Here is a 144,179-nt window from a genome sequence, read left to right as displayed (position 1 = left end):
CAGGTAATGTAAACAAAAAATGACAGACGCGGCATGCTCTTATTTTTGTGTGTCAAACCGCTGACTCCTCTGATGAATTACTCAAGTTCCTTAGCAAGGAGATAAAAGCCAAGGAGAAATCCTAGAACCTCAGTGCAGTTTAATGCTCTGGCTTAGTTCCCAGACTAATGATTGCAGGAGATCTGATCATGTTAAGCCCGCAGTGAGTGTGAGTTACATGTCTTCCTTTATGCCCAAGCCACAAAAGATGTGAGTTGCTGCAGTCCCCTTGGGCCGTCAGCTCAAGCAGCTTATACTGTTAGCTCAGGAGGTCTCTTGTTAATTCCTGGGCATGTTGGTCAAGATGGTGGGGGCTACAGGGCTTGTCCAGGACTGAATGGCTGGGAACCCAGGAGCGGCCCTAGATGAGCTGCCAGCAACTGGCGCCCCAGGCGAAATGTGCGATCGGTGCCCCCCGCCTCCAAACGCTTCAGCTGTTATGTAGTGGGGAGTTTCACAGCATAGGAAGAATTCAGTGGAAAGGCAGAGAGCCTGAGTGGGTGCAAGTGTCCATTTTATTACATAGCACAGAACTCACTAGCACAAGCCCAGACTAGCTGGGCTGACCCCAGTGACCAACCAGTTACCATAACAACAAGATCTAGATCTACAACCCAATATACAACATATTCCTCCCCCCTTAATAAAAACGTCCCTTTAAGAAAACAAAAACTAACTATGAAATGACGGTAGACTGCCTCAAGTTCCCAGCTAACCCTGGGGATTATTTTGCCCCATCTGTGAGTTAATCTCAACTAAAGGTCCAGCTGTTGAGGAGGAGGCCTCTTTTCTCTAGGTGGATTACGGCGGACGTCTGACGTTCTCGCACCCGAAGATGTTATGGGTGCAGTCCTGACAAGGGGCTGGGAACTTGAAGTGTGAACAGGTGAGGTTGTTGGATCAGCCTGCTTAGGGAGGGGGTTATTGTTCGCCGCTGGTGGTGATGGAGGAGGAGAGTCGGGAGCAGGTGATTCTTGACACGGTGGCTCACCAGCAGTGGGAAGGATGGGCAACTCAACTGGAGATGTGCCTTGGGGGCAGGAATAACCTGTCAATAACTGATCTATATGCCGCTGCCAGATGAGATCCTTCGCAGTCTGGACAGTATAGGAAACAGGTCCTGTTTGAGCAATAATAGTGCCAAAACTATCTGTCCAGGACTAAAGGTTTGGTCTTTTGCTCTGGATGCACACCTGATGACTTGACCTTGCTGCTGATGTTGCACAATTTGTCGCAGTTCTGAAGGTTTCAGCAAATCAAAGCACGTGCGTAGCTGACGTCCCATCATTAGAAAAGCCGGGGACACTTTGGCTGTAGCGTGAGGAGTGTCTCTGTAGGATAGTAAGAAGGTGTCCAGACTCTTCTGTACGAGTGAATGTCCTCTAACCGATTTCAAAGCTTGTTTCATTGTTTGGACAAACCTTTCAGCCAATCCATTTGTGGCTGGGTGGTAGGGTGCTGAAGTGATGTGATGGATCTTGCTTTCATAAAATTTCCAAACTCCCGAGAGACAAACTGTAGACTGTTGTCACTCACAAGTGTTCATGAATATCCAAATGACAGAAGATTCCCCTTAATTTTTGGATAGTACTCTCTGCAGTAGTGGAAGGCATTATACAGACTTCTGTCTATTTGGAATGAACATCTACCACCACCAATAACATGCTACCTTCAAATGGGCCAGCAAAATCAACATGAATATGTTGCCATGGTTTTTCAGGCCAGTCCCATGGGTGTAGAGGTGCCAATTGAGGTGCATTCCTCACACTCTGGCAAGAAATACAAGCTCTTGCCTTTTCTTCAATGTCACTGTCCAAGCCAGGCCACCAAAAATAGCTTCGTGCAATTTCTTTCATGCGCACCATTCCACAGTGACCTGAATGCAGTTGCTCTAACATCTGTTGTCTCAGTATTTTTGGAATAATGACACGCATTCCCCACAACAAGCACCCCGATTGGGTTGATACCTCCGTTCTCCTGGGCATGTAAGGGACAAGGTCAGATGAGACCTGAGAGTTCCGTAGAGATGTTCCACGCATCACTAGTTCCATTACTTGGGAGAGTACTGGGTCAACATGAGTTGCTCTCTTAACTTGTGCAGCAGTGATGGGAATGTTCTCTACCTGGTCAAAGTAAAAGATTTCCTTCTGGCCACTATCTTGATGATTGACTGGCAAAGGCAGCCTAGAGAGACCATCTGAATTGCCATGTAGAGTGGCTTTCCGATATCTGATCTCATATGTGTGTCCTGAAAGCCACAATGCTCATTGTTGCATACGACTAGCAGCCATTGGTGGAATACCTGAGTGTGGACCAAAAATTGCCATCAGAGGTCGATGGTCAGTGAGAAGTGTAAACTTCCGTCCAAACAGGTACTGGTGAAATTTCCGAATTCCAAAAACGATTCCCAATGCTTCACATTCAATTTGCTCATAGTTAGTTTAAGCTGTGCTTAAGGTGCGTGAAGCAAAAGCAATTGGTTTCTCCTCTCCCGAGGGCATAACATGTGACAAGACCACTCCCACTCCATATGGGGAGGCATCACAAGCCAACTGTAAAGGTAAGGATGGATCAAAATGCGTCAGGACCTCTGCATTTAGCAATGCACATTTAGCCTTGTTAAATGCAACATCACAGGCGTCAGTCCACTTCCAGACCTTGTTCTGGCCAAGGAGCTCGTGAAGTGGTTTTAATAGTGTGGCTAGCTGTGAAATAAACCTTCCATAATAGTTCAATAGTCCTAGAAATGAGAGAAGTTGACTAACATTTTGAGGGGGTGGAGCTTCCACAATAGCCTTAACTTTTGAAGGGGACTTATGAAGACCAGTAGCATCAATGATGTGTCCCAAATATTCAACAGAGGGCTGAAAGAATGCACACATCTTTACGGACTCATAAGCCATACTCTTCCAGTCTTTGTAGGGTAGCCTCTAAGTTCTTAGGGTGATCCTTCTCGTTCCCGCCCGTGACCAGGATGTCAAAAAGATAGCACTGAACTCCTCGCAAGCCACACAAGATCTGGTCCATAGCTCTCTGGAACAAGGCTGGGGCAGAAGTTATTCTAAGGGTAAGCAACAGTAACGATAAAGCCCTTTATGAGTCACAATAGTCAACAGCTCTTGGAATTCCTCATCAACTTGCATCTGTAAATATGCTTGACTCAGATCAATCTTGCTGAACTTTTGTCCCCCAGCCAGGCCCGCAAAGATGTCATCGATGCAAGGAAGGGGTATTGCTCTGCACATAAAACAGGTTAACAGTGACCTTAAAATCCCCACAAATCCGAATAGAACCATCTTTCTCAATATTGGAACTATTGGAGTTGCCCATGGACTATGGGTAACTGGTATTAGGACTCCATTTTTGACTAGGCACTTCAGGTCTGCTTCAACTTTTGGCCTGATAGCATATGGCACAGTTCTGGCCTTCAGATATTTTGGTTGGATACCAGGTTTAATGTTCAGTTTCACGGTGATTCCCCTCATACTTCCCAGATCCTCTCCAAAAACAGCAGCATGTTTCTTTAATATACCAGTCAGACCTGTTTCTTCTTTAGTCATCCGGTGCACTTCTGCCCAGTCCAGTGGGATCTTCCTAAGCCATGATCTCCCCATTAAGGCTGGGTAATGGCCTATTACCACAAACAGTGGTAATTCTGCAGTCTGTCCATTTAGTTCCACCTTAACATCAGTAGTGCCCAATAGGGGTACTGCTTGTTCCGTATATGTCTTCAGAATGATCTTTGTTGTCTTAAGTGGAAGATGCTTCAACTTTTCCTTATACACCATGTCTGAGACCAATGAAACTGCTGCACCAGTGTCCACTTCCATGCGTACCGGTTTGCCATCCAACTGGGGGTTACCCAGTATTCATGGGAGCCCCCTTTCAAAGACAAAACTTAGCATGGCACTTCTTCTTCAGACAGGGTGTCACTTTGATCATCAGGCATCTGCTCGATGGTATGCAGATTTTCCTTTTTGTTCTGCCAGACCACAGGCCTCTTTTTCTTTTGTTTGCAGGCACGCTCAATGTGTCCTTTTTTTCCACACTGTCAACACACTAGGTTCTTACACCAGCATTCTGATGCATGGTGACCTGTCTTACCACAGTGGTAACATTCCTGGCTCCCCACTGTTTTGTGAGTAGGTTCTTGGGACATTTTATGCACCCCAGGGGGTGCACTAAGGTATTGTGCCTCCTGTGTGGCCAGTTCCATGAAGAATGCAATATCAATGGCCTTCTGTAGGGTGAGCTGAGCTTCTGTCAACAGACACCTCTGTATAGCTTCCCAGTGCAGGCCACACACTAACCTGTCACGTAGGGCATCATTTAACATCTCTTTAAATTCACAGTGTTCAGCAAGCTTTTTCAAATTGGCTACAAATTGTACAATTGTTTCACTTTCTTTTTGGTCTCTGCTATGGAACCTGTACCTTTCTGCAATTACCAGTGGTTTTGGAGCATAATGTGACCCCAGGATTTCCACAGTGTCACTGTAAGATTTGGTCTCTGGCTTAACAGGGAGCAGCAAACTGTGTAGCAGAGAGTAGGTCTTAGCCCCTACAACACTTAAAAATATTGGCATCTTCTTCTCTTCTTTAATGTCATTTGCAATAACAAAAAGTTCAAAACGCTCAGGCTGTGTCTACACTGGGCCACTTATTCCGGAAAATCAGCCGCTTTTCCGGAATAAGCTGCGAGCTGTCTACACTGGCCCTTGAATTTCTGGAAAAGCAACGATGCTCTACTGTACAAAATCAGCCGCTATTCCGGAAAAACTATTCTGCTCCCACTCGGGCATAAGTCCTTATTCCGGAAAACTGTTCCGGAAAAGGGCCAGTGTAGACAGCTCAGTAGTCTTTTCCGGAAAAAAGCCCCGATTGCGAAAATGGCGATCGGGGCTCTTTTCCGGAAAAGCGCGTCTACATTGGCCACAGACACTTTTCCGGAAAAAGGGCTTTTCCGGAAAAGCAGCCTGCCAATGTAGATGCTCCTTTTCCGGAAAAACTGAAAACAGAATAGTATTCCGTTTTAAGCAGTTCCGGAAATTCACGCCAGTGTAGACACAGCCCCAGTGTATACCTGCCATTGCTCTAAAGTCTCCTCAAAAGGTTCCAGTGGCCCTGTAAGTGTAGCCATGGCTGCTGCACTCCCCCCCCCCCCTTTTTTCTTTTCCAGTCTCTGGGCTCCTCAATCTTAGTTTCAGTTTGCACAGTGTAGCAGTCAGTTCTTACCCCCACCTTCCAGAACAGCCAAAAAGAGTTTGTTTTCTTACATTGACTTCTACTTGATGGCTGTGTCTACACTGGCATGAATTTCCGGAACTGCTTAAAACGGAATACTATTCAGTTTTCAGTTTTTCCGGAAAAGGAGCGTCTACATTGGCAGGCTGCTTTTCCGGAAAAGCCCTTTTTCCGGAAAAGCGTCTGTGGCCAATGTAGATGCGCTTTTCCGGAAAAGAGCCCCGATCGCCATTTTAGTGATCAGGGCTTTTTTCCAGAAAAGACTACTGAGCTGTCTACACTGGCCCTTTTCCGGAACAGTGTTCCGGAATAAGGACTTATGCCCGAGTGGGAGCAGAATAGTTTTTCCGGAATAGCGGCTGATTTTGTACAGTAGAGCGTCGTTGCTTTTCCGGAAATTCAAGGGCTAGTGTAGACAGCTCGCAGCTTATTCCGGAAAAGCGGCTGATTTTCCGGAATAAGTGGCCCAGTGTAGACACAGCCCTTTTGTTGCTGGAGGCAGCACAGGTATCTCGTCCTCGTCGCCACTTGTTATGTCGTGGGGAGTTTCACAGCATAGGAAGAAATCAGTGGAAAGGCAGAGAGCTTGAGTAGGGGCAAGTGTCCACTTTATTGCATAGCACAGAACAAACTAGAACAAGCCCAGACTAGCTGGGCTGACCCCAGTGACCTACCAGTTACCATAACAACAAGATCTATATCTACAACCCAATATACAACATCAACGGCCGTTTAATTTGGTGCCCTAGGCGACCGTCTAGTTCGCGCCTATGGACGGGCCACCACTGCCTCAGATGCAGGAAAAGCCACCTTTGTCCAGAGGAGGTATGTAATCCACTGAGCCATACATGTTACAAGTAACACATACACACACATTGAGGCCTTAGCGCTCTAGCTGGATTTGCGCCCCTGCCATTCTCTTCAATGGGACTCCACCTGAATGCACAGGTCCGTGCTGATTCTCGGATTGCATCATCAGGGCCTTCTGTGCAGGGCTGGCTTTCGTACAAAGGGTTTACAGCCTTAAAGATCAGTGTTGGCACTCAACGCTAGCAGTGATGGGGAAAATCTAGTCTAAATGAAAAGAGAGAAGGATGTTTTCAAGTGACCTTTGACACCTGGAGGTTATCAAATGCGGGTTAGGTCCATCAATGGCTATTAGCCAGGCTGGGTAGGAATGGTGTCCCCAGACTCTGTTTGTCTGGAAATGGAAGACAGGAGAGGGATCAGGTGCTGATTACCTGTTGTGTTCCAACCCTCTGGGGCATCTGGCATTGGCCACTGTCGGCAGACAGGATTCTGGGCTGGATGGACCTTTGGTCTGACCTAGTATGGCTGTTCTTACCTGTGATGCCATTGAGATGGGCAAGCTCCAGAAGTGAAGGCTTTTGTCAGCAGCAGTGAAACTATTGAAGAGTTGGGGAAAAAAGGCCGGTGGTGGAGATGGGTACATTTGGAAGAGCATTGCCAGCAGATGCAAAGAAGTGATTATTCCCCTTTATTTGGCTCTGGTGAGGCCACATCTAGACTATGATGTCCAATTCTGGGCCCCCCACTATAGAAAGGATGTGGACGCATTGGAGAGGGTCTAGCAGAGGGCAACCAAAATGATTAGGGGGCTGGAGCGCATGACCTATGAGGAGAGGCTGAGGGATTTGGGTTTGTTTAGTCTGCAGAAGAGAAGAGTGAGGGGGGATTTGATAGCAGCCTTCAACTTCCTGAAGGGAGGTTCCAAAGAGGATGGAGAAAGGCTGTTCTCAGCAGTGACGGATGGCAGAACAAGGAGCAATGGTCTCAAGTTACAGTGGGGGAGGTCCAGGTTAGATATTAGGAAAAACTATTTCACTAGGAGGGGAGTGAAACACTGGAATGGGTTACCTAGGGAGGTGGTAGAATCTCCATCTCTAGAGGTTTTTAAGTCTCAGCTTGACAAAGCCCTGGCTGGGTTGATTTAGTTGGGGTTGGTCCTGCCTTGGGCAGGGGCTGGACTTGATGACCTTCTGAGGTCTCTTCCAGCCTTATGATTCTATAAGTCAATGGGCATTGGAGGGAAAGCACTATGGGTACAGACAGGAAATAAATGAGAAACCAGTGGAGGCATCAGAGAGCCTGGCTAGTGAGTGATCACGTTTCTTTGTGTATGTCAGAGGGTTGGAAGAAGGGGTTCTGTGAGGGCTTCGAGAATAGGTCAGGTTGAGAGGGCGATTCGTCCACTCCATTAGCTTGTCTTGGCACTTTAACAAGATTTGGTCAGCATTCGCTCTTGGCATAAATGGTAGGGCGTTGGGGCCTTTATGCTCTTGGAGTATACACTACTTGGAATCAGCCAGCTGGGCTTAGTCTGGGTTGTCCACAGTGGGGTATAGGCCTAGTATTTCTTTATAGTTCTACACCATCCCTCACAGGAAATTCCTGATGTGCATCTAGCTGTAGCTGTAAGTTCAGAAGGGGGATGAAGGACAAGGAGATAAACTAGGGGGTGGGCAAAATCCAGCCTGCAGCCCAGCCAGAGCCTGCTTGCCCCACCCCCACATGCTGCTAAGAGGATCCAGCTGTGAGGCCCATGTGCTTCTGTGAGTGTTGTGAGCTTGGGGTAGGGGGAGGCTTTGCGCACTGTCCCCACCCCCAGTACAGTCTTGCAGCTCTGGCCAATGGGAGCTGCCCCCTCCCACCTCGCGTGTAACCACTGAAATTTTCAGAGGTTACACGGTTAAACACATTTTAACATCCCTGGTATAGAGCTTGCGATCTAGGGAGACTGGCGCCAAGACCGCCTCTCATTGACTTTTGTGGGAGTGGGATCGGTCACTAGGCTTGAGAAAATGCTGTGATTCTGCTTAACACTTCTATACCCCAGCATCAGCACTGTCTTGCCGGATCATTCCAATAGCCTGTCTTGAACTGGGACTGGTCCCAGATGCATCACAGAAAGGCACAAGAAACCACAAAGTGCATGAGTAGGGACTAAGCGAACCAGGGGGCAAGCTCCTACCTAATTTCCTCATTAGGACCAGGTTAGGGTTAGATATTCCACCCCCTCCATTTTTGTTCCCACAGACTGCGAAGAGTATTTTCATAGGCCGTGTCCAGACTCAGGGGTTTTTTCGGGAAAAGTAGCCTTTTCCCGAAAAAACTTCCCCCGCGTCCAGACTCAAGCCGCGTTCTTTCGAAATTATTTCGAAAGAACGCAGCTTTTCTTTCGATGGCGGTAAACCTCAATTTACGAGGAAGAACGCCTTCTTTCGAAAGTTCTTCTTTCGAAAGAAGGCGTTCTTCAATGTAAAGAGGCCATCTTCGAAAGAGAGCATCCAGACTCGCTGGGTGCTCTCTTTCGAAAAAGCGGATTTCTCTTTCGAAAGATCCGTCTGCAGTCTAGACGCGATCTTTCGAAAGAGGCTCTTTCCAAAGAAGCCTGCAGTCTAGACATAGCCTTAGAGGGAGACATCCTGTCCCCTTCAATATCTGGAGAGAAATGGCCCCAGAGACAAGGAGTGAAAAATCCAAAAATTCCTTTGTCCTAGTTTGAGATTCCTTCCTACATTCCTATTGGCTAACTCTACCTGGGTTAGGTATAGTTAACCCCTTAGTCTCCAGGTTTCTGGCTAACCTTCATGATCCTGATAGGCTCTGTCACGAATTAATCAGCAATTGCAAGACCAACTCCCCGGCGGGCATAAATTGGCACCGTCCCATTGACTTCACTGGCACGACGCTGAGATCATCCGCTTAAGATCTGGCCTCCATTTTCAATGCCAAGTCTCAGAGGGGGAGCCGTGTTAGTCTGTAGCCCCAAAACCAAGGAGTCCTGTGGCACCTGAAAGACTAACATTTATTTGGGCATAAGCTTCCATGGGCAAAACCCCACATAGCTGCATCTGACAAAGGGGGTCTTTGCCCATGGAAGCTTATGCCCAAATAAATCTGTTAGTTTTTTGGGTGCCACAGAACTCCTCGTTATCAATGCCAAGGCAGCCAGAGCTGGGATTCCGTTTTCCATATGCATGTATATAACTCACTGTCCCGAGTCTGTACTCATTTAAGAAGAAATACATTGAAAGGCGGCTGCTAGCACGAACAGTCACTTGGGAGCATGCAGCATTCTCTCAGCCTCGGTTGTGCTGCTTTCCAACAGCAATAGCACTAAGTATTAATCCAGTGAAATCACTGATCTGCCTCATCCCTGCCATTTCCCTTCACTTTCATAAACTGCGCTAACGCATGGATGCTGCACGCAGCAAGCACCTCCCCATGTCAGCAGCCGTTAGAATGATATGAGAGGGTTACATTAGTGCAGTCCTTCATTTGAAGCCCCCCTCCCCCCAACCTCTCTATACTAGCTGCTGCCTTTCAGAGGAGATAGGCAGATGATGTGACATCTGCACTTTGCTAGACCCTCAATGCAGTGCACTGGCAGCTCTCTCTACTGGGAGCCACAACCCACTCCACAAATCTGAACTTCTGCGGATCGATCAGCTGCTCACTCCATATTTAAGTCCATACGTAAGTGCTGGCTGTGTGATGGTTACAGCTCCCCAAGCCAGCTCTTCAGCTGGTGTCAATGACATACCTCCATTCAGTGCTCTTTTTCGTTATTTTAAAAAAAGGTGCTGGTACTCCAGGGGAAAAGTTGTTGCACTCTGACTGGAGGTGCTGGTACTGCGTCTGGAGGTGCAAGTCCTGTGTACCAGGCAGTACCGTCACAAAAGAAGCAATTTCATGGTATGCCCATTGAGCATCTTGCCCTGCATTTTGGGGCCTGTTGTTGGTAGTCGCCATCCTACAGAAAAGTGATCTGTCATTTGTCACGCTGCCTGCAGCCCCAGCACTAGTCCTGTGCGGCCACCGAATTTCTATCTTCCTTTTGCTGTTTAGCAAAGATGAGATAAAATTGTATGGGGGCAAATTCTGCTTGATGTAGACCTAGTACAACCCTCCTGGAGCTCTGGGCTTGCACAGGGTTTGCATTGGGATAGATGTTTCATGTGGTTTTGTTCCACACGCCCTTGCAGTTTGAAAACTCCCCTGCTGGGTTTTCCCACCATGGCAACTCATGCTGCCTGGATTGCGCGGGATTTGAAGGGTGTGTATATCCCGGACTGTGTCTGAGCTAATTGCAATTATATTCTGTGCATTTAACCATTATAAATCAATGAAATAGAACATCGTCTAGTTAAGGGTTAATTTGGAGATGCGCTTTTAGAGACAAGGTCAAATCTAGTTGTCAGATTCTGCAAATCTGACTGGGCAGAGGGAATAGACAAAAAAGCAACTGAGTCTAAGTGGTTAAAAACCTTTAGATCTAAACATCTCTAATAATAAAAAAATTGAATAATCTAGTACGGGTCATTGTAACCTCTGTGTTTTGTAAAAATCGATACAAAAAGTTAGTTAATGAAGTGTACTTCATAGAAGTCCTCTAAAGCCATCTTACGTCTTTCCTGACATGTTTTCTCCCATGGAGTGTGAGCAACTGGCCACCGCAAGCCTGCTGTTAATTACTTGATACCGTTCCAAATATTAGGCACATATCTGAAATAGTCTAAGCATATTGCTTATGTGTGTGTGTGTGAGCTTAAATCTACTAAACTTCAGTGTTAGACAAGAGCAAGCTTACTCGCAGTACTTGAGCACACACAGTTGCTGAGTTCCCGTCAATTTGTTTGTAAGGAACAAATCCACAGGAACTTAGCAATTGTGTGTGCTCAAGGAGTAATACAAGGAAGCCTGCTCTTGTCTAACACTGCAGTTTAGTAGATTTAAGGTTAAGTAAAATAATTAAAGCTAAAGTGAAATCATAAAATTAATAATTAAAAATCATTAATATAATAATTAAGCTAAAGTGAAATAATTAAATTGCCCATGTGGAGAGTTCTGGTAACACCTGGGCTTGTTCATGTCCATATAGTCCCTCACTGGCAGAAGCAGGGTGGTGCTCCTCGTAGGTTGGATTCTCAGCTCTGGCGTAGCAATAGCAATGGGCAGGTGGTTGCTTGTGGGAGGGAGAAGAGAAAGGAGGAACACACAGAAGGGAGGTGGGCTGTGGGAAGGTCCCAGAAGAAAGGAAGAGGATAGCTCTGGTCTGGTCTAGGGTCAGCGCACTTGAACTTGGGAGCGAATGCTGCCCCTAGGCCAACGCGTGCTGTGAAAGGAAGGATGAATGTTGTGTCCAGCCCATTAGTAACAATTGTTGACCGCAACGAAGGAGCAGTGTCGACAGACAGAGAAGGGAGCCATGCCACAGTACTGTTAGCTAGTGGGAGGAATGCTGCAGTGGTGTGTAGCCTTTCAGCTGGGTGGTGTCCGCAGCGACTGGAGCCAGGTTCAATATCTAGGGCTTCCTTTCCATCGATATGACACAGAATTGGCTCAGGCCCTCACACAATAATCTGAGAAAAATACACATTACTCCCAAGCCTCTTTGAGAAACTTTGAATCCCCGATTTACAAGCACAGAGTCAATGTGTCGGAAACAAAACTTTGAATGCAAGGAGGGAAGTCAGCCCACACTGCTTAGGAAAAATGCCACAAGCAGGATTAATAATCATAAAACTGTGAGCGGGACACCCCATGCAGGGTGCGTGTGCAGAGCCTTCTGCCTCATGGTCTTGCGTTCTACAACCAAAGGTTCCTTTTCCATGTCCCGCTCTGTTCCCACTCCATACCCCTCTCACAGCGGTTGCCCTTGGTCAGTCCAGACCCAGGGTTCGCAGGTGTATCTGTGTGAGTTCATTTCCCACCTGGGGAAGAAGGTACCTTGCTTGTGCTGCCATTTGAACACTTGCTTGGGCTCGCTGCCACTGTTCCATTCCAATTTGTTAGTTGCTCCACCCACCTGCTTGCCACTCCGCCAGCCATCCCATTGGCCACCTTCTGCTGCCACCTGCCCCTCTGCGGTGTCCTCTGTAGGCCAGTCTCTTGAGGTTCCAGTTAAAGATTAGTTCTAGCAGACTCCAGGACAACCCTGAATTCCATCAGTCCCCTCCATATGCACACCAGACTAAAGGAGGCAGATACTATACACACACCTTGGAGAGGAGGATGAAGGTCAGGAAAATCCAGGGGAGCCAACAGCTTCTGCAGGCCCTGGGCAAGGTGGGGTGGGTGCAGCTCCATGCTCCTAGAAGGGGCAGGACTTTGGGTGGAAGGGGCGGGGCTGGGGCAACCAGCCCTCAGTGCTGTCCCGAATGCTTGTCTTCTGGCAAGAGGATCAGAATAGCTCTCTTTCCCCACTCCCTCTCAGCCACGCCTTTCCACAGTAATACACTGCATGTTTTCTTGAGCGGCAGATACCATAGAGCTGTATAATGAGCCCGCATCAGTGTTTGTGATTAATTTAGTTCCTGTTTAAAGCAAAACACTGCCGAGTAGCCCTGCCATGTTCCTTAAAGAATAAAGTCACTTTGCCCTGCTCTGTAGCACAGGGACATCAAAACAGCAGCCTGCAGAGTGTAAGGACAGTTCACAGTCTCTTCCTTATAGGCCCCTTAGAGGCCCTGGCTGTGCTGCAGGGGGGCTGCAGGCTGGACACGCTTGCTCTGGCAGTGACCACACAGCCTCAAGCTCTAAGTGGCCAGACCCCTCTCCCAGTCTGGCTTGCTGGGCCTCTTGGCTGGTATATCTCTGGGCCCCGAGCCTCTCCCCGCACTTTGCTGGTCCCAGCTGCTCACCACACCCAGCTGTAAGCTGTGCTGCTTTGCCAGTCTCCAGCTCCTTGCATTGCTTCGCTGTCCCTTTTGGCTTCTCTGAGCACTGCCAGTCTGCTGCTCAACTCAGGGTCTGCACTCCTTGGGCTGTGTGTGCCTGGCTCTGTTGCTGCAGGACTTCTTCTCCACACAGCTTGCACTGCTCTTAGCTGTCTCTCAGCTCTCTCCTTGCTCAGAGAGACCCAGAACAATCCCAGCTCACAGGGAGGACGGGGCCTGGCCTCTTGCTTTCCTCGCTGGCCTGTCCAACCTGTCAATCAGGCTGAGCTGGAGTGTTGGCTGCTTTCCATTGTCACTGGGGTCTGTCAGTCTCAGGGCCCTGATTTCTCATGAATCCTTCCCGTTTTGATACTGGGAGATGGCAAACCAAAAACTCCCACAGAGTTTTAGTAAGGGGCTAACAGTCCCCTTACACAATGTATAAATACCTTCCTGGGGAACAGATACCTGATCATAGAAGGCTCTTCAGGTTAGCAAAGGTTTAACACAATCCAATGGCTGGAACATTGAAGCTAGATAAATCAGGCTGGAAATGAAATGTAAATTTTTAATAGTGAGGGGAATTAGCTCTTGAAAAAACTTAACGAGGGCTGTGGTTGATTCTTCGACCATTACACATTTTTTAATCAAGATTGGATGTTTTTCTAAAAGTTCTCCTTCAGTTCAAACAGGACTTAATTCAGGGAAGTTCTCAGGCCTGGTTACGCAGGAAGTCAGACTAGTTGATCACGTTGGTTCCTTCTGGCTTTCAAATCTATTAAGTGTAAAAGGGGAAAAAACGTGATTAGTCTCCCCTACATGCCCATGACCCCTTTATCGCCATTTGTACTTACTCAAATTGCATTGCATTCATTTTCCACACACGCTGGCACAGCTTTATGGCGAAATGAATAATTCACAGTGCATGCAGCCCAATTCTCAAGCTGACTGATTATTGGATCTATCTATGTGACAGATTACTGTAGAATTGCTTTAGACTGTAAAGCTGTTAAATATTCATGGATGGTCTTCATTCAATTAATCTGTGGCTCTACCTCTCCAAATTAATATCCTGAGTTGTTAAAATCCATATGTGTGCATTTGTGTGTCTAAAGTAAGCACTTGGTTGGGTAGAAAAAACAGAAGTGACTTATTGCAATGGGAATCTTAATCAAGCAAATTTAGGGTCTGCTCCAAAGTTTGCTGGAATTGGTGGAAAGAACCCATCTTTACATGGGATTTGGATCCGGCTTTCATTGCAGATTGATGGAAATCTTGATGATCTATTGATTGGGGTTATTGGGTCCATTTGATGAAGTTTAAACTGTAATATTTCATGTCAAGAGCTCCAGCAGCTCCTTGGTGATTAAGTTCCTATTTACATTAAATATGAAGGGGCTATTCTAGTTAAGGATTTTAGCTGAACTAAGGAATATTTCCCAAATTGACACTACAAGCCTGTTTCATTTGGGGTAAGCAAGATTCCCCATCTTTGGCTCTCTGGTGCCCATTCTATTAATGTTAACTGAGCCAGTAAGGCCCTTGATCTCTTTGAAACTGTGCTGCTTAGTGCCTATGTAAAACAAATTCTTGCTTTAAGGGCCTGAGCCAACCTCCATTAAAATTAATGGGAGTCTTCACATTAGAATTCCTTGGGCTCTGGGGCATACTCTGTTTTCAAGACTCAGTGCAGCTTTGGCTGTGGATCTGGGGTTTTGGCTCCTCTGTCATCTGAATGTATATTTTGGGATCGGGGAAGTATCTGGCTGCTGGGGAGTGTTTCAGATGTGTCTTATCAGTCACAAACCAATTCTACAAGTCAAATACACAGAGAGGCGTTAGAATTACTGTTCATCCACAAGCTCAATTCTCATGCTAATGGCCACAATGGAGATGAGGGATGGCTGGGACATTATCAACCTAACATTCAATGAAGGTGCAAACAGCTCTTTGTCGGTGTAGATTCTTGCTATTGCTATCCTTTGATCCTTATCCGCTTCTTTTTAACTGTACAAATTTCAGGTGTTTATAGATGCCAGTTCTGCCTATTCATTTTTCCCTTTGATATTTGCATAGCCTCTGCTCCTTGTTTCCCTCCTCCCCCTCCTCCTTCTTTCCTCCTTCCCCCATCTCCCTTCTCCCCTATTTTTTTTTTGGCTCTGCACATCCTAAACTCAAAACTCTGGTCATCTGAAGAAGTGGGCTGTGCCCACGAAAGCTCATGATCCCATCGACATGTTTTGTTAGTCTATAAAGTGCTACTAGACCATTTGTTGTTTCTTTGTAATTACTCCTTTCAGAGTTAGGAGTAGCTAGGAAAGTCTGCCCACCGTCATACTGCGTCTTCAAGATAGAGTTATTTGGATGAATGTTTAAAAGACGAAGGGAAATGGGAGCACACGAGGCTCTCCCCACCACAGAGGCTGAATGTACCATATTGGCATTCGTTGGCTGCATTGAATTGTCAGGAGTGCTCATGCGAGTAAGGACTCCTTAAGGATGCTCTAAGAGATGCTCTGAGTTAAACAGCCTCTGCTGGTATGGGATGGCCAGTGTAGACCATGTTCTAGCTCCATCCCCTCTTTCCCATAGCACATCTCTGGCCTGACCATGAACGCCCCCCGTGCATTGCTGGTGAGCTGCACCAGTGTTACACACATGTGCATTCTCTCTACACCGGGGAACCCCCAGCCATCCCGTTAGGGCAGAGGGGTCCCTTGCTGCGGCTTCCATGGACCAAAGGATCTGCTCTAAAGCTTCTGGGTGCAAACTCACATCTTGGAATTTATTGTGACCCTGTGACTGGGCTGGACATAGGTGGACTAGAAATGTAGCTGACATGAAAAGTTGGAGGCTCCCTCTGTGTGGAGTGGTGGCATGGTCCGTGTTCTTCATAATGCAGTTCTGTCGCTATTCATGGGGTAAAAAAGGCGTTTTCCTCAATGCAGTCTTTGGAGGCAGGCTGGTGGGCAACGAGGCCACTGGGGAGATTACCCAGAAATGTAAATTCTAGAGCGGATCAAAATGTTTCGACCAAATTTTTTTCTTTGTAAAAAAATGTAGGTTTGTGGAAATTGAAATGTTTTGTGACAACGCTTCACCCAACTCCTGAAAATCCCACTCATGCTGATTTTTTAAGGTGACTGCAAGCCATGGGCTCCTACACCCTCCCTCTTGGCCATACACTGCCCTCTCTTGCTCTTGCTCCCTCCCCCTGGCCAGACCCCCTACTCCCAGCCTGCTTCTGCACCTTACCTCCCACCCAGACCCCACACACTCACCCCCTCCTGCACCCCACTTCCTGCCAAGATCCTGCACCCCCATCCCTATCCCACTCACTGGCAGCCCTGTCTCGCACACTGAACCCCTCATTTTTGTCCCCACCCCAGAGCCGAAGGGGGGGTCCACAAAATCCACTTAACTCTGGAACCCAAAAAGGTAAATCTTGCCTATGGGAAGCCCTGAACCTCAGTCCTCCCTGTCCCTTCCCTTCGCCCCGTGGGGCTGGAGCACCAGAGGAATGAGGTTTCTCAGATGGGAGCCACATCAGTGAAGATTGGGGGTTTTGGAGGAGTTTTTCACTTGTGTGGTCTCCAACTTATTTTTTGTGGGTCATTGGCCCCAGATGCGAAAAAGTTTCCTCACCCTTGCCATAAATAAAGAAACCATTGAAACCTTTTGTGTAGGACATAAATTAATATTTTACTGTATTTAAAATGAAGTTTGATAAACTAATATGAGACCGTTAAAACACTTAATCTGTTTAATAATTTAAATCAAACCATTCTCCCTAGCTGCAGCACTAGCAAAAAGGCTCAGGCATAGCTATGTAATTAACGGTGAGGTTCCATGAGCAACGGGTGGTCTGCAGAAAGGTTTGCATTGAGCCAGATGGTCCATAGGCCAGAAAGTTTGAGAATCACCGTTCTAATGGTTAATTACTCTCATCATTCATTTACACTTTATTTTGCTGCAACTTCCAGCCAGTGGACCATATTGTCCCTTTCTCTGCTAGATTGAAAAGCACATTATTAGAGCCCCATTGAAGAGCCCATGTAGATAATTACAAATTATCAAGTCACCCCTTAGCTTTCTTTTCGTTTGGCTAAATAGACTGCACTCCCTGAGTCTACGAGGAATGTTTTCTAAGCCTTGAATCATGCTCATGGCTCTTCTCTTCAGTTTCTCAACATCTTTCTTGAACTGTGGGCACCAGAATGAGACACAATATTCCAGCTGTGGTTGCACCAGTGCCAAATATACAGGTAAAATAACCTCTCTACTACTTGAGATTCCCAATAGTCATAATAGCTATGCAGAGAGGGGAAACTCTTCCCTATGTGGAGAACCAGAACAAGGTCTAGTCCCTTAAGGCCTTTATATCTGAGGTGGGACTTAACTGGTGCATGTGTCTTGGGATGCACAGGGATGAGTTTCACCCTATGGGTACATCTACACTGCAGGGTTTTTCCAGGATACCAGAGATCAAGGAACATGTTTACTCTTCCGCTTTTTTTTGCGGAAGAGCAAAGGTGCTCTTTTGGGGAGTCCTGTATACCCCATTCTATGAGGGAGAGGAAGGCTTATCTAGACAGGGCCAAATGGCGGAAAAGCCTCTTTCGGAAAAGCGATCGGAAAAAGCGGAGTGCAATTTGTGTAGCTTTTTCCGACAAAGGACTGTAGTCTAGAGTGACCCTTACTGGGAAAGGCAAAGAGCAATACTGGTATTAAGGGATGTCAACGTAGTTTAAGGGTGTGACTACACAGCAAGGCGTAACTCGAATCAAGCTACGCAAATTGAGCTACGTCAATTGTGTAGCTTATTTCAAAATTGGGACCGTCTACACAACACTTGTTTCGAAATAGAGCACTCATCCTCTGACTTCCCTTACTCCTCGTACAATGAGGGTTACAGGAGTTGGAGTCAGAAGTCCTCCAGCTTGACAGTATTTTGACGTTATTTCGAAATACCTGCCTGCTGGGAAGACACGGACTAAGTTATTTTGAAATAATGCTAATTATTTTGAAATAATGTTGCTATGTAGACGAACCCTAAATGACTCTCAAAATAGTCTCCAAGTTGATATCAGAGGTGCAAGTGCCCAAGAAGGAGTATTCTTTCAATAGCTCTTCTTTCACATGATTTTTCTGTTTCATATATTGGAGAAGTGAGACTATGTGGAATGTAAATTCATTTGGTGGAAGCATTGTAATTTCAAACAGTTGCTGCAGAGCCCAGACTTGATTACTGTACTAAAATAGCACAGGTAGCAATTTTTTTTGCACTGACCTGGTTTCTGTAAACTGCAATAATGGTCTTGGTGTATTTATTTTTGGAAGATGCCTAGAAAACCCATACATGGTACATGGGGCCCGATTCTCCTTTTGCTCAGAGTAGTTTTAAACTGTGGCAATGCCACCCCAGTGGATCATAGAATCATAGAACTGGAAGGACCTCAAGAGGTCATCGAGCCCAGTCCCCTGCCATCATCGCAGGACCCAGTACCATCTAGACCAGTGGTCCCCAACTTTTTGAGGTTGTTGGGCGCTAGGGGGCGTGGCCGTTTGCCCGCCGGGCGCCAGGGGGTGGGGACACTTGCGCACCTGGGGGCGCCCCCCCCATAGCCGCATGCCCGGGGCCGGGGGCCCCCCCATAGCCACGCGCCCGGGGCTGTCGCTCTCCCCCCCCGCAAGCGCCACGCGCCCGGGGCCGGGGCCGGCGCTTCCTGCCCCCCGCAAGTGCCGTGCGCCCGGGGCCGGGGCCAGGGCCAGGGCCAGGGCCGACGCTTCACCCCCTCCCCCCCGCCGGCCTGGGGCCGGCGCTTCCCACCCTCCCCGTCCCCCCCTCCCCCGCAAGCGCCACGCGCCCGGGGCCGACGCTCCCCGCAAGCGCCGCGCCATGTGCCTGGGGCCAGGCCAGCCCCGAGCACCTGGCGGGCGCATGGAAATGGGGCACCGTGTTGGGGACCACGGATCTAGACCATCCCTGATAGTTGTTTAAGAGGAGGTTAGATAGACATCTCCTGATCCACATCAGGGTCAATGAAAGGGAAGTCAGACATCAGAGTTTGCATCTTCCTTAGTGTGAGCACTTTTATTAAAATTCCATTTGTGCAAGACTATGGGCTGGGTCCCCGGCACAAATCAGCATGTCTCCATTGAAGTCATTGGGACCATGCTGATATAGACCAGCTGGCGATCTGTCCAGAGGGTGTATGTGTGTATACTGCAAGGCAATGTGCCATATCCGGTGGGTCGTTAACTAATTGTTTTCTGGCCAGAGTAGGCAGAGCTGGACCTTATAATTAGAGCAAGCGAGCTCGGTAATGGACCAACTGCAGAGGAGACAGGTCTCTGGTGGAGAGAAGCCCTGGGATACTATCTAGCACTAAAGATATAGTGGAGGCTGAATGCTATAGGAGCAGGTGAGTCTCTTGCAAGAGAAGCCATGAGGTAGAACCGAAAAGAAATCTACAGTGGACCCTGAGGCTATGTCTACACTATGAAATTATTTCAAAATAAGTTATTTCAAAATAATAACTCCCGAAATAACTATTTTGAAATAAGCTTATTCCCCAAGGAAAGCAAGAGTTATTATTTCAAAATAACCAGTCCCTTATTTTGAAACAAGAGGCTTGGTAGTGTGGATGCTCTGCTTGTAATTTCAAAATAATTTCTCAGTGTAGACATGACCTGAGAGAGCGGAAAGACTCTGAGTTTGAAGGTTTGTTTGGACTTTCATTTGAACTTGGTCATGTTATTCCATATGGGGCTTAGACTTTTAGCCACTTGGTTATGTTACTCCATATGGGGCTTAGACTTTTAGCCACAGTATACTTAGATGGGTAGTCGGGAATGGACACAGGCTGAGAGAAGGTGTTGAGGGTTGGAAAGAGCCCTGTAGGGAGTATCAGAGAAGGGGACCTCATGCAAAGCTGTGACCAGAGATGAGGATGTGCCTGTAAGATGCAGACATGTTACTACAATCCTATAAAATATAATATCTATCTATCTATCTATCTATCTATCTATCTATCTATCTATCTATCTATCTATCTATCTATCTGTCTGTCTGTCTGTCTGTCTAGAATAGAACTAAAATAAGTGCCAGGCATTCAGAGTAGTGATCAAAATGTAGCCGTGTTAGTCTGGTAGCACTTTAAAGACTAACAAGATGGTTTATTAGGTGATGAGCTTTCATGGGCCAGACCCACTTCCTCAGATCAAATAGTGGAAGAAAATTGGCATGACCATATATACCAAAGGACACAACAACAAAAAATGAACACATTTGAAAAGGACAAATCAAGTTTCAGAACAGAAGGGTGATGGGGGAAGGCGGGAGGAGGTAAATGTCCGTGAGCTAATGATATTAGAGGTGATAATTGGGGAAGCTATCTTTGTAATGGGTAAGATAAGTAATGTCTTTGTTTAGACCGAGGCGTAAAGTGTCGAATTTAAGCATGAATGACAGTTCAGAAGATTCTCTTTCAAGTCTGGTGTGAAAAGGTCTTTGAAGCAGGATGCAGGTAATCAAGTCGTAGGGGCAATGCCCTTTCTGGTTGCAATGGCAAGAAACTGTTTTTTCTTTGTGATCCTGTCTAATATCTGTTTTGTGGGCGTTGATTCTTTGGCAAAGTGTCTAAGACGTTTGTCCAAAGTACATAGCAGACGGACACTTTCGGCACATGATAGCATAAATTATATTTCAGACACTTTGCCAAAAAATCAATGCCCACAAAACAGATATTAGACAGTATCACAAAGAAAAAATAGTTTCTTGCCATTTCAACCAGAAAGGGCAGTGTCTCAATGACTTGATTACCTGCATCCTGCTTCAAACACCTTTTCACACCAGACTTGAAAGAGAATCCTCTGAAATGTCATTCATGCTTAAATCTGACACTTTACGTCTTGGTCTAAACAAAGACATTAATTATCTTACCCATTACAAAGATAGCTTCCCCAATTATCACCTCTAATATCATTAGCTCACAGACGTTTACCTCCCCCCCCCCCATCACCCTTCTGTTCTGAAATTTGATTTGTCCTTTTCATATGTGTTCATTTTTTTTATTGCATCCTTTGGTATATATGGTCATGCCAATTTTCTTCCACTATTTGATCTGAGGAAGTGGGTCTGGCCCACGAAGCTCATCACCTAATAAACCATCTTGTTAGTCTTTAAAGTGCTACATAGTCCTGTTTTTTGTTTCAGGCATTCAGGGGTGATCCAGAAGTGGTTATATGAAATGATGGTTGATAGGTTGTATTCTTATTTCTCCCTTTGGGTTGCCTGTAAGCTGCTTATACTTATTATGGATTTTGTACGTCTGATTTTGTACTAAGTTAATTGTATTTTCACTAAGAGCTGCAGTAGTCTGCAGTTTATTACTGTGTCTCCACCAATGAACTGTTACGCTTTATCTGGAAATAAGTAGTTTCTGGTAACATGAGATGCATAAATATTATTCAGCCTTTTTATTCAGTTTGCTGCTACTCTGAGCATTGAGCTACTTGCTTGCTGAATGCCTGCTAGTGATCTCTACTATGGGCTTGTGAACTGTCAATATACAAATTAGTAGTTTGTGAAAGCCATTAGCATGACCTCAAAATCCCACTCTGTTCAAATAATCTTGAAATATAGCTTTGGACACCAAAGCTCTGCTTTGTTTACTCTAGATCTTACGCTTCAAGCTGAAATGTAATAACTATGCCATAATGTGCTATGTTGTTATCACCCAGAGACTCTCATATTAGGATATCAGTAATGTATTATGTGACATGGCAGGTTATTTTGTCACGTTATTTACCATCTTAATGTGATATTTGTATTGATCACTGCCGAGTGGTGGAAAAACAGCATTTCGTAAGCTGTTGCTGGCAAATCCAGTCCAATGGAACTGTAGTTACAACAGGCATTGAACTACTGAAACTGTTTCTATTGCCTCAAATCTCTATCACTTGGCTATGTTGGTGTGCTCGATCTAAGTACTTTGTCTCTGTGCATACAAGTGGAAACTTAGTAACTGGGTGGATATTTACCATCAATGCTCTGTTTCACCTTGTTCTATGGCAATTTTGTTTCCTATTGTATGTAATTTTGTTTCCCCATGTATGTTTCCTATTGCCATAGTTTCTCTTTGTCCTGTGTCTAAACTACATCTCTCTGTCGACAGAGAGATGTAGATTAGGCACATCAAAATTGCTAATGAAGCAGAGATTTAAATATCCTGTGCCTCATTAGCATAAACATGTCCACTGCTTTTTTCAAAACTGAGTTTTTTCGAGAAAAAAACCCGGCAGTCTATATGTAGATCTGTCGAAAATATAGCCTTTTTTGACAGATCCTGTAAACCTCGTTTTTTGAGAAATACAGGATCTGTCGAAAAAGGCTTTATTTTTGATAGAGCTGCATCTAGACTGCCGTTTTTTCAAAAAAACTCCATTTTGGAAAAAGCAGCAGTCATGTTTATGCTAATGAAGCACGGGATATTTAAATCGCTGCTTCATTAGCAATTTTGATGTGCCTAATCTACATCTCTCTGTCGACAGAGAGGTGTAGTCTAGACACACCCACTGTGTACAAGACAGTGCTGGGACATGCTTTCCCACAGAGTGCTAAACATCTTACCTCTGTGCAGAAGTTTTTTTGGGTGTGGTTTTGTTCTGTGGAACTGTTGTTTTATAAGGGAAAGTGGAGACAAAAAAAGTCCTTGAATCACTCTGTTGGAGCTGCACTTCTATTACTAGGTTTGCTACTGATTGGCTGAGTGACCTTGGGCAAGCCACATCCTGCTCCATTCCTCAGTTTTCCCATCTATATAATGGGGAGAATGGTACTGTCCTCCTTTATTAAAGTGCTTTGGGATCTCCTGAAGGCAAGCACTGTAGAAGAACTATGTGCTAATTATAATTATCATTGTTTATGCCCAGTAAGCTGTTAACCTTCTACAGATGAGCAGAAAATAAAAAAGCAATGATGATACCTTCTTTTAACATTTGCATCAGCTGAAGCTCTGGTCCCTCCTCTGAAACCCTTCTTTCCCCGGGGATCTGCCTCTTTTGACTTTCCTCATTTCTCTCTTTTGCATGGTGATGAGAACAGCATCTGTCTGGGCCCTTGTGTATGGCTCTGCTCCCTCTGCTCCCAGGAAGGCGTTGCTATGATTATTTCTGTAGTGCAGCAGCAGAAAGCCAGGTTTTGGGACCTGTGATGCTGAGCGCAAATTGGAGTAGCTCTGTTTACTTCCAGTCAGACCCAACGGGGGAATGTAGGTCGCAATGATCCTCCTTTGTTATGCCCCAGACCTCTTTATTGTGTCTCCTCGATAATTATATTCCATCCCTGCCCTCGTTCTAACCTGCCCTCCCACTAGCACCATCTTTCTTCTACACACAGCACTCTTAATTTTGATGAGGCAGAAGCAAATCCTTTGATAAGTCCTTGCTTTCAGGGTTACATCAACTGTGTACAAAAGAGGGAGTTACACCCATTTTCAAGTGTCACCAAGGAACCCTTTGAGCACATGGACCTGGGACAGAAGGAACGGTGGGAAGCGAGCCTTTTAGTTGCCCATTGTACTTATTCAAAGGAGCTTGCTTTACCAGGCCATGGCTTTCTGTATCTAGTGTTTCCCTTTTGCCATTATGTCTGATCACCTTATGCCAGTGTGTGTCTAAGACTCTCCGGGCACATCCTGTGACTGGCCGTGTGGAACTGACAGTCTCAGGCTGGGAGTGGGGGTGTGGGTGACATTAATGCTGCTCCATGGGCCAGCTGCTGAAGAGCATCTGTAGTGTGATGTACGCTTCTGCCTCTCCCCAGGAGATTGAAAGCAACAGCTAAGCAATGTTTTCCTAGCCGCACTGGCTGAGAGACTAGATGCCGATAGTCACTCCTTCAACACAAATTCTCTCCCCCCCCCCCAGCATCACAGCCACGGTGCTTGCTGAGTTCTTTGTGGATTGATAGTGAAGACATGTCCATGTGTTTGACTCTACAAACAAGCTCTTCACAGCATAAGTGGTGGATTTTTTGCCTCCTCTGACACTTTAAAGTTGAACTTAAAAAACAACAAATAGTCTGGTAGCACTTTAAAGACCAAGTTTAGTTAGTCTTTAAAGTGCTACCAGACTATTTGTTGTTTTTTAAGTTTATCCTGTACAGACTAACTCGGCTACCCCCTGAAAGGTTAAAGTTGGACTATCGTATTTCTGCTTTACTCACTGTAACGGTCGACCTGTAAACTGTGGGTCGCATCTTTGGGGTACACAAGCCTTAAGTGAAGAGTCTCTGAGGAGGAAGTTATTGGAGCTCTGTAGTGGGGTTGAATGTCACTGCCACAGCGCCTCTTGCTGGTCATTCCAGGAATTTTATCTGATCCTCGCAGGGCACCCTCTTTTGGCCGGTGCCTTGCCTGTTGCTTTCGGCTCTGTGCGTCATCTCCACTGATTGGGGCTATGTCTACACTACAGGGTTTTTGTGCAAAAACTCACGGAGCATCCACACCTCAAGTGCATTTTTGTGCAAGTAAATTTACAGTAAATCAAAAGAACAGAAGGGTTTTTGTGGTGTAGGTATTCCTCTCTCTACAAGGAATAGCTCCTTTTTGTGCAAGAGCCAATTGAAAAAAGCACAAGTGCTCTGGTGGGTATTCTGTGCATAGCAATCAGAGCTTTCTTCTGAGAGAGCGCCATGCAGTCTGGACACTCTCTTGCGCAAAAGCACATCACTTTTGCAATGCACTTTTGTAGTGTGAATGCGCTTTTGTGCAAGACGTTTTTGCGGAAGATCTCTTCCACAAAAAGCTTCTTGTGCAAGAAACCTGCAGTCTAGATGTGGCCTGGCTCTGGACACACATTGCTTGCTGGAGTGGAGCGTCCTGTTTGGGACACTGCCCTCTGACAGTGTCCACCATCATGGTCTCTCACCTCCTTCTGGGGGCATCAGCAGTCCTCAGTCTCACCCACCACTGTGGCCACCTGCAGCTCTAAAGTCTAGCCCCTGTCCTCAAGAGCAATCCGCAGTTTGTATAGGTGTGGTGTGGTGTAAGGGAAAAGGGGCAGGGGACCCAGGCCCGCCCATTATTCTGGGTCTTAGCCCAGAGACCTTCTGGCAGGAGCCTTGTCCTGCCCTCCTTCGCTTCCACAACTGCTCCCATTCCCTGAGCCATTTCCCCATGATTCTGGCATCCTTCTGGCCCTTCTATCAAGGCCTGCTGCCTGGGAGGTATCAGGCTGGTGCCTCTCTCCTGCTCCCCTGTGTCTCCTCCGCACTGCTCTTTTCAGGTGCTTCTCCCTTGCTAGGAGCCAGTCCTGCACCCTCTCTGGTCAGGACCCAGCTGCCTTATGCTCTGCTGAGCAGCTCCTTATATATAACATGGCTGTCTCAGTAAGCTGCCCTCTGATTGGCTTCTTATAAGCCCTTTCCTAATTGGCTGGGGCTCCATGCAGGCTCCCTCCAGCCTGCTTTAACCGTTTCCCTGAGGGAGTAGGGCAGCTGCCCCACTACAAGCACTGAAAGACGGACACGAGGAACTGTGTGGAATCGTCTCTAACACACCTGCCGCCGTGGTCCCTAGGTCTTGTATATGCCTCCAACTCTGTCGTTTTGTGTTCTGTGTTTTTACAGAACCTAGCTCCATGGGGCTGGGCCCATGGCTAGGACTCCTACATGCCATTGCCATCTAAACAGTAAGTGGGAGGCAGCTATGAGGACATGCTGGCTTCTCTTGCCTGGCAATCTGGAAGAGTCACCAGTGTAGCATGATGCTGAGCAAGCAGTCTGAGTGGTTCTGAGGAGTTGTCTTATTGTTATGCTTATAAGAAGCACATGGGATATTTTTCCGGGGAAAAGGCAATATGCCCCCCCCCCCCCGGGCATATTTATAGTTACCAGTCTATCATGTTTGAAGTCAGTCTTGCTAGCCAGGTAAGATTGAGTGAAGAGACGAGGTCTATTGATTGCTATTCGAGGTGGCTCTCTGAGGCTTGGCTTGTAGGACAACACCCAGACTCTAATGGCAACCCTCCATTTTCTACAAGTAAGTTCCCATTTGAGTCTATGGGTTTTGCAGTGTGATGATGCAATCATCTAGCCTTAAATATATCATCTCAGGGGTTTCCACAGTTCTCTTTTGATAGCTATGGTCAGAATTTCCATCGTTGTTTCTTATTTGTGGCTCACTCTTCGGGATTCACCGGTCTCCAGAGTTCTGTCAGTTCTGCTAATTTAATTCAGCCTCAGGCACAATTGATGTTTCCTGGTTATCTTCAAGCTTCCCACTTGACCATCTGGGCATTTGTGATGGCTTTTACACTTCCACACATCCTCCAGTCACACCAAACAATTCTGCAAGATTAGAGTGTAGAAGGGATTATATAGTTGCTAAAGGAATAGGGGTGGGATAGCTCAGTGGTTTGAGCATTGGCCTGCTAAACCCAGGCTTGTGAGTTCAATCCTTGCAGAGGCCATTTGGGGCAAAAATTTGTCAGGGATGGTACCTGGTCCTGTTGTAAAGGCAGGGGATGGGACTCAATGACCTTTCAGTTCTAGGAGATAGGCAATCTCCATTAATTTAAATTTTTTTTTTTAAAAATTTAAATTTAAATAACAAAAAAAGAATTTTGCACAACTGAGTTCGTGATGCAGAAAAGAGGTACAACTTAATCTGTAATGCTAACAAGAAGCAAGACCTCACAGCAAATACTGCCTAATCATGAGAGACAAGGGTGAAAAAGAAGCATACAAAACTTCCAAGCAAATCACACAGGACTTGTTACTATCATTATACTTGTATTCTCATACCAACATTAAAATGCTACATTATGGCTGCATTAAGAAGAGAACTGGACTGGGCTAGCCCAGGAGGAAGTTCTGTCGAAGTGGAAGTGCCAATCAGGAGAGAAAAAGGACCAGAAGAAGGCTGGCCAGGAAAAGGGAAGGGAAGGGAGGAGGCTGAACCAGCATGTGTCCAGTCCAGAAGGAACAAGACTTAGATATGCTCAACCAGACAGAGAAGGTGGGCCAGATGGAAGGTGTCTGGAAATCATAGAGAGAGACCTAGGAATCATCAAGTCCAGTCCCATGTGAGGTAGGGCCAAATAACTGTCTTCCATCCTTAACAGGTGTTTGTCCAAGTTTTAAAAAAACCTCAAATGAGGGGGAATCTACACCTTCTCTTCAACGCCCGTTGCAGAGTTTACCTACCCGTATAGTTAGAAAGTCTGTCTAACATCTAACCTTAATCTCCCTTGGTGCTGCTGAAGCCCATTACCTTTTGTCCTACCTTCTGGACATGGGGAACAATTGATCACCATGTTCTTTTTAGTAGCCCTTAACATATTTGAATATTTTGATCAAGTATCTCCCCTTCTCGAGCAGAGACGCTCTAGTGCCTTAGGACCTGGCAGCAGGGACTTGAACTTTGGCAGGGAGATGGCTTTCCCTGGAACAAGCTTCCTAAATGTGGCCAAGTTATAAAAGCCTCAGAAAATTGCAGTTCACACGTGCTCAGTAGAAGCTGGGTAGGCTTTGTGAGAGATTGGCAGCACAAGTCTCCCAACGGTCTCCGTTATTGCACCCCATATTGCATCACTCCTACATATTGATTGGACCTCACCTGGTAGAGGCTCCTATATGAAGCTTCAGAGGTCCCCAGGTTCAAATCCGCCTGGTGGCGGTTACACCTGCACCACCCCCACAATGGGACTGGGCACGCACTATCCAAAGGGTGCAATCTAGTACCAGAACTGAAAGCAGGGAGAATGTGTCCGCAGTGCTTCTTCACCCACCTTAGCAGCCAGCCAGTGAAGAGGAAAAGGAAAATGAGTCTGAGTGACTTGACTGCAAAGGGGTGAGGCATGAGAGGGAAGGTGGGGAGCAGGAGTAAATTTGAAGTAGAAGAGGCTGCAGGGATGTGGGAAGCAGGGTCTAGGCTCACCCCAGAATGTGGATCTGAATCCAAAATTTCCAAGGCTCAACATTCCTCGGTGGTCTAGCAAATGGCTATGAACCCACTAGCAAAATGTGTGTCTCTTCCCTGTAGAGCAGGGGTGAGGAACCTAAGGCACTAGGGCTGGATGTAGCCCCTGGCTTGCCTGAATTTGGCCCCCGAAGCTCAGGGCTCCTCTCAGCCGGCTCCAGCACTCTTCTTCCCACCCATACCCCAAGCCTGCCTCTCAGCAGCTCCCTCCCACACACTGAACCCCTCATTCTGGTCCCACCCCAGAGCCCAGAGGGGCCCACTAAATCTACTAGCCTCGGCCCCCCTAGGCTCTGGTGTGCAAGGGGAATATAGGGAATGTCTTTTTCCTTCTCAGTCAGTGGTTACATCAGAGAGAGGTTTTGAAATTCTTTTCTAGAAGGATGACTGCTTTCAAATCCATTCCTGAATGTCCAGGGAGGTTAGCCAGACTTCTACAAAAGAATTTCAAAAGCCAATTACAAAGGGAGACAGCTGAACTGGAATTAATTTGCAAATTCAGCACCATCAGCTGGTTAACGCATTACAAAGGCAATTTCCCCTCTCTGGGTATTCACATCTCCACATCAAATGCTGAGAATGACCCACGCCCACCCTGACTTGATTAGCTTCATTAACATAAGCAACTTCTTTCTTATATATACACACCTGATTCTGTTACTTCCACTCCAATTCATCTGATGAAGTGGGTTTTCCTCATGAAAGCTTGTGCCCTAATAAATCTGTTAGTCTCGAAACCCTGGTCTATACTAGGGAATTATATCAAAATAATCCCCCTTATTGTGAAATAATAAGCAGAGCCTCCACACTACCAAGCCCGTAATTTCAAAATAATGGGCTGGTTAGTTCAAAATATGTACTCCTGCCTTTCTCGGGGAATAAGCTTATTTCAAAATAGTTATTTTGGGAGTTATTATTTTGAATTTAGTTATTTTGAAATAATTTCCTAGTACAAATGTGTCCCAAGGTGCCACAAGACTTCTCGTTTTGCAGATACAGACTAACACGGCTACCCCTCTGAGACTTTTCACTTAAATTGGGAAATTCCAGGTTTAAGATGCCTGTGCAATCTTAATAAGGCCTCCCTCATGACATAGTCATTAAATGCACGATCACACATTACCTTTTCTATAGGATCCCACGTCGTTCTGTGGACAGGGTGAACAGAGCTCTGGAAATGAATCATGTGGTGTTCAAGACTGTTGTTGTCTGCGAGAGCCCAGCCTTGCTTACCACAGACACGTTAGAAGGTGTATTGAGACAGAAGTGACGGGCAAATCTCTTGGACCAAATGTTTCACTGTGTGTTCCTCATTTTTTGGATGCCTGATCTGAGATGCATGGGACCTGCTTTGTAGAAATGCTGAGTGCTTCTAGCTGCAACTGAAGTCAATTGCAGAGCTGTGCTTTGAACATTAAAGGTGCTGTAAAAAGGCAAATTGCCCTGAAAAACTAGGCCTTCAGTCTCATAGTGGTCACCCAAAATTAGCGGTCATGTTTGACAATGTGGGCAACGCTGAGCCCATATACCCCATTTGCGAAATGGGGATAACAATTCCCTCTTACAAATCACGGGTGCTGTAAAGAAAGATTCATTAGTGTTTGTGAAACACTCAGCGTATCATAGAAAATTCCACAAAGAAATTACTAATTGTGGATTCAGTGCAGGGTTTGAACAGTGCACAGGAAAAAAAAGGCCTTGGGCCACACATTGAAGGATGAGCATAAAGGGAAATATTGAATAATTATCTATTCAGGGAGCACCATCTGTCCCGCGCATTGAACGAAGCAGGAGTCCTGTAGAAAACACATTGCATATGATCATGTAATTAAAGACTGTATCCAGATGCATACATGCAAGGGTGCTGCATGGATGTTGCACAGGCAAGCTGAATTCTGGCATGTCCTAACTTCTCAGTGCTTGACTTTGCAATCTTTACATTCTCGTAATGTAGTTAATTTTCGATATAATAAACAGAAGGCAGCAGTGGATATTCAGATACACCTGACATCTTTTTGAAATGGAGTCAAATGATTTATACCACAATCAAATAACTGGGAAGGAAGTAATTTATTATGAAGTGTAGAAATTAGCTAGAAACCTTCCATACACCATTTTCTAGAAATGAGTTATTGCTGCTCTCAATTTCAATAGTGCTCTGACTACCTCCCTGGAATTAGTGAACTTGTGTTTTCTAGAGATTATACTAACTAATATGTCAATTTAATGTTACAGATGTATAATGCTCTGCCAGTGAAGCCTCATAATACTTGAATGGGACGTCAGCTGGAATGGGAGGGACAAGCGTCTGGGGAGCATCACATAGAGTTCTGAAATACGACAGCGCTGCAAACAGAAACATGGAGATAATGTGTTTATAGAGCAATCACATCCCATGGGAGCTGGGATACTGATTATGCAATAAGAGCCATGATGGTACAGGTAAATTCTAAAATCTTTGTCAAGACAGAAAACAATGTTGCAAACATGCTTGGGTAGTAGGAGCAAAGGGAAGATCAAAGCAACATCATCCAGGACACCCTTGATTTAATTAGACAGTCTATTGCTGAAGGGGATGTTTTCCCTTCTTACCCTTTTTTTGGGCAGAAAGGCCAAAATCTAGGCAGTGAAAGTTGGAGATTGGAACACCCCAGCAGTTTGTGTGGTGCAGGGATATGGGTGAAGATTTCACCACCAGGGGGAGCAGGATACCATTTTTAAAAATTTAATCATAATCCCAAATCCATGCATTTTCTTTAGAGTGCTTCTAGAGAGAAACTAGACATGAAACTCAAGCTTCTACCAAGGACTCTGTTTGATCACATCCTAATTAGTATAATTTTGCTCCCACAGCTAGGTAATAGGTATCAAGATTGGAAATTCAATTTGTCATTATTAAAATATAAGGAATAATAAATATGATGGCAAACTCCCCCCCTCCCCCCCAAACTGCAGCGGGGAGAATTTCAATGCAAGTTATGCTCCTATATCACTTAAAAAATCCTCCCCAGGAGGATACTAGAGGGATCTCTTGTGCTATGCAATGTGCTGAAGGTAGTAAACAGAGGATAAATTATGGTAACTAACTCCTCCCAGAAGCAGGAGTATTGGCAGCTGGCGGGAATACCCTCTGAGTTTGATTTAGCTAGTTTTAACTAGACTCACTCAATGGAACTCTGGAAGAGCAATCATGGCAGTGTCGATCTTCTGCCTAGTGAAGACATGGCCCAAATGTGACATGATAAATTTAGCAAAACAAGGTGAACTGCTGGTGAGTAAGGGTTAAAAATCAACCCGTTTCCAGTGAGCCAGTTGACAGAAAGGTCAGAAAACAATGATCCATTGTCAAAAGGCAGAGGATCAAGGTGGATTGATGTAAATCACCAATGTTAATCATGATTTAAATCAGCAAACAGGAAAATGCAGTTTGAATACATTGATTTTAATTGAGTTTTGCATTCGTACTTTATGGTTATTTTCCAAAAGAAAATGATTCTCATTGATAACCATTACAACATGACGATTTCCAAGTAAATATAGTATTTACATTAAATTTGGTGCTTCTTTTGTTAACTAGAAGAACACACTATAGTTGAACCCATTTATGTAAGCAATTATACAGTCTAACTTGCAGTTATTCTGATTTTTTATTTTCCATTTTTGTATGTTACAAATTGATTAATGATGCATTCCTTAATTAACAGATGATGATTAATCTCTTGTGATTTGTATCCAAGGCCTATTTGCAGATTTAAATTAAATTAAAACACACCAAAACAGCATTTTTTTTAAAAAAAAACCCTACTTTAAATGCACTAGAAATGAAAGAATCAAATTTTATCAAAAAATTGTTTTGCATTTCAAACCAATTTATTTATTAAACAAAGGAAGTAGTTAGTGAATGTAACTGACTGACTCTGGTCATTAAAACACTTAAAAAACAACCGATAGTTTTGCAGCACCTTAGAGATTAACAAAAAATGTAGATGGTATCATGAGCTTTCGTGGGCACAACCCACTTCTTCAGATGAATGGAGTAAGGCATCCAGGGTACAAATAAATAGCAGAGAAAGAGAGGGGATGGGAAGGGAAAGAGAAGGGGATAGAAATGGTGTCCCTGGCCTCTGTTTCTCAGAGTCTGGAGAAGGATGGCAGGAGACAAATTGCTTGATCATTGTCTTCGGTCCACCCCCTCTGGGGCACCTGGTTTTGGCCGCTGTCGGCAGACAGGATACTGGGCTTGATGGACCTTTGGTCTGACCCAGTACGGCCGTTCTTATGTAAGGAAAAAAATACGAAAAAATATGATCAATTCATGTCTGTGCTAAAGGAGACTAATAGAGTGGGCTATAAGTACCTGGTGCTTAGCTTTTTATGTCATTAGAATGTGGAATATAGTGGCCCATCCAGGTTAGGTCTTTGTTCAAACCTTCTTCACGGGTGTCAAACTTGTAAATGAAACCAAGTTCTGCAGCTGCTTCTCTCCAGTTGTTTTTTGAAATTGCTTTGTAATATAGTCACTTTTGGATCCATTAGGGAGTGCCCAGGCAAGTCCCCAAGTTCTTCAAGAAAGTAGAACTAGTAGAGCGTATTCTCTCCCACCTAGGCTTTATACATAGACTGGAAGAGGAAAAACACGCTTTCATGCTTTTTTCAATTCTCAATTGTTTTCTTAACTTTCTAGGAACTAGCCATTGTACTAGACTAGTTGACTAAATGGAAATGAAAAGATAGTCTCTCTGCATCTGTGGAAAGAAGCTTCTGCAATCAAAAGCCGATTTAGCCCTTCAACTAATTCTGGCTCCAGGTACTTAGTCAGTGCTTTTTGCCAGTTCAGTGGTTTGACTTTCTTCAAAACTGGTTAGCAAACATGCAGTGCTTAGTATATTTTTTTTGAATTTAATTCAAATGATTTTAATAGTTTATGATAAGTTGAGGTCTGCATACCAATTGTCATTTTCAAATTTAGTTTTAAATAGCTTTTAACTTATTTAAAAAATAAACCTATATCTAATTTAAAAATATCAATTTTTTTAAAAAAAATCACAGCTTTTTATCCACCCTGCAGAGTATCGAGCATGTACATGTGCATTTGCATGTGTGTGCGCAGTGACCGCGTGCACAAGTAGGGAAAATATAAGTGCAGTTCATTGTGCGTTCAAAGCAGTTAGGGTTAGGAGCTTTAATTCGAATTAGGTAGTTCTAATTAGGAGCTTTAATTCGAACTACCTAGTCCGTGCCGCGTGTAGCTGCGGGCAGGTAGCTCTAATTAGGAGCTTTAATTCGAACTACCTAGTCCGTGCCGCGGGTAGCCGTGGGCAGGTAGTTCGAACTACGGGGCATTTAAAAATGGCGGCTCCCAGGAACATGCAAATAAAGCCCGGGATATTTAAATCCCGGGCTTCATTTGCAAGTTCGAATGCCTACATTAGCCACCCTAGTTTGAACTAGGGTGGCAGTGTAGACATACCCTTAGTGCTTAAGCATTTTTCAAATGATTATGGACTCTCCCCCTCCAACGTTTTAATGAAAAAAGGCCTTATTATGCTATATTTAAAATGAGATGGGCTGTTCGGTTGTAAAGAGAAAGGTCTCTATTCCGTAAGGGTGAAAAAGGCAGTTCAATGGCCTGCCAAAAGAGGCAGAAGGCATTAGGCTAAATAGGAAATGCCACCAATGGAATGGAGTAGACACCTCCAAATTCTCCATGGAAACGCATGGTATAAAATGGCCTTCATTGAATCCCATAGAGCTGTGCCGTTTACACCAGCTGGGGCTCTGGCTCTGGGAGAATCCCCCAAAGCACTCAGACTTCAGAGAGTCCAGGGGGTGAATCAAGCTCCCTACTCACAGACACGACGCAGGATGAAATATTCCTGACAACCGAAGAGGCAGGAATACTTCAAATTGCACAAAGACCAGTTAGCTTCAATGTGCCGGGAGAGACCCTGGAAAGACGTCCCCCGCATCTTCAGTGAACATGGCAATCTGCCTGACTGGAGGTTGGGAGCGGTGTCTTGAAATCAAACAGACAAAGCTCTGCTATCTACACCATGACCGCAACAGGTGGCTTTCTGTGAGCAGTGGTTATGAAGTCCTAGCAAACGTGCTTCAGCCCTGACTAAATTGATCGCTCCTGAGCGGGTGGGTCCATTGAAGTCCATCTTATTTCTGAAACAGCAGCTGCAGCTCAGGACTTTGCTGTGACTGTCCTGAGGGCTGCAGAGAGCTTTTGCTACTGGTAGCATAGGAGCTCTCTGGTGCATCTTCATTGGATGTTACTGCAAGTGGGCCGCGAGAGGGCTGGCGAACTCCTATGAATAGGACTGTCTCTGGCTTAGGAGTGGGTTAGGGTTTTCTGTCTGCACTTTCTTCTTCCCCGCTAGCCCTTACCTCTTCCCAGCCCATTAATTTTCCTCTGAGCTGTCTAGCGGGACTCCTACGTCTACCAATCTGGAGCACCTGAGAGACTTCGTATTGGGGAGCATGAGTATATATGTGCACATTCCTGCAGACACCCCTGCCATTATTATGGGGATCAACTAGTGTTCCCTCTAATTTTTCCATGTGTGGAATACATTTTGTTGTGTGCACTGAAGAATGTGTGGATGTGCACCACCAGTAGAAACACATGCTGCTGGCTGTGGGCACTCTGCTAATCAGCTGGGCAGCTTTTGAATCTCTCCTGGATGGCCGCCCAAGAGCTCAGAGTACAGGGAATACTGAACTCTCCTTTAATTTTTCATCTGCATTTGTGCCTTTTTATGGCTCAGTGACTGCGGAGGGGAGACAACTTTTCCCAAGTCCACAGGATACAGTTTAAGAGACCAATTATAGGAGAGGGTGGGGAAGAAGAAGGGGTGGGGAATCTTTTCCCCAGCTCAATGAATTGCACAGGGAACAAAAATGAAGGGAGATCATCCATAACCTAAGGAGAGGTGCTGAGGGACTAGGAGCCTGCGTTTGTGGGATGTGTCTTGAAGTGCTTCCTCCCTGATCTATGAATGTCTGCATGGATTATGGGTTATGGAGTCTTTCTATTGATGTCAAAGGGCTTTGGATTAGGCCCTGTATGAACAGAAGGTGAGGGTTTTATATTGATATACAGAAGAACAAAAGTGGGATACTGCTATGTAGCTAACAATTCATTAACTTCCATTAACTCTGTCCTTGGCTCCGAATGCAAGTTAGGGAATCTCATAGCTATCACAAAATTGGCTGGGCAGCGGAAGCTGGCTGAGCAGAGCCGAGTGGAGCCGGCAGTGTCTTGAAACACCCACCACTCTGACAGACTTCCAGAACCAAAGGCTCCTCCTGTTTGGTTAACTGAGGAAGAGGGTGCTGCTGTGTGCATTGTGTTTGCAGTAGCAACAAGACTCCTGTCATAAAGGGTCAGAGGATGTTGAACAAAACTGGCCCCACAATGGATAACCCAAATGTCTCAGAGCCCTCTTGACACTGGAGATTGTTCAGGGATTGGGTTCCTGGTCTCTTAAAGGGGCAGTTATGATCAGAACAGCGGCCCTGTAGAAATAGCATTGTGTATTTATTCAGAAGCTACCTCATTACTTTTCCAAGCCCCAAATAAGATTTTTGGTTGCAAATTGCCAGTACAGGAGACCCTTGTGATTCACGGAATCACTATTCGCGGTTCCACTCATTCCCGGGTCTCCTCTCCCAGGTGGGGGAGGGTGGTGAATTCCCCGCGGCTCCTGGCAGCTGCAGTGATGTCCCCATCGTGCGGTTCCCACGGCTTCCGGCAGCTGTGCTAAGTGCTCTGTACCTGCTGGGAGTCACAGCAATTTTTGGAGCTGTGGGGAGCTCATTGCAGGGGGCAGGGGCCACGGTTCCCAGTATTTTCAAAATTTCGCCATTCGAGGCAGATGAGGGAACGCACGAATGGGGAGGATTTCCTATAGTACAAACTCAGCCTGGAATCTGAAAGTCAGACTGGGCTTTTTCTGCTACAAATGCCCCCAACAACAACAAAGATCATCAGGCAGTGCAAACTGGTCTGCCTGTACTGAAGGCAGCAGCAGGCTCCATTCTGTGAGGTGCCGATCACTTCTCGAGAGATGCTGACAGTTCTCCGTTCTGAGTGAAGCCAATGGGAGTCGAGAGTGCTCAGCAACTATCAGGATCAGGCCGTGCACTTGGACTCACAGGGCCAATTCCTCAGCCGGTGTGAGTCAGCATAACTCCATTGACTTGAAGGGAAGCAAGAGCTCTTCAGAGTGATCAGCACTTTGCAGAATCGGTCCCTTTATTAGCAATTCAAAACGGCATGTGGAACGGAATAAACTGCCCATCTGCAACTGCCTTGGCTGCAGGTGGGAAAATTGTGTTGGTTGGTAAAAATGAACAAAAGTGACCTACAAGACCCAAAGGAGCAAATATTTGCAGTAACAAGGTGCACTTTGTACTAAGACACTTTCCTGCTCGTAACCACTCACTGAAATAAATGTCAATAAATTGGTAGCATTAGCAGTAAATAAAAGTTCTCAGGAAATGATTGAGGGTTTGAACTTACAGTAGATAGCTACATGCTTTGGCTATCTGGAAATAAAAGTGAGGAAATGACTTCCCTTCTTGGCTTTAGTTAGAGCGCTGGGAGTTTGGGCACGTCTACACAGCACAGCTAAAGCCAAAATTAGCTATGTAATTTCAGCTACATCAATTGCGTAGCTCATGTCAAAATAGCTTATCTTGGCTTCTGGTGCTGTCTGCACAGCAGGAAGTCTGAGAGAGAGAGCACTCTACCTCCGACTTCCCTTGGTCCTCATAAAATGAGGGTTACAGGAGTCAGAGTAAGAAGTCCTCCAGCTCGACATTATTTCGACATTATGTCGAAATAACCGCTCATAGTGTAGACATGGACTATGTTATTTTGGAATAATGTCAGTTATTCTGAAATAACACTGCTGTGTAGATATAGCCTCAGTGTCTTCCTCTGCATAGGGTGCATCCCCCGCCCCCAACTTTGGAAGGCATATGTACCTTTGTACTCCCTGGCTATGTCTACACTGGCATGATTTTCCGAAAATGCTTTTAACGGAAAAGTCTTCCATTAAAAGCATTTTTGGAAAAATCGCGTCTAGATTGGCAGGACGCTTTTCCGCAAAAGCACTTTTTGTGGAAAAGCGTCCGTGGCCAATCTAGACGCAGTTTTCCGCAAAAAAGCCCCGATCGCCATTTTCACGATCGGGGCTTTTTTTTGCGGAAAACAGTACTGTGCTGTTTACACTGGCCCTCTTGCGCAAATGATTTGCACAAGAGGGCTTTTGCCTGAACAGGAGCAGCACAGTATTTCTGCAAGAACACTGACGATCTTACATGAGATTGTCAGTGTTCTTGTGGAAATTCAAGCAGCCAGTGTAGACAGCTGGCAAGTTTTTCCGCAAAATCAGATGATTTTGTGGAAAAACTTGCCAGTCTAGACACAGCCCCTGACTCCGTTTATGACTCTCCCCTTCCTTGTCCCAGGACAGTAGTGCCAAGAATATAAGAAACAAACAAGCAAGGCCCAGTTTCTTTCATGTGCTGCAGTTTCTCTGCAGTTCCTGGTCACAGAGCAGGCATGTACAGCCCCGCTAAGATTGCTACAGCCCACTCCCATCCAGGTGTAGGGGATGTGACTGGAAGAAAGGGAGTGTGGTCAGGACACCCTTATGCTGCATAGATCCCCAGATTCTTGGTGTTCTTAGCAGCTGGCCTAAATCAAGCTGTTCTAATTGCTAAGTGGGGAATGGTGTCATGTATCTCATAACTGGGAAACTGCAAATGTGAGCATCAAACCACTTCTGCTGTGCGTTGGCTGCCAAGAACTGAAAGAATTTCAAACCTGCCTTCATAATTATTATTTAGCCAGAGCCTAACACTTTTTCTTTGGAACGGGTGCTGATGCAAGGCAAAGCAGGGTGAAAAGAGGGAAGGTTTGCAAACGTTATGTTAAGTCCACTACATGTTCTGTTAGGGTGTGTCTACACAGCACCCTAAATGCGAAATAAGATACGCAATTTGCGCTTAGCAAATCACATATCTTATTTTGAATCTATTTCAAAATAGCTTATTTTGAAATTTGGCACATCTACACAGTGCCAAATTTCAAAATAACGTGCTATTTTGAGCCTTCCCTTAACCCTCATGTAACAAGGTTTACCGAGAGGCTGAAATAGCGCACTTGTTTTTTCGAAAAATATTTTAAAAGAACAGGCAACTTGTGTAGACGCAAGGTAGTTTTTTCATGATAGTGGAGGTATCCTGAAATAGCTGTGCAATGTAGACTTACCCTTAGTTCTGCTACCTATGTGCAGGCATTTCTCACTGGGCTTTCCTCTGCTGCTATTTCTCTCTCCTTCCTTGAATCGCCTACCTGTTTTGGTCCTGGGTTCTTCACCACTTCCCACAATATCACCGTTGCGCTTTGGATCCTGCAGGATTGAGCACTGTTGAGTGCTGCACTGGTCACTGACACTGATTAGTACAGAGACTTGGGCCCAAGCCCCATAGCTCAAGTCTGAATCCGAACCTCCCAAAGTGCTGTGGCGTTCGGCTTTATTTAGGGTCCCCCTCAGTCCATTATTGTGGGCAGAGTTAGAACTCTGGGTGCAGATTTGGACCTCAATTGGAATTTCCTGAAGGAATTTCTCGGAGGGAGGGGATGGGTTCGGGCTCCAGGTCTGGTTTGGACGTGTTTGTAGAGATTGCACCTCTGTAAACCAGGACTTTCTGGTCCTGCAACATCCAGACCAGGGGTGTCCCTGGACCAGAGAGCTCTGGGGTCAGGAGCTCATGGCAACTGGCAGCCCACAACAGTGGGGCTGGGAGCCTGTGGCAGCCTAAACCACTACCCAGCACCCTGCAGCAGCCCAGCTGGGGCTGGCTGGCAAGGGTTGGATGCCCAGCTGGGCCAGAGGGGCTGATGGGGCCAGAAGTGGAGCCAGCAGTGGGGAGGTTTGGTGGGCTGTGGCAGGGCACCTCTCCTGGTCCAGTAAATTCCTTTATTTGGGACCAGTCAGGTCCCAAGGGTGCCGGACCAGTGAGATCCAACTTGCACTATCTACCCTGATCTCTGCAGGAGGTAACTCTCAGTCTCACTGAGAGACCGTGTTGTTCTTGGTATGTAGTGCATGTAAGGCAGAGTGCAAAAGGAAACTGGTATGTCACAAAAGATGGAGACCTTTCTGCTCTGGTGAGTTTTACATTGCCGGCGGTGAGGGCACACCCAATCATTTCAGCCTTTTCTTCTATTTATGGAACCTAATTTCTTCACATTTACACCTGATTCACACTGGAGTCACTCCATTGACTTTTGCTGGTGTGAGAGGAGGACTGGGTCCATTAAGTTCAAAACCAGCAGGTTAAAAAAAAAAAAAGCCGATAAGGGAAAAAAGCCTTTTAAGATCTGAAAATAGTTGCGGTGTTGGTTTATTTTATTTTGGGCACTTCCATCAAATGGAAATAGCAATTTAAAGCCAATTGTTCAATATTTTCATCGAAAATCGTGTACTAGGTTTTAATTTAGGGTAAGAACTGTTCTATATTTTTCATTTAAATCTTAATTTAGCTTTGAACTTTGAATGTGGCGGTGTGATTTTTATTTTGTCTCCGTTACGAAACATTCATGGGTTTGTAGCTTAGCTGCATATGGAGTATAGGGTACTTGTTAAATAACAGCTTCTTGTGTTTTCTTCATGATCCATTAAAGAAACAGTGGAGACAAGAACTGGCTGGACAGTCATATCAGAAGTACAGGCAACTATCTTCAGGTTCTATCACAGTGCACGTGTGCCTAGACACATGGAAGGCTATAGTATGCTCAGATTTCATACCCCCCTTCTAGGGCTCATTTGTGACATGTGAGGTCTTGGACCCAGGCCTGGGAGTCCCCAGACAGTCACTGTGACCTACCCAATGTCTGTTGAAACCAGGTGGGAGCCCTGATTGGAGAATCTCCCTGCTTCACCAATTGGTCCAGTCACACTAAGCCAGAAGGAGGCACAGGATCAACAAGGTCATTTCTTGCTATGGGTGCATTGGACCCTGCATATGCCTGCTTCCTGCACCCAACCTTGTTCCATCCTGATGCCTGCTCTGCTCATGCCTTCGCTCTTGTTCCCTCCATACTCCATGCTTGATCCCTGCCTCTCCTCCTATTCCTGCTCTTATGCCTTGCGTCCAATCATCAGTTTCTAGTTCTGGATCCATCGATGGCCTCCTGTTTGTGATTCTGGCTTGGACTCTGGCTCTTGTAACCGGCCGTTGACTGTGGTCCTGCTGACCCAGGGGGTTGTTGCATGCTTGCTCCACCCACTAGATCTTGCAGCCATGCAGCTAAAATGTAACTCTGTGCAATGTAATGTGTCTCAGTGTACCCTGCAGCCACCCTCTCTAAAGGCAGAAAGGACCTTTTCTTACCATTGGTAACGGTGCACCAGCCAGAATTTTGTGTCTGAAGCTGATCCCAAGGGAGGAATAGATTCTGATCGTTTTTGGTTTAAGTTTTAAAATTAGTATTGTAAAATAAGTAAAAGGGTATGATGATTGTTTTTCTTTAAATTGTAATTTGATGTTCCTGATTAAACATTCATATTGTGTCTGTGTAACAAAGAAATCAATTCTGTTTTGTGTGTGTGAATGAGGAATGTGTGTTAGAAGACAAGCGTGAAAGCCATCACCGGACCAGATGTTCTAGAGAGAAGCCAAGGACAAACGTAAAAGTGCCAGGAGTTTGCTGTATTCCCCTATCAAGGTGTGGATGAAGGGCAGATTGATGAATCTAAGAGTGTGTCTATACTGCAGGGCTTAACTCGAAATAAGCTACGCAAATTGAGCTACATCAATTGCATTTCTTATTTCGAAATAGCTTGGCGTCTACACAGCACTTATTTCGAAACAGAGCACTCTTCCTCTGACTTCCCTTATTCCTTGTACAACAAGGGTTACAGGAGTCGGAGTAAGAAGTCCTCCAGCTTGACAGTATTTTGACACTATTTTGAAATAACTGCCTGCTGTAATGTGGACTAAGTTATTTCGGAATAGCGCTAGTTATTTCAAAATAATGTTGCTGTGTAAAGGTTCCCTAAAACAGTGTTTCTCAACCTTTTTTTTATAAAGTACCCCTTTAAAAAATTATAAGTATCCCCTTTAAAAAAAAGAGAGATAAGTACCCCCAATACCTACAGTTTCCAGACAAACATTTTTTTTTACCATTGCAACACATTTGTCTAAACAACTTAATCATAGCAGAGCAGGCAATGACATTTTTGTGTGTAAAAAGTACAAAAATAATAAAGCATTGTAAAATTTAAAACAAAAATTCAGTTTTCTCCAAATTTAAGCTGTGTTTATGTACCCCCCTCCCCAGACTTCTCTCAAGTACCCGTAAGGGTACTCATGACACTGCCCTAAAAGTGTTGAGAAACACTGCCCTAAAAGATAAAGGCAAGCACCTATCAACTGGGACAAAATAGCTGTGATATGAGAAGAACAATATAATAAAACACGCATTCATAAAACGGCAATTGATTACAGCATGATGATGTGAAACTTGCTGATCCCAATGAAGGAAAATTGCTATAAAAAGGAGCTGCTTGCCATAATTTTTGGGTATGTTCTGCCAAGACTGGATTATCCGTCTCAATTGATAGAGCTTCACTCCTATCCATGATCAATCTGGTTGGCCACCAGAGAGTCACAGACCATGGACTGGTAAATATAACATTGATTGGTGGGACTCTTTGTGTGCGTGTTTGTTTCTTGTGTGTGTGCATTTGTCTATGTTAGCATATGCTCTCTGCTTTACCATTCTTAATAAATGCAGTGTATTGCCTTTTCCCATATAAAGATTCTGTGTGCTTCTTATAAGCATAACAACCTTACTCCTGCTCTGACCATTAGGCTAGACCACCCTCATCCTGGTCTATAACACAAGTCTGGCCAAGTCTTCCTGGATAAGAGAAGAGAGAGGTAGGATTGGGAAACCGGCCTTGTCTAGCGGATAAGGCACTAGAGTGGGAATCAGGAAAACTGAGTTCTCACAGCTGTTCTGTCACTGACCTGTTGTGTGACTTCAGCCAGGACACTTCCTGTCTCTGTGCCTCTTGTTTCCTATCCTAATCCTCATCTGGCTCATAAGCTCTTTAGGGCAGGCATTGCCACTCATTTGGTTGTATGGTACTGGTGGAGGGATCGCTCAGTGGTTTGAGGATCGGCCTGCTATAAACCCAGGGTTGTGAGTTCAATCCTTGAGGAGGGCATTTAGGGATCTGGGGCAAAAATCTGTTAGGGATGGTACTTGGTCTTGGCAGAGGATTGGATTTGATGCTCTTTCCAAGGTCTGTTCTAGGAGATAGGCATCTCCATTCATTTATGGTGCTGGTAGAGGATATTGTAATATAAAAGAAGTGAGAAAGGCAAAATGGATGCTCCTCTATCTTACGGGCACTGGAGAACCTGAGCCTAAACCTGAGGATATCTATGGAAAAAGGCTTACAGAAGTGAAGTCTAGTTCCATAATCTTCACTTGTATGAAGGCCCCCACAGTTTCTGAGCTGGATATAAAGCCTGGTATAAAATATTGACCTGCCTTTACGGATATAGGATGCCTAGCCTCTAATTTAAGGCACTGGGTATTATTGATCTCTCCATCCCTTTCTTATGTGTTCTGCGCTACTAGTTACCTACACAAACTCCCCATGCTGCCTTCTGTGCAGACGTGTGTGTAATACCTCTGCCTTGAAAGATGTATTGAACACACATTATCTGCAGGATTGAATTTACAAACCAGAGTTGGTTAGAAATATCAGGACATAGGCCCACTAGTGAGTTTGGGGGCCCTGGTAGGAAGCCAGGTCTCCCTCACTCAGTAGCTGGTCTTTCTACCAGGTGATCTTCTGGAATCCTGCTCTCCATCCTTTTATCCATCTTTCTTTCTGCTAGAACAGAGAGGGAGCTCTGCTGCTTCTTTCTCTTTCATAGCCGCCTGGCTAGAGTCAGTGGGGAGAGCCCCCATTACTCTGTATTTTTATATCAGACCGTCACAATAGTATCTGATCATTTCTCCCCTCCTGCCTCTTAGTAGCTGCAAAGAGGGGAAAGGGACAGTTCTCTTCTACTTTATCCCTCTATCATCTCTTTTGTTCAAGTAAATAAATAAATTCCCAACTCTTTGAACTACTCCATTGCCTGTTTCAACTTCTGCTCATAACATTGTGCTGCAGCAGCTTGAAATTGACATGATTATTTACAATGACAGTACTGCCTACAGGGTTCTGAAAGAGAGATTTGAAATTGACAAGAGTCTTGTTGATTTCTATTAGCGCTTCTTGGCAAAGCAATGAGCAGCCACTGAGGCACTGCAGCTGTCTGTCTGCAGATTCAGGAAGACAGTAGTGTGGTGTTTACATCTTTCTCACATTTAGAAGGTTTATCTTGGTTTAAAATGAATGCTTAAATTCCATGGAAATTGGTGATGTAAATCCCCCTATTCATCGGCAAAAGTTTCCTATTTGTCAGGGTTGAGTGAAGTCAATGGGACAAGTTAGACTTCAGCTTAAGCTACCATGTAAGTGCTTTACTGAACTGGGGCTTTAGTTTTTTGTCAGAGCATACATCTTTCTAGATGTACTTTAGCATATTTATGCAGTTAGTCATGTGGATTGAGACTGTTAACTTGAAAGCTGGCACAAATCAGTCCCCAAGAGCATCAACCTTCTGTTTCTTAGTAATAATTGGTGCTGGATACTGTTTACCCAGTTGAACCTCCCTTCAAAAAGCTTTTCCATATAAAAAGTAACATGCTTAATTTCTTTTAAAAGTTGTCAGCAAAGCAAGAATTCAAAAATAATACCAACGTGAAATTCATAAGCTTTCGAAGACACAGAAATACTACTGTGTCTGTTGCATATAGTCAGATGCTGCCTGAACGGGAAACCTTGCCAGAAGCAATTTCAAGAATTACTTTGTTTTACATTATTATCTAGCGATGTTTGGAAATGCACATGTCCTTGAAAAACAAAGGGTAAAAGGAAGAAGAAATGAAATATTAAACCAAAACCACGGTGTTTAGGAACAATTTGAACTTTACAGTTGTTTCTGGTCTTATTAGTTTAACCTTCAAATGAACCAGATCAATTCTTTTCTCTCTAAAGTAGCACTTTTAAGTCTTGAAAGTTGACTTTGAAGCTCAGATCAATGCTGATACTGTTTCATAACATCAACTCCTGCTGGAATAGAGATAGGGATGCCTTGTCATTTATTCAGTGATTCCAAACAATATACAGGGCAAGTGACTTATGCTTTCTGCGTTACAGAAAATTTTAGTACATATGCTTTCAGGTTGGATCCTGAGAACACTCACAACTGCTATTGATTCAATACCTCAAGGTTAATTAGTAGACAATACAGGTTAGTTGAGTGATTAGACCCCCATAGGCAGTGAAAAGCTGAGAAAATAGATTTATTCTCCTATTCCTGATTGAACGTAACCTTACTGACGTGTGGCTGATTTAACATCCAATACGCTAGTTACTACTAAAGGTCTCTTACAGGACAAGGGGAAACAAGTAACCAAGATCAAAAGAGTATTTAGTCTCTTAGGATATGTCTACACTACCACCCTAGTTCGAACTAGGGTGGTTAATGTAGTCATACGAACTTGCAAATGAAGCCTGGGAAATTCAAATCCCGGGCTTCATTTGCAAGTTCGTATGACTACATTAACCACCCTAATTCGAACTAGGGTGGTAGTGTAGACATACCCTGAAATGCATTTATTATAACCACATGTTCACACACAATTCCAGTCTTCAAAGCCCTGCACCAACATGAACTATCTAATGAATACCTACAAACTCCTGGGTATTAAGTGTGCATAGTGGCTTCTTCTAGCACATCTATTTGTTTGGGCTTATAAGAGGCCTGTATTGTGCCCTCATTTTACTTGGACATGCAGGAAAGGGGGGAACAGGAATTAAGGCCTGAAGATCCAACCTCCCGGAATGGGCTGAAAACTTGGTACTGTGAATGGGACCCACCATTGGAGGGCTATGAGGTGAGGAGGAGTGCAGGGAAGGTGCAGAAAAGAGGCAAAATTGATTTGAGGATAGCAGAAAATGCCTGACAGGGAGCCTGCAAGAACTCAATCTGTTTAGTTTATTAAAAAGAAGAATATGTGGAGAGAAAAGAGAGGGTGCCTAATCTAACAAGGAAAAAAAACCCAAATTAAGAAGTCATGGCTAGAAGTTGAAGCCAGAAATTCAAATCAGACATAAGACTCACATTTTTATCAGTGAAGGTGAGTAACCATTGCACCATGCTGCAAGGGAAGGGGTGGATTCTCCATTTTTTTGATGTTGACAGATCAAGACATGGCTTTCTTCCAGGGTACTTTATTTGGCTCTGGAAGAAAGCCATGGGCCAAATACAAATTACTAGGCTCAACACAGGGGTAATAGCGTGACTGTAAAGGCCTGTAATACAAAAGAGGTCTGACTATATGATACGCACAACGCCAGGATCTGATAGTCAAGTATCTGTAACGCTGTGTTTCCAAAAGTAAGTCGATGCGCTTCATGGTCTATGGCTAGCTGGACTAGAATATCCCTCTTGGCTGCTAAGATTACCTCAATATTGAGAGCATTTAACACTTTATTTTTATGTCAAAAGCTGAATACGGGACACTTCTAGCCCACTTAATTAGCCTTATTAAAACCTGTCCGACAACTGACAGGTACCCTTTCTCTCCTTTATTTTTCTGTTATAAAATACTGGGTTTCTGTTATTCCTCTCCAGCTCATCATCTGATGAAATGTGTTTTGCCCAGGAAAGCTGATATTATACATATTAAATTTTGTTTATGGTGCCACAGCCTACTTGCCTACCCTACCTTTTTATATACTCTCCGTGTTATGTTCATGGCATGCAAACAGAGAAGTTAGATAAAACATAAAATACTTTTTCTGCGAGGCTGCACCATAACACTATTTTTCGTCTTAGAATCCAGAACCCTAATGCACAAGAACAAAAGAGAGAGACACACAAAGCAGGCTGCTCCCTTGTTGAGTTTCTCAACCAGTGGTACGAGTACCCTGAGGGGTACTTGAGAGAAGTCTGGGGGGTTACATCAACACAACTGAAATTTGGAGAAAACGGAATTTTTTTTTTAAGTTTTACAGCTCTTTATTATTTTTGTACTTTTTACACCCAAAAATTTCATCACTTGCCTGGCTACAATTAAGTTGTTTAAACAAACGTGTTGCAATGGTAGAAAAGAACTGTGTGTGTCTGAAAACTGTTGGTACTGGGGGTACTTATATATATATTTTTAAAAGGGGAACTTTATAAAAAACGGTTGAGAAACAATGCCCTAGGACAGCAAAGCACAATAAATTGCTGCTACAACCAGGCTTCGCTCCAGAGCCGGGTACCCTGCATGGAAGACCTTGAAAACCCCACAGTATTTAAAGGGGCAGCTTACAATTTTAGCAGTTTACAATATACCACACTCAGCTCATCTGGTTAGAGCATTTAGAGTCACATAATACCTTCCCCATTCTCCACCAACGTTGACTCCAATGGCTAAAGAGTAAATGAGGCTAGAAGATTTGGCCCAGATACCAACAGGACACTGGAGAATGGCTCAGAAGAGGCAAGACGCCCCAAGGGGTAGGTGCTGATCCTACCAGAAGGAGGTGATTTGGGGTGTAGATCTGACTGTACCCAGGATCCCAGTGGAGGCAAGAACCAAACCAATCTGAGCTGGCCAAGGCAGAGGAGACCCAAATCTCCCACAACATGCCCAAATCCAGAGGAGGAAGAATTATGGGGTGGACTTCAGGCCTCTCGCCCCCTCCTCACAGCCTACACTGAGGCCACCCAAGAAGCAGATGGGGAGGGGAGCTCACATACAGCCTGAAAAGGCAGTTGCTGCTCCCTGTAGACTGGGCAGCAATCCTAGCCATTCTGAATTTCCTGGTGATCCTGCCCTGCCCAGAGTAGTTGTGATGAGACACGCAGCTGGGGAGCAAAGGTGTCCCCTGCACTGTCCATGCACAGGAGGGAAGAGACACAGGGAAGGAGCAGCTGCTTGGCAGACCTCTGGGGCAGATGATGGCCTTCAAAAGCACCTGACCTCCAGCCTCCCTGCTGCTCCAGCCCAGCCCCCTCACCTCCAAAGTGTTGCAGACCCCAACCTGACTTCAGTGTGTCCCTGCCCCAACCTCCAACCACACTGTGTTCCAACAGCCCCATAGCCTCAGCGTGTGCTTGCCCCCCCACCCCTGACCCCACCGTGACCCTACCTCCTCCCCGCCATTGCCCCAGTCTCTGAACCCCACCGTGTTCCTGCCTCCTCCTCCCACTGCCCCAGCCTCTGCCCCCCACCGTGTCCCTACCTCCTCTCCCCCATTGCCCCAGCCTCTGCCCCCCGTGTTCCTGCCCCTTTGCTACCCCAGCCTCTGCCCCCCCGTGTTCCTGCCCCTTTGCCGCCCCAGCCTCTGCCCCCCCCCGTGTTCCTGCCCCTTTGCTACCCCAGCCTCTGCCCCCCCGTGTTCCTGCCCCTTTGCTGCCCCAGCCTCTGCCCCCCGTGTTCCTGCCCCTTTGCCGCCCCAGCCTCTGCCCCCCCGTGTTCCTGCCCCTTTGCTACCCCAGCTTCTGCCCCCCTCGTGTTCCTGCCCCTTTGCTGCCCCAGCCTCTGCCCCCCCGTGTTCCTGCCCCTTTGCTGCCCCAGCCTCTGCCCCCCCGTGTTCCTGCCCCTTTGCCGCCCCAGCCTCTGCCCCCCTCGTGTTCCTGCCCCTTTGCCGCCCCAGCCTCTGCCCCTCTCGTGTTCCTGCCCCTTTGCTGCCCCAGCCTCTGCCCCCCCGTGTTCCTGCCCCTTTGCTGCCCCAGCCTCTGCCCCCCACCGTGTTCCTGCCTCCTCCTCCCACTGCCCCAGCCTCTGCCCCCCACCGTGTCCCTACCTCCTCTCCCCCATTGCCCCAGCCTCTGCCCCCCGTGTTCCTGCCCCTTTGCTACCCCAGCCTCTGCCCCCCCGTGTTCCTGCCCCTTTGCCGCCCCAGCCTCTGCCCCCCCCCGTGTTCCTGCCCCTTTGCTACCCCAGCCTCTGCCCCCCCGTGTTCCTGCCCCTTTGCTGCCCCAGCCTCTGCCCCCCGTGTTCCTGCCCCTTTGCCGCCCCAGCCTCTGCCCCCCCGTGTTCCTGCCCCTTTGCTACCCCAGCTTCTGCCCCCCTCGTGTTCCTGCCCCTTTGCTGCCCCAGCCTCTGCCCCCCCGTGTTCCTGCCCCTTTGCTGCCCCAGCCTCTGCCCCCCGTGTTCCTGCCCCTTTGCCGCCCCAGCCTCTGCCCCCCTCGTGTTCCTGCCCCTTTGCCGCCCCAACCTCTGCCCCTCTCGTGTTCCTGCCCCTTTGCTGCCCCAGCCTCTGCCCCCCCGTGTTCCTGCCCCTTTGCTGCCCCAGCCTCTGCCCCCCCCGTGTTCCTGCCTCCTCCTCCCACTGCCCCAGCCTCTGCCCCCCCCCGTGTTCCTGCCCCTTTGCCGCCCCAGCCTCTGCCCCCCGTGTTCCTGCCCCTTTGCTACCCCAGCCTCTGCCCCCCCCGTGTTCCTGCCCCTTTGCTACCCCAGCCTCTGCCCCCCCGTGTTCCTGCCCCTTTGCTACCCCAGCCTCTGCCCCCCCCGTGTTCCTGCCCCTTTGCTACCCCAGCCTCTGCCCCCCCGTGTTCCTGCCCCTTTGCTACCCCAGCCTCTGCCCCCCCGTGTTCCTGCCCCTTTGCTGCCCCAGCCTCTGCCCCCCGTGTTCCTGCCCCTTTGCTACCCCAACCTCTGCCCCTCCGTGTTCCTGCCCCTTTGCTGCCCCAGCCTCTGCCCCCCCGTGTTCCTGCCCCTTTGCTGCCCCAGCCTCTGCCCCCCCGTGTTCCTGCCCCTTTGCTGCCCCAGCCTCTGCCCCTCCGTGTTCCTGCCCCTTTGCTGCCCCAGCCTCTGCCCCCCCGTGTTCCTGCCCCTTTGCTGCCCCAGCCTCTGCCCCCCGTGTTCCTGCCCCTTTGCTGCCCCAGCCTCTGGCCCCCCGTGTTCCTGCCCCTTTGCTGCCCCAGCCTCTGCCCCCCCGTGTTCCTGCCCCTTTGCTGCCCCAGCCTCTGCCCCCCCCCCGTGTTCCTGCCTCCTCCTCCCACTGCCCCAGCCTCTGCCCCCCCGTGTTCCTGCCTCCTCCTCCCACTGCCCCAGCCTCTGCCCCCCCCGTGTTCCTGCCCCTTTGCCGCCCCAGCCTCTGCCCCCCCGTGTTCCTGCCCCTTTGCCGCCCCAGCCTCTGCCCCCCCGTGTTCCTGCCCCTTTGCCGCCCCAGCCTCTGCCCCCCCGTGTTCCTGCCCCTTTGCTGCCCCAGCCTCTGCCCCCCCGTGTTCCTGCCCCTTTGCTACCCCAGCCTCTGGCTCCCCGTGTTCCTGCCCCTTTGCCGCCCCAGCCTCTGGCCCCCGTGTTCCTGCCCCTTTGCTGCCCCAGCCTCTGCCCCCCCGTGTTCCTGCCCCTTTGCTGCCCCAGCCTCTGCCCCTCCGTGTTCCTGCCCCTTTGCTGCCCCAACCTCTGCCCCCCGTGTTCCTGCCCCTTTGCTGCCCCAGCCTCTGCCCCCCCGTGTTCCTGCCCCTTTGCTACCCCAGCCTCTGCCCCCCGTGTTCCTGCCCCTTTGCTACCCCAGCCTCTGCCCCCCCCGTGTTCCTGCCCCTTTGCTACCCCAGCCTCTGCCCCCCCCGTGTTCCTGCCCCTTTGCTACCCCAGCCTCTGCCCCCCGTGTTCCTGCCCCTTTGCTACCCCAGCCTCTGCCCCCCCCGTGTTCCTGCCCCTTTGCTGCCCCAGCCTCTGGCCCCCCCGTGTTCCTGCCCCTTTGCTACCCCAGCCTCTGCCCCCCCCGTGTTCCTGCCCCTTTGCTACCCCAGCCTCTGCCCCCCCATGTTCCTGCCCCTTTGCTACCCCAGCCTCTGCCCCCCCGTGTTCCTGCCCCTTTGCTACCCCAGCCTCTGCCCCCCCGTGTTCCTGCCCCTTTGCTGCCCCAGCCTCTGCCCCCCCGTGTTCCTGCCCCTTTGCTGCCCCAGCCTCTGCCCCCCCCGTGTTCCTGCCTCCTGCTGCCCCAGCCTCTGCCCCCCCGTGTTCCTGCCCCTTTGCCGCCCCAGCCTCTGCCCCCCCGTGTTCCTGCCCCTTTGCTGCCCCAGCCTCTGCCCCCCCCCCGTGTTCCTGCCCCTTTGCTGCCCCAGCCTCTGCCCCCCCGTGTTCCTGCCCCTTTGCTGCCCCAGCCTCTGCCCCCCCGTGTTCCTGCCCCTTTGCCGCCCCAGCCTCTGCCCCCCCGTGTTCCTGCCCCTTTGCCGCCCCAGCCTCTGCCCCCCCGTGTTCCTGCCCCTTTGCTGCCCCAGCCTCTGCCCCCCCGTGTTCCTGCCCCTTTGCTACCCCAGCCTCTGGCTCCCCGTGTTCCTGCCCCTTTGCCGCCCCAGCCTCTGGCCCCCGTGTTCCTGCCCCTTTGCTGCCCCAGCCTCTGCCCCCCCGTGTTCCTGCCCCTTTGCTGCCCCAGCCTCTGCCCCCCCATGTTCCTGCCCCTTTGCTGCCCCAGCCTCTGCCCCCCACCATGTTCCTGCCTCCTCCTCCCACTGCCCCAGCCTCTGCCCCCCCCCCGTGTTCCTGCCTCCTCCTCCCACTGCCCCAGCCTCTGCCCCCCCCCCGTGTTCCTGCCCCTTTGCTGCCCCAGCCTCTGCCCCCCCCCCCGTGTTCCTGCCCCTTTGCTACCCCAGCCTCTGCCCCCCCGTGTTCCTGCCCCCTTGCTCCAGCCCCCGCACTGCCCCCCCCCCCCAGTTCCCGCGCCCCAGCCCCAGGCGCGGGACGAGCCGTGGCTCCGCGCGGCGCAGGCGGGGCCGCGGGGCGCTTGGCAGCGGCGGGGGAGGCTGGCCCGGCGGCACAGGCGGCGGCGGGAGGGGGGAGCCCGTCCTGCGCCAGGCGGCGGAGCCAGAGCCCCCGCGCGGGAGCAGAGCAGCGGCTGCACCACGAGCTGCGGCAGCAGCCTCCGCGCCGCCCCCCGCTCCCCCCGCCGCTCCCCATGGACGGCAAGGCAGCGCCCAACGGGGTCGCCACCATCGAGGACAGGATCCTGCGGATCACGGGCTACTATGGCTACTACCCCGGCTACTCCAGCCAGAAAAGTAAGGCCCCCTCCCGGGGGGGGGGGGGCGGGGGATCCCCGAGGGGGGGGGCGGCAAAGCAGCGGGGCCGGCTTGGGAAAGTGCCCCCCCCAGCCCGGGCAAGTTGCAAAGGAAGCCAGGGGGCTGGAAAAGCTGCCCCCGAGCGTGGCTGGGGAGGGAGGGGGCGCTGGGGGGTTTTTGGAGGGCAGCGCGGGGCTGGGTGGGTTGCCCCACAGGCGTGCAGGGCGCTGCCCCCACCCCAGTTTCAGGGGTTCATCCCCAGGTAGTTCCTGCCGCCTCTCCTTGCGCGATGGCTTGGGATGGGGTTTGCCCCTAAAGCAACCCCCCCCCACACACACACTTCAAAGTCAGATGGGCTTCTAAGCCCCCCCTTTTTGCCCCCCCTTACCAAAAACCAGACTGCTACCCAGTGAGCGCCGTCCTTTCCAGCAAGTTAGAGCGTGGTATTTCGGCAGCTGGCAGAGAGGTGTGATGCCCAGAGCTGCTGCAGAGCCATCTCTCCTAGGTACCCACCAGGAAGGAGTCTTGCCTGTCAGTTTTCCAGTTGGGGCTGGACCCTTCAGACCCAGCCCCATGCTGAGGAAGAGGGAAGTCATTTTTCAGATTCTGCCTGTAGTGCCAAGGCTAATTTCTCTCTTTGAATACTTCACTTTACTGGCAAGTTCAACTAGACCCCTTTGGGTTTGCTTTCTGAGAGAAGGGATGGAGGGAAAGGGGATTTGCTACACCAAATGCGGGGCTGAGGCCAGCTCATTAGACAATCTCAGTAGAACAGATGAAAGGACAGAGCCGAGAAGACAAGGAGGTTTGGATTGCACAGCCTGTGTTTAAGGCTTCAGTCCTGCAGTCATGACTTGGGCAAAACTCCCATTGAAGTCTGCAGGAATTGTGCTTGACTAAGAAAGTCCTTATTATGCCACAGTCTTCCCTAATCTCAGCTGAGAGCACGAGGCTGTGAAAGAATAGTTTTAGTATTTCACTTTGTTTTGGGAAAGTTTAAATATATATCCCCCCTCTCTACTCCCTGTTTTGGCATGGACCAGATAGAATATTCAATTTCCTTTCAAAGCTAATTGTACAGGGTTAGATTTTTCCAGAAAAATGTAGTGAATTACTGAGTGATTTTTCTTCATCCGACTTTAACATAAAACTTCTCTGGTGAAGGCTTTTTTAAGCCAGTGCTCCTTGTAGAAATTAAATATTTTTGCTTTTGACGTTTTTAATTAGGCACAGTGGGATTTTGGCAGTTGGGAAAGCTGTAGAAGGTTTCTGTGAACCTATAAATGTCCGGGTGCCCTCTAGAGTCATTTATTTCTTTAAACAATGGTGATTAATCTAATGAAAAGTAATTCACTTCTTTCTATCTGTGCAAAAGTTTACACATTAGGATTTTATTGCTTAACAATCATTTTGCATTTTGCAACAGCTCAAATGGCCACACATGATGCTTAACTGCAGCGATTAAAAACCCAAGTTGAATCAGTGGCCAATGCATTTCTGAAGGGAAAAATGTAAGTGAATAAAAAAGGACAAGCTGGTTTTGGTGACTATTTTAACTCTCTCTGGAATCAAAGAAGATAACCACTTTTAAAACAGCCGGCCAACCTTAATGGGAAGAATAATCTGGGGATCAGCCAACCAAGTGCCAATACTAGACAAATGCTCACAGGCTTTATACTTGATATGAGAGAGACTAGCCGGATGGTGAACACAATAAAAAAATTGTAGGTAGCATGCATCTGGGAAACAAACAAACTGGCTAATCATACCACATGAGATTATTTGTAGGGTACCAACAGTGTGCTAGGTACATTCAGCAATAGATTAGGTAGGGCATTTGATGTCCTCTAGCAACAAGCTAGAGGACATATCCTCCAAGCCATGTCTTTTTGAAGAGTCGCTAGGAAGACTCACCAAAGGTGATTTACAGGAATGAAAGCATAGGGGAGCAATGTGATGGGTCAGTCCACTGACAAGTGAAAACTGATGAAATTAGGCCTACTCCCGCAGTCTGGACTCAGGCAAAGAGCCTCACAGGAGGTCAGTAGAGATGTGCTAAATCTGGATAGTGGGTAAGAACTTAAGTACTTTGTCTATGGCTCGCTTTGGCAACAAAACGGGGTTTTCTGTCTTCTGCAATACAGCTGCTTTCCATGCACACTCCATTAAAGTGTAGGGTTGAGTTAGTGATAGAAATGTAGCCGTGTTAGTCTGGGGTAGTTGAAGCAAAATGCAGGACAATGTAGCACTTTAAAGACTAACAAGATGGTTTATTAGATGATGAGCTTTCGTGGGCCAGACCCACTTCCTCAGATCAAATAGTGGAAGAAAGTAGTCACAACCATATATACCAAAGGATACAATTAAAAAAATGAACAAATATGAAAAGGACAAATCACATTGCAGAACAGAAGGGGGATGCGGGGGGGGGGGGGGAGGGGGAGGAAGGAAGGTAAGTGTCTGTGAATTGATGATATTAAAGGTAGGGAGAGTGGGATGTTTGTGAGTTAATGGTATTACAGGTGATAATTGGGGAAACTGTCTTGGTAATGGGTGAGATAGTTCAAATTCTTGTTAAGTCCTTGTTGGCAAGTGTCGAATTTTAACATGAATGACAGTTCAGAGGATTCCCTTTCAAGTGCAGATGTAAAAGGTCTTTGTAGCAGAATGCAGGTGGCTAAGTCATTTAGAGAGTGTCCTTTCTGGTTAAAGTGGCAAGAAACTGTTTTCTCTTTGTGATCTTGTCTGATATCTGTTTTGTGGGCATTAATCCTTTGGCGAAGTGTCTGAGATGTTTGTCCAATGTACATAGCAGACGGACACTTTCGGCACATGATAGCATAGATTATATTTCTGGATGCGCAGGAATATGTGTTCTTGATCTTATAACTCACTTGGTTAGGTCCAATAATGGTATCAGCAGAATGAATATGTGGACAAAGCTGGCAACGGGGTTTGTTGCAAGGGAAGGTACCAGGGTTGGTATTAGTGTGGTATGTCCTGTGGTTGTTGGTAAGAATCATCTTGAGGTTAGGTGGTTGTCTATAGGAGACTATGGGTCTGTCTCCCAGAGCCTCTTTGAGTATGGTATCCTGTTCCAATATAGGCTGTAGTTTATTGATAATGTGTTGGACAGGTTTAAGTTGGGAGTTGAAGGTGATGACAAGTGGTGTTCTATTGTTGGTTTTCTTGGGTCTGTCTTGAAGTAGATGGTTTCTAGGTATTCGTCTGGCTCTTTCAATTTGCTTTTTTATTTCTCTGGGTGGGTAGTTGAGATTTATAAATGCTTGGTAGAGATCCTGAAGCTTCTGGTCTCTGTCAGTGGGATTAGAGCAGATGCGGTTGTATCGAAGGGCTTGGCTATAGACGATGGATCGTGTGGTGTGTTCTGGATGGGAGCTGGATGCATGTAGGTAACTGTATGAGTCGGTGGGTTTTCTGTAGAGAGTTGAGTTAGACCCTGATAGTGCAATTGATTCAATCAAAATAAGCTTCTAGTCCTCATGTTTGCAGAGAAAAACTTGAAAACGTGACCCGAGTTCACCCAAACTAGAAGGCAAATAACACTTAAAAAAAATCTTGTGATCTTTAAGCCACATTGATATCCTAAATTGATTATAGTGGAGCCAAAATTTCACTCTTAAGTTCTCTAAGTAAAATGTAGTGCATGGGCCTCTTGCTAGCCCCTGTTACCGAGTGGAATTTCATTCACTAGAGAGCTAAGTGTGTTTCCAGTGTATTGTGATGGGAAGATGAAATAGAGACTTTGTCTGTGAGATAAGGTGTTGAAGGTCAATGAGTGACATAATAGCTGATCTTACAAGAAGTCAGAAACACAGTATTTCTAGGAAATGTCTTTATTCCAACTGGCACAGTACGTGAGCTTGAAGCTATGGAAAATGTGCATGTATTTTCCCTCAGTCTGCAGAGTAATAGATACTTTATTCATTCTAAAAAATGTAGTTAAAGAAGTGAAAGGTAGCATTTGTTCTGGAGCTCTGTCATTAATTAGTAGACATTTATTTTTATTCTTGCTAAAATACTCATTTTACTAAAAGTTTATATCACATTAAGTGTAGCACTGGAAATGGACATCCTTCTGGTTTTACTCATTTACAGGGGTGAATTTTCCCTTCGGTGTGTATGTGGTTGATCTCATGTTGAACTTGGCCCCCTCTCTTAGGAATGAATGCCATGATTTAGGTATCACTATTCCCCAGTTTAAATGGACAGAGGTGTGTATAATCTCCTTGGCTTGTAAGTAAAAGAGATGGTGTTCTTTTTGTTAGGTCTCTGTAGGATTTGCAAGGGGATTGTTCACGTTGCATGGTGGGTGCACTGGCGCAGGAAAGAGATTCCAGGTTCTGACTTGGTGTTCTAGATAAGTGTTTCTCAACCATTTTTTATAAAGTAACCCTTTAAAAAAATAATTATAAATGCCCCCAGTACTTACTGTTTTCAGACACACAACGTTTTTTCTACCATTGCAACACATTTGTTTAAACAACTTAATTGTAGCCTGGGGGCGGGGGGAGATGAAATTTTTGGGTGTAAAAAGTACAACAGTAATAAAGCGCTGTAAAACTTAAAACAAAAATTCAGTTTTCTCCAAATTTCAGTTGTGTTAATGTACCCCCCCAGACTTCTCTCGAATACCCCTAAGGGTACTCGTACCACTGGTTGAGAAACACTGCTCTAGTCAATGCCCACCAACGTGCAGGATGGAAGAGGGAAGGGAGAGCAGGAGACACAATGACTATCCCTGCTGTACTGACAAGCAAGTGCACCAAGATGTTACCTCTCGTTTTATCGTAGGTCTTTCTGTAGCCCTTGTCACTGTCCTATGGAAGCACGTGGGGATACTGAGGTTCTATTGTGAAGCTCATAGAACAAGCCTCACCTGAGACTAAGACGCCGCAGGGGCTGCAGACAGGTGATCTCTGGGCCCCTGCGAGGGATGTAAAATCACATTTAAAAAGTGAACTGGTTAAACGTTACGTTTAACCGGTTCACAGGCCCCCCATCCAGGGTGTGGTGCGGTGCTCTGGCCAGGCTGGGCCAACTGCAGCACACCAAAGGTGGGGGGCTTCTCTGGCCTGGCTAAGCTGGGCCTGCCACGCCCTGCCACGGGCAAGGGGCTGCTTTGGCCAGGTGAGACTTGCTGCACCATGCCACAGGAGGGGGGCTGCTCTGGCCAGTCTGGGCCTGCCATGCCACATTGCGCTGCAGGTGCGAGGCTGCTCTGACCAGGCCAGGTTTGCCACACCCCACTACGGACAGGGGGTACTCTGGCTAGGCCGGACCTATCACACTGCAGTGGGCCTGGCCGGCTGGAGAGCCACCCACCCATGGTGTTGCCCTCCAGCCTAGCTGGGCTGATTGTTAATCAGTTACCCCGGTAAGCATGCCCATAAGGCTGATACTTACCAGGAAACCTGTTAACTCTTTACCTTTACCTCCCTAGCCCCTGCTGGGATCCTGGTTAGCAGACGCACTCCTAGTGCGTTGAACACCCTGCAGCAATGCACAGTGTGTAACTGAGTCTGAACCACCTGGATTGGCTGACATGGATCTGGAAAGAATGTGGCTGCTGCAGCAGAATATGACCTCCCCCTGATATCAATTCACATCAGCCCACATGCTGCATATTATTATGCTGGGCATGGGGCTCTGTTGCCGTGTACAGACACTTTTGGGCAAGTTGCCAGTGGGGCCAGGATGCCTGATGATTGGCAGTATCCGTATCCATGCTACACGCACTCCTGTCCTCTTTACAGCTGATTACCCACTTGGATTCTCACTGTGAATGCAGACTAGGTTTGCGCCTTCTTCCCTGTCGGGCTTGAGCACTGCGCTGTGACCTCACGGGGCACTCGGGGATGAAGAAGTGAATGTGGCCGTGTGTACATGGGGGTCTTGTAGCAAAGAAGTCCTCTGTTTTCTTAGCTTGCTATAGTAACTTCGTGTTCCGGGATTTCCTTGTGAGCCCTGATTCAGCAATGCACTTAAGCACACGCTTAATGTTAAGCCAATGGGATTTAATCCTGCGTCTAACATAAGCATGTGCATTGTAGGAGAAAGTTGGGGGTTACACACTTGCTTGAGGGATTTGCTGTAACAAGGCCTTAGCTCCTTCAGCTCCAGCCCACAGCTTTTACCCTTTAACAAAATAAGAAGTCATGGAGCAGAAACAAACTCCAAAACAACACAACGTCTTCTGGCTGTTACAGTTCAGGTTAGCCCTCTCTGGTCTGGCACCCTTAAGACCTGACCAGTCCTGAAGGAGAGAATTTGCCAGACCAAGTAAAGTTCCCTGCTACCGGCCCCCAAACTTCCACCTGCTGCAGGCTAGCTACCATCCCAGAAGGCACCATGCCTCTTTCACCACTCCTACTAGCCCGTCCAGGCTGCTGACCCAGCTGCTGCCAGCTCCCCAGCTGGTTGGGCTGCCCTGGGGCCTTGGGTCTACTTGGGGCCTCCGGCCCTGGGCCCGCTTGCTGAGGGCTGCTGCAGGGCTCCAGCCCCAGGCTTGCTTGGTGGGGGCTGCCGTGGTGCTCCAGCCGTGGGCCCGCTTGCTGGGAGCTGCTGCGGGGCTCCAGCCCTGGGCCCGCTTGTTCTTTCGATTTTTTTTCAAAAGAATGCGATTGCAGTGTGGACGTAATTGAAGATTTTTTTTTTGAATAACGACCGTTTTTCTGAAAAAAACTGTAGTGTAGACATACCCAAACCCTCCTATCACTGGAGCAAGTATCTATGCTGGAGCACAACTATGGTGCAGCTATAGTGTTTCCAGTAAAGTCAATTCCTTAAAGGTATATAGTTCCTCCTTCTTGATACCAGCTAGAAATTCCACGATGCGTGGAAATCCCGAACTGCTCTGCCAGGGCAACTTTCCAGCTCTCTTTGAACCATGGGGCTGGACTCGGATCCAAAGATCTAACCCACAATTCACAAATCCTGCGAGTTCTTAGTGAATGGAGCTGACATCCTGGTACAAAACATGTCACTGTTGCAGCTATTACCTTATAGGCCTTTTACAAACACTACGTGAACCTCCAACATGTGTGTCTGTTTTTTTTCTTTTTAAGATATGGGATTTCTGTGTGTAAAAGGAAAATGGTATCTTTGAGTCAAAGTGTAGTCTAAAGAAGCTGCCCTACGAGATGGGATACTTCTCCCAGAAAGCTAAATTTTCTCTTTCGAGATGTGGGAAATGCTTTCATAATGTACTTCCAAATGGGGCGTCCAAGAGCTATGTACGTCTCATGAGTCAAAGGGCTGATATCGGTATTTTTTACTGACCATGACCATGCAGAGCGCGTCCTTTTTAATTGAATAAATCCATATTTTGTGTGAGTTGCTGCCTTTAGAAATATTGCTGCCCCTCTGCTAATGTGGTGTGGGTGTGGTATTCAGGAATATGCTTGGGACTGATACTCTGGTATTAATAGTAATGCTTCTGAAGTGTCTTTCATTTGAGGAACTTCAAGTCCTTCAAAGGAAGGATGGCCATGTGGTTCAGTCTTACAGGCTAGGAGCCAAGCAGGGGCAGATGACTGTTTTGTGGGGCCCCGGGCAGCATAATTCTGCGGGGCCCCCCTTTGCCACGGCGCATGCGCGGGGCTTTCTGAAGCGCGGGGCCCGGGGCGGCTGCCCCGTTCGCCCTGCCGTATATCCGCCCCTGGAGCCAAGTGATCTGAGTTCAGGCCTTGTCTTTGTCGCACACTTTCATTGTGACCCCGGGCAAGTCAGCTAGGCAGATTTTTAAAGGTATTTAGGATCACAGGCGATGCTGCCTTTCATCAGTGAAATATTTATTTCCCTCCCTCACTGGGTGTTCATTGGCCTTGCGTTGCATCACACTGTGGAGTAACAGTTAATTGCGTTGCATGGTACGGAGGCAGGGGGATTTCAGAGCTTTAGGACAGCACACACCTCATCCTCAAAGGACTGTAAGAGACCAGCCTCCTCTCCCATTTAGAGTTGTCTCACTTCTGTGGTGCCTACAGCAATTGCTTCTAGCTGAGGGTCTCTAGCAGTCTTTAATGTAATAAATGCTTTCTTTGTAAGATCAGTCACCTTCTCCCCTTTCATTCTTCATTTCTTCTCCTTCTCTCCTCTCTAGTCACCTGCCTTCTTCTCTGCCCATTTCCTTTCCTCTGAACAGTCTTGCCCATTCCTCTTTTCCTCTATTCCTGCCACTTGGTTCCCGTCTTGCTCTGCTCCCCTGGGCATGCTATGAAATCGCCCAATCATCTTCTCCTCCCACCATTCCCCTAGATATATTGTCCATCAGCCTTTTCTCTATTTCTCTTCTGCTGGTGGCTGCAGCCCCAGGCAAACCCTGTAAAATCTGGTGAAAACATTGAGTTGAATTCTGAACAGCTGTTTGCTTCATCCATATTTGTTCCCTTCTTATTAGCTATGTGTTCATGCAAACCTATCTTTGTGCAAGTGTTTGACGAATGGCTGGTTTTCTGGCTCGTCTGCTTGCAATTCATTGAATGACTAGTGGCTGGAATTTGATCACAGACACCTGGGCTGTGTCTACACTGGGCCACTTATTCCGGAAAATCAGCCGCTTTTCCGGAATAAGCTGCGAGCTGTCTACACTGGCCCTTGAATTTCCGGAAAAGCAACGACGCTCTACTGTACAAAATCAGCCGCTATTCCGGAAAAACTATTCTGCTCCCGCTCGGGCATAAGTCCTTATTCCGGAACACTGTTCCGGAAAAGGGCCAGGGTAGACAGCCCAGTAGTCTTTTCCGGAAAAAAGCCCCAATCGCGAAAATGGCTTTTCTGGAAAAGCAGCCTGCCAATGTAGACGCTCCTTTTCCGGAAAAACTGAAAACGGAATAGTCTTCCGTTTTAAGCATTTCCGGAAATTCATGCCAGTGTAGACACAGCCCTGATGCTGGATAATGAAAATCTCTAAAAATCACAATCCCTCTGTGGGTAATCTGCAAAGAGAAACAGGGCTGAATTTGCTGGTATAGAGCATCCCTGCTATACGTTGGCTCGGTATGCATCTGTTCTGCACTAAAGCCGTTGACACTTGTAGGAACGGTTATAAGTCCTCCCAATGCCTGCTCTTAAGTCACGCAAAGTCCCATCCCCAGTTTGCGCAAATGGAAGTCAGCCACGGGAAAAAAATTCCCCGCTTTTAGTTGTTTCGCTGGAAGTCCAAGTTTTTTGGAACATATCTTGGACTTTAGTGAGGACGGCTGTACCCAACCACTCTACCCATTATGGGTGGAACTGACGCCTGTGCAAAGTGCTCTCAGCAGAGGCTTTCCTCTGGGTCTCTGCTTGGTGGTGCATTTTGCATTTAAAAGAAGCAAGGCTAGAGTCATGCCTGCAGGGTTGTCTAGCAGTGCTATAGGTAACTAAATGTTATGCTTATAAGATGCAGACAGGATCTTTTTCATGGGAAAAGGCAATATGCCGCGTTTATTGAAAATAGAGCATGGGAAGTAGCCTATGCATTCATACACACACACAGGTCCTGAAGATGTTCTTTCACAGGCCTGAAGGCATATAGGCATCTCTGAGCCAATTGGTAAAACTTTGTCCTAGACTTTTCCCTTGTGGAGGTGAAAATTCACAACTTTTTGTGAAAGTCTCCGAGGGCGAGCTGCGTTAGTCTAGTCTTCATGGGTAAAACCCACTTCTTCAGCTCATGGTTCTACGTATTTCTGTTAATCTCTAAGGGGCCACAGGACTACGCGTTACTTTTTGTGAGTGAGTTGTATGGGAGCTGCTGCAAAATAGACCATGGAAGCAGGGCTGGGTTGGACAACCGTTTAGTCTCATATTCTTCTCAGAGGGTGTGTCTAGACTACAGGGTATTTTTGAAAAAAGTAGCCTTTTTTTCGAAAAAACGTCACCTGCATCTAGACGGCAGCCGCGTTCTTTCGAAAGTAAATTGAAAGAATGCGGCAGTTTTTTCGATCGTGGTAAACCTCAATTTACGAGGAATAACGCCTTTTTTCAAAAGCGCTCTTTCGAAAAACGGTGCTAGGTAATGCAAATTGTGCTTTTTTGAAAGAGAGCATCCAGACTGCCTGGGTGCTCTCTTTCGAAAAAGCAGTTACTGGTTGTTCTCTAGACGCTCTTTTTTGAAAGAGGCTTTTTCAGTCTAGACATAGCCAGAGAGGGAAAGAGCAAAGCTAATTTGCTTCTATTCTAGTTGGCAGGCCCAGCCTTGCTGAGGTGGTCACCCTACCTGTGCCATGAGCTGGCATGGCCGGGCCCAGCCCACCATGGATAAGAACTGCTCGGTCCGGTCAGGTCACAGTGCGCCACAGGCAGGGGACTGCTTTGACTGGGCCCAAATGTGCTCAGCCCACGTGTCGGGCAGGGTGGCCGCTATAGCCCTGCTGGGCCGCCGTTTAACTGGTCAGCATCACCCAATAGGAGTGATGCTCATCAGTTAACTAGTTACACCTCTAATCTTAAAGAAGACAAACCACTGGTTTGTGCCCTTTTGCTTGCTCAGGGCATGTAAAGCCTGAAAGGGGGTTTTGTTTACATGTTTTATGACCATAAAAGTACCAAGAGAATGTCAAGTCAGGGTCTTTGCTACTTTTGCTGGACTACTTGTTGGGTCCCCAGAGGCATATTCGGATTTTCCTGGGAGCTTTCCATGCCCCATGCAATCCCTTTTTGCACGTTGTAGTTAATTAGGTGTTAGAAAAGCTAGCAGTGAGAAGTGAGAGTTACTAATTGTGATGGTGTCACCCTACTTCTGTGCAGACTTCCAGGGCACCCCTGAATTTCTAAGCACAAGCAGGGGAAACATTGCCCTTTACAGAGCAGGTGCCAAACTCACCCCCGTTATTCTGAAGGCCCCTTTCCCTCGGTCAGGCGGCCCGTCCCTGAAGCGCCGCCGCAGCGGGTGCCACCACAGGCAGCTCTGCCAATGAGCAGACCTTGCCCGCGGCGAGCGCAGTGCGGGTGGGGAGATCACAACCGCGCAAGGCTCTGGCGGAGCGAGGCTGAGTGTGACCTGTCCCCACCCCATCTGCGAGCGACACAGCAGCTGCTGTGCATTCCCACTAAGTCGACAGGCGGCCGGGGAGGGACACACGGCCGGCCAACTGCCACCCCTCACACCGTGCGGCAGTGGAGGCCCTGGCTGGTCTGGAGGTCGCGAGGCTGCCGCCACCTCTAGCTTGGCCTCTCCCCAGGCTGGTACTCACCACACGGCTGGTAGCAACCCGCCATTCAAACTCCCACCTTGCACTGAAGACTGCTGCTCCCTGGAAAGGCTGAGAGCGTGGAGCACGGCCTCAGCTTCACAATGCCCCTCTGAAGAGGAAGCGCCGGGCAAATTTTCCCCTCTCCCCCAGGAGCGGGGTCGGGGGAGAGCAGGGAAATGAGGCTCAGCCTTCCGCTGGCCAGCTGGCGCACACTTACTTGGGTGTCCATAGGGGGGGTACATTCACACCCTTTGCACCCCACCCCACGCGTACGGGCCTGCAATGACAGCGGGCATGAAGGAGACAGAGCAGAGCTCCCCTTTCTCTGCTTACAAGGAAGAGGAACTCCCCTCTGCTCCCTGGCTTCTGGAAGCCACATTCCCTCAAAGTTCCTCCAATTCTTTGTGTGGGCAGCGAGAACTCCTGTGTCTGATTCATTTGAATTATGACTCTTTCCTGGCCAAACGCTGACAGTTCTGCTGACTGGAAAAGGTGATAGCTGTGTCACTGGGATGACTCCACTAAATTTGCCTCAGATGAAACAGTAGCTAGGCCTCCATATGCAGAACAAGGGGAGAGATGGAGCACGAGGCATAGATCATCTTCCTTTCCAATTTGTGTTCCTTCCCATCTTATGTGCTGCACTCTCCCATGTCATGACTACATTTCTGCTTGGAAGTGACTTTCTGGAACAGAAGCCAATGGTGTAAGCAGCTGAAGAGAGATGCTGTGTAGCCGTCTCTTTTCTTGGTGAAGACTGAGTCTTCTGGGGAGCATTTTCCATGAGATTCAGCACACGGCTGCTTTTGCTGCGAATGGAGTTGCTGAGGACTGATTTTCAGCATGATTCATTCTAGTGCATTTTCTTTCATTTTGGTTGGTTTAAAGCTCAGTCACTTTTAGTCTATATGGGTATGTCTACACTACCCCGCTAGTTCGAACTAGCGGGGTAATGTATGCATACCGCACTTGCTAATGAAGCCCGGGATTTGAATTTCCCGGGCTTCATTTGCATAAGCGGGGAGCCGCCATTTTTAAATCCCCGCTGCTTCGAACCCCGTGTAGCGCGGCTACACGGGGCTCGAACTAGGTAGTTCGGACTAGGGTCCTATTCCGAACTACCGTTACTCCTCGTGAAACGAGGAGTACCGGTAGTTCGGAATAGGCACCCTAGTCCGAACTACCTAGTTCGAGCCCCGTGTAGCCGCGCTACACGGGGTTCGAAGCAGCGGGGATTTAAAAATGGCGGCTCCCCGCTTATGCAAATGAAGCCCGGGAAATTCAAATCCCGGGCTTCATTAGCAAGTGCGGTATGCATACATTACCCTCCTAGTTCGAACTAGGAGGGTAGTGTAGACATACCCTTATATATTTGAGAGAGTCTGTCTGTCTGCCTAAGAACTCTTCCTAAACAGTAAGAGCCAGGGCCACTACATTCGGCATACAGTTTCCTCTTATCATAACTTACAAGCAAGGTGAGGGCTTGGTTGCACCAGGAAAATGGGATGTGCCTGGAATGGGATTGCTTCTCAGGAGACCATATAGAAAAGAGACAGAATCACCAGGCACGTGAAAGGGGCTGGCTGGGACACGCCCTCCCTCCTGCAGCCCCAACCCTCCTCAGCACCCTTTACGGAGGGAGGGGGGCCCTCAAGCATTCCCCCTCCGATTTATACAGGGACATTGCTGGCTGTTCCCCTTCATTAGGGAACAAGGGAAAGTGGACAGTTTGCTGCATTCCTCACTCTGGCTGGGGGGTGCAGGGGGCAGACAAACCTGCTCCAGCTGGGGGACATGTACCCCTCCCCGGCTGTTCCTGCTGGAGCTGCAGCACCTATGAAGAGGTGCCTTTCACCTGACCCCAAGTTCCTACCGTGAGAGAGGGTGCTGGGGTATTCCTCTCTCCCCGGGGCAGCCTGCATACTGAACCCTTCATCCCCAGCCCCACCCCAGAGCAATGATTGAAATGAAGCATGGGCACTGCCATTTTATTTTCCAAAAACTAGCTGCATTAAGGACCCAAGCAATGCCAGGCAAGTCTAGTTTTCTATAAGACAGGACTTGGCAGGCATGTTTTGAGTGTGGCAATTGCGACATGGGAGAACTCTGCCCGTAATATTAGTAGGTGGGATTTGAACCTGCAACTGCTTTTTACTGCTCTGAAGAGCAAGCATCAGTGCTAACTGCTCATCTTGTTGTCAAGTGCTCGACACCCCTGCCCCACTCCAGGCCCTGCACCTGCTCTGCATCTTCTGCCCACCCTGCCTCTTCTTGCCCCTGCCCCGGGCTTCCCCATCTCATCATCTTGGTGTGCCCCATCTCCACTCTTCCCCCCCGCCTTCCTGGAACTTGAATGCTGTGAAAGAGCTGTTCAAGGCAGGCATGAGGTGCTGGGAGGAGGGGAGTTGGTAAGCTTGGGGCTACCAGCACACAAGAGGGTGGGAAGGGGGCAAACAGAGGAGCTTGGCCTCTTTGGATACTCCACACCTACTAATTTTTGCCCATGCATGCTCTAGTCCCGGACCACCCGTGGAAACAGCACTTATGCCTTGGAGACATACAGCCGGTGCACTAAAGGGAGACTTCCCCACACAATCCTTACAATGGGTCTGCACCTTGAGCCGGAAGGATCACTTCTGGGCAGAGGTGGCATATTACTGTTGTTAATAGGAGAGGGGAACAATTCTGAAACCACTCCCCATAAAAAAAAAATTAAACTCTGGCAGAAAACTGAGGAGGCACATAATCCAGCCCCCCCGCATCGCCTCTGCTTCTGGCCCGAGAAAACAGTTAATTCTCAGTGCCTACTCAGTCCTTGGCCTACCTTAGGAGATTGCCAGCAAATATAGCTGGCCTGAAAGGGGTTGCATTTTTCATGGAAAGTTTAAGAAACTTTTGGGTTTTTTCCCCAAAATGTTCATTGTAAAAGTTTTCAGTTTACTCCCCCCTCACTTTTTTATTTTAAGTTTTTTTCCTCCCCTTCATCCTGTTTCCATTTTTACACTAGAAAAAATGGGCGAGAAGAAAGCATTTTGTTTCTGAAAACTGAAAAGCTTTTAAGCTTTTGTCAGAAACCTGGAATATTTCAGCATCCCCCCCTCCCCCCCCCCCGGTCTGTTTGGGGGAAAAGGCCTTTTTGTCAAAACCTTTTTTCAAACAAAAAGCTTCAACCAGTTCTGCCGGCAAGGCGGCGTATCAATTAAAGTCAGTGTGGTGTGAACACTTGTCCCTGGAGAACACAGAGATATGGTTTACATTGGGTTAACTCTTGCTTCTAGAAATGCATGAAAGCTGTCCAGTTCTCAGAGTTTCAAAAGGGCATGCTTGTTTCCATGATGTTTGAGAGCAGAGCTGCTAAATTCTGAACACAATATTTATTAGATTGTCACTACTTTCCCACTTTGTGGCCAAATGATCACGTTTGTTCTCTATTAGCTTCCACAGAAGCCTAAGGGTAAAATGGGCCACACACTTATTTATAAAATGCTTTCTTAGGCTTGCAACATATCTATTCTTCCTTTGAGTAGGAAGTATTTTATCAAGCCCTGAAGATATCTAACTTGGCTAAGGATTTTTAACTTGTTCTTTCCCTGTTTAGACGAGGGATGAGAGGGTATGTCTACACTACAAAGTTAGTTCGAACTAACGGACGTTAGTTCGAACTAACTTTCCTAGGCGCTACACTAGCGCTCCGCTAGTTCGAATTTGAATCGAACTAGCGGAGCGCTTAGTTCGAACTAGGTAAACCTCATTTTACGAGGACTAACGCCTAGTTCGAACTAGCTAGTTCGAACTAAGGGCTATGTAGCCCTTTAGTTCGAACTAGTGGGAGGCTAGCCCTCCCCAGGTTTCCCTGGTGGCCACTCTGGCCAACACCAGGGAAACTCTATGCCCCCCTCCCGGCCCCGGACCCCTTAAAGGGGCACGGGCTGGCTACGGTGCCCGTGCCAGGTGCAAGCCTGCCAGCACCCAGCTAGCAGACCCTGCACCTGGCACGGCACAGAGCCACCCACCCGATGCCCCCCAGCCCACCCCCTCTTGCCGGGACCAGGCTGGCGGCTCCCGGGAGCTTGCCCTGGACCGCAAGAGGCGGGCACCTTCCTGGGCTAGTGCGGACATCGTGGACCTCGTCCACGATCTCCGCACTAGGCACAGGAAAGTGGCCGTCTAGGGCAGGAGAGCTGCCAGCCTGGCCACCCAGGAGCAGGTGTGCATGAAAATCAAGGGGGTCCACTGAGACCCCCGACCCTGAGCCCTGAGCTTACAATGGCCGTCCTGGGTCAGACCAAAGGTCCATCTAGCCCAGTAGCCTGTCTGCCGACAGCGGCCAACCCTAGGGACCCTGGAGGGGATGGACCGAAGACAGTGACCAAGCCATTTGTCTCGTGCCATCCCTCTCCAGCCTTCCACAAACTTTGGGCAGGGACACCACTCCTACCCCCTGGCTAATAGCACTCCATGGACCCAACCTCCATGACTTGATCTCACTTCCCTTTAAACTCTGTTCTAGTTGTAGCCTTCACAGCCTCCTGCAGCAAGGAGTTCCGCAGGTTAACTATTTGCTTTGTCAAGAAGAACAACTTTCTCTTACTAGTTTCTAGCCTGCTACCCATTCCTTTCCTTTGGTGTCCTCTAGTCCTTCTTTATGGGAACTCAGGAAGAACTTTTCTGAATGCACCCTCTCCACCCAACCCCTGCTTTTAGAGACCTCTATCCTGTCCCCCCTCCATCTCCTCTTTTCTAAGCTGAACAGTCCCAGTCTCTGTAGCCTTTCTTCATCTGGGACCTGTTCCCAACCCCTGATCATGTTAGTTGCCCTCCCTTCTCCCAGCCTTTCTCTTCCCCTCTCCCACCTCCTTTTCCCAGTCTCCCCCAGTTTTTTTCAATAAAGACAGAGTCAATGTTGGAAGAAACATTATCTTTATTTTGTACATCAATAAGAAGGGGGGCTAGGGAAGGGTAAGTGGAAGGAGGTGAGGGAGGAATGGGGTACGAGCCCCCGATGGGGAGGACTGGGCTGGCTCTGCGGGCTTCTGGGGGTGGAAGCTCTCCTGCAGCCCCCCGATTGCACCCTCTCCCCAGATGGCAGCCTGCGGCAAGTGCAGCCGGGTTGATGTCCGAGTGGTGTGATGTGCCCAGTGTGGGTACTCCGGGCACTCCAAGCCAGGACTGCTTTGCAAGCGGGGCACCCCTGAGAACTGTGTGTCCAGGGTGGGGGTCGGGACCCTTTAAGCGCAGCCCTCGGCTAGCCTGAGACAGCATCTCCATGCTCTAAGTCCTCCTTTTATGCCCTGCCGGCACTGCTTCCGGCCATCCTTAAGCCCTGTTCAGAGTCCACTCAATGTGGACTTGCTAGTTCGAATTAGCAAAACGCTAATTCGAACTAGTTTTTTAGTCTGGATCCATTAGTTCGAATTAGCTTAGTTCGAATTAACTAATTCGAACTAAGTTATTTCGAACTAGCGCTGTAGTGTAGACGTACCCTAAGAGATTAACCTGTTAATTGGCTACCCAATAAGCAGGTGGTTTAATCGGCCTCCTTACAAGGTAACCAGTTAACCGGTCTGGATGACTGCACTCTGCCTGCAGCTGTGGTGGGTTGGGACCTGAGCAGAGGAATCCCACCTGCTGCAGCGGGGCTGGGGCCAGAGTTGCCCCCACTGCTCATGGCCAGGACCAGAGTAGCCCCCCCTCCAGCCATGGTGGGACTAGGACCAGAGCAGCTTCCTCACATGCGGCAGGGCCAGTACCTGAGCAGCTCCCTCCCCTCTGTCTGCAGCCGCTATGCTGTGGGTGAGGGGCTGCTCCGTGGTGAACTGGTTTAACGTAGGCTATGTCTACACTGCAGGCTTCTTGCATAATATCTGTTTTGTGCAAGAGCTCTTGTGCAAAAGGCCTTGTGCAAGGGTATGTCTAGACTGCATCCCTCTGTCAACAGAGGGATACAAATTAGGCAGGTCGACATTGCAAAAGAGGCAGAGATTTAAATATCCCGTGCCTAATTTGCATAAAATGGCCACCGCATTTTGCCAACTCAGCACTTTGTTGGCAAAAAGTGGCAATCTAGAGGGGGATCTGTCGAGAAAGAAAGTCTTTTTTGACAGATCCTGCAAACCTCCTTGCCAGAGGCATAAGGGATCTATCGAAAAAGGCTTTTTTTCTCGACAGATTCCCCTCTAGATTGCCGCTTTTTGCAGACAAAGTGCTGAGTCAGCAAAATGCAGTGGCCATTTTAATGCAAATTAGGCACGGGATATTTAAATCCCTGCCTCGTTTGCAATTTCGATCTGCCTAATCTGCATCCCTCTGCCGACAGAGGGATGCAGTCTAGACATACCCCAAGAGCGCATCCACACTGCCATGTGCTTTTGCACAAGAGTGTCCACGGCAGTGTGGATGCTCTCTTGCGCAGGAAACCCCAGTTGCCCATCCACAGTCTTCTTGTGCAAGAGCTGTTGCACAAGAGGGCTTATTCCTTGTGGGGAGAGGAATAACTCTTGTGCAAGGAGCCCTCTGTTCTGACGCTTTACTGTAAATTTACTTGCTCAAGAACGCACGTGCAGTGTAGACACTCCACAAGTTTTAGCGCAAGAAGCCTGCAGTATAGGCGTAGCCTTAGTGTTTAACTAGTTAACATTTTAAATATTAATTAACATCCCTAATTTAGACTCTGATCCTAACTCATTTTCACAGGCATTCACTATGTTAGACATCAAATTGCTACTAACCTTTTTGGTGAAAAAAGCCATTTAGCACATCTGCTATTTCCATGTTTTCTGTAAATGTCAGCAAAAATTTCAGAAATGTGAATGACATTGCCTATGAATTTACACTCACTGGCATTTTGTATGAGATTCTTAGTCTGCAGTGTGTATTGTTTGTCATATTAAATACTATTGGCAAGCAAAAATATACTCTGAAATTGTGAAAGTTAAGATTACTGCTCTTACTGAAGTGCCATGCTATTAACTGTGTTTTGGTGTAGATCTTGTTAAAAACACACACAAAAGACTAGCAGTAATGTTATTCCCTTTATTGACTCCATATTAAAAACAAGAGAGAGGCTACAAGGAAACAAGTTAACACTGCAGTTAAAAAAAAAAAAGCTGCCACTAAAGAAACAAATATCTGATTAAAGAAGCTCCCTCCCACTCTGTAGATTTCTAAATCTGGGGCCATTGATTTATCCATCTTAACTTTGATGAAAATCCTGCACCTAAATTTCCATACACCAGCTCCAGAACAAGTAAGGAAAGTCAGAGCTAAGAAGCTGGAGTTTATTGTGCTAGGATTCCTCATGTGGCATGGTAGGCTGCACCATTGGAGACTGATGTACAGGTTGAACCTCTGTAGTTGGGTTTTCTCTGGTCCAGCAACATCTGTGGTCCGGCATGATTTTAATAGCCATATGTCCACTTATCATGAGTGCGGCCAAGTCTCCTGTGGTCCAATAAAGTTTTACAGCCACCAGTCCTGGCTCTGGGGCTATGTCTACACTGGCGCGTTCTTGCACAAGAATGGTCGTTCTTGCGCAAGAACCCGTAGCGCATCCACAGTGCTCTTGCGTAAGAAGATTTACAGTAGGGCGTGGTAAGAAAGGGCTTCTTGCGCAAGAGCTATGCTTTTTTTTTACAAGTATAAGCCTTCTTGCACAACAGCTCTTGCACAAGAGGGCAGTGTGGACGAGCGGCAGGGGTTTCTTGCACAAGAAAGCCCTCTGGCTAAAATGGCCATCAGAGCTTTTTTGTGCAAGAGAGCATCCACACTGCCATGGATGCTCTTGAGCAAAAGCACATCTCGCACATGGCAGTATGGATGTGTTCTTGCGCAAGACTTCTCGCACAAGAGCCCTCGTGCAAGATGTTCTTGCGCAAGAACCCGCCAGTGTAGACATAGCCTCAGTGTGCTGTGCTATTTAGCTCTCACTTACCCCAAATGTCTTCTAAGAGCTCAGGAAGCAGTGGAAGTGTGGATAATGCTGCTAAGCAATACTGATCTTCCGTGGCGGAGTAAACTCTCTAGTTTGGAATTAATCAGTTCCAGAGGATGTAGGATTAGACAGGTTCAACCTGTAGTATACTATAGAATACATCAGTCCCAACCATTAGTTTCAGTGAGTGGCGTGTTACTTTCACCTATTGCACGACTTATGTAACCAGCTATTTCTTTAACTGAATGATGCTGGCCTCCTTTGTAAAGTGTTTGGAGACCTGCTGGTGAAAAGTGCTACATAAGAGGCTTTTTATTATTAAGGTCTTCTGTTATCAAAGTAAGACCATAGATAGACTATTCAAAGCCTATCATAATATGTCAATAAAGAGAGTGCACTGGAAAGGGGAGAAGCTACCATGGAAGACAGGGAGTCCGGAGAGTAGTCCTGATCCTGGCTCTGCTACAAGCTTCCCTGAGCTAATTGCTGCCTGTTTGTGCCTCAGTTTCCCCATTTTAAAAATGAGAGAATAATACTTTCCTTCTTCACAGAGGTGTTGTGAATGTTAAAGCTCATAAAGTGCTTTGAGATGATTGGGAGGGAGGGGCTCTAGAAAAGGCCAACTTATGGCTATTGTTGAAGAGTTAAATGCATTTTTAGTCCTGAATGTTGTTAATTTTTTTGTGGGGGGTTGGAGTGGGATAGAACATGGCTGCCCAAAACTGCATAAGGGAGAGAATTATGCCCAGAAAGTGCCATTCCATATGAAAGGATAAATTCTACTCACTTACACCAAGTGCCACCTCACAGTGCCAGCATTTCCGAGGTCCATACCTGAGAATACTACACCTGTGCGTACAGCACGAGTGTATTCAGATGCACTATTAACCAACACGTGTGAGGGATTATATAGGATTTGCTGTGCCCAGGGAAATATTACAGGCCTAACCTAGAGTGCCTTTGAAAACTTGTTCCTGCTTATTATAATAAAACATTTATACAGTGCATAAATGTACATGGCACTTTACAAACATAGATAAGACGTTCCCTGCACTGAAGAGTTTACAGCTAAGACAAGCCAGGCAGGGACAGCTCCTAAACTTGTCCTGTGGGAGGTGGTAAAAAAACCCAACAGCATTGCTGAGGAGTGTCTGCACATGAACAACATGAACGTGTGATCTAGGGTTTGGGCATGGGTGTTGGGTATATAAGGCAGGGGAAGAAGCCTTCCCAAACTGTCAGGGATAGCCCACAGTCCACCCCCAGAATGCTGGCAGTAGGTGTTCTGGGGGCAGAGTGTTGCTGCCCCCAGCGCCCGCCCTCCCGGTGCTCTGGGTCTGGAGAGGCCAGGCCTGGCTGTGTGGTGCATCTTCCTCCCTCGCCCTGTGCTCTGGGGCTGGAGAGGCTGGGCCACACAGTGTGGCACAGCATGCCCTGCCTCCTCCCTCACCCAGTGCTCTGGGGCTGGAGAAGCTGGGCTGAGCCAGGCTGTGTGGTGCGGCACAGCACACCTTGTCTCCTCCCTCCTCTGGTGCTCGAGAGGCTGAGCTTGGCCAGGGCTGGGGAGCCTGCAGTGAGCATGCACCCACTCCCCTCACCTCTCCATGAGGAAGGCGGAGCACACCTGTGGCCCGCCACCCCACCTCCTGAGGGGCGAGAAGAGGTGGGGCCTAGAAGTAGGGGCGGGGCTGGAGGTGGGGCTGGGAGCTTGCCTTCCCCCCAGCCTTGCCTTCACCGACTGCCCATGGGTTTGGCTCAGTGTTAACAACAAGCAACCAATAACCTATTTGGATTAGGGATGTTAAAAGTAGGTTAAAATGGTAACCACTGAAAATCTTTGCAGCTAAATTGTTACCCACGCTGCAGGCTCTGCAATATGAAGCTTAAATAAGTGTTAGCCCCTTACTAAAACTCTGTGGGAGTTTTTGGTTCACCAGCTCCCAGTATCAAAAGGGGAAGAGTCCATGAGAAATCAGGGCCCTGAAACTGACAGACCCCAGAGACAATGGGAAGCAGCCAACACGCCAGCTCGGCCTGATTGACAGGCTGGACAGGCCAGTGAGGAAAGTAAGAGGCCAGGCCCCATCCTTTGTGTGAGCTCGGATTGTTCTGGGTCTCTCTGCAACAAGAGAGAGCTAAGAGGAGCAAGCTGTGTGGAGAGGCAGTCCTGCTGCAACAGAGCCAAGCACACACAGTCCAAGGAGTGTAAGCTGTGTGGAGAGGCAGTCCTGCAGCAACAGAGCCAGGCACACACAGCCCAAGGAGTGTAAGCTGTGTGGAGAGGCAGTCCTGCAGCAACAGAGCCAGGCACACACAGCCCAAGGAGTGTAAGCTGTGTGGAGAGGCAGTCCTGCAGCAACAGAGCCAGGCACACACAGCCCAAGGAGTGTAAGCTGTGTGGAGAGGCAGTCCTGCAGCAACAGAGCCTGGCACACACAGCCCAAGGAGTGTAAGCTGTGTGGAGAGGCAGTCCTGCAGCAACAGAGCCTGGCACACACAGCCCAAGGAGTGTAAGCTGTGTGGAGAGGCAGTCCTGCAGCAACAGAGCCTGGCACACACAGCCCAAGGAGTGTAAGCTGTGTGGAGAGGCAGTCCTGCAGCAACAGAGCCTGGCACACACAGCCCAAGGAGTGTAAGCTGTGTGGAGAGGCAGTCCTGCAGCAACAGAGCCTGGCACACACAGCCCAAGGAGTGTAAGCTGTGTGGAGAGGCAGTCCTGCAGCAACAGAGCCTGGCACACACAGCCCAAGGAGCGCAGTCCCTGTGTTGAGCAGCAGACTGGCAGTGATCAGAGAGCCAAAGGGGACAGAGAGGCAACACAAGGAGCTGGAGACTGGCAAAGCAGCACAGCCTGCAGCTGGGTGTGGTGAGCAGCTGGGACCAGCAAAGTGTGGGGAGAGGCTCGGGGCCGGAGATATCACCAGCCAAGAGGCCCAGCAGGCCAGACTGGGAGAGTGGTCTGGCCACTTAGAGCTTGAGGCTGTGTGGTCACTGCCAGAGCAAGCGTGTCCAGCCTGCAGCCCCCCTGAAGCACATCCAGGGCCTCTAAGGGGCCTATAAGGAAGAGATTGTGAACTGTCCTTACACTCTGCAGACTGCTGTTTTGATGTCCCTGTGTCCCTGTGTCGGATCTGCACTTACGAACGGGGCTTTCTCGCCCCGGAGCTCGCAGGCAGCGGTCAGCCACCTCGACCTCTGGGGCGAGAAAAGCTGCTCCCGGTGCCCCTGGTCTGCTGGGGACCGTCTCCAGCAGACCAGGGGCATCGGGAGCAAAGCCGCAGCAGCGGTGGGTTCCCGCGCCAGACCAAAGCCTCAGAGGTGAGGCACCCCGCCGCTGCGGCTTTGCTCCCCGTGTCCCTGGTCTGCTGGGGGGAGGAGGGGCGCAGCTAGTGTGCCCCCCCCAGCAGACCAGGCTTTTGTTGTGGACCCTGGGGCAGAGCAGCTGGGGCGCTGCCGGTTGGTCCCGCAGCTCCGCTCTGGGCACTGTTGGACCAACCCGGCAGCACCCCAGCTGCTCTGCCCCAGGTGTCCCCAAGTCAGCCGTTGCTGAAACTGACCAGCGCTGACTACAGGAAGCCCGAGGCACAGTTGCTCTGCCCCGGGCTTCCTGGAATCAGCGGCTGATCAGTTTCAGCAGCAGCTGACTTGGGGTTCTTAAGTTGAATCTGTATGTAAGTCAGAACTGGCGGTCAGTTTCAGCAGCGGCTGAATCTGGACGCCATTTCTGACTTACATACAGATTCAACTTAAGAACAAACCTACGGTCCCTATCTTGTACGTAACCCAGGGACTGCCTGTACAAGGTCAGGGATTAAGCCCCAGGAAACCTGGGCCCCGCCTTGTTGGGGTTTTGAGGACTCTGCTACTCAGGAGAGTGGAGGGGGAGCCTTCAGGATCAGGGAGGCCATGGGGTAAAGGAAGTGGGAGCGGGGACTCAGATCCTTTATTTGGTCCATTTCACCGGGGTGGTATAGAAGCCACGAAGGTTCCCCACAATAGCGGGACCATTCCTCCACTTACATAAGCTTCATACTGCAGACCCCACAGCGAAACCTCCCTGGGACTGGGGCTGCTAGTCCCTGTCTGCTTCGTTCCCTGGGAGCTGGGCCGGCAGGGACTGTGGGATACCCGGGGCAGGGAAGAGTTGAACCAATAAGCATCAGCTCATTGGTTAATCAGGTAAACACTAAAATCCCTCATTTAGATGTGAAGTTTTTGGGAGCAGGGTCTGTGTCTCTGTTTGGACAGCACTTGGCATCGTGGGGCTCCAATCACAGCTAGGAACACCATGGGCTGCTGCAGTGGAAAGTATTTACGACGGGTCCCGTAAAAGAGAGAGGGCATTTGCAAGGGTCCGGGTTAGTTCCACGGCTTCTCTGAGTGCAGGGATGTTCAGGAGAAGGTTCTAGGCCCAGTTCTAGACAAAAGCAAAGCCCTTCCCAGTCCTTTTCCCATCTCTGCCCAGTGAACGCTGCTCTCCAGCTGGATGTCAGAGCCCCAGACTCTGCTTTGCTCCATCTGCCTCATTGTGCTCGTCCGTATGAATTGGTGCTAACAGAGGCACAGCGGGGCTACGGCAGGATCACCCCAGAGAAGGCCAGGGTCTGCTGCGCGTGGCCAGCACGGATGGTATGGCCGGGGAAAAGATGCGTCTGGGCCTGTCTGCACCTTGGTGTTTCCCACAGCATGGTGTTTCCTAGCTGACCCCTTGGGCTCACTGACAGCTGATAGGGTTGCCAGGTGTCCAGTACAGGCCTGGACAGTCCGGTATTTGCAACCTCAGTCCAGTAAAAAATCCCAGAAAATACCGGTGCGTTTTTTGGTGCGTTTTTTTCTCTTTTTTTGCTCAACAACTTCTGTCTTTTTTTTTTCCCAACCACTTTTTTCCTCGCCATGTTTGGTATTTTTTGTGAAAGTATCTCGCAGCCCTAACAGCTGAGGTAACTCAGAGTAGCCTGCAGGCTGAAATTTGCAGTGGGGGAGGGGGGGGGGGAAGGGAGGGAGGAGGAGAGTGCACAGAGATCCTCAGATGACAGTTGTAGCCCCAGACTTTTTCTTCTCCGATCTTCAGTTGTTCAGGGACCGGCTTCCCCAGAGGCCAGACAGATGAAAGCGAGCTCTGACTGTGAACTGGAAATGTGCAATGCTAGGTCCCCTATTTGTATTTCTTGTAGGTTCAATGGAGTTGGCCACAGACTTTGACCAACACCTCCTCCCTTGCCCCGTCAGTGATGGTGTATTTATCGTTCAGGCGGGAGCCGAGAACTGTCAGGAACTATATGTGGTGCCTTTGATGTAATGGGGCCTTTTTTGGTGGACTCTGAGCAAAAATTAGTTCTGTGTATTCAAAGCTAGCAATGCATGACTGCTGTTTCCAGCCTCCTTTTGAGGACATCATTCGTACTCCATAATTGATGACATTTTGTAGCAGGCTGGTAGGGGCTGGAAGCTAGTAGCAGGGATGAGTCTAAAGAAAAAGCATGGCAAAGCATCTGGCAGCAAGTCTGTATCCTGCAGCTTTCTGGAGCCGTTTCCTCAGCTTAAAGCAGCTTGTTCTTCGAAGAACCCAGGCTCTCTGTTTTCACCACCACTGCGTGTTTTCTCCCTGCCACGTGCATCCTGTACGTCTCATTAGGACTTTGTACTTCTGTCTTGGGTGGCGGGTTCTGTGTCCCCATATATTACAGAATTCCTTCTGATTCTTTTTTTCCTTTTACTGCCAACCCCATGGCTGGTGATTCTGCAGCCACTGCATGAGCATAGCGTCTGTTGATACAGTAGTTCCTCATTTAACACATGCCCGCTTGACACGTTTTCACGATAGCACGATTTTTTTTTTAGGGAACGTTTTTTGAATTACATGACTGTCCCCAGAATAACACGATTTCCCCAGCTGGCCCGTTGCGCGTGGCTTCCCCTGGCTCCCTGCAAATCGGCGCTGCGCCGTTTCCCGGGCCGTTCCCCGGCAACCCTCCCTCACTGGACGCATTGTGGGTCCTGGCAGACCCGTCACAGGGGCATACTCCCAACCCAATCCTCCTCCCCTCTCCTTCCCTTCCCCAGAGCCAAACACCTCCCCTCCCTGCTGTAACCCAGTCCCTTTCTCCCCCAGTCTTATGCCCCGGTCCCAACAGACACCACCGCTTGAAACGCAACCCGCACCTTTTCCATTATTTTCAGTGGGAAAATTGACCCCGCATAACACGTTTTCACTTAACACGATCATTTTCTGAAACATATCTATAGTGTTAAATGAGGAATTACTGTATACAGAATTGAACCCTGTGTTTTTATTTAAAGGCAGATGGGTGCTAATGAAAGAAAGGAGAGAGAAATGTAGAGGACTGATCAGTCTGTGGGCGAAACAGGGCTATCCTGGAACAAAGCAAATATCTCTCTTACTCCTCAGAGATTCAGTAGGGTAGGTGAATACTGGACAAGGTAATCAAAAAACATGGGCCCTGTTCCCAGGTCTGCCACCTTGAGCAAGTCACTTCATTTCTGGGTCTCTGTTTTCCCTTCCACCCATGTTGAGTTAGATTTCAAGCACTGCAGGGCACTGACGGTCTCTTATGATATGTCTATGCTTGGTTGGAATATAAATAACAATAATGGTCCCATAAAAAAGTTTCAAGTTTTGGCCTGAAAATGGATCCATAAGAGGTTAATTTACAGGCTTGCAAGTATTAGTAAAAGACTCCAAACTCTTATATGGGATGGCAGAAGCCCAGTTCAGATCTATAGTTAAGAAAAATGGACAGAATACAGGAATTCTTATCCAATATTCATGAGTATCATCTATACTGATTTGAAATAATAAAATCCAATCTTAATTTCATCTTTGCAAAATCACTGCCTCTGCTTATTAGCTCTCTATTTCTCTGCCTGGGTAATGTAAAGATGTTTTATCTACTTTGCAAAGTTGTTATTAGGCTCACAAATATGCCAGGGCCTCTTGGGAATAAAGGGGAAGATTTTTTTACCTGGCAGACTGAAATAAAGGAAAATGCAATCATTGCCGATATCTCTCTGACTGCTAAAGGAAATGCGCTGGAAAACTGTCCGCAGAAGAGATCGTTGATGCAAACAGGGCTGCCATGATCCAGGGATGAATGTAACACTTGGAGTAGCTCTGAGCCTTTAGTTAGAAAATAAAATTAAGGAAATGATCCCATGTCTGTTTGCTTAAAGAATTACATTTCTAGTAATGATTTCACTCTGCTCACTCTCCAGAAAGGTTGCCCTTACATTTCTGACCAGCATAAAGAGTTAGAAATTGACATTATTGTGACCTCTCTGAATAAGGGAGACATCCCAGGGTTTTATAAATCTAATTCAAACAAGTTTTTCTTTGGTCACCCTTTATTATTTTGCTGCGTGTTGTCCCCCACTTCCCCAAAAGTGAGTGATGATTTTAATACTGCCATGTAGCGATAGCACACAGACTTTTTAGTTGCTTTTTTTGCACAAACTAAAGTCTGACATCCCTTTGAAGGACTGTTTTTTTATCTAGTGCTGCTATTTTTATTTGTGAGTTCTGAACTAGAATTTTTTCCTTTTCTCGTCTGCCCCAAATTTTCTACGTTTTCAGATAAGATTACAACAGAACAGTTGATGTTCCTGTGTTTGTACCCTCGTCCCAAAAATAACTTGATACTTACCTGAACTTAATTGGGGGTAGTTTATGAATACAAGTCATTGCTTACCTTAACAGTATAGTCTTTGGAGAAATCTCAGTTAGAAGCCTTGGCCCACAAGACCTCTTGAATTGTTCATATCACTGTGAAAATATGTAACTATGTTCAGCAATGTTCCTTCTAATTTTTCCCATCCATGTGTGGAATAAGTTTTATTTTGTTTTTCCCATCCATGTGCGGAATAAAGAGTGTCTGCATTGTAAAGTGTCTTAGCAGGAACCTGAAACATGGGAGTCTAGACAAGGGACTGCAATAAAAGAACTTTATTTAATTTAGCCTCTAGGGCGCTACGTAAGGTCACACTGTATATTAAGAATAAGGACACATGCAGATGTGCACAGCCAGTAGAAAAACATAGTGCCATCTGTGGGTAGCTGTGGGTGCTTTGCTAATCAGCTGGGCAGCTTTTTTAATCCCTCTGGATGGCTGCCCAAATCCTCAGCTTACAGGGAACATTGATGTACAGTCATTCAAATCTGGCACTACTGTTTAGACATGGTGCAAAGATCTACCCTATAAAAGATACAGCACTCTTAATGGGACATAATTCACAAAAACACTGAACATGGGTTTACGGTGGACTGATTAAAGCTCTGTGCAACCTTAAAGGCAAACTTGGAAACTAAGAGAGCACGTGGATAAAAAGAAATGTTAAAATTACTGTACGAGTATATTTAGGGACCTTTTATGCGGCTCTGATGGCATAAAGAGGGCCATAATAGCAACCCTTAGGGAATACCCACGTATATGGGATTTCTTGAGTACTGTAGAGCTGCTATAGTAGCCATGTTATGTACCACCTCTGTCATAGCTTGTGATGTAGGGGGGCATGCTGGGGAAGTAGAGGGAATGGCTGCAGTTCTCTAGCAATTGGACAAATGGACAGCCCATAAGGGGCATCTCCAGCTAGAATGTAAACTAGGGCAGAGCCGAAGCTGCTCTAATTTATATTAGAGACCAGTTCAAAGGGCTCTCAGCCACCTACTGCATTTTGTATCAAGGGCAGGGATAAGCCCTGGACAATCAGGGCCTCAATGTTTGTGAAAATTGCCTGGTGACAGCCTCAGAGCATGGACACTTCATTTTAGTCCGAGAACAGGTACATCAGCAGGGCCCAGCAATGCGCTTCAGCTTTGCCCAGGAAGGACCAGCTGTAGGGAGCGGTAAATTCAGTCTTAATCGCTGCTATCCCAAGAGAACAGGGAGCAGGTTCAGTCACCCGCACACACGTTTGCTGCCTAGGATATCAGTGAGTGGGCAGGTTTCTGCAGTGGATATTTGCAAGTACATCCCTGAGAGGATAACCTGCCGCCCCATAGCCACAGGCTTGTATGTTAATGGCTTACAAAGAGGCGGGCTGAGAGCTGATGAAAAGAGCTGCACAAAGGAAGTTATTTGCATGCGCAACAGGGGTGTTTCTTTTGCAAAGCGAGAGTGTCTGCATTGCCAAGTACTTTAGCAGGAACCTGAAACATGGGAGTCTAGACGAGGGACTGCAATAAAAGAACTTTATTTAATTCAGTTTCTAGGGCGCTGTGTAAGGTCATACTGTATATTAAGGATAAGTTTATGAAGAGGTGACTGAAAGATGAGACAACTAGGGTTGCCAGGTGTCCTGTTTTGAACCGGACAGTCCAGTATTTGAGCTTTCTGTTCAGGAAAATATAAATGAGAAAATATAAGTGTCCAGTATTTTCTAAATAAAATGTCATGTCGATTGTGATGCAATGTCAAGCGTGTCCGGTATTTTTGTTGAAACCATCTGCCAACCCTACCTCAGGTAACCATGTCACAGTTGTGAGTTGTATGTGCGACAGATGATTATGAGCACCTTAGTGGAAGGTGATAGAGAGGTTTATAGAAGACCTGTCAATCTACTTGACTTTAATGCTCAGTGGCTGAAGTGGGGTAGGAGCAGGCCAGGGCATAGCTTGGAGTTCTCAAGGGGGGTCAAGAGCCTGAAGATCCAATTCAAGGGGGCAGGCTAGTTAGGTGAAGTGACATTGCAGCGCACTGTAGGCTCAGATAGCTTCCTCTTCCTCTGAAGGACTTTATATAGTCCAGGTACTCAACGAGAATGATGTCTCTAGCCAGGCATGAGGGTTGTAAGCCTTTAGTGTGAAGGCTATATGTGACCGCCAGCCAGCGGATTGAAACGTGGGACCTCTGGAGCTTAGTGTAGGAAAATGCACAGCTTGAGCTATAAAGCCAACTGGCTCTCAGCTTGGGCTGTTGAGCTCACTTGTTCTTATCTCTTGCTGTAAGTGGTCTAAGTGCCACTCAATGGGACAGAAATGTAGCCGTGTTAGACTGGTGTAGCTGAAACAAAAAACAGGACTATGTAGCACTTTAAAGACTAACAAGATGGTGTATTAGGTGATGAGCTTTCGTGGGCCAGACCCACTTCCTCAGATCAAATAGTGGAAGAAAATTGGCACAACCATGGGACAGAACCCACACCCAGTAAGTGTGTGGGTTACATATAGATCAGGAGTAAAGTCAGCCAACTGCTTTGGCATGGCAGTCAGGGACACCATCTGGAGGCCAAGCGGGTGTAAGTTCATTATTGGGGTCCTTTCCCCAAATAATTTTGCATATGACTTTCAAAGCAGCCTAGAGGATTTAGACACATCCCATCCATTAATTTTTAATGGAAGGTGGTTCTAAATCCCTTAGGCTGTTTTGAAAGTCGGAGCCATCGTCTCTTTGGAAAGGATTTGAAATCTGTGTATTCCTGCAGTGCAGCTTCCTGGTTAGCCTTTGGCTCTGCTAAAGGGAAAATGGGCTGGTATGTGTCACAGCCAAATTCATAAGCCCCAACCGCTAGAACTTAGAGAGAGCAGACATAAAATATTCTGTTCTCTCTTTAACATGCATAATTGCGTAGGATTACTACAGAACGGCGCTTGGTAATTGTAGGGAAAGTGCACAGGTGCAAAAGCACAAACTGTCCCAGTACATAATGAAAATATGAACATGCATCAAGATTATGGGTCAGCGCCTAGCTGTTCTTTCTCAGGCTGAATAGCAGCTGACTCCTTAAGTACCGTACCACATAATGTGAATAAGGGTGTGTCACGGGGTGGTACACTCACCCCCGCTCCCTGGGGCTCTTGAAATCATGCCCCAAAACCTCATGTTCAGCAAACCCTCTCCTGTCCTAAACACACGGCCCTCTTGTTGGGGCCGTGCGGCCTATGCGTCAAAGTTGGCCGGGGGGAGAACCGGCCGGCAGGAAGCAGGGCTGGCCGGGAGGGGGTCGGGGGGAGCGGGGCTGGCTGGGAGTGGGGCTGGCCCGGGTGCATGCAGATCCCGGGGTGCTGCCCCTCCCGCGCTTGGTCCCTTTGCATGGGTGAGTCCTGCCCCAAGATTCCATCCCGCCCTGGCCCCCACCCCTCTCCTCTCTACTGTGTAGTTGCGTACTGCCTGGCTGGTAGACACGCTCAGACAGTGTGAACATGTCGACCAGCCAGGCAGTAGGCAACTACGTGCTGATACTCATGATAATAATAATACTTACTTAATTAGAAAATACCGGACATTTATATGTCCGGTATTTTCTCAATTTGTTTCCCGGACAGAAAGCTCAAATACCAGACTATCCATTTCAAAACTGGACACCTGGCAACCCCAATAGTGAAAGCTCATTCAGGCAAGACCCCTTTATCAATGAAAGAGCATTATGCACATTGATTGTTCCACTCAGGTAACAATTATTTACACTGGGCTTGAGAGTAAACAAGAGTGTTTTTATTAAATACAAACAGTAGGATTTAAGTAGTTGCAAATGAAAACAGACAGATCTAAGTAAGTTACAGAACTAAAATGAAAAGAAAACACACAGCTAGTTCTCATACACTAAACTTATTGCAAACTTACCCTAAAAACAGGTCTTACTTAAATGAAAGCTGAGGTTCTGAAGTAACGTATGACTGAGAGTTGGGACTGTAGGCGTGGTCCTCCATTTCCAGTCCTGGTGACCACCCACACAGGTTAAGATGCTTACAGGCAGACAATTTGCGAGCCATCTCATGGCTTAGAATTCACATCAAATCGTTTTGGATGGCGAAGCAGTTAATAAAAATCCTAATTCGTTTGTGAACAGGAAAGAGTATTAAATTTGCTGAATGAATTGTTTGTGGGTCGTTTGCTTTGCTCTAATTAAGGTTCCAAAGCTGCGGTCCTGACTCAGGCAAAACTCCAATTGATTTAAATGTGAGTTTTGCCTGACTCAGGTCCGCAGTATAAAGCCTGAGGTGTTTTTCAGTTTGCTGCATTTTGTTTGACTTGAGTCTGCTTGCAAATAGACTCTACTTATTGCTGCATAACATGAGTTAATTTTGATCGTGGCTAGTGTTTGTTTGCAGGTACCTGTCTACCAGTATTCTGTCTCTCATTGATTTTTTTTGCGTCGTTCAGTAATTCTGCACATCCCCGTTTGCAAAAAAAAAAAAAAGAGACACAGAGGGGGTATCCAAAGCATTTATGCTGCATTTCTTGTTGTCTTTAAAAAAAAATAAAATTAGTATTGTAAAGTAGGAACAATGCCTTTAATATGAACACCACACAAATGCAGGAAGACTTGGTGAAATCAGAGACAATTGTATCTCTGTTTTCATTTATCTGGAAAAATAAAGCCTTCCTGTATGATACTTCTCTAGTGCAGCAATATGGCCTTATTTTAAACATGCCATATGGTGTTAATAATTAATGACAAGGATTAAAAATAGAACCAAACCTTAGTGTTTATTTCTGATCTTACTTACACCAGTGTAAATCAGGCACACCTCCACTGAAGTCAATAGAGCTACACCAGTATAAAACTGTTGTGAATGAGCTCCAAATTGGGTCCTTTAATTTTTTGCTTTGCCCTGTCCATGTTTGATAATTCTTGTCTTGATGCTTTTCAGAGGTTGGCTAGACTCTATTTATAGAACAGTACTTGAGCATTTGACCGTGAAGATCTGCGGACAATGCAGGAAGTTTTTAAATGTAGACAACAAAGAATATATTTTCCAGTTGAGCAAATCTTTATTTTTTCCTAATTAAATTGTCTAAAGATTTTCCTGGGCCAGAATATAATCTCAGAAACACCAGTGTAAATCCGCAATTACTCCTTACATATGAATCCTGACTCCTTTGTAACATTAAGGAGTTACTCCAGGTTTGCACTGAAGTAACTGGGATCAGGATTTTGCCTGAACATGTAATGTTTCATAGGGTGGGTAAATACTGCAGCCGTAGCTACATTTGTTCAATTACACGTGCAGTATCTGAATAGGCCAACGTGAGTGGAAAATTGCTTTTAAACAATCCAGCAGATATGCAGCGTTCCTTGTAATCTGTATCTGGACTGGGTAGAAACCTGCCATACAGAAGCTACTTTTTTATTTGCAAAATTAGCTATGCTAAATGTGATACAAGGCATCCCTGGTAAAGACTGTTTTCTTCATCTTCTTAAGTAGCAAGCGATGCACAATACAAAACCACACTTTCCCTTTATTATGGTTTTCCATACTTCATGTTGAGTGACAGTTTCTACTCAAGTATAGCTTGAACATGGGTGACAATAAGTCTTACATTCCTTTATGGGTCACAAATGAGGATGCTGGGAACTAATGACAGGAACTTAAAAGTACCTTGCATGTCTCCTGCTCTGTGAATAGACTTTCATGTCTAATGAGGACTTTCATCCTCTAATGTGATTACTGCACATACTGTATTAAGAAAAACAAGTGTAGAAGAAATTCCCTATTTCCCTTACGGCAAATACAAAGTCAAGAAGTATTTGCAAGCATGTGCTACTTTGTTTTGAGCTTCTGTATTATTAGGCATCTTCTAACGAACACAGCCTTTGTTGGGTCTCTAATTCCTAACAATATCGCTTCTTTGGTGAAAGATGCATTAATGTTCTGTTTGTAGCAGAACTGTTGTCACTCATAGGCTACGTCTGGACTGGCATGATTTTCCACAAATGCTTTTAACGGAAAAGTTTTCCGTTAAAAGCATTTGCGGAAAAGAGTGTCTAGATTGGCACGGACACTTTTCCGCAAAAGCATTTTTTGCGGAAAAGCGTCTGTGCCAATCTAGACGTGCTTTTGCGCAAAAAAGCCCCGATCGCCATTTTTGTGATCGGGGCTTTTTTGCGCAAAACAAATCTGGGCTTTTGTGCACTGGCCCTTTTGCACAAAAGCTTTTGCACAAAAGGACTTTTGCCCGAACAGGAGCAGCATAGTATTTCCACAAGAAGCACTGATTTCTTACATGAGATCGTCAGTATTCTTGCGGAAATTCAAGTGGCCAGTGTAGACAGCTGGCAAGTTTTTCCACAAAACCAGCTGCTTTTGCGGAAAAACTTGCCAGTCTAGACACAGCCATTATGAATTGCTCCTATGAGCAATAATGTGACTTGTGTTTCTATGTCCCTTATGATCAACTGTAGTTATGGCGACCAGCCCAGAGAGTCACTTCTATGGGTTCCCGAGGACAGCAGGTATAAGGGTAGATCGATCTGTCTGTCTATCTCAGGGTATGTCTACACTACCCCGCTAGTTCGAACTAGCGGGGTAATGTTTGCATACCGAACTTGCTAATGAAGCCCGGGATTTGAATTTCCCGGGCTTCATTAGCATAAAGCCGGCTCCGCCATTTTTAAAAGCCGGCTAGTGCGAACCCCGTGCCGCGCGGCTACACGCGGCACGGGCTAGATAGTTCGAACTACGTAGCCATTCCGATCTATCTGTACACCTCGTTCCACGAGGCGTACAGATAGTTCGGAATAACTACGTAGTTCGAACTATCTAGCCCGTGCCGCGTGTAGCCGCGCGGCACGGGGTTCGCACTAGCCGGCTTTTAAAAATGGCGGAGCCGGCTTTATGCTAATGAAGCCCGGGAAATTCAAATCCCGGGCTTCATTAGCAAGTTCGGTATGCATACATTACCCCGCTAGTTCGAACTAGCGGGGTAGTGTAGACATACCCTTAGAGATTTAAGCATCTGTCTCTCCTCTATCTGTGAATCCATTTGTTCATCTAAACGGTAAGAGCAAGGATGACCACATTTGGTATGCAGCTTCCTCTTAGTCCAACTTAAAGGAAGGTCAGTGTTTGGTTGTGCCTGGAAAATGGGATGTGTCTGGAATTCGATTGTTTTCCATAACATGGAAAGAGAGGGGGCAAAGAGGAGGTGCGCTATACTGCACAGTGACCACTGGGGCAGTGAGCATGGGTGACAGCTATATTGCAGAGTAGCCACCTGGGGCAATTGCACCAGGAAGGGAGTGGCCATCTGGAGATTGGGCTTGCCATCTTGCTGGCCACCGACCCAGGTAAGTGGTCCCCCTTTTCCAAGCCCCTCTCCCATGGCCCTCACTCTCAGCCCTGGACCGGGGGAGGGGGAGCCCCACTGGCCCATCTGTGGTGCCTCCCTGCAAGCACCGCTGGCTGTCGTCTCCCCCCCGCCCCCGGTACCACTGGGCCACCCAGCAAGGCTGTACCAGGCCAGCCTGTGTGGCCCCTCCCCCTCTGCTCTCTGGACCAGGCCCAGGGAACATCATGGGGCCAGCCAACCTGTGCAGTCCTCCCCTCCCCCTATTCTTTCCTGGTAACAGCGGGCAAATCTTGTAGTAGCATATAAAGGTGGTGGAAAGTAATGCAGTAAATAAACTGCACGAGGTGTTTCACCAGCGAAAAGGTCTCTGAGCTGAGCAGAAGGAGGAGGAAGTGGCTCCTGCTGCAGCCCTATGGCCCCCCCTTCCAGAGAGTGGATCTTGCACTCTGTGAAGGGGCTATTATATGCTGTAAGTGGAGGTGTCTGACTTCACTCAAACGGCTCTTTCCTGTTCCTGCCTGGTTTTTATTCCATCTGCAGGAGGCTAATTCAAGCCCCGATGATTTATAAACCCGTTTTAAGGCTAGAAGGAACATTATGATCACTTATTTCTGAATTTTTTAGCATCCGTGTCTAACCAGTGGCTCACATGATGCCTTTTTCTGCTAGGAGACAGCACGTTAATCTGTTGGGAAACATCTTCCCTAGGTATGGTGACAAATTAGTCTATGGTGGTCTATCGAGGGGCAAGCCCCCTCGATGGTCCGGAAGTCCCAAAGTTTGTGTCACTGCCTCCTCTACTAGGGCAGAGGTGGCCTAGACCACAGAGTACTCTTCCCTCAACTGGGATGAACGCATCCTGGAGGCCTAGTCCATGGGTAAGTCCCTTTTATCAAGGTATATGCAGCCTGAGGGCCTAATCCACCACAAAGTTCCCTCTATCAGGGTATATATGACCTGAGGGCCCAGTCCATATAGAAGTCCCCTCTGTCAGGGTAAATACGGCCTGAAGGTCTATTGTGTGCTGCTCAGCTGTCGTGGCATCGCTAGGCGGCTTGGATCCTCCCGGATGGTCTTCTTGTCCGGGGCTATGGCTGAGGCAGCTGCTGCGGGGGCTGCTCCGGAGGTCGGGCTTGAGTGGCTCCAGAGGCTTTTATACCAGCAGGGCTGTGGGCGTGGGGCCTTTTCAACCAGCTGGACCAGGGCAACTCCCTGCTCCTTAATGCGGGGTAGGTGGAGCCCAGCACATGGTCCATATCTCTTTCCACTTGCGGGCTCCATTTTGTTATGTGAATGCCAACTGGAGTGTGAGCTGCTTTGCCTTCACAGTTGCCCTTTTACCTCCCTCTTGCCCTGGGATTCTAAGTGGGGTTGGCTCTGAATTAATAATGCAGGGCAATGAAGTGAGGTTCACCCGGAGGGTTTCCCATTAAAATGCAATTCAGGGCAATGAGCTAGCTGCTGCCCCGGGGAAACAGTTCCCTGAGCAGGGCTTCTATCCAAGCAATAGAACACCTGAGGATTGGCTTGCGGCCCCTGAGGAGAGTCAACAGTTAGGATGATGTGAGGAGACTAGACCTATATAAAAGGAATGCTCTTGTACTGGCCTTTTGGGAGGGGGGGTACCAGAATCAAAAGGCAAGGCTATGCAGATGAAGAGAAGTGTTCTGGGACCTTGAAAGGCCTGACCAAAACCCAGAGCGCCCTTGGTGTGGTGAGGCTGCTGGAGGCAAGGCCGTGAATGCAGGTTGGTAGTTTTTTCCATAGGTCTGGCTGCCTCTTGTGTTTTGTCAGTGAGTAAAGTGAGAATCGTTTAGAAATTCCTTTGCACAGTCTGTGTCCCGCTTGCTTTTATGGTCACAGAGTCTCTGAAGGGGGAAACAATCCGAGAGGCCTGTAACTTCGATGGAAATCCAGGAGCGTGCAGGAGCTACAGGGGAGACTCAGGAGAGTGAGCACTAGCTCCAGGGCATGGGCAGTTGGACAATGGAGTCCTGATCTCTCAGGAAGCAGAGCTAGATGGGATTTACACCTTGAGAGTATATCTAGACTGTATGCAACTCTGCCAGTTTGACAACATGTTGGCTCCAGTAGCTGGCATATGTAACCACTGGCTCTCATTATGCGTTTTTTTGTAAGATTAAAAAATTGTCTCCTATCAGTAATCTCTTCCATAGATATTGTGGTGGGTTAGCCTATGGTTGTACTGCGACTTGGTGAGTGTCCACCAAGGGGAGCCCATTCAGGGTTATAACAGGTATATGTAGACCACAGTGGGCTAATACCAGCCTGTAAGTTGGGTCTAGTCTGCCAGCGTTAACTCTTGGCACCACTATATTTACCTGCACGGCTACAGTTACTGGTGATCGCAGCTCCCATTGGCCATAGATTGCAGTTCCCAGCCAATGAGAGCTGCAGGAAGCAGTGTCTTGGTTGGCACCACTTCCCACTGCTCCCATTGGCTGGGAATGGCGATCCATGGCCAATGGGAGCTGCAATTGCCGGTATCTGCAGCTGTGCAGGTAAATATAGTGGTGTTGGCCCGCCAGAGACTACCCCTAGAGAACCACTGTTGTGTTATTGCCCATCCCAATGTAGACCATGATCAAGTCATTTCATCACCTTCAAATAAATGAAGAAATTAATAGTTCCAGCAATTTGCTTGATTACAGAATGGCGTTTGTAGTAGAGACCTGGCCAGGCTTTTCCCTAATGCTTCTCCAGCTGAAGACCATGGAGGTATATTTGGCCATTCATATAGTACTAGGCAGTTAATTGTGTAACTCTTGCAAGCCCCACTTCCTAGAACTAAATTTGGCCCAAATCGTGGGTTCCAGCTGATGCACTGTGGCCTACACTGCCCACAAAGTACGTTTGGTAAAATCTTACAAAAATTCTCAATTGTTAGAGATCATGATTTTTCTGTTTACGGCAATGTAAATCAGGAATAACCCCATTGAAACCAATGGAGTTACTTCCACCTCTTTTAAATCGATAATTCCTTTAACTGGGGTTACTCCAGATTTACACTGGTGTACTAAAGAGGAAAATCGGGACACACACCAAAAAAAAAAAAAATTAAAAAATAATGCCCTTGCAGTGACTGGGTTACAACAAACACATGACTTCACTGAAAGTGAAAGATTTTAGAATTGCCAAGTCATGTTAAGCCATTTCTGTGGGTGGTCTGCCAGTTGCACTTCACTGACCTTGAGCCATGAAGATAGACTTTCACTTTCGTCTTCAGTTATTTTTGCTGCTTCCTTCTCTTGCTCATCTCATGTATCCTGAATTTATCCGCCTGTTTTCAGCTGTTGTGAGGTGTGTGCACCAGCCAGATCCTCAACTTGTGTAAATTGGTTCCACTGAAATCAGAGGAGTGATACCGATTTACACCAGTTGACTGTCTGGCCCCACCTATGCAAAAACACCTTCTGTTGGGAGTTTTATTTCAGTATGCAGTTGCAATGAGAGGGACCAAGGAGGATATCTTGACTCTCTCTGATTCCCCTGCCTTTGATCAGTTTAAATCCAGATGTTTAACATATTTTGGTTTGAATATTTTATGTATCACGCAGCACAACGCACCCATCTCTGATAACTGCAATGCATGAATAAATCCTGACACACACTGGGACTTGTTTGCAGCAGAAATTCTGATGTGATGCTGAATTAATGAGTTTTTAATGAAAACAAGACTTATTTATATAAACACTTGGAAAGGAAGGACAGGATGTGGCTATGAAGGGTAATAGCTAATTTAGTAAATGAGACTACAAAGAATACATCCATAGTAAGAAATAATGTTTTTAGGTTTGCAATGTAATAAGTTTTCTCCTCAGGCCCTGATAATATGAATTATGAAGGAATTTTATTAGGGTTCTGCACTGCCTTCCTGCTGTTTAACTAGAAGTCCTGGGCCTTTCCACATTTCAACTCTCTACGTTTGCCAAGCACTCTTATTACTTCAATCAATTTAAATTTGTGAGACTGATGATCCTGACAGAAGCCATTGCCATGCCATGTGATCGGAGGAGCTAAAAATACCATTCTCCATGGAGCATACTTGTTTCATGCTCTGAAGCTCAAGAAGTGTTTGTTTAAAAAAATATGAAGTTTGCACTTTATGCTTTTCAAGTACACTTCGCAAATAATGTACAAAAGGCAAAATAATATCCAGTGCCTTTCATGGAGTCTTGACGCTATTATTCTTTATTTATTTGTTGTGATTGTGGGATTGTGCATAGAGAGCCCCAACTGTGCTCAGGGCCAGTGTTCCCTCTGGTACCATCCATGAGCAGAATAAAGTTTATTATGTGCACCAGGGTGTGTGCAGATGTGCACCACCAGTGGAAACCCATGCTGCTATCTGTGGATGGCTGTGGTTGCTCTTTTAATAGCTGGGCAACATTTGAATTTCGTCTGGGTGGCTACCCAAGTGCTCAGCTTACAGGGAACACTTAGCTCTCTTGTGCTGAGTGCTGTGTATAAAAATGGGGGTAGACAGTTTCTGCTTCAAAGATCCTGAACTCTAAATATGCACGACAGAAGGGCTGGCGGGGCGGGGGAGGCGAAGAGACAAAGGCCAGGGACATAGAATGACTTGGCTGAGCTGAGCCTAAAACAGAATTCGGGTCTCCTCCCTCCCAGTTCAGTGGACTGTCCGCTAGACCATGGTGCATAGCCTGAACCTTGGTTCGCAGCATTTAAAGCCAGAACAGATCATCTGGCTGGAACTCCTAGAACATATTTTTGTCGGCAGTGGTGGTTGAACGGCAGCTGTACGGATTGTTCTAATGTCTGGTCTGTATCAGGGCGTTTTATGTTAGAGGATGTTTTGGGGTCATCCTGCAAATGGCTCGTTCACATTGAGTCTGTGGTATCCTCCTGCCCCCTGGATGGACCCTGCAATGTAGTGGTTTTTTTTCCTGAGGTCCCTCGTTACTACTCATAATAGAAGATGTTACTGAGCAGCAGACGGTCCATTGGTGCCTCCGTTGATAGCTACAGCTTATCTTACCTTCATTATGTGGTGCCCCATCCTAGGTTCCACGGGGGAAGAGTGGTCTGCCTATGACAGATGTGTCCTGTCATCTCAGGCTGAGAAACTGAAGCATTACTGTGAATGTGTGTTGGGAGACAGTTTGGGATCTCCCCACTCTTCCAAAACAACAGACAGGAAATTTTCTCTTGGCTCCCGTGACCCCATTGGTCCTTGCCCATCTCTTCCCATAGATAATTCTTTCCTCTGGTTGGGCTACAGCATCAAAGCTTTATCAAGAGAGTGTGGGGATCGGTGGATGAAAACAAGACTAAGAAATTTGAGGCAGAATCTAACTCCCAGAACTACAGAGTTAATTGGAAAAGCAACTCTTCTAGCCATACCCTTTAATCAGCATGACACCTGGCAGTGAGAGAATAATCTAATTTGTTAGATGGGAGGCGTTCTATATTAGCAGAGTAGAACAAGCAATAGCGTTAAGAGCTAGGCTGTAAGGTAGCACTTTGGGGGAGAGCAGATGTTCCTTCTCCTGTGCTTCTTTTGTACTGTTTGTCCCTGGAACACAAGGAATGCAGAATGCGTCCCCAAAGAATGGGGTCCCCAGGGAAAGCCAGGGAACAGTTTGTTCTTTGTGTTGCAAATATATTTTCACATAAGAATGCCCATACTGGCTCAGCCCAATGGTCCATATAACCCAGCATCCTGTGTTCCGACAGTGGCTGGTGCCAGATGCTTCAAAGTGAATTAGTAGAAGTGAGCAATTTGAGTGATCCACCCCCGTCACCCTGTCCCAGCATCTCTAGTCAATAAACATTGACAGGAATGCCAGTGACAGAAGACAAAGTAACCTTTTCAGAGGAGCTAAGGAAGAACTGTGTTACAGCTGCTAATAAGTATCAAATAAAATTCAATTAACTCCTCAAGACTAACTTCCTAGACCCAGCGCTTGGCTACTCCCTCAATGCTTAATCATCAGCCAGCACACAGATTGCTGGCATCTGTGGCAGGCAGGAAACACACACACGGATGCAGGCAGCGAGCCATTACAAACCTCCTTCCTTCCTTTGCTTTATTACAAGGGGGAAAAAAGATAAAACCCAAGAACACTTGTTCAGGCACTTTCCTGGGTCACGAGGCACCATGACAGACAGGGGATGGAGAGCCCAAAGAAATTAAAAGTCTGCTGGCCATGGAAGTCTGTCCAGCATTGCTTTCCCCCTCTGAGTTTTGCTTTCTTCATTTGTCAGTGGGGGCAGTGACAGGGGTATGCATCGCGGGGCAGAGTGGGGGAGCTCGACTTAATGGATGTACGCTTTTGAGCGCATGGGGTTTGAAAGGTCCCATCCTTTTCCAGGAAGTGCTCCGCAGGATCAGCACCCCAATGGAATTTCATATTTCAATTACAGCTGCCTTGTGGGTTTGGTTGCTTAATGGAATGAGTGCTGGGCTAACTCTTAAGTAATTGCCAATATGTTGGCATCGGAGAAGGGGGGAAGAAAGAAACCATGAAATCATCTCTTTATTAAAACAGTAATGAGGTAGATTGCACTGGGCTTGCATTGCTGGAGAGCAGAGCAGTCACCATTATTTTTAACTGAACTGTTTAATTTTGACAGTGAAATTACATCTAATTTGATTGCTGTATAGCTGCTAAGGAGGTGACAGTAGGAGGCTTACGTCGATGACACGTAGCTTCTCCAATACGTTCCATCCACACTTCATTTAAACAGAACAGCATGATGGGAGTGCTAATCAATCAGAGGCTGTCTTGGAGCAGAAAGTCATTTTGATTCTTGCATCATTCAAATTAGTGTTTTGTTGCACTGAGGACAGGTTTGGACTCAGTAGTACATGTGGGTCAGCAGAAATTTTCCCTTGTTGATGCATTCATTGGTTTCTTTTGCTGGTTGTATGACTGGAACAGGAACCCACAGGACCTGATATGTGATAGACAGTAAAGCTAAAAAACAGATCCCCTTTGGTCTGTATGTTAGAGCTGTGATTGTGACATCAAAGGGGTGATTTCAGTCCTATTAAATTGTCAGGTCCTTTTCTAAAGTCAACCTATGGAACTCCTTGCCAGAGGATGTTGTGAATGCCAGGACTTTACCAGGATTCAAAAAAGAGCTAGATAAATCCAACTAAAATTATTAGGGGTTTGGAATGGGTCCCATATAAAGAGAGATTAAAGAGACTGGGACTTTTCAGCTTAGAAAAGAGGAGACTAAGGGGGGATATGATAGAGGAATATAAAATCATGAGTATTGTGGAGAAAGTGAATAAGGAAAAGTTATTTACTTGTTCCCATAATATAAGAACTAGGGGCCACCAAATGAAATTAATGGGCAGCAGGTTTAAAACAAATAAAAGGAAGTTCTTCATACAGTGCGCAGTCGACCTGTGGAACTCCTTGCCCGAGGAAGTTGTGAAGGCTAGGACTAGAACAGGATTTAAAAAAGAGCTAGATACATTCATGGAGGTTAGGTCCATTAATGGCTATTAGCCAGGATGGGTAAGGAATGGTGTCCCTGGCCTCTGTGTGTTAGAGTCTGGAAACGGGTGCCAGGGGAGAGATCACTTGATTCCCTGTTCTGTTCACTCCCTCTGGGGGCACCTAGTATTGGCCACTGTCAGAAGACAGGATACTGGGCTAGATGGACCTTTGCTTACACACATTAATTCAAGCTGCCCTTACCCCGCTGCCTGATGCCTACCCCTGTCACTGCCCCCACTGACAAATAAGAAAGTGAAATTCAGTGGGGGAAGCAATGCTGGACAGGTTTCCATGGCTGGGCAGAATCTGTTACACCTTAATACTTCTGTTAAGGTCATTCTCATCGGCACCCAACACGCACTGGGACTAGCTGGGGAGGAAGGTAGTTCACAGGGGCATCATTTGCACCTTCCTTACAGTCCTGGGATGGTGATGTGCCAGCCCAGTGCCTGCTACATTGGTTACCTGTGTCCTGGCTTCAGAAGCTGGGGCTTGACAGAGGTCCCAGCCAGCCCCCGTTTCACCCTGGAACATCTCCTATGCCCCTCCCTCACCTGGAAGAGGGGCTGCAATGGCATGGAGCATTGTCGCCGTAGGCAGAATCTGCCAGGGTTGAAGTCTGATTTGTGCTGGGACACTGGCGCCAAGCAGATCCAGGAATCAGGCCTGCTCTTCATAAATTGCATCTGTCACAAAGAAATCTGAGGAAGATGAAATACCTTCTGGTTTCTAAAAACCCACTTTCAAAGCCTGATTTGCAACACTGCTGTGGATCATACATGCTTACGGGGCTGGATCCAATGCTGGTGTAAATCAGGGCAGCTCCAGGGAGAGGCATTGGAGCTACCCTAATTTACCCTTCTGAAGAGGTGATCTAGTGCTATAGACTATATTCCTTGTGGCTGTCTGGGACAAGGTGGACTAGGGCCAAAGCCCCCTCCTGGAGGTTTGTGGCCTTGCCACACCCCGCCCCAGAGAAAAGAGCAGAAGAGAGGTCCTCCAGGTAAGCTAGAGTGGCTGCTCCCACTGCAGCCAATCAGGGACCAGTATAAAGACGCTGCTGGGCCTGGGCTTGGCAGTTCCTCTCTGGAGCTCAAGACAGGCAGACCCAGGGACTGACCTGGAAGGTACCTTGGACAGCTCAGAGTGTAGGCTGGATTGCAGACCAGCGGAAGCCCAGCTTCAGTGGCTGAAGATGGTACTTGGTGGGCTACAGCGAATTGCAGAACCCTGGAGAGGGTTCTGTGAGGACTTTATCTCAAAGCCCTGAGAGAGGGCAAGGACTAAGCAGATTCTTGGGGAAGTGCCGAGTGCAGGAGCTGCCCCATATTAGCTCCTTCTGAGGTGTGTAGCACTTTGAACGGGATAGGAATGGGCCATGGTCAGCGTTCCCTCTAATTTTTGCCATCCACATGCAGAATAAATTTTGTGGTGTGCACTGAGGCATGTGTGAATGTGCACCACCAATAGACACACATGCTGCCAGCTGTGGGTGCTCTGTTAATCAGCTTGGCAGCGTTTGAGTCTCTTCTGGGCGGCCATCCAAACGCTCAGCCTACAGGGAACACTGGCCATGGGCCATCTCTTCGATGCAGCGACCCACAAAACTGGTTGATAGTGCGTGGATGAGCCAGATTCCTCAAAGTGGCACAACTGCGGGTGTTCATTGGAGTAGGAGTCCTGCTGCCTTGAGGTAAATGCCATCTGGTGTTCAGTGTGGATGGTGTAGCTCCCCGCTCGCTCCTTCACCTGGGTGGTGTGTACAGATGCTACAAGCCAGCTGTAGAGCAATCACTTCCCAAGAGATTATGCACACAAAGCCCCAGACCACTAAGTAATCAGAATCCACAGCGGAATCAAGATGCTCCCAGAGAGAACCAAGCAAGTCCATGATCCAAACTCTTGCTCTTCATTCCCCTTCCTGGTCTGCTGTCACGCCTGGAATATAAGATTTGGGGGAGGGGGGTACGGAAGGGCCATTGGATTTAAGCCCCAAGTGCATGGAGGCTGCCATATAAACAATACTGATCTGTTTAGGTTGTAAAACATGGGGTGGGGTCTGTCTCCCTCTCTGTTAATCTAGTGCAGTAATGCAAGTGGCAACTGATATTTTAAAAAGCTGACATCAGTTAGGGTACGTCTAGACAGCAGAGCTATTTTGGGATACTGGAGGTATCCCGAAATAGCTATTCTGCATTTTTTACATGCACCCATTATTTTGAAATAGATTTCGAAATAACGGGTGCGCTATTCTGGCATCCCTGTGTCCCTTGTTCCACGAGGGTTACAGGATGTCTTGAAATAGCACGTCATTTAGAAATTTGGCACTGTATAGACAGTGCCAAATTTCAATATAAGCTGTTTCGAAATACATTCAAAATAAGCTATGCAATTTACATAGTGCAAATTGCGTAGCTTGTTCTGAGATAAGGGTGGTGTCTAGACGCACCCTTACAGTCCAGTCCAAACTATTGGACATTGAGAGGGTAAAATACCAAACCCATGCACCAGATCTATTTCCTGGGACAGCTTCACTCCTGCTCTAGCAGTGTGGCACAATTCGCATCCCTTTGGGGGTTTATTCCTGAGGGCAGTTTTAAATTCCAGAGTCTCCTTCCCAGTAGAGCTTGCTTCAGGGTCAGATGATGGAAACCCAGGGCCTTAGCTATGTCATCTGATGGGATTCCATGTAGCTTTGACTCCCTGGCTGTGCCCTTCTTGGCAGGGAGCCCCATGTCAGCCATCTGTTGGCTGGCCACACTCCTCTTTGGTGCCTCACCTGTCAGACGATTTTCAAAAGCTTCTAACCAGACTGGGCGCCTAATAAATCTATAGGAGTTAGGTGCCTAACTTGCTTGGAGGGTTTGAAAATACTCCAAGGTGCCCATCTGCACATTTTAGGGGCCTAAATACCATTGTAAGTCTGACCCTAAGTGACTTAGGAGCAACCATGGCTTTCAGTGGGATTTATACTCCTGAACTACTAGGCATTTTGAAAAATCCCCCCCCCCCATATTAGAGAATAGCCACATGGGCTTCCGTAGTTACGGTGGAGTTGGAGTTTGCACGTAAAGGAGGGAGCCAATCACTGTGCTGTGGATGAAGAATACAGAGCAGGTCAGAGCTGGGTGCCCACCATTAGAGGTTTTTCAGAACAGGTTAGACAAACACCTTTCAGGGATGGTTTAGTTTTACTTGGTTCTGACTTGATGCAGATGGCTGGACTTGGTGACCTGGAGCCTTACATTTCTATATATATATTTTTATTCTCCTTATCAAAGCCTAAGGGAAGGAGAGATAGGGCAGAGTATGGATGGAATGGAGTTTGCTATGGCTGTTCTTCACTTCCCATGGCTTAGAGCAGCCTAGAGGTTGCTCTGAGTGATTCACAGGGGCATACCAGCTCCTGAACCTTCAGAATATGGGGAATATTTGAAGCGACTTTTGCCTCTCCCTGCCCCACCATTCCTGCCTGCAACACGGCCTGACTCACTGAGAAATGTAACTGCACTGACTTCACCTGTGCTTTTCCTGGCGTAAGTCAAAGAGGGATCAGGCCCATCATGGATCAGGAATGCCAGTGCCAGGCACAACACCGGGCCAGACTACATGTCAGCTTGTCAGCTAGCGAGGTGGAGCAGTGGCAGAAAAGCAGACAGGGCCGCATGTGAGAATAAGATGTTCTGCGTTGTCTCGCAGAGCCAACTTCCTGACACATATTTGACCATGTACAGTGGAAATGCCTGCACAGCATGTGGCTCTCAGTTCGCCTGCTCATGCCCTGCCTGTGTGAAATGCTGTTCGCTCTCTGGGCAGCTGCCTCTGAAGTTTTATCTCCATCCTTGTAGACAGGGAGAGTCAGGGCAGGCCTTCCCCATAGGCCCCTAGAGTGATTTCATTCTCCTCATGCCTAGAACAGTGATATATCAAAGCCATGTCCCAGACTATCATGTTATTCTTCTGTCTGTGTTATCCTGCAATAGTCTCCTTTCCCCGGGTGATGTCTGCATTTGGCAGGTTCCTTGTCTATCGTGTTTGCTTTCTTTTGTTCTCCACTCTTCTCTCCTATATCTTTGTCTTTCCCTTTCTTCCCCTCCCCCCAGTTCCTCTTTGCTTCACTTTCCAACACACTCTGTGTTGGTTTTTTTTGGAGGATTTACAAGGACTTCCTGAGTTGGACCTGGAATTGCATTATTGTAATTGCCGGCTCTTGGAGTGAGGGCTAGAGGGAGGCGTTTTGCCTATTTTGGTCACAGGCTGGCTTGAGGAGGGGGGCAAAGTGAGTTGGGGGTCTAAGAAAGCACCTGTTCCCTACCATTCCTGGTTGCCTGGGTGAAAACCAGCAGGCCTGCGGACAGCAGTCCGGACCCTGGGGGAGAACAGTGGGCCCTTAAGCACACGAGCTGTGGATGTGGTCCACCTGGCATTTGCGCAGTGCTGCCCCTGCACTGGCTGGTACCCAGCGAGCTGCTAGCTGCAGTGGTGGGTGCACTTTGCCAACTGACTAATCGCACAAACACAATCCCTGGGCAGGCATGGGGAAGCCCTGGCTGTGCTTGGAAAGACCCACATCCCTGTTCTGCTTCTGTCTCAGGCTCTGCTCCTCCCTCCCTCCATTCCCCCTCCCTCTGTTGCTCACTCTCCTCCACTTCATTCACTTTCACCAGGCTGAGGTGGGGGGGGGGGGGCTGGGCTGCAGAGTGCAGGCTCTGGGGGGCGATGTGGGTGGAAGTTCAGATGCGGGAGAGGGTTAGGGGGGCAGCACTTACCTTTGGTGAATCCCCAAAGCAACTAGCACACCCCTCTGGCAGCGGCTCCTAGGTGGGGTGGGATGTGAGTCTCTGTGCAATGACCTCCCCCCCAGCTCCCATTGGCCACAGTTCCTGGCCAATGGGAGCTGTGAAGTTGGCGCTCAGGGTGGGGAGAGTGTGTGGAGGCCCTGTAATTCTCCCAGAGGCCACAGGGATGTGCTGGCCACTTCCAGGAGTAGCAGGGAGTGAGGGCAGCTAGGGAGTCTGCCTTAGCCCAGCTGCCCTGCTTGGCGGCCTCTGGGCCTTTTTAAATTACACGAGCCCCTGGCAATTTCGCCCTTTGTGACCCCACTTATTGGCAAGCCTGAACATCAGTAACATATCCATGGTGGTCCTGGGTCTGTCCTTAAAGAGCCAGTGAGAAAATGAACCAGGCTATTCTCAAAATACCTCAGCTTTTCTCCTACAATGAGACTGCCTGGGCTCTTGCAGGTGGGAATGTCTAAAAGTAGCTTACGGAGTTATGTGAGACTAACAGGTCTTGACTTACCTTTGCAACCTGGATGGTTCCACATGGGATGGCTAAAAACATTCAGACACGAGTCCTCATTTAGTACTGCTGGATAAAAGACCTTGTCTTGGTGAAGTTGTTGATTTTCTGCTTAGTGCTCGTCTGCTCTGTTAAGTCCCGGGCCATATTTTTGGTGCATTATTAAGTTAATGCAAATTGTGAATAATCACAACAATATAGCCATGCATGATCTATAGACCAAGAATCACTGGCTGAAGACAAATTGATTTTGTTATCCTGAATGGAAAGCAGGGCATTTCTCTAGTGCAGCTTAAACCTTTCTAGGCTGGCACACTCTGATCTGGTAACATCCATGGTCCGGCATGATTTTAGTTATCCAGGTGTCCGCTTATTGTGTGTGACCAAGTTTCCTGCAGTCCCATAAAGTTTGTTTGTCAATCCTGGCTCTCAGTGTTCTGTGCTGATATTTAACTCTGATTTACCCCTGAAAGTCTTCCTAAGAGCCCAGTAAACAGCGGAAGTGTTGTTAATGCTGCTAGACAATACAGACCACCTGTGGTCCAGCAAATTCTCTGATTTGGGACCGGTCAGGTCCTGAGGGTGCTGGACTAAAAAGGCTCAACCTGTAGTGTTTTTTGTTGCAAATAATTTTTGGACTCATTTAACAGCCACAAACACTCGAATGCTATGTCTTATTTCAGACAACCAAAAAATTAGAGAAATCTTTTTGTTTTTCCTAGACCAAACCCTTTTGAGACAGAACAGACTGAAAACCTTAGATTCTTTTCCAAAAGAGAAAAAACTTCCGTCTCTGCTATGCCTTCTCCGGCTTATAAGGAACAGTGCAAACAAAATTCTACTTCAGTTAGAGATGTTGGAGAAAATTTTGAAGAAAAGGAGCCTTTCTGAGGAAGTTAAAATTTAATATCCTTTGTACTCGTTTTGCAGTTAGTTACAACCTTCGCTATTAAATCCTTATCGTGGCTCTATAATTGAAGTATAATCAATGAACATAGGTTTATAAAGATGCATTTGTGTGGTGTGGACTTAGCCCGTACCTTTAACCAAGAAGTGAGTCTCAATATAGGGTCTCATTCTCTTCTCACCTATGTCCGCTCCACACCAGTAGATCTCCATTGTTTTCAGCAATGTCGCACCTCAGCTACACAGGAATGTCCACCATGTGGATAGTCCAGTTTTCCCTCTTTGATAGTGACTGAACATCACTGGAGGCTTCTGAGGGAAATGCAAGGAACCTTAAACTAGGCATTAATGGACTAACTTTCCCACAGAGAACTTTCTTCTTGTCTTTTAGTAGCTAGGGGTTGGCTTATGCGCCAAAGCATGACAGTTTATATCAGCACAAGAGGCAAATGAGGTCCAACCTACATAACCTGTATTTGATCCTTCCTGTGCTTGTTCATATCGGTTTGAGATCATGCATTGCCAAAAATGAGGGTGTCGCATCCTTGTGATTTTAAATTCTTTGATTTGCCGAGTTTTGGGGGGGCCAAGAATGGCACCTAAAAGGGCAATAATACTAAAGTACTAGAGCTTACAAATCAGTACAGATTGAACCTCTCTGGTCCGGCAACATCTGTGGTTCAGCATGATTTGAGTTAGCCAGATGTCCACTTATCATGAGTGTGGCAAAGTTTCATGCGATCCCATAAAGTTTGTTCAGAGTCACCAGTCCTGGCTCTCAGGGTGTGTCTAGACTACACCTCTCTGTCGACAGAGAGATGTAGATTAGGCACTTTGAAAGTGCAAATGAAGCCGGGATTTAAATATCCCGTGCTTCATTTGCATAAATATGGCCGCTGCTTTTTTTCTAAACGGAGCTTTTTCGAAAAAACAGCAGTCTAGATGCGGAGCTGTCAAAAAATAAACTCATTTGTGAGATTTACAGGATCTTTTGAAAAAAGGTTTATTTTTCGACAGATCCGCGTCTAGACTACCATTTTTTTCGAAAAAGCTCCGTTTCGGGAAAAAGTGGCGGCCATGTTTATGCAAATGAAGCACGGGATATTTAAATCCCAGCTTCATTCGCACTTTCAAAGTGCTTGATTTGCATCCCTCTGTCGACAGAAGGATGCAGTCTAGACGTAGCCCCAGTGTTCTGTGCTTTTTATTTAGCTCTAATTTACCCCTAAATGAGCCCAATAAGCAGTGGGAGTGTTGGTAATGCTGCTAGACAATATTGACCTACTGGGGTCTGTCAAATTCTCTGGTTCAGATAGGTCCCAAGGGTGCCGGACTAGAGAGGTTCAACCGGTATTAGGTATGCCTGTAGGGTTCCGTGAGTCTGCATTAAGTTACTACAATGGTAGTGTGCAGTAACACTTGTAGAGCATTTATTTTAATGTCAGTCTTTTATATACACAGACTTTCAACAGGTAAAAGATTAATTTAGTATTGCTATTGTAATATGTATGGGTATGTCGACACTAGCTCATTAGTTCGAGCTAGGTAGGCAAATGAGGGCAACCGGAGTTGCAAATGAAGACCGGGATTTAAATATCCCGGGCTTCATTTGCATGTTCCCGGGCGCTGCCATTTTTAAATCCCCCTTAGTCCGAACTCCATGCCCGTGGCTACACACGGCACGGAGTAGGTAGTTTTAATTAGAGATCCTAATTCGAACTACCGTTACTCCTCCTTGCCCCTTTTGGAATGAGGAGTAACGGTAGTTCGAATTAGGATCTCTAATTCGAACTACCTACTCCGTGCTGCATGTAGTTGCGGGCACGGAGTTCGGTCTAAGGGGGATTTAAAAATGGCGGTGCTCGGGAACATACAAATGAAGCCCGAGATATTTAAATCCCGGGCTTCATTTGCAACTCCGGTTGCCCTCATTTGCCTATCTAGCTCGAACTAACGAGCTAGTGTAGACATACTCTAGGAGAGCACTGCAGGACTGGCACTAGCATGAAAGCGAAGCTGTTTCTTTCATTCTAGACACGTGTTTTCAGTTGCTCATGAATTTGTCAGAAAAATCACCTCTTGAGGAGAAATTCCTTGTTCTCGGTTTCTGCCTAGAAGGGATTTTTTCCCCCCCTGGAAATGTTTAAAATATTTGTAACTATTTTGTTGCGGTAGGCAATCAGGCATGGAAAAAAGGTAGTCTGGACTATGTAATCTAACAGGGAGCCAGGCCTGCTAACGGGGGAGGCAAAAGGGGCAACTGCCCCAGGACCCATGGCTACCAGCTGCCACTGCTGCTACTGAGGCACTGGTGGCATCCAGAGACCCAGGGCTTTTTTAAATTCTTGCTGAAGCATGGTGCCACGTGCTCCAGGCAACACTGAGGGGGAGGCGTGCCTAGCCTGGATATTCACTTATCATGGATACGTGGGCCAAGTTTCCCATAAAGTTTGTTTACAGCCACTAGTCCTGGTTCTCAGTGTTCTGTGCTGATATTTAACTCTAATTTATCCCGATAAGTCTTCTAAGAGCCCAGTAAGCTGTGGGGAAGTGTTGGTAATGCTGCTAGACAATATTGACCTCCAATAGTTTGGTCAATTTTCTGGTTCAGCACTGGTCAGGTCCCCACAGTGCCAGACTAGAGAGGTTCTACCTGTATTTTTTTCTTTAAACTCAGGGGTAAGATTGTGTTTTGGGGTCTATTTTAGATCTGCAGCAAACCACACTGAATTCCATTAAGCAAAGCATTAATCTAGTGAATACTTTTCCCCTTCCCTTCCATCTGTCAAAATAAACTCTGATTATTTTCTTAGAAAAAGTAATAGTTTTTCCACTGATTTTCACCTGTTTTTATTATTGTGGTAATAAATACCTCTATATTCCTGGGGAAAAAATAAATAAAAACCAAAAACAAAGGGTCCCAACTCCAGGGAAGGGCCGTTTTGGCTGTCCTGGAACCATTCTCAAAAGCCTAAATTTTTGTCACCATATGCTGGTGCAGAAAAATACATCCTGAACTAAACTCCTCCCAGTTGCCTAACACTCAGAAAAAACCTCAGACCAATTAAAGGAAGGCGCAGATAATGTCCATATTTGAATAAAAAATCCATTTGCACGTCCATTCACTGACTAACGTCTGTTAGTCCTGGCAAAAGGAAAAGTCTGTGAACTATTACTTGTGTCTCCTAGTCCTGTCTTTTGTGGTAAGCCTTTCCTGGATGACATTAAAGGCACAGGTAAGGAGGGTGACTGTAGACTTTAAGGCACAGAGTAGAAGCAATTGACTTCCCCCACCCTGCCCAGATTCACCAACAATAATACCACATTATATAACTTGGACTCATCATTCAGCTGCGTTCTGCATACAACATAAGGTTACCAACTCTGGAATATTTCAAAACCAGACACTCCAGCAAGGGAGCCAGAACCTTCCCTGTCCTACCTCTTCCCCTGAGGTCTTGCACCCCATTCACTTCTCCTCCCCCTTCTCTCATCACTTACTGTTTTTCCCCTCTCTCTGTCTGCCTGGATTGGGAGGGACTTCCCCATGGAGGTAGCACTGGGAGTTTCAGCTTCCTGAGGCAGGTAGGAGGCGGCCCTGGCTGAGTAGAGGCTGGCGTTGGTTTTGACCCAGTGCCTCCCCTTCTCCACTACCTGCATGAACCAGACTTTTGGTGTCCGGTCAACGGATCTGACTGGACCCCATCAGGTCCCCTTTCCGAGCGGACTTTCTGGTTGAAAACTGGCCACCCTAATACAACGTATTGTAACATCAACATTTCATACTGGGGTAGCAACACTCAGACTTACGATCCCGAGGGCACTTGACAGTGTAGGGTCACTCACCCTGGACATGCAGTCATTTCTGGGGTAGAACACAGCATCAGCACAACACAACAAGGAGTTTTTAAGATGAGAGGCAAAGGACAGACTCCTCCGCTGAAACTACAGAAGGCTTTTGGGTCAGCAGAGTGTAACTATCCAGTCAGTAATTTCATGCACGACAAGGACTCTGGTGGTGATTTCTGTGTCCATTCTGCTGATGAACTAGCTCAAGGGGAAAATATGCATCGCTGTTACTCAGTTACCAGGATAGACAGTTACAAGACAAGTTGGTGTTAAGAGTCATACAGGACACGGGGAGCGAGGAGATCTGGGGTCAGATTTTCCAAACTGCACAATTGAGACTGGATTTTCAAAATAGTTTAGCTCCCTTTTTAGGAACTTAATTGAAGTAGCTAAGGTTTCAAAAGCACCCCAAAGCAACCATTTTTGTCTGTTGGTAACTTATCCCAGTCAATAAGTAGTACAGTTTCAGCTGCACGCAAAGCAAAAAACTAAGTTAGAAAAAAAATGGAAATAAAACTCTTGGGGTGGAAAAAACTCTAGAACATCACTAAATCCAGTGTATTGTAATGATACATCCCCAATGATCTACTTAGAACAATGAAATCGAAACCAACATCTTCTGAGAAAAGGGTCTATAAAATGACCGTTCGATAAAGACGAGGAAGCACAGTTTTGTTGCAATTCAATGTAAAGTGCATTGTGTTTAAGTACAAAGAGGTCATTTATATTTCCAAGCCTGATTTTTGTATTTATTGTTTTACTTGCAGCTTGGGGCAGAAACAAAATGATTAAGGAGTCATGGGTAGGGCTGCATTTCTAGGTGAATGTTGCACACTTCATGGGAATTCTGTAAGGCAGAAGGACAAAGGCCAGGTGACGGCCACAGAAGATTATCCAACTGCAATAATGCAGTTCCCACAACTGCAAACATACTGGGGACTATGCATGCCAATGGCAAATTGGAACTACCCCGAGCAGTGGGAATGACCCAAGAGGCTCATCCTTTGAAGGTGTAGTGCAGGTTTTCTTTTGAGGCCGAGAGCTGAGGGGTCCAAGCTGGAGGGATTATTTTGTGAAAAGTGCGTGCCCACAGATGGTACAATGTTTTTGTCTTTTATTGTATTCTTACGTTCGTTCGAGAGTGTAGCGATTGTTTGGTTATATCCAAAGAGTTGTTGTTGGGGAATTTGATTCAGGTTTTCCATCATGCTGGTCTCCTAATGGGACATTTGGAGGAATAATTTCTGGGCAGATTTACCACAGAACTGAGAGATACCAATGATATTTTCATCCTTTGCACAGACAGTCTCCACTCCCTCACAGATTTGTACCACAACTTCAACAACCAACCTGCATCCATTCAACTCTCTCTAGTCTAGAACACTCCCACATTAGCAACAGCTTCTGGATACCACAGTCAGCCTCAACAATGAAACCCTACAGACTCCACTGACTTTTACACATCCAGTAACCTCCCGGATATACCAAGAAATCTGTTTTCTGCAGCCAAGCCCTCTCATACCACAGTATATGTTCCAGTGAGATAGTCCATGATACACACTGAATACTTGCTTCACATGTAGATCACAGCATGGAATAAACCAGCCAAATATCCCAATGTTTGATACAGGAAAAAAAGCCCTTCACCAACCACACGCTCCTCGTGGTCACCTACCATCCTACATTGGAAGCCGTACAGGATAACATCAAATAGCTACAACCCACACTGGAGTGGGCTACAGCCTGAAACAAATCTTTCCTGAACCTCTTCTGTCCTTAAAACAGCCTCCCAAGCTTGCCAAGGTCCTCACAAGACACGAGCCCCCCACAGACCAGCACACGCCAATTCAAAGTGGCACCAGTCCCTGCCAGAACAACAGATACAAAGACTGCAAACCTATCTCCATTGCTGTGCTGAGCAGTATTCCCCACTACACCCCTTTCAGGATCCATTGGCCCTACACATGCCTATCTCAGTGTGTGGTACACCTCATCTGATGCCCAACAACAGCTATATAGATAGAACCAGAGTCACTGCTCTCTTGAATGAACTCACATAGAAAAACAATAAAAGACAAAACCATCCAGTTGGCCATTGGCAAATACTTTTCGCAACATGGTCACACCATATCTGACCTCTCAGTCCTCATCCTTAAAGAGAACCGGCACAACACCTTCAAAGTTGAATAACTTAAATGCATAAATCTGCTAGATGCTGACAATCTTGGTTTCAAAAGGGACACTGGTTTTATGTCTCTTTACAATGATCTGTAACCCACTAACCCCCTCTTTGTCCTATAACTGAGGAGTTAATGATACTAGAGGGGAGCAGAGTGGTCTGGCCTTCAAGGCTGTCTCTACACTGCTGCACTGATGGGCAGTCCAGTTGCCATGTAAACACTTGCTACAGCAATGCAGGGTTTTTTCCATTGCTGTAGTTAATGCACACACTCCAAGAGGTAGTAGCGAGGTTGACAGAAGAAGTCTTCCATTGACCAGTGGTGTCTATACCAGGGCTTAGCATAGCTTAACTATGTCTTCCATGGGTGTGAATTTTGCACAGCCCTGAGTGTCATAACTCGGTTGTGCTATGTTTTAGGTGTAGGCCAGGCCTTAGGGTATGTCTGTGTGACAGCTGGGAACATGTTTCCCAGCTTGAGTAGGCAGATGCTAATTTGGCTTGAGTTGGTGTGCTTAGAATAGCAGCAGACATGGGAGGTAGCCGCACGATATAGACTTTCAAAAGAGATTCCAGCACAGCTGGAAGAGTCCTTCTCTAGAGGACTGTACAGCATTTGTTAATCTCTGATCAAGAATGTGCTTGGCCCTGGAGTAAAGAGAATTAGGTTTGCTTCGTACATCCTTAAGGAGGTGTTGAATTGGAGAAGGATTTCACTTAGCTGGATTTGGGAAGCCTCTCGCCAGCTTTCGTAGATGCTTGTTGTGGGTGCCAAGGTTGCGTTGCACTGCTCTTACTGTAGACTTGATCCAGGGACTCTCTTAGGCCCATGCTTAATTTTAAGCATATAAATGTTCCTCTTGATTTCACTGTTCTCATGGTTAAAATTAAGCACAGATTTAAGGATCATTGAAAGATTTTCATTGACTTATGGACATCAAAACAAGCTGGGAGTGCTTTGCAGGACTCTGGCTTTCTACTGCTGCGTCCACATGAGGTTGAACCACTGTTTGTGAGAGGAGATTCCGGGCCATTGTGGCTATCACCAGGAAACCTCACATAATCCGTTTAAGACAGTGGCTGAAGTAATAGATGTGACCTGGGTATTTGTTGTTGTTGTTATATTGATGCCAAAAGTGAGATACTGCAAAGTGATCGAAATGGCAAGCAGACATTTCAGCTGGTCTGGAAGGCTCCCAGCAGTGAGCATGTGTGGGAAATATGCTTCTTCATTTGCAATGGCTTCTCAGGTAGGTGCTGCTGCCAATGGCAGCTTAGAAATGATGGTGAAATGGCTAGTGTCAGGCCCAGAAATAGGGCTGAAAATAAATATCTCCCACTTCCAATCTTTTTGCTCCTTGTTTATTTTGCAGTATTGCTATGTCTCATACCTGTAAGAGCTTCATCATTAAAACATCCATACTTTCAGAGACACCCAGGGTAAAGCCATGTGTTTGGTTAATGATACAATCTGGATAGGAGGGACTCTCCTGCATGCTGTTTGACCACCTCTGTTGCAGGACTGGTGCATATTTGTAAATAAAGCAAGTTACATGTACAGTACATGCAAATTCTGCCCCACTGATTTCTTCTGCTATTGGAAGCTGACCTGCAACACCCCAGAGATCTGTTACTGCTCAGCAGAGGGGCAGCTTTGTGATTAATACGTGTAATATTGTAGCATCCACAGGCTGCAATCTGGATTGTTTCCCTATTGTGCTAGGTGTAGCACAGAAACAAGGAAAGATTGATGTGATATTCAGTGTCTAAGCACTTTGACGATAACTAAGGAGTTTGGTTCTTTGTTAATTGGTGGGGTGGTGAAAATTAACACTGGCTGAGGATCTGCCTTAGACATTGTTAAGGCCAGAAGGGACCAATATGATCATATAGTGTGACCATTATAACACTGCAGGCCATGGAATTTCATCCTGGGATTTCTGCATCAAGTCCACAATCTGTGGTTGAGTTAGAGCATATCTGCTTAGAGAGAGATCCAATCTTGCTATAAAGACTTCAGGTGACAGAAGTCATTCCTCATATGCTCAAAGAATGGCAATCGTGTTTGCTGACTGCCTCCAGTGGGGAATGCTCAAAGCAGCTACTTATGGAACTTCTCTCTTTCGTAATTTCTCATAAAAAGGCACTGAGAGCTGTTGGCAACGATTTGGAATCTCAGATATAAAATCTAGGGAGCTTTCACAAGAAAAATAGTTCCCCAGACATTTTAACTCAATTTACCATCCTTAAATGGTTCTTAAGATTTCCTTTTAATTGAGAGAATGGAATATGCATTTTGCTGAACTGCAAAGATAGACATATTATGAACATAATAAAAAGTCAGCAAAATCTTTGCATGCAAGCTAAAAAGTAAAATGTCATTAAATGCTTAAGAAAATTATTTAGTAAGGGAAAATTAATACTCTGAGATACAGAAACAACTCTGTGTTTTAAAGATTCCATAGCCAATTTTATACCTCACATCTGGCAGCTTCACCTGGAAGCATTCATGGTTTTCTACACAAAATCATCCCCTTGATTAAGAACAAAATGAATGTTAAAATAGTCCTAACCTTAGCAACCTGAAAAACTACAAGTCTGAATATATCAGCCCTGAAATAAACTATTTGTTTCTAGGAAATTTAGAATTTGTTATTGAAAAATGGACTCTTCTCAAAAGAAGAGAATTACAAAACTAGTTTATAATCAGCTCATCCCCTGCTCACCCATAAAGCTAATCTAATCTCCATTTGCCAAGATAGAATTGTCTTTCTTTTATATATATATGTTAGTATTTTTAATGTAGCATCTGTAATTCTCTTTACCCTTTTTGTTTCACTCTGGCTAGACCATGAGGAAACTGAGAAGAACCCATTGCTTCCATACCCATTCCTGTCAGGATTATAGATTGCTTTATTGGATGCTAGTTGCTATATATTTACTTTGCTATTAGCAGGTGCTTTGTTGGACCACACTCAACCCTTTTGTACATTGTATTCCTTTGTGTTTTATAAATGATGGTTGCTGTTGGTGTATATGTTTCAACCGCTAATTATCTGTCCCGTTTTTTCATTCTGACACAATATTTCCCTTTATCAAGTATTGGTTTAACAATTGTGTTAGAAATGTAGCCGTGTTAGTCTGGTCTAGCTGAATTAAAAAACAGGAGTATGTAGCACTTTAAAGACTAACAAGATGGTTTATTAGGTGATGAGCTTTCGTGGGCCAGACCCACTTCCTCAGATCAAATAGTGGACGAAAATTGGCATGACCATATATACCAAAGGATACAATAAAAAAAATGAACACACATGAAAAGGACAAATCAAATTTCAGAACAGAAGGGGGATGAGGGGGGGAGGTAAATGTCTGTGAGCTAATGATATTAGAAGTGATAATTGGGGGAGCTATCTTTGTAATGGGTAAGGTAATTAGTGTCTTTGTTAAGACATAGGTGTAAAGTGTCAAATTTAAGCATGAATGACACACAGAATGACACACAGAATCCACATAGAAGCATCTTCTGAACCCCGACCAGGATTGTTCTATCTGCTTCCCAAAATCCATAAACCTGGACACCCTGGACGTCCCATCATCTCAGGTATCGGCACGCTCACTACTGGTTTATCCAGCTGTGTAGACTCTCTTCTCAAAACCTATGCAACCAATACCCCCAGCTATCTCCGAGATACTACTGACTTCCTAAGGAAACTACAAAACATTGATAACCTCCCCGATAACACCATTCTTGCTACCATGGATGTAGAAGATCTATACACCAACATTCCACATGAAGACGGATTACAAGCAATTAGAAACACTATCCCAGAGGACACCACTGCCAGTCAGACAGCAGACCTATGTAACTTTGTTCTTACCCACAATTATTTCCAGTTTGAGAACAACTTATACCTCCAGATCAGCGGCACAGCCATGGGTACATGCATGGCACCACAGTACGCTAATGTCTTTATGGCTGACTTAGAACAACATTTCCTCAGCTCCCATCCCCTCCTACCCCTTCTCTACTTACGCTACATCAATGACATCTTTATGATCTGGACGCATGGCCAAGAAACACTGGAGATATTCCACAGAGATTTTAACAACCTACACCCCACCATCAATCTCAGCCTGAACCATTCTACACAAGAGATCCATTTCCTGGACACCACAGTACAAATCACCAATGGGAAAATTAGACACCACTCTCTACAGAAAACCCACCGACTCATACAGTTACCTACATGCCTCCAGCTCCCATCCAGAACACACCATATGATCCATCGTCTATAGCCAAGCCCTTCGATACAACCGCATCTGCTCTAATCCCACTGACAGAGACCAGAAACTTCAGGATCTCTACCAAGCATTTATAAACCTCAACTACCCAGCTGGAGAAATAAAAAAACAAATTGAAAGAGCCCGACGAATACATAGAAACCATCTATTTCAAGACAGACCCAAGAAAACCAAGAATAGAACACCACTTGTCATCACCTACAGCCCCCAACTTAAACCTGTCCAACACATTATCAATAAACTACAGCCTATACTGGAACAGGATACTAAACTCCGAGAGGCTCTGGGAGACAGACCCATAGTCTCCTATAGACAATTTAAGTGCAATCCAGGATCTACCTCAAACCCAAACACCCTTGCCTTGCCTGCTTCCCGCCCCTTCTCCAAGGCCTGGCCCCTGCTCACTCCATCCTCCCTTATCCTCACTCACTTTTATCAGGCTGGGGGCTGAGGTGTGGGGGAGGGGATGTGAAAGTCTGATCTGGGGCTAAAGGATCTGGTGTGTGGGAGGGGTTCTGAGCTGAGGCAGTTGAACAGAGAGGTTTGGGATAGTTGGAACAGAGGGCAGAGGTTGGGGTGCAGGAGGGCTTCAGGGCTGGGGCTGGGTTACCTAGGGAAGTAGTGGAGTCTCCATCCCTAGAGGTGTGTAAGTCCCGGCTTGACAAAGCCCTGGCTGGGTTGATTTAATTGGGATTGGTCCTGCCTTGGGCAGGGAGCTGGACTTGATGGCGTTCTAAGGTCTCTTCCAGCTCTATGATTCTATGACTCCAGCTGGGCACTGCTTACCACAGGTGGCTTCTGGGTGGTGGTGCGGGGGACTAAGACCGGCTTGCCCCTACTTCCAAAAGCAGCCAGCAAACTCCCTCCATCCCTGCCCCCTCCTGCTCTGTAGAGAATGGGTACAGGGTGGGGGAAGGGGCACGTTGACCTCAGCACACCCTTCTCTTCTTCCTGTGCTTGCACAGCAAACAAGAGGTTCCTGCGAGTGGGGAACAGCTCCAAAGCAAAGGACAGAGAGGGGGAGATGAAGTGCCAGCACTTGACAGTCTCCCGGCCAAATCTCTCAGGATCACCTGTCAAAGGCTCCAAGATCTACCAGTAGATCCCGATCTCCTCATTGGTGACCACTGCCCTAGGTGCTTTGCCAGTGACTTCAGCAGATGCAGGATTAGGCCCCTGGCGAAATAGGAATTACACCTACGTGTGAACCTCTAAAGGTCCATCTACACTGCAGCTGGAAGTGGGTAGAGAAATGCGCTAGACACTGTTAGGTCAATGGAGGAAGCCTTCTATCAGCCTAGCTACCCCTTCGTATGGGGTGTTTAATGACAGCAATGGAAAAAAATCCCTCCATTGGTGTAGCAAGTGTCTACAAGTGTCGCTGCAGTGTTATGTGGTATAGACAGTGTGGGAGGTCTGACTTATTTTCTCCCTTTGATACTTATGAGCGCTAACATATGAGGCCTTGTCTTCACTGCTAAGTTTACTCAAATGATCACTCAGGTGTAGCCCCCGACTCGTGTCCGATCCACACACAGAGCTCCTTAACTCAAGAACATAAGAACGGCCGTACTGGGTCAGACCAAAGGTCCATCTAGACCAGTATCCTGTCTGCCGACAGTGGCCAATGCTACGTGTCCTCAGAGGGAATGAACAGAATTGGCAATCATCAAGTGATCCCTCTCCTGTCACCCATTTCTAGCCTCTGACAAACAGAGGTTAGGGACATCATTCCTACCCATCCTGGGTAATAGCCATTAATGGTCCTATGCTCCGTGAATTTATCTAGCTCTTTTTTGAGCCCTGTTAAAGTCCTGATCTTCATAACATCCTCTGGCAAGGAATTCCAAAGATTGACTGTAAATTGCGTGAATACTTCCTTTTGTGGTGACCCCAAGTTTTTATGTTATGGTAACAAGTAAATAACTTTTCCTTATTCTCTTTCTCCACACCAGTCATGATTTTATAGACCTCGATCATATCCCCCCCCCCCCCCCGAGTCTCTTCATTTCTAAGCTGAAAAGTCTCAGTCTTTTAAATCTCTCTTCGTATGGGGCCCATTCCAAACCCCTAATCATTTTTGTTGCCCTTTTCTGAACATTTTCCAATGCCAATATATCTTTTTTGAGATGAGGCAACCACATCTGTGTGCAGTATTCAAGATGTGGAGGTACACACCCTTGGGATATATTCCTTCTTTTTTCCAGCCAATGAGCAGTTTGTGTCTTAGCTCACAGACCCATGAATTACTCAGGGTCATAGTGTGGAAGGGTTTGGTCTCAGGGGTTTAAATTCTGTATTTGCCCGTCCAGACCAGAATGCTACTTGTGAGTCTGACTATTTAATAAAGTGAGGGGTGGGCAGAATCTTTCCTCTGACTTCTTGTATTTGTACAACCAAGCTGCTAAATAACCCTGCCAGATGAACTCCTTTTAGAGTATTGGCTGGAGTAGGTGTTGGGAAAATGTCCAGGCTCATCTGTTTATGTTCCTCTTGGCATAACACTGTGCGGGTTTCTCTGGGGGAGATTTAGCGGCACTGAAAAGATGAGGGAGCCTTAGGACAGCGCTGCTGCTTTGGAACTGGTCAAGTCAATCATATTCGGATTTGCAATGTAATGTTATATTCCAGCGCTCTGCTAAGTGCAGCTGTTGGCCAGTTTTGTGCTTCCTCGATCCTTGGGGCAGTTGGGAGCAATTTTGATTCTGGCATAACCTAGAGCAGGGGTGGGCAAGATATGCATCCGGCCTGTTAAGCCATTTGATCCAGTCCGCAGCCACCCTGCCGCTTTCTTCTTGGTGCGGCTGTCCCTCTGTGATCACTCTGCAGTACAACCGATCCTGGTGCTCGCTGCCCCCAGAACTCATTGCAGAGCATAACCGCCCCTCCAATCAGACCCCTCCCTTTCCGTGTTATGGAAAACAATAAAATTCCAAGCACATCCCATTGTCCTGGCACCACCAAAGCCTGACCTTGCTTAAAGTTAGGATAAGAGGAAGCTGCGGACCACATTTGGTAGTTCTCGCTCTTACCGTTTAGGAGGAGTTCTTGAACAAATGGATTCAAGGCCAGACAGACAGACGCACAGACTTTCTGAAAGATATGTAATCTAGAAGAAACTAACCTGCCTTCCCATGAGATGGCTTCAGTAGTGTCCCAGCTAATGACAACAGAACAAACCACAGCCTAAGTATTCCCCTCATGCTTGACTCTTTCTGGCTTTATCCCTGCTGGATTTTTCTGCATTGCCCCTGTATTGCAAGCTTTTAAAGTAGCTTGTTTTTTTGCAAATCCAAACCCGGAGATGGTTTGGATTTGGATTCTGTTTGGATCCGATTTAATCCAGATCAGCAAACGTTCAGGTAGCTGGATGACGGGCTGCAGTTTCTGTGCCCATCAGCGACTTTACATTAGATTAAATGTGTAATAATATATCTTGTCTCTCTCTGTGGGTGTATGATTTATTGGGTTTCCCACCCACTCCCGGTTGTGCCAAAGGCATAGAGATTTTTTGTTCTGAGAACCAAGTGGGTTGATTTGCAAACCTTGATGTGAGGGATGTTCTGTGGGGCTGTGCTCATCCACACTTTCTGCTCACTAAGCCGGCTGGATGTGGAAGTTAGATCTGTTAGCTTCCACAGATTCAATGGGGTCCCCCCGCTTTTGATTAGTATTTCTTGGGGTGGTTTTGGCTGCACCCTCGTACATTTGCTATAAATGGAGAGCTCACCCAGGTAAGTAACTCGGAGATATACCGGCACAGCTAGGTGTGATTGTCTCAGGGTTTACATTTGTATAGATGACATTCCTGGAGTCCCTTCCCCCATAAGCTATAAATACTCCAGTTGAAAATGTGTCTTAGAGATCCTCTCTGGACAACTGTGGCTGAATTGAAGCCCTTCTTGTAGCTGTGTTTGATTTGGGTTCATCTATAATTTAGTTTCTTTGCAGACAGAGCGATTGCAAGAACCCCAGGCCTGCCAGCCAGCAGCAGGGAGTCGCTCTGTGCTGAGAGTTATTGAATTCAATAAGAACAGGGTTAGGCCAGTGCTTTCGACTGTCCCACCCTCACACTCTGCATCCCAGTCTGACTCCCAAGGACTGATCCTCCACAGCTGGCAACTCCTGCTGTCAATTAGCAAAACAGGTGTGCAAAGCTACTGTTCTCCTCTTGATGTATTTTGCACAGGTGAAATTGACGACACAAGGTGCAAAGCAGTGGAGAATCAGGCCTGAAATCCTTAGGGGTTCCCTCTTACTGGATTTAGACATAGTTTTGCTCTATCATACCTGATCTTAGTGCACCCTTTTTATAGGCATTGCTAAAGGTGTGTGTGTGTGTGCTACAAGTTTTTATGAGCAGGTTTACCTGGATAAGGCTGGGATTTCTACATTTCCAACTTTTATTTCACTTGAAGCAGGGGCAAGAATAATATGAATACAAAGAAAAAATATTTGGGGATTGAACAAATGAGAGGAGGGAAACTGTGGACAGCACTGAACCACGTGGCTGTGGAAAATGCATAACATAGTACCTCCCACTCCAGCTGCACTCAGTTTGTTGTCATGTCTTGAGGTTTGTGCAGATATAGAATCATAGAATAATAGAATAATAGGACTGGAAGGGACCTCGAGAGGTCATCGAGTCCAGCCCCCTGCCCTCAAGGCAGGACCAAGCTCCGTCTACACCATCCCTGACAGATGTCTATCTAACCTGTTCTTAAATATCTCCAGAGAGGGAGATTCCACCACCTCCCTTGGCAATTTATTCCAATATTTGACCACCCTGACAGTTAGGAATTTTTTCCTAATGTCCAATCAAAACCTCCCTTGCTGCACTTTAAGCCCATTACTCCTTGTCCTGTCCTCAGAAACCAAGAGGAACAAATTTTCTCCTTCCTCCTTGTGACACCCTTTTAGATATTTGAAAACCGCTATCATGTCCCCCCTTAATCTTCTTTTTTCCAAACTAAACAAGCCCAGTTCATGAAGCCTGGCTTCATAGGTCATGTTCTCTAGACCTATGTTAGAGAAAGATGGAGTAAGATGTATAAGGACGCATCTGATCTTTTATGCTGTGGATAGGACTTAAACTAGTGCCCGCTAGAAATTCCAGCTGCAAATGTTGATGTGTTTTCTGTCGGCCAATTTTAGTATTTGAACAAAGCAGCCAGGGCCTGGTTAAGAAAGGGGCTTTAGGGGCTGCAGCTCAGGGCCTGAGCTAAGAGAGGCCTCACAAAAAGATCTCTGGACTGCCAAAAGTGCAGTTTTTTTGCGAGGCCCCCTTAACCTAGAACCCTGGGCTACAGGTACTAAAACATCTGCCTGTTATTTGGCTCTGCCTGGCAGTGGGGTGAGGTGGTTCTGCACTGCCATTCCTTCCCCCAACACCATCCCAGCTGGGCTGGAGCCATGTCCCTGTGAGTGCTGGGTGAAGCTCAGTCCTGTACAACCCTTGCTTGTAGACTCCACCCCTTCAGTTCCCATTGGTCCAAAGTCCCAGCCAATGGGCTCTGCCAGGGGTGATGAGTACAAGCAAGCTCAGGGCTGAATGGCCTGCACTGAGAACTACCTCAGTAGGAGAGCTACCCCAAAAGAGGGTTACTCCAGTAAGTGCCCGGCACCTCCTACACTGCACACCTTAACCCTGAGCCTGAGCACGAGCCAGCATTCTAACTCCTACCCAGCCCCCACATGCCAACCTCCTGTTCTGAGTCCCTTTCCAAAATCCTTAGCCCTAGCTTGAAGCCTGCTCCTGCACCCCAAACTGCCTATCCCCATACCAGAGCTGGCACCCTTAGTAGGAGCCCTCACTCCTTCCCACATCCAACCCCCTGTCTCGTCCCAGAGCTCCTTGCAGTGCACTGAATCTGAACCCCTCATTTGTGGCCCCACCTAAAGCCTAGTAGGCCCCACAGAATCTATTAGCTCCAGGCCCCGAGAAGAGTTCATCTGGCTCTGAAAGCAGCTCCTGGTTACTGAGGATTGTGATTCTCCAGATGAAACCAGCAGAGACCTGGAAATAGTCATATGGATTCAACTGGAATTTCCAGTAGTGTTTACAGTCAGTGGCGGAATAGGGATTTGTGGGGACCTGGAGCAAAGCAACTGGGGGCGGGCTCTCTGCTCCCCCCTCCAACGTTCCTGTGCCCTGCCCCACTTACCCTGCCAGTGCTCCTGCCAAGAAGTGGGGTTGGACCATGGGGGATTCCCTTGCTCCCCAGCAGGTATAATGGGAAAAGCCCCTTGTGCCCCGACCCTACCCCCTGGCAGACAGAGTGGGTCAGGCATCAAGGCACCAATTTTTCCAGGAGCCCCCCAATTGGCTGGGGTCTTGTTATCTCAGCAGCTTATCCTCTACTCTTACCATCTTCAGCTGTTCTCCGTGTAAGCGGGGGGATGATCCTGCTATTGTGGGGAACTTTCCTGGCTTCTATACACCCCGGTGAAATGAACCAGCGAAAGGATCTGAGTCCCCACTCCCACTTCCTTTACCCCATGGCTCCCTGATCCTGAGGGCTCTCCCTCCACTCTCCTGAGTAGCAGAGCCCTTGAAACCCCAACAAGGATGGGCCCAGGTTTCCTGGGGCTTAATCCCTGACCTTGTAGTCACTAGGGGCAGGAGTTAGGGTGTCCCCACTCCGAGGCGCTCTCTTCACACTGCAGGCCTTCTTGGCCCAGTGATCACTTCATAAGGTTCAAGCAAATACAATTTATTAAACAACAACTGATTAAAGAGAAAAGAATAAGAAAAAAATGAGAATGGTTAAATGAGAACACACAGCCCTGCTCTGTAGCACAGGGACATCAAAACAGCAGCCTGCAGAGTGTAAGGACAGTCCACAGTATTCTTGTGCAAGAGGGCTTTTTCCCGAGTGGGAGCGTGAAAGTATTTGTGCAAGAAGCACTGATTTTGTACATTATAAAGTTAGTGCTCTTGTGCAAATTCAAGCGGCCAGTGTAGACAGCTGGCAAGTTTTTGCGCAGCTTTTGCACAAAATCTTGCCAATCTAGACGCACCCTGTGAGTTTGGGTGAATAAGACAAAAGAGGGGAGGTTACAGGTCACAGCTGTTCTGTTCTGGCTGAGTCAGGCCAGTCTGAATGCCCTTTGTTGACAGTAAGCGATCTATGAGGGTGCTTTCTCTTTAAAAGGGCAATGATGTCCCAATTTAGTCCGAAGCCCTATAGATCGGTTTGTTAAAGTGTGCGCCGAGCAGCGTGTGTCTGGCTGCATGTATGCATCGCTTTTGGTTCTGCTTTGACTACAGATGTACAACCAAAGGAGCCAAGCCAGGCTGGGAAAGGACCTGGCAGGTTCTGCTCCTGGCTGAGTTTTATCTTCCTTTTGTGGATCACCAACTCCTCTCCTGTGACACTCGGCGCAACGTTCATGTTCCCAGGCTTCGTAATGCTGGGGGAGCACTTTGGGTTGCCAGCTGGAAACCAGCTGGTGCACATGTCACAGCTGCTGGGGAAGATGCTTTACCGCTCACTTGGATGCCTTAAATGGAGACCAGTTATCTTTTTAAAAGAGATGCTCTGGTTCTGCAGTTCTCAAACTGTGGGTCGGGACCCCCTTTGAATGGGGTCACCAGAACTGGTTTAGCTGCAGCTGAAATCCGAGCCCCACTGCCCAGGGCCACAACCCGAGGGCGTCTTCAGCCCTGGGCATCAGGGCTCAGGTTGCAGGCTCCCTATCTTGGGCTGGTGTCCTTGAGCTTCAGCTTTGCCCCTGCCCCCACTCCTGCTGTCTGGAGTGGTGGGGCTCAGATATTGGCCCCACCACCCAGGCAGCAAGGTTTGGGTGGGCTCAAACTTGGGTCCCCTCTCCTAGGGTTGTGAAGTAACTGTTGTTATCAGAAGGGGGGGGGGGTGCTCTCAAGTTTGAGAACCCTGCTCTAGTTCAACCAGAAATCTTTGTGTTTGAGGCCAGAATCCCTGGAGGCAATTCTGGGGCCTGTGTCTGACAGGAGTTCAGACTGGAAGATCACAGGGATCCCTTCTAGCCTGGGAATCTACGAATCTAGCCTTGGGGTTACAGTGGATGAGAAGTTAGATATGAGTCAACAGTGTGCCCTTGTAGCCAAGAAGGCTAATGGCATATTAGGATGCATTAAGAGGAGCATTGCCAGCAGATCCAGAGATGTCATTATTCCCCTTTATTCGGCTTTGGTGAGGCCACATCTGGAGTATTGTGTCCAGTTCTGGGCCCCCCACTACAAAAAGGATGCGGAAGCATTGGAGAGGGTCCAGCGGAGGGCAACCAAAATGATTAGGGGGCTGGAGCATATGACCTACGAGGAGAGGCTGAGGGACTTGGGTCTGTTTAGTCTGCAGAAGCGAAGAGTGAGGGGGGACTTGATAGCAGCCTTCAACTTCCTGGAGGGAGGTTCCAGAGAGGATGGCGAGAGGCTGTTCTCAGTAGTGACAGATGGCAGAACAAGGAGCAATGGTCTCAAGTTGTGGTGGGAGAGGTCCAGATTGGATATTAGGAAAAACTATTTTACTAGGAGGGTAGTGAAGCATTGGAATGGGTTACGTAGGGAAGTAGTGGAGTCTCCATCCCTAGAGGTATTTAAGTCTCGGCTTGACAAAGCCCTGGCCGGGTTGATTTAGTTGGAATTGGTCCTGCCTAGAGCGGGGGGCTGGACTTGACGACCTTCTGGGGTCTCTTCCAGTTCTATGATTCTATGATAAGGGGATGGTTGGATGAAATAACATGATCTTGGTAACTAATTGACCATTCATTATCACTTGGAAATAGGTCAATGGAGGGATGATAGGAGTTGCTATAAGGAACTTTCTGGGTGTTTGGCTGGTGAGTCTTGCCCACATGCTCAGGGTTTAGCTGATCGCCATATTTGGGGTCGGGAAGGAATTTTCCTCCAGGGTAGATTGGCAGAGGCCCTGGAGGTTTTTCGCCTTCCTCTGTAGCATTGGGCACAGATCACAGCTGAAGGACTCTCTGCATGTTGGGTCCTTCAAAGTATTTGAATGCTTCAATATCTTTGATATAGGTGAGAGGATTATTCTAAGAGGGGTGGTTGAGATTCTGTGGCCTGCACTGTGCAGGGGGTCAGACTAGATGATCATAATGGTCCCTTCTGACCTTAAAGTCTATGAATCTATGAATTGTGAAAAGAGTCTCTGGCCTAAACTCTGCTGGTTTTTACAGTCGTGCTGCTGTGGTATGACGCTCGGTCTTGCCTGCCCAGCTTAAATGCCATCGTACAGACCCAATAGCTCTGTTGTGTCATGCAAAGCTGGCAGCTGCTTGATTGCCAACTTTATTTGTTGACTCAGGAAAGACAGCCCACTTCCATAATAGAGGTGGACAGCTGGTGAGAGCCAGGCTCTCTCTCTCTCTCTCTCTCTCTCTCTCTCTCTCTGTGTGTGTGTGTGTGTGTGTGTGTGTGTGTGTGTGTGTGTGTGTGTGTGTGTGTACACACGTACATGCCCGCCCACTGCATCAGAATGAAAGGAGGAAACCTGGTTGAGGAAAAGAGGATCCGCTGTGTAATATGTGACTCCCTCTTTTCACGTTCCAGCATACAGAAGATTTCAAACAGGGCTCTTACACCACCACTGCTCAGTTAAATTTAAATGTCAAGCACAAGTGGCTTTTAAGGGTTTCACATGTTTCTGAAGTGGAAAACATGGGAAGGTTTTAAGGAGGGTCAGATGAACCTTGAAGATTCTGAAGGCATCCTGTAATAGAGTTGATACAGCTGCCAGGTCTTTGGTCACTGCTGTGTCCTTTGAGACACATGGATGGCTCTGGGATTTGGACTTTTTTGCTGCGCTTCAGGCCAAACGAAGGGATCTGCCCTTTGAAGGAACGGAGCTCTGTAGTCCAGAGGCGCTTTAGGTTTTGGAGAAATCAGAGGCCACTAAACCTGGATGGCAGCACCCTTTAAATCAGCATCTGGTGTTAAGCAGGATTGTGTGCTAGTCTCTGCCTTCTTTTGTCTGATGATGGATTTCATAGCGTAGCTGTAGCCACTGAGGCTACGTCGACACTGCCGTTTTTTTGTGGCAGAAGATATGCAAATCGTGCTCTCGTTTGCATATCTTCTGCCGATCCTTTTTGCAGAAGAGGTTTTGCTGCTAAAAAGCCCCGTGTAGACGGGGCCATTTGTCAGAAAAAACCCCTTTTGCGCAAGATCCTCTATTCCTCAAAAAATGAGGTTTACAGGATCTTGCACAAAAGGGTTTTTTCCCAACAAATGGCCCCGTCTTCACAGGGCTTTTTAGAGGCAAAACCTCTTCTGCAAAAAGGATCGGCAGAAGATATGCAAATGAATACTGTGTACAGATGTGGTCTCACATCTTGAATACTGTGTACAGATGTGGTCTCTTTACCTCAAAAAAGATATTTTGGCCTTGGAAAGGGTTCAGAAAAGGGCAACTAAAATGATGAGGGGTTTGGAACGGGTCCCATATGAGGAGAGGTTAAAGCGACTGGGACTTTTCAGTTTAGAAAAGAGGAGACTGAGGGGGGATATGATAGAGGTCTATAAAATCATGAGTGGTGTGGAGAGGGCCGATAAAGAAAAGTTATTTATTAGTTCCCTAAATAGAAGAACTAGAGGACACCAAATGAAATTAATGGGGAGCAGGTTTAAAACTAATAAAAGAAAGTTCTTCTTCACACAGCATGTAGTCAACCTGTGGAACTCCTTGCCAGAGGAGGCTGTGAAGGCTATGACTATAATGGAGTTTAAAGAGAAGCTAGATAATTTCATGGAGGTTAGGTCCATAAAAGGCTATTTGCCAGGGGATAAAATGGTGTCCTTGGCCTCTGTTTGTCAGAGGCTAGAGAGAGATGGCAGGAGACAAATTGCTTGATCATTGTCTTCCGTCCACCCTCTCTGGGGCACCTGGTTTTGGCCACCGTCGGCAGACAGGATACTGGGCTTGAAGGACCTTTGGTCTGACCCAGTACGGCCGTTCTTATGTTATGTTATTTGCATATCTTTCGTCGCAGAAAAACGGCAGTGTAGACGTAACCTGAGATCTCTCACTCACAGACCTTGACTACACTGACAATGTTGTTCTTTTAGCACAGAGATTTTGTGAGGCATTCCAGCAGATGTAGGAGGAGTCACTAACACTCGTCTCCATGTTTCATGGTCAAAGACAAAACTGCACAATCTAGGACCAGGTCCATCTCTGGCTCCAATCCCTTTGAACAATTAAACTGTTGAATCACTTTCCCGATTTTTCTATCTGGCCTCTATACTTACCAGCTCCTCCAGTTTTCACATGGGCTTTCTCCATTGGATTGGCATCGCAGCATCTGCCATGGGCTGTTTACAACAAATATGGAATCAACCTCATCTTAGTCTGACAACCAATTTCAGGATTTATCTCAGCTGTATCTTTCCCATAATATTGTATGACTGTATCACATGGATGTTGCACCGTGCAGACTGGACAAAATTGGAGGCTTTCCACACCCACTGTCAACGTTGTATATTGGGTATAAAGTGGAATGCTTTTGTATGTGATGCAGACGTTTATGGTCATTCGGCAATACCTTTACTTAAAAAAATATATAGCTTGCTTGGTAACCTCTGTGTCAGTGTACCCTGAACTTTTTTTGTGTTGGACAGTCTCAGACGTGTAGCTGTGTTAGTCTGTATCTGCAAAAACAACAAGGAATCCTGTGGCACCTAAGAGACTCAGGGTATGTCTACACTAGAAAGTTAGTTCGAACTAACGGACGTTAGTTCGAACTAACTTTCCTATGCGCTACACTAGCGCTCCGCTAGTTCGAATTTGAATCGAACTAGCGGAGCGCTTAGTTCGAACTAGGAAAACCTCATTTTACGAGGACTAACGCCTAGTTCGAACTAGCTAGTTCGAACTAAGGGCTGTGTAGCCCTTTAGTTCGAACTAGTGGGAGGCTAGCCCTCCCCAGGTTTCCCTGGTGGCCACTCTGGCCAACACCAGGGAAACTCTATGCCCCCCTCCCGGCCCCGGACCCCTTAAAGGGGCACGGGCTGGCTACGGTGCCCGTGCCAGGTGCAAGCCTGCCAGCACCCAGCTATCAGACCCTGCACCTGGCACGGCACAGAGCCACCCACCCGATGCCCCCCAGCCCACCCCCTCTTGCCGGGACCAGGCTGGCGGCTCCCGGGAGCTTGCCCTGGACCGCAAGAGGCGGGCACCTTCCTGGGCTAGTGCGGACATCGTGGACCTCGTCCACGATCTCCGCACTAGGCACAGGAAAGTGGCCGGCTAGGGCAGGAGAGCTGCCAGCCTGGCCACCCAGGACCAGGTGTGCATGAAAATCAAGGGGGTCCACTGAGACCCCCGACCCTGAGCCCTGAGCTTACAATGGCCGTCCTGGGTCAGACCAAAGGTCCATCTAGCCCAGTAGCCTGTCTGCCGACAGCGGCCAACCCTAGGGACCCTGGAGGGGATGGACCGAAGACAATGACCAAGCCATTTGTCTCGTGCCATCCCTCTCCAGCCTTCCACAAACTTTGGGCAGGGACACCACTCCTACCCTCTGGCTAATAGGACTCCATGGACCCAACCTCCATCACTTGATCTCACTTCCCTTTAAACTCTGTTCTAGTTCTAGCCTTCACAACCTCCTGCAGCAAGGAGTTCCACAGGTTAACTATTTGCCTTGTCAAGAACAACTTTCTCTTACTAGTTTGAAGCCTGCTACCCATTCCTTTCCTTTGGTGTCCTCTAGTCCTTCTTTATGGGAACTCAGGAAGAACTTTTCTGAATGCACCCTCTCCACCCAACCCCTGCTTTTAGAGACCTCTATCCTGTCCCCCCTCCGTCTCCTCTTTTCTAAGCTGAACAGTCCCAGTCTCTGTAGCCTCTCTTCATCTGGGACCTGTTCCCAACCCCTGATCATGTTAGTTGCCCTCCCCTCTCCCAGCCTTTCTCTTCCCCTCTCCCACCTCCTTTTCCCAGTCTCCCCCAGTTTTTTTCAATAAAGACAGAGTCAATGTTGGAAGAAACGTTATCTTTATTTTGTACATCAATAAGAAGGGGGGCTAGGGAAGGGCAAGTGGAAGGAGGTGAGGGAGGAATGGGGTACGAGCCCCCGATGGGGAGGACTGGGCTGGCTCTGCGGGCTTCTGGGGGTGGAAGCTCTCCTGCAGCCCCCCAATTACTCCCTCTCCCCAGATGGCAGCCTGCGGCAAGTGCAGCCGGGCTGATGGCCGAGTGGTGTGATGTGCCCAGTGTGGGCACTCAGGGCACTCCAAGCCAGAACTTCTTTGCAAGCGGGGCACCCCTTAGAACTGTGTGTCCGGGGTGGGGGTCGGGACCCTTTAAGCACAGCCCTCGGCTAGCCTGAGACAGTATCTCCATGCTCTAAGTCCTCCTTTTATGCCCTGCCGGCACTGCTTCCGGCCATCATTAAGCCCTGTTCAGAGTCCACTCAATGTGGACTTACTAGTTCGAACTAGCAAAACGCTAGTTCGAACTAGTTTTTAGTTCTAGATGCGTTAGTTCGAACTAGCTTAGTTCGAATTAACTAATTCGAACTAAGTTAGTTCGAACTAGCGCTGTAGTGTAGACGTACCCTCACAGATTTATTAGGGCATAAGCTTTCCTGGGTAAAACCCACTTCATCAGATGAATTGGACTGGAAGTTACAGAAGTAGGGGTATACATAAAGAAGAAGTTGCTTGTGTTAATGAAGCAAATTGGGTCCGGTGGAAGTGGGTCATTCACAGCATTTGGTGTGGAAATGTGACTATCCAGAGAAGGGAAATTGCTTTTGTAATGCGTTAACCAGTTAAGTGTCTTATTTGGTCTTAAGTTGATAGAGTTGAATTTGCAAATGAGTTCTAGTTCAGCTATCTGCCTTTGTAATTGGGTTTTGAAGTTCTCTTGCAGAAGGAGGGCTACTTTCAAACCCATTACTGAATGTCCAGGGAGGTTAAAGTGTTCCCCTACAGGTTTATGTGTGTTACCTTTCCTGATGTCTGATTTGTGTCCATTTATCCTCTGGTGTAGAGACTGTTTGATTTAGTCAATATGCATGGCAGTGGGGCATTGCTGGCACTTGATGGCACATATCACATTAGAGGATGTGCAGTTGTATGAGCCCCTCATGTTGTGGCTTATGTGGTTAGATCCTGTGATGGTGTTGCTAGTATACATGTGTGGACAGAGTTAGCAACATGGTTTGTTACAGGGGTAGATCCTAGGTAAGTGTTTCTATGGTGTGGTATGTGGTGAGTATTTGCTTTAGGGTGGTCTGTAGGGGTCTACACTGCACCATAGGTCAAAATAAAACATGCAATTTGATCTATGCAAATTATGTATCTTATTTCGATGTTATTTCAAAGTAGCTTATTTCAAAATTTGGCTTTGTCTACACAACACTTATTTCAAAATGAATTGCTATTCCAAAACGTCCTCTCCTCATGGAATGAGGTTTATAGGGACATCAGAATATTGAGCCTGCTATATTTTGAAATAACTGGCAGGCTCAAAAGATGCTGAATAGCTATTTCGGGATACCAGAGATATCCCGAAATATCGCTGCAGTGTAGGTGTAGCCTAGGTGAGGACTGGCTTGTATCCCAAGGCCTGTGAAAGTCAGGGATTGTTTTCTAGGATCATTTGTAAGTTGTCAATGATGTACTGGAGGGGTTTTAGCTGGGGTCTGTAGGTGGTAACCAGGGGTGTTCTTTTATTTCCTTCATAAGCCTACCCTGAAGTAGGTGATCTCTGGGTACTCGTCTGGCTCTATCAATCTGTTTCTTCACTTCCCCAAGTGGGTATTTAAGTTTTAAGATCTTGATAAAGATCTTGTAGGTGTTTGTCTGTCTGAGGGATCAGAGCAGATATGGCTGTATCTTAGGGCTTGGCCGAAGACAATGAATCATGTGAATTCTTCAAGGGTCTCCTTCCTGTGGTTCCATATAATGAAGATGTCATCAGTGTAGTGTAAGTAGAGGAGGAGTACTAGCTGACGGGAGCTGAGGAATCATTGTTGTAGGTCAGCCATGAAAATGTTGGCATATTGTGGGGCCATGCAGGTACCCACAGTGGTGCCGCTGTCTTGAAGGTAAAAATAGTCCCCAAATTGGAAATGGTTGTGGATGAGGACAAAGTCACAGGTCTTAACTACCAGATGTACTGTAGCTTCACTGGGGACACTGTTCCTGACTGCTGGTAGTCCATCCTCATGTGGAAAATCAGTGTAGAGAGCTTCTACATCCATGCTGGCCAGGATGAAGTTTTAAGGAAGATTACTGATGCACTGTAGTTTCCTCAGGAAGTCAGTGGTGTCTTGAAGATACCTAGGAGTGCTGGTAGCATAGGGTCTGAGGTAGGGATGTAAGGTCTGAGGTAGGGAGAAGTAGTTGACTTCTCAATAAGCATATGCTTATTGGGTTGTCGAATAATGACTCAACTAGTCAGTTTCTCTGCCTTCCTCCCTCCCCCCCCCCCCCGCGTCTATCAGAGAGAGGCAGCAAGGAGAGGGGAGGAGCAGGAGCTGGTGCTGGGTTTAAAAACACAAAGGATTCCTGCCTTGGGCAAAAATCTATTTTTAGGTAGGGAACCAAACAATAGGGGTGTTAGCAGTTGCCAGACACCAAGACCCCCTCTGCTTCACAACCAGATCACTACTGGGAACATCTAAGACTGAACAGGGGGAAGAATCAGTCTGATGCTAAGAGGCAGTCTAGCTTGTGGGTAAAGGTGATTAGAACTACTGTTGGGAAGAAATTGCATGTGACAAGTTTCTTAGAGTATTAAACTTAGCTGGTGAGTTTTGTTTTATTTAGCATAGTAACTTACTCTGATCTGTCTGTTACTACTTGCCACTTCTAAAAATCCTACTTTTTATATTTAACATAATCCCTTTTGATCATTATTAAACCCAGGGTGAATAATTGTTACCTGGGGGGACAACAGCGCTGCATCTTTCTCTTTCATTGACAAAGGGAGCGAACAACTTAGGAGCTTTCTCTGTATAAACCTTTTATGCAAAGTAAGATGGATTTATCTGGGGTTCTGGTTCCATTGGGGATGTGCACCTGGATGCTGTGACAAGTCCCTTTGACTGAGCCTTCCCAGAGCTGAGCTGCTGTCAGTGTCCGTGTTGCTTTGCTGTGGGCTGTGACTCCAACTCTGCGCCTTTGCTGGGGGAGACCAGAGGTTCTGGCTCAGTGGGACTGGATGGCAGGGTACCCCAGAGAGCAGGTAGGTGGGCTCAGTGGTATGATCAACCCATCTCCAGGGGGGATGTCTGTGAATGAATCCCTAACACTCCTCTCCTCACCCTTTATCTTCTTTCTTTCTTGCTTACTTGCTTTCTTTCTCCCTCCCCCCTCCCCAAACAACACCACTGTGAGGTGTTAGGGAAGTGATATTACCTCCTTTTACAGATAGGGAATGAAAGCCTGGAGAAGCCAAGCCCAGGTTACATAGGAAGTCTGTGACCGAGTAGGGAATTGTAGACACATCTTCCAAGTCTTTACACCAGTACCTTAAATGCTGAACGATCCATCCTCTCTTCTTGCTGTCATCTCCTTTCATGCCTTTTTGCCATCATTTCCCCTCTTACACAACTTTTTCTTTGGCGCTTCTATCCTCCACATCTCTGCCTTTCCCCCACTTTCTTAGAAGGAACTGACTTTTACACCAAATAATATATGCCCTTGATACTAACTTTTTCAATAGCTGCATAAATGTGCTAATAGTAATTTAAACAGTTATTTTCTTTTTCGGGCTTGAAGTCTGCCATATGGTGCGTTTAAAACTGGGTTAAAAAGAATTGCTATGAGAAAGCTCAGTAGCAGACATGTCTGCGGACAAAATGTTAGCAAACTGCTGCCTTGGCCAAACTGTGGTCATTAAATCACTGTGATGGTTTTCATTGTCAGGTTGAAATTCTACCACTTGAGCCTAAAAATAAAGTGCTTTCAATTTTGCATGTGCAGGCAATCCGTCACTTTAAGTTAAATGGATGGCTTAAATGTACTGTATAAGTACGCGCAGCAAAGCACGTGCTACTGAAAAAGGATCATTTTCTTTGCTGAAATATACTTTCCTTCCTATAGTCTATGTTAAGAAATCTTAGTAATAAATCATTTAAACCTGCATGTGAGCATTTAAAAATGCTGAATATCCTGCAGGTCTGGTCCCTGCTGTATCTCCTGTCTTTTTTTAAACAGCCATCTAATCCTCAGTCCCTGCCAGATTGAGTACAACCTAGAACCAGGCTACTGGCTTTATCGACTCCCCGTGAAGCCAGTTGAGGTACCATGTGCAACTGAGAGTGCGAATCCATCTTCGTTTCCACCTTGGCTAGACCACATGGCAATAAGGGATTCATTTGGATCCTGGTGTCAGGAGTAATTAACTACTTCCCATCCAGTTTATTGACACTGGGCCTCTGCAAACCTGCTTTCTTGAGGGAATTCTGCACCAAAAAATTAAAAAAAAATTCTGCACTCAGTATTTTAAAATTCTTCATCTTTTAGGTGTCTAAATAACATAGTATAATCTCACGAGTTTCAATTATTTTGGTAATTTATTTTAAAACAGCTGTCAGCAAGTATGCCTGTGACAGTGCAGATAACAAAACAGAGTCAGGAAATGTTTTTTGACAAATAGATTCCTCACTAGGCATATTATTACGGAACTTGATGTGTCTTGACAGTTAGTTTCTGGTTCACTTGAAATTCAGTACAGTGGGGTCCCTATTATCTGATCTACTGGGGCCAGGTTAGATCACCAAAAATCTGGATACAGTGGAGAGTGGGAGATGGGACCTCTGCTGCCAGCCCCAGGCATGGTGCAGCAGACAGCCCAAGCCGCAGTTGCTGTTGGCCATGGGTGGCTGGTTTGGTTAATCTGGAGAGCTGGATAATGGCAACTACGATACATTTGAAACATGCCAACCCAGAAAAAGGAAGCATTTGGGTAGAAATCAAATTCTGTGCGCAAAATTAAAATTCTGCGGGGAACGTAAATTCTACATTGCGCTGAAGCACAGGATTCCAGCAGGAATAGCCTTTAAGGACCAGAGCCAGCTGGCATAAATTAGAACAGCCAGTAGGCTGCTGTAGTTTATGTCTGGTTAGAACTACATGTAAGGGGACTGTTACCCCCTTACTAAAACTCTGTGGGAGTTTTTTGGTTTACCAGCTTCAGAAGGGGAAGGGTTCATGAGACTGACAGACCCCAGAGACAATGGAAAGCAGTCAACACTCCAGCTCAGCCTGACTGACAGGTTGTAAGTGGGGATTGTTCTGGCTCTCTTTGAGAAAACAGGGAGCTGAAAGAGCAGAGCGAGCTGTGTGCAGAAGAGGTCCTGCAAAGACAGAGAGCTGAAAAGAGCAGTGCAAGCTGTATGAAGGAGTCCTGCAAAAGGAACAGAGAGCTGAGACACTGCTAAGAGGAGTGCAAGCTGTGCTGAGGGGCAGTTTTTGCAGCAGAAGAGCCAGGCATACACAGCACAGGGAGTGCAGAGCCTGTGTTGAGCAGCAGACTGGCAGTGCTCAGAGCCAAAAGGAACAGAGAAGCAACACAAGGAGCTGGAACTGGCCAAGCAGCACAGCCTGCAGCTGGATGTGGTGAGCACCTGGGACCAGCAAAGTGTGGGGAAAGGCTCTGGACTGGGAGAGGGGTCTGGCCACTTCGAGCTTGAGACTGTGTGGTCACTACCAGAGCTAGCGTGTCCAGCCTGTAGCCCCCTGCAGCATATCCAGGGCCTCTAAGAAAGAGACTGTGGACTGTCCTTACACCCTACAGACTGCTGTTTTGATGTCCCTGTGCTACAGAGCAGGGCTGTGTGTTCTCATTTAATCATTCTCATTTTGTCTTATTCTTTTATCTTTAATCAGTTCTTGTTTAATAAATTGTATTTGCTTTGAACCTTATGAAGTGATCACTGGGCCAAAAAGGCCTGCAGTGTAAAGAGAGCACCTCGGAGTGGGGACACCCTAACTCCTGCCCCTAGTGACTACAAGGTCAGGGATTAAGCCCCAGGAAACCTGGGCCCTGCCTTGTTGGGGTTTCAAGGGCTCTGCTACTCAGGAGAGTGGAGGGGGAGCCCTCAGGATCAGGGAGCCATGGGGTAAAGGAAGTGGGAGCGGGGACTCAGATCCTTTCGCTGGTTCATTTCACCGGGGTGTATAGAAGCCAGGAAAGTTCCCCACAATAGCGGGATCATTCCCCCGCTTACATACAGCTGGATCGACTACAGCTTGCAAACTGTCGAGTTATAACTAGCTCTCTGATGGCCTTTCCACTTCTTGTGCTGAACCAGTGAACCAGTGTTTCTTAAACTTTTTAAGACCAAGGAACACCAAACAATAATTATTTTTATGAGAGGAACACCAAGGATTTTTTGTTAAGCAAAACAAACAAACAAACAAAAAACCAGGTCAGGGGAAAAAGGGTCGGGGGGGGGAGAGGGAGGGAGAAAGTTATTCAGCAAAAAGGGTTGGAGGAAAGTTATCAGGGAAAAAAAAGAAAAGGTCACCTGCTCCCTAAATCGCTGCCATTTTGAACTCTGTTGTTCTCCACGGCATACCGGTGTGCCGCGGAACACAGTTTAAGAAACACTGTGCTGAACAGATCTGGAGGCAGGAGAGAATCTGAGCCTATGTTTTTGGGTGAGTTTTAGTGTCTTAGAGGTTTGTGTTAAATACATTTAATTTCAGTGGTTCTTCACGATGTTTCAATATGTTTAAACATTAAAGTTTCTGTAGGTAGAGGAGAAAATGATTCCAATGCTTTTGGTAGGGATGGCTTATGGAATATCAGGCACACTACTAAGCTATAAGACACAGCAATGTGAGAGTTACAGTACAATAATTTACAGCTAGCATGGGCTCAGGCTCTGTGCCTAAGAACCCGGAAGATGTGAATTATTATACCATAACCTACAGCTTGGAATATCTTAATGGATTATTGCTATTGGGTCAAATTCTGAAGCCCTTCCTCAGTCATGATTGTAAACACGGAATAAAGGTTCAAGATTTGCCCCATTATAGGCAAGTTTTGAAATCATGTTTTAAAAGTAAAGTACTAGTATTTCAGCATTGTTCTCTTAAAAACCTTCTTATTAAGGCAAAGTTATAATAAAATGTTAACATACATTACTTATTCAGGATCAGGTTAATATTCAAAGAACATGACTTAAGAGTCCAGCTTGCTGGCTGGGGAGCCCTCCTCCGCTGACTAGACTAGAAAGGTTTCAATAATTTCAGTAATCACCGAATTCTCGGTTCAGTGCTTCTCTTGTGTACATATTCGGTGTCAAGGCCTTTCCATTATAACGTTGTGACGGAGTGTATCAACCGCGCACTGAGGATCAGGGAGTTGCCTTGGCACAGCTGGCCAAAAGGGCCCCACCCCCAGGGGAGGCAGACTATAAAAGCCTCGGGAGCAGCTCAGTCGGAGCTTACTGAAGAAGGAGGAGGCACAGAGGGGGCTCTGGATCCCGGGGAATGGAGGAGGCCGGAACTTCCAGCAGTATCCAGGGCCAGAGAGGCAGCCTGAAGAGAGATACTACCCCTGAGCGAGACAACAAGGGAGAACGGTGAACAAGTGTTGGTAGGAAGAAGCCCCAGGTGAGGAATTGTTCTCCGGGTGCTCAGTGTGTTGTGGCTGAGCAGGCAGTGGATTGCATCACCGCCAACAGGGCACAGGGCTGGGATCCAGTGGAGTGGGAGAGCCCAGGTCCCCTTACCTCCCCCCTAGCCAGCCTGTGTGGGGGAAATCTTCTGACTTGTCTATGGACTAGGCCTCTGGGCCATATTATCCCTACTGAAGAGGACTCGTCTGTGGGTAGGCCTCTGGGCCATATGATCCCTAGCGAAGGGGACAGGCATATGGACTCCAGCCTCTAAGCCGTATTACCCCTAATAGAGGGTATAAGGCTGTGTCTAGACTGGCCAGTTTTTCCGGAAAATTAGCCGCTTTTCTGGAAAAAACTTGCCAGCTGTCTACACTGGCCGCTTGAATTTCCGCAAAAGCAGTGACTTCCTACTGTAAGAAATCAGTGCTTCTTGCGGAAATACTATGCTGCTCCCATTCAGGCAAAAGTTCCTTTTGGGCAAAGCTTTTGCGCAAAAGGGCCAGTGTAGACAGCTCAGATTTGTTTTCCGCAAAAAAGCCCCGATCGCGAAAATGGCGATCGGGGCTTTTTTGCGGAAAAGCGCATCTAGGTTGGCACGGATGCTTTTCCGCAAAAAGTGCTTTCGCAGACAAGCGTCCGTGCCTATCTAGACGCACTGTTCCGAAAATGCTTTTAACGGAAAACTTTTCCGTTAAAAGCATTTCCGGAAAATCATGCCAATCTAGACGCAGCCTGAGTGTTTGGACTAAGTCTTGGGGCCGTAATACCCCTAAGAAAGGGGACATGCATGTGGACTGTGGCTGTGTTAACCCTAGTTGTGGGGGCTTGTGAACAGTCTTGGGGAAAGGCCAACTCATGCCCTTAAAGGAGAACTAGACTCGAGGGGCCTCCAAGGATAGGACGCCCCTCGACAAAGGTCAGTCCATATTTTACTGTACACCACTTCCATAAGAGGCAGGGGTTGGGAGGGCCCATATTTTTTCAATACCATATATAGCAGTTAGCAATAAAAAAAATTGTGATTCTGTTTAAAAAGTATATCCTTTACTGGAGCTTTAAGGAATCAGGTGGAGAGATTTCTAGGAAGCTGGCATTTTGTCATAGGCATAATTGCATTAAGAGTTCTTCTCAAACCATCCCAAACCACACTCCATGACTTGTGCGAGTATTTTCTCCTTCCTCTGCAACCTCCCCAAAAGAACATATCCCTAGTAGCAAAAATATGATAGATTTTAACTGGTGGCAAATGCTATCTGTACAGTACTTTATAAGAAAAGTTTTTCTGAGGTACACAAATTGAAAATATGTCTCCTTTTCCACACAGTGACCCACTCATGCAGATCAGTTTTTTTTTGGTCCAAATCTCTCTCCCATCTTTTCATCTGGGTTGTTTTCTTGTCAACAACTTGTTCAATCAAAATTGTGCATCTTAGAAATCAAAACTTCTTGTTGCAGTTTGCTCCTGTGTCAACTCCAATGTGGTTAAAGGTCTAGATCAGGGGTGGGCAATACTTTTTGATGTGGGGAGGGGCACGCTAAAATTTTGTTAAGTGTTCCAGAGCTGCATTTTTCTATGGAGAGGGTACAGTGGTTGGATGCAGAAGGGAGCGCCATGTAGGAGATGTGGGTGTAGGAGAGGGTGTGGGATCTGAGAGGAGGTTTGGATGAAGAAGGGAGTTGTGACCCGGGGCAGGGAGTGTGCAGAAGGTTTGAATGGTGACCTAGAGCTGGAGAGGGTGGTGACCTGGGGCAGGGATTTGCAATGTGGGAGGTGGTGGGGTGCCAGAGGCAGGCTCTGACTGGGAGGTGCTTACCTACGTGGCTCCTCGCCATCATCCCAGTGGAAGCCTCAGGCACCACTCAGAGGGGCACATGGAAGAGCCAGCCACTTTGAGCAGTCTAGGGCTGCTCCCTTCATGAGGGTCCCCCAGCAGGGCAGGCTGCAGGCCAGATTCAAAGGCCCTCCCCACCCCTGGTCAAGATGGAACTGTGCCATAGCCAGATTCCACCGTAAACACAGTAGGGTTGAAATTATTTCAAATAAGGCGCCAGGAATAAGCTGTCGAGTTGAGCAACCTCAGCTCTTGAATTCAGTGAAAAACAAAACAAAGAGGCAAATTAAAAACAGAGGGTAAATCTCCCGGGGGCCTGGCAGTTGACCAAGGCGGTGGCGGGAGCCAAAGCTGCCAGGCAGCTGCTCTGCTGCCCATCTCCCAGCCCGCTGCATTCTGCTTCCCCACGGCGGCAGGAAGTGGCATGTCCCAGCCTCCTCTCAGGAAACGGGCGGCAGAGCAGAGCAGGCTGCCAGGTCACTCCAGCTCCCACCACCATGGTGAGTGCCGCCCTGGGCCAGGCCCTCCCCCATGGCCACTGTGGACCCCCCTCAAAGTGCAGGGTCTAGGACAGCCAGTCTAAACCGTCCTAGGGAAGGGGCGGCTCTGTCAAGTGCACTGGAAGATGTACTGGAGCGTCTATCGGCAGAGCAGCCTCCAGCCTAGGCTGGTTTCTTTTTTCCTAACTTATTAGCCTCGCTCGGTGCCCAGTCATTGTCTTCAAATAGGACCCTGTTCTGGGACTCCCCCCACAATCTGCTCCAGGGGGAGATAGTCTAGGGCATAGATTCCCAAACTGGGAGGGTGAAGAAATTTGGGGGGGGGGGGCGGGTGCAAGGTGACCCGAGCCCCCCGTCAAACCTCCAAAAGAAAGAGCCCGGTCTGTCCAGTAAAAAAATTCAGAAAATACTGGAATGAGAAATGTCCGGTATTTTCTGTTTTTCCTAGCTTGGGCTTCCGCCAGAACATGCTGGCTGGGGCGGGCGGGAGGATGGAGCATCCCAGGAAGACTTCAAAATGGCCACCTTAAAAGGGGCAACTTTTTTGGGGGGGGGGGGGGGTCAACAACTTTGCCCTTGGAGTACCAGTGTCTTTTTTTTTTACACTGGTCCTGAGAATTAAAGGGGCCATTATTATTTTTTGGCCCCAGACAGTTCCTTCTTTTCTTTTATTCTTTTTTGTTTTGTTTTGTTTTTGTTCACCAAGTTTTGCTGCTCTCTTCTTTGGGGCGTGATGCTGAAATGTTTGGGAACCACTGGTCTAGGCTTAGAGGGCAGGCTGCTCTCTGGTGTTTTACTTCCTTTTTTCCAGGAACCAGATAGGAGGAGTGACATGGCCCCAGCTCTCTGAGGGGCTCTACTGTGAAGGAACCTTTCCTCAGAAGTTCCCTCTTGTGCAGAATTCCACTGGTTGTGGGTGGCCGGCTTCAATACAACCACACAGCACCTGCTGTATTCTTCCCTTCTGCAGCTGCTGCGCTGAACAGCCCTTCAGAGGCAGCGGGCCACCTCTCTAGTTTACTGTCACTTAGTAAGCTCAGCTTGCAGCGTTGATCAGTTTGCCATTTAGCTTTGTGATCACAAGCTTGACTTGAAAGCAAACCCGCCCTGGCTTCTATGTGTCTCACTTTTGCCCGCCACTGCTGCTCACCTTTCATGTGACGGGGCTGTTTCTAGATTTGAGTTTCTATTGAAGTTGACAACTCAAAGGCTTTTAGTAGAAGGAAATAAAAAAACAACAACCACTCCATCTAGGGATCCAGAGGCCAAAAGAGCTGTGTTGTGGGGCAGCGGTATTGTCTCCAATTCAGTAACTGGCCTGCCTCAATGCTGCGTAGGCTGTAACATCTAGAAGATCAAAGCCCGAGGGACTGTAGTGTTGTTATACATGAAATAAGAACCTGAGTGCACTACCCGTTGTAGTAAGAGACAGTTCCTCCCCTTACTATTGTGCAGTTTGAATAGACAAGACAGAAAATGTGGGAGAAAGAAAAAAATTTATTTCCCTTTTATAGGGTGGCCATTGGGGAAGAGAGAGGTTAAATGACTTGTCCAAGGTCACAGGTGAAGTCGGTGGCAGAGGAGGGAAATGAACAGACATCGCCTGTATTCCAGTCTGTGACAGGGTACACCAACCCCGCACTGGCAGTGAGGGAGTTAACCAGCCTTGCTGGGCTGAAAAGGCCCCTCTCCTGTAGCCTTGCTGGGCATGCTCCCATTGCAGGGCCAGGATAAAGGCTGGGGAAGCAGCTCACTTGGGACTGACCACCGGAGGGGAAGGAGCTCCTGCTGGAGCACAGGAGCAACCGCCCCCGCTTGACCAGCCGCAGTCCCTGCCCCAGGCAGATCTGCAGCTGCTGCTTCAGCCAGGGCCCCAGCCACCGCGCCAACTGCAGCCACCAATGCAGCAGCCCTCGCCTGCCTGGGTGGGGATGATGTCGGCCAGCAGACGGGGTAGGAAGTGGTCCAGGGCGGGGAGCAGGAGGCTACCTGGTGGGTTGGGCGTGCTTCGGGGGGCCTCCCCGCCGAGCCAGTGGTGGGAACCGCCCACTGCTGATAGGGCCCTGGGCTGGGGCCCTGTGGAGAGGGAGGGCCCAGGCCTCCCTATCCCCCTTTCCTTGTTCCCCAGAGGGGGAAGCCGTTCTAGTGACTCATAGACTCGGCTGCTGGGCAATATTTACTCCAGACAGGGGGCGCTGTAGACTCGGCCACTGGGCCATATTTACCCCAGACAGGGGATGTTATCAACTCAGCTTCTGGGCCATATTTACCCCAGATGGGGCATTAGACTTGGTCACTGGACCATATTTACCCCATAGGAGGCACAGGCGGGGCACCCCATGACACAGTCCTAAAGGACCATCCCCTGACTCCAGTGATTTCTCTTTCATTAATATAGTGGTTCTCAAAGTGTGGTCTGCGGCCCACTAGTGGTCCATGGCTGCCTCGCACGGCTGCCTCTGAGGCTCGAGCTCAGCCCCTTCTCTTCCCCCACACAGCAGGGAACCTGTGCTGCCGCTGCTGCAGTCTTGTGGTTGCTGTGCAGTCACACGGCTGCAGAACCAGCTCTGTCTTCCTGCTCCGAGGCACGGGGTGGGGAGAGTGGTGAAGAAAGCTCCGACCTTCCCCCTGTACGAGAAGAAAATGGAGCAGCAGCACAGGAGGGAGAAGGAAGCCAAAGCCCTGGAGGCCCGGTGGCTGGGTGAGAAGGAGGCACGGTTCCAGTGCTAGGAACTTTTCCGGCTCCTCACCATCTGACTGCAGGTAAAGCGGCTGGAGGCCGAGTTGCTGGGCAGGCGTTGAATGTGGCTGGCAAGGAAATGGGCCGAGGCTACCAAGCCCTGGCAGCTGGACTGGTTCCGGTACAAAGAGCCCAACTTGGAGGAGCAGATGGGCACGGAGCTGGCTGAGTCCCTGTGGATGCTGAAGCCTGAAGGTAGCATCCTGCGCAACCGGTTCAAGAGCCTGCAGAAGAGGGACCTGATGGAGCGCAGGGAGCGAGCCAAGTTCAAGAGGAAATACCAGCCGAAGAACATGGAGAAGAGAGCCTTCCGCAAAGTCACGTAATGCTGCCTGCCCCCGGCTCTCTGTCTTACCCAGTCCCGGCTGTTTGAACCAACCATCTTATTAAAGCTCTGGGCATCTCTTCTCAAAAACAAAACAAAACAAACAAACAAAAACAGAAACAACCCCCTCCCCCCCCAAAAAAAACAAACAAACCTTCTTTGCCAGACCTGGCTCACTGCATGGAGCCACTTGCTTTGCCTCTGTCCATGAGCTGGGCCTGGTGGGGAAGGTCGGGGCTTTCTTCACCCCACCCTCTGAGTGGGAAGCTGGAGCTGGTGCTGCAGCCTTGCGGCTGTGCAGCAAATGTGAGGCGGGAGTAGCAGCGTGGGCCCCCCACCCCGCTGGGAGAATGGCAGCGCAGTGACGTGCTGTCCAGAGGCTTTCTGCGCTGCTCCTATTAGCCAGCCAATCAGAGCAATGGGGGTGCGAAGCCAGGTAAGCATCCCCCTTCATGCCCAGACCCCAGCACCTCAATCCCTCACACTCACCCCTACCCCTGCCAAGATCCCCACCCCTACACCCTTCCTCCTGCCAGACACCCTACCCCCAGCCTGCTTGTGCACCCTTCCTTGCTCCTGCACCCTCCCCCCTGGCCAGACACACTACTCCAAGCACCGTCCTGCACCATCTCTTGCTCCTGCACCTCCCCCCTGGCCAGATGCCTACCCCCACCCTGCTCCTGCATTCACTGTTGCTCTTGTACCCTCCATCCTGGCCACAAACTACACCCTCCCTTGCTCTTGCTCCTTCCCCACTGGCCAGACACCCTACACCCAGCCTCCTTCTGCACCTTACCTCCCACCCAGACCTCACATCCTGTACCCCACCTCTTGCCCGGATCTGACATCCCCATCCCTATTTCACTCCTGGCAGCCCTGTCCTACACACTGAACCCCTCATTTTTTGTCCTCACCTGAGAGCCGAAGTGAGTCCACAAAATCCACTAACTCCGAAACCCAGAAAAGTAAATCTGGCCTATGGGAAGCCCTGAACCTCAGTCCTCCCTGTCCCTTCCTCTCACCCCGTGGGGCTGGAGCGCCGGAGAAGTGAGATGTCTCAGTCGTGGGCCATATCAGTGAGGATTGGATTTTTTTGGAGGAGTTTTTTGCTTTTCACTTATGTGGTCCCCAGCTGATTTTTCTGTGGGTCAGTGGTCCCTGACACATAAAAGGTTCCCCACTCCTGCCATAAATATAGAAAACATGGGAACCTTTTGTATTAGACATACATTAATATTTTACTTCATTGAAAATGAAGTTTGATAAACTAACATGGGAAAGTTAAAACACTTAATCTGTACAATAATTTAAATTAAACCCGTTCTCCCCAGCTGCAGCACTAGCAAAATGGCTTGGGCGTAATTATGTAATTAATTGTGAGTTTCCATTAGCAACTGGTGAAAGGAAAGGTTTGCATTGACCCAAGTGGTCCACGGTCCAAAAAGTTTGAGAACCATTGAAGTAGAGGCAAACAGGCTGAGCGCTGAGCATCTGAGCTCAATTTCTTATGCACATCATATCCCATATCTTAAAAAGATGCTCTTTATTTTTCATCAACAGCTGTCTTTTGCTCCTCCTCAGTTTGTTACAATGTTCCCTGGAACAAGCTCAGATTCACCGCCATAGCGCCTCCCAGTGGACCGTCCTGAAATCAGCTCTTCCAGGTCCAGAGTGCCTCTTTTGGTCTGGGTTTTGCCTCCCATTGCCCACCCTTTTGTGTCCATCACTTCAGGCCCCAGGTCCCTCACTGATCCCAGCACCTCTCCCCTCAGGCTATGTCTAGACTGCAGGCTTCTTTCGAAAGAGGCTCTTTCTAAAGCATCTTTCGAAAGAGCCTCTTTCGAAAGAGAGTGTCTAGACTGCACGGAGAAATTTCGAAAAAGCGGCTTGCTTTTTCGAAAGAAAGCATCCAGTGAGTCTGGATGCTCTCTTTTGAAGAAGCCCTATTTACATTGAAGAACGCCTTCTTTCGAAAGAGGAACTTTCGAAAGAAGGCGTTCTTCCTCGTGAAATGAGGTTTACCGCCATCGAAAGAAAAGCTGCATTCTTTCGAATTAATTTCGAAAGAACGCGGCTTGAGTCTGGACGCAGGGGAAGTTTTTTCGAAAAAAGGCTACTTTTTTCGAAAAAACCCCTGAGTCTGGACACAGCCTCAGAGAACTGCCTTCCTGGCAGTACCCATGTCTTGGGTCCTCCCCTTCCAGGGAATCCCATTACCCTAGCCCCACCTTGACCAGTGATCCACTGCCATTCTTACCTAGCCCTTTCCCTCAGGGGAAAACTGCAGTCTGAACGGGACACTTGTCATTGGCGGGTGGTGGGGCGGGAGGGAAGAGTTGGACCTGCTGCCTTTTTCTGCTCTGGCTGCTCCTCTGCAACTCGAGTACCTCCTTAGGCCTTTGTAGCAAGGGCTCAGCCTGGTGGTTGACCAGGTCCGAGCTCCCCAGCTCCTGCTTTTCCTCAGCACTGCTCTGTCCCAAGTACCCTTCTCCAGTAGACAGCCAGATTCAACTCACTCCTCAGCTGGAGTGAGACTGAGTGCCCGCTAACCAGCCATCTTTTTATACAGGCCCGCTGGGCCCTGATTGGCTGCTTCAAGCCTTCTTTCAATTGGCTTCCTGGGGCAACCCTTTCCCAGGGCTGTGTTTTAACTCCTTATCAACCAGTGCAGGGCAGCCGCCCCATCACACCCCCTCCTGTAAATACACAGTGAGTAAAAGTTAGCGCAGGAAGAGACATGGGTTTGTGTGTGTGTGTGTGTGCGGAGAGGGGGGAGATTTTTGTTTGTCTAAACCTACCAAGATTTATTCATTTGCTATTAATAGCTTTGATTGCCATATTTCAAAGTCAGCTGCTGGTTCTGAGCCTTTGCTGACTCTGTGAGCGTTTTCTCTGATTTATTATGCCAAAGCAATGCCTGTTCTGTGATATTCTCTCTATATGGCTTTAAATGGGAAAGTCAGACTCACCAAAAAAAAAAAAAATCCACCTGGAGACAAACTCAGAATTTGAACTTGGTAATACTGTGTGTACCGCGCCATGTATTTTAAGTCCAGGGGTACTTTAAATAAATGAAGTTTGTCATCTGAGACATCCATTTCAGCATTGTCCTGCCACTAGACCCACCGGTTGTGTTCTGCTGAGCGCGGGAGCCATGGAACAGTGAACTGTCGATGACATGGGAGCATGCTGGAGTGTGGAGTATTTGGCTGTTACCTGAGGCAACTTGCTTTCTGCAGAAGTGTCCTAAAAGGTTGTCTATTTCTAGACTAGTGAATAATGTAGTGCACATATTCCCCATAAGACCATGGGTACTGGATATTGCATAGTAGAAAAGATGCCTCCGCTCAGTGCTCGTATTGTGTTTGTATTTGTGGTAAGCTCTTCACACAGACTGACTTTTCCAATTGAAAAAAACCCAGCTTATTTTGAGTTTCATGATTATGGGCATAACTTACCGTTTAATAAAGTATTCTGGGCGGAGTTATAGTGCTGTGAATCTAGTTCATTGCAAATAAATTTTGGCAGAGTAGCTCTGCATTTACACCACCGTTAGGGCACCCTTAAACTGCTGCCGCTTTCCTCTCTTCTGTTACGTAAAGTGTTTATGATGCTAGCAGGAGGCCCAATACTTTGTGTACATTAGACACAACCTGTGCCTGATGGGCAGGGTAGTGTGGGGGCTTGCAGGGAGGCAAAGTAAAGGCAGCCCGCTTCAGCAGTGTCACTGAGCATGCTCATTACAAGCCAAGCAGCAAATCGGGGTGTGGAGGAGGGAGGACGTGACCCTACATTTCCCTCCCACTCCACGCGATGCCTCTGCTGTAAATACATCCGTGAACTGTGGAAAAGTAAATGGCAACGTTTCAGATGTGCCCCCTGTAAATTAAGCCAGGGTTTGACCTTCACTCTACTTGACCAAATCAGGCACAGCGTGGTGCATAAGAAAGCAAAGGTAGAATTAACACGCCCCTTCCCTTCCTTGGTCCTCGGGCCGGTTGGCTGCCGTCTTATTCCTTTTTGCAAAACACAGAGCTGTCCCAGGGCTGCTCTGCTTCCTGCTGGCTGCCTGTGGCCCCGAGAGCATTTCTGACAGCTGTGGATCACTAAGGGCTTCGAGATGCTCAGCCAGAGCCCTTTCTCCTGGGCAAACCTTGGAGCTGAGGGCAGCGAGAGGAGCGGTGTAGAAGCTGCTGGGGTAGTTCTAAGCCATCCCTTGATGTGACTGATCTGCCAGCTTTTGGCTGCATTCTGCCAGTTTCCCTCCCCCAGGCCGCCCTCAGAGCCACCTGGAGAACGCAGCCCGGGGTTCTGGTGGTGATTTAAAGGGCCCGGGGCTCCAGCCGCCTCCGCTCCTGTGGTAACGGTAACCAGGAGCCTTTTGAATCTCTGGCCCCCAGGGCAACTGCCACCTTTGCCCTCCCAGTTGACGGGCCTGGCCATTGGAGAGGCACAAAACAGCCAAAGCAGCAGCCGGAATCTGGGCTCTAAATGGGCCCATGGGAATTATGATGATGATGTATTTGTGTTGCCATAACACCTAGGAGCCCCGTTCAAGGACCAGGACCCTATTATGGCAGGCACTGTACACACCTAGAATACAAATCCAGAGGGCTCCAAAGGTCCGTGGAAGGCCCATATAGCTTGCTGCCCATGAAACCAACTAACCCCCGGTGTAGACAGTACTACTGCCAGGGCAATGGGAGAATTTTCCCATCCATATAGCTGTTGCCTCCTGGGGAGGTGGAGCACTTTGGTCAGCGGGAGAAGCCCTCCCGTTGGAGTATGTAGCATTGTCGCTGAAGCGCTATAGCAGTGAGGCTGTGCCAGTGCAGCCCTGCCCTTACACAGTGGCAGCATCTCCAGTTAATTCATCAATCTTATTGCTCTTCAAGCTGGGTTACATCGGGTTAGAGTGAATGAATGAATGAATGAATGAATGAATGAATGAATGAATGAGAAATTCTCCTGGCGGTGGCTGTTCTGTGGGCCATTCGCATCTTCTATGGCTAACATGAAAGATACTTTAGCTAATGATAAGAAGTGTAGCCTTGACAGATCCTTCTTGCTCCACTTATCTCCATTCAAATACGGCAGCAAAGATCATTTTTCTGGCTTGTCGCTTTGATCACATCACTCTTCTGTCTTCATCCTTCTCTTGGCTTTTTTGTCTGGGACTCATCAAACATATGCTGCTCATCTTCCTTTTTAAGGACTTTTTCAACCAGCTCATAACAACTCATTACTCTTGTCAGCAAAGCATTTCTACCCATAACTAGGGCTGTCAATTAATCCCAGTTAACTCATGCAATGAATTAAAAAAATTAATGGTGATTAATCACACTGCTAAACAATAATAGAATACCAATTGAAATTTCAATTCGTATCTATTATTAACAGTGTCATTGGATGTTTTTCTACATTTTCAAATATATTGATTTCAATTACAATGGAGAATTAAAAGTATTCAGTGCTGACTTTATATTTCATTACAAATATTTGCACTGCAAAAATGATAAAAGAAACAATTTTCAGTTCACCTTATGTGTCCTGTTCTGTAATCTCTTTATCATGAAAGTATAGCTTACAAATGAAATGTTTTTGTTATATAACTATACTCAAAAACAAACCAATGTAAAACTTTAGAGACTACAAGTGCACTCAGTCCTACTTCTTGTGCAGCCATTTATTCCGACACACAAGTTTATTTACATATACAGGAGATAATACTGCCCACTGCTTATTTACAGTGCCACCTGAAAGTGAGAAGAAGTGTTCACATGGCACTTTTGTCATCACCGTTGCAAGACATTTATGTTCTAGATACGCTAAAGTTTGGATTCCCCTTCATGCTTCATTCTGTGTTGTAATTGAAATCAATATATTTCAAAATGTAGAAAAACATCCAGAATATTTATAATACATTTCAATTGGTATCTATTATTAACAGTATGATTAAAATGCAGTTAATTGTGATGAATTTTTTAAATCTTGTGATTAATTATTCATTTTATTAATTGATTGGACAGCCCTACTCATAACAATAAAATTTACATGACCGGGGCACCTAAAACCAAGGTTGGCTGTTGAATCATTCCTTCCATTTTCATGGAACCTGAACTCCTTGTCCTAAGTTCCCATTCTGATTGACAGAGCTGCAAACATCCAGCTAGCATGGCCTTGCCTCTTAGGACCTGCGGTTATTCCTAGCTCTGTGATGTTTGCTTTTCAGCTGGCAGTGGCTGAATACACAACATGGCTGACTGTAGTATTGTCCATTTTGGGGGTACACGCAGGAATGTCAAATGCACCCTGGAGCAATGTAATTATAATGACCTATAGAGCTATCTCAACGGGAAGCCTTCTCCTGTCCTCTTGTGGAGGTGGAGTACCTCACTGAAAGGAGACAGCCTCCTGTCAGGGTAAGTCACATCTTTGTTAAAGCAGGACAGTGTCGTAGCTACACAAATGTAACCTTTAAGTGTCGGCCTGCCCTTCAATTCAGCTTCTAAAATATCGACTTAGGCATAGAGGCTTGAAATCTGTGACCTGAAATTCATACAAGGAAGAAAACATGGACAAACAAGCAGGTACAAGCAGAGAGAAAGGAAAAAAAAATCTGAAGTCCGCTCTGACTCAGTAAAGCTAAGGTCTGGCTGGGCATGGCTGCCAGGGGAGTTCTCCAGCCTTGCACACTCTGCCAATCACCTTTCCCTGACCGGCAGAGCGGTCAGGCTCAGTGCCCTTACCCAAACACTGTGCATTAATGAGTCCTCCTCCCTCTCCCCCCAAAGCAGTTGCAAGTCTAGGTTCCTTGTTCTTTTCCCTGTCAGCTCTTGTTCTTAGACAGACCAGGGAGCTGAGGTAATACTGTTTATCCAACCAGCTTCTGTTGCTGAGAGAGACCAGCTTGCGCCTGAAGTCAAGCTCTGTGTAAGCTCGAAAGTTGGTCTCTCTCACAACAGAAATTGGTCCAATAAAAGCTATTACCTCGCCCACCTTGTCTGTCTAATATCCTGGGATCCACATGGCTACAACAACACAACATGCAACTAACTGTTCTTGCCTGCTTGTGTTATACGTGAATAACAAAAGTAAAATGACTCCTCTTTGTTTAAAAATTTCCCTGAATCCTGTCCAGAGCATGGACCTGTATAAACACAAACCATATTTGCAGTTCTAGAGCCTACAGCTTAGAACATTGCATGCCCTGCACGGAAAATACGTGTTATTGAGTTAAGCACAAGAAATAAATGAACGGAAGGGGTGGAATGTACAGTTCTTTCCCCCACCACTTCCCAAAGCACTGTCCTTTTTATTACTATTGCTGTGTCGCCAGTCTCTGAGCTATTGGTCCTAGCGCTGGGTGGCGGATTTAAAAATACATTAGATTTTGGCTGCTGCTGGTAGCTTCTGGCTTGAGGGCTGGCAGGTAGGATGGAAACAAAGGGAACCGCTTTGTGAGGGTGCTGTGCTTCCTGCCTAGCTCTGGTAATCACAGATGCCAAAAGGTGGGGGTTGTAGAGCTGTAGGGATGGGCACAGCTGCCTGTTAGCCTATCCTCCCCAGCTACATGGGCTGGGGCAGATGCTGAGGATTAAAGAATCTACCCAGAGAGTTGTTTCCTTGAAGCTGATAGTCTGCCACCAGTCCTGCTCCGGCATACTCCCATCGTGCCCTGTGCTGCAGCCAGCCTTGGGAGATGGCTAAGCAGCTGCCTCTTTCTTCACTCAGCGCACAGTCAACCTGTGGAACTCCTTGCCAGAGGATGCGGTGAAGGCTAGAACTTTAACAGGGTTCAAAAAAGAACTAGATAGATTAATGGAGGTTAAGTCCACCAACGACGATTAGCCAGAATGGGTAGGAATGGTGTCCCTAGCCTTTGTTTCTCTGGAAGTGGGTGACAGGGGAGGGATCATGTGAGGATTACCTGTTGTGATCCCTCTCTCTAAGACATCTGGTATTGACCACTTTCAGAAGACAGGATATTGGGCTAGATGGTCCTTTGATCTGACCCAGTATGGCCGTTTTTATGTTCTCTACCCTCTTTAGCTCCTTCTCCTCCAGGTAAATGGAGGGAGACATCAATGGATGTGGCAGCAGTCTAGATGCAGGTGAAGTTTTTTTGAAAAAAGGCCACTTTTTCAGAAAAAACCCTGTAGTCTAGACACAACCTCCAGTGCTACAGGACAGCTCATCGTTTTTTAAGTTTTATTCATTGCATAATCCATTAATTTAGTTAAAGTAATTAATTAGTGGTTAGTTCTTCAAAGACCGGATCATTCTTGTTCCATTGTTGTTTGGGATGCAGTAGCATCTAGGAGCCTCAGCATGGACAGGATCCCATTGTGCTAGGCACTGTAGGTGCAACAGCTGGTCTCTGCTCCATGAGCGTCACTTGTACTTTTAAGTGCTTGCTTCTCTCCCCATCTTCTCTTTTATGGCATCTTCCGACATTACATGTCAAAGCGCATCACAGATCGTAACAAATTAATCCGCATAACACCCACAGGTAAATGGCATTGCTGCCCCTTTGAGAGATGGAATAGTCCAATTGTATCGTGTAAAAATTGCAGTGGAACAATACCACTAAGTCTGTGTAAGAGCTCCCAGATTAAAGTGAGAGGTAGGAGATCCCCAACCTGCAATGAATAGAACAAAGAATGATGATATTTGCCCTGCACTAGTCAAGGAGGAATTCTGTTTGCCTTTTAGCCTGTGATGGCTAATCTCGCATGTTATTGTGCATGGAAAAATAAGGTGATCTCAATGGTTTTGTGAGAATTGTGTTGGCAAGCAGGTGAAAAAGTGCATCTCAGCGAACCTGCTGGAGAGCGGGTCACTACAAGGGCGGGCTCTCTTCTTTTTCTTAGACACAGAATATCAATCAGT

At 47.3% G+C, this 144,179-nt stretch overlaps 1 pseudogene; it reads left to right on the top strand.

Annotated features, from left to right (window-relative positions):
• Positions 1-51,011: 51,011 nt before the first annotated feature.
• Positions 51,012-134,952, top strand: LOC149524287 (uncharacterized; annotated as a pseudogene).
• Positions 134,953-144,179: the final 9,227 nt, after the last annotated feature.

Source organism: Pelodiscus sinensis, chromosome 5 (genome assembly GCF_052426305.1).
Source record: "Pelodiscus sinensis isolate ZL-2025 chromosome 5, ASM5242630v1, whole genome shotgun sequence".
Taxonomy (NCBI): Eukaryota; Metazoa; Chordata; order Testudines; family Trionychidae; genus Pelodiscus; species Pelodiscus sinensis.
This window is presented reverse-complemented; position numbering and strand designations above follow the sequence as displayed.